General features: G+C 37.7%; 6 protein-coding genes across 6 annotated transcripts; 2 read left to right on the top strand and 4 right to left on the bottom strand.

The window, feature by feature from the left end:
* The first annotated feature begins 68,691 nt into the window (after window positions 1-68,691).
* LOC136253684 (uncharacterized) lies at window positions 68,692-70,742 on the top strand. The gene is made up of 4 exons (XM_066046344.1): window positions 68,692-68,747; window positions 68,800-69,598; window positions 69,690-70,563; window positions 70,612-70,742. Exons 1-4 carry the CDS (start codon window positions 68,692-68,694, stop codon window positions 70,740-70,742), a joined length of 1,860 nt encoding a protein of 619 aa, XP_065902416.1.
* Window positions 70,743-81,561: 10,819 nt separating this feature from the next.
* Window positions 81,562-89,221, bottom strand: LOC136254437 (uncharacterized). Its single transcript, XM_066047129.1, has 7 exons — window positions 89,205-89,221; window positions 87,635-87,806; window positions 87,525-87,581; window positions 82,546-82,647; window positions 81,918-82,489; window positions 81,758-81,809; window positions 81,562-81,712 (listed from the first exon to the last, which is right to left on the bottom strand). Exons 2-5 carry the CDS (start codon window positions 87,734-87,736, stop codon window positions 82,124-82,126), a joined length of 627 nt encoding a protein of 208 aa, XP_065903201.1. The 5' UTR covers window positions 87,737-87,806; window positions 89,205-89,221; the 3' UTR covers window positions 81,562-81,712; window positions 81,758-81,809; window positions 81,918-82,123.
* A 544-nt stretch (window positions 89,222-89,765) lies between these two features.
* On the top strand, window positions 89,766-93,163 carry LOC136254436 (transmembrane emp24 domain-containing protein 5-like). The gene is made up of 3 exons (XM_066047128.1): window positions 89,766-90,005; window positions 92,322-92,612; window positions 92,818-93,163. Exons 1-3 carry the CDS (start codon window positions 89,850-89,852, stop codon window positions 93,040-93,042), a joined length of 672 nt encoding a protein of 223 aa, XP_065903200.1. The 5' UTR covers window positions 89,766-89,849; the 3' UTR covers window positions 93,043-93,163.
* Window positions 93,164-93,166: 3 nt separating this feature from the next.
* On the bottom strand, window positions 93,167-95,661 carry LOC136254438 (uncharacterized). The gene is made up of 3 exons (XM_066047130.1): window positions 95,359-95,661; window positions 93,862-94,161; window positions 93,167-93,297 (listed from the first exon to the last, which is right to left on the bottom strand). The coding sequence occupies exons 1-3, from the start codon at window positions 95,633-95,635 to the stop codon at window positions 93,260-93,262; spliced, it is 615 nt and encodes a 204-aa protein (XP_065903202.1). The 5' UTR covers window positions 95,636-95,661; the 3' UTR covers window positions 93,167-93,259.
* A 1,239-nt stretch (window positions 95,662-96,900) lies between these two features.
* On the bottom strand, window positions 96,901-103,997 carry LOC136253234 (uncharacterized). Its single transcript, XM_066045862.1, has 5 exons — window positions 103,771-103,997; window positions 102,712-102,788; window positions 100,500-100,740; window positions 99,419-99,769; window positions 96,901-97,354 (listed from the first exon to the last, which is right to left on the bottom strand). The coding sequence occupies exons 1-5, from the start codon at window positions 103,907-103,909 to the stop codon at window positions 97,038-97,040; spliced, it is 1,125 nt and encodes a 374-aa protein (XP_065901934.1). The 5' UTR covers window positions 103,910-103,997; the 3' UTR covers window positions 96,901-97,037.
* A 23,128-nt stretch (window positions 103,998-127,125) lies between these two features.
* Window positions 127,126-143,586, bottom strand: LOC136254434 (tetraspanin-6-like). Its single transcript, XM_066047127.1, has 7 exons — window positions 143,040-143,586; window positions 138,396-138,560; window positions 137,324-137,398; window positions 134,179-134,274; window positions 132,725-132,877; window positions 131,422-131,505; window positions 127,126-128,619 (listed from the first exon to the last, which is right to left on the bottom strand). The coding sequence occupies exons 1-7, from the start codon at window positions 143,373-143,375 to the stop codon at window positions 128,551-128,553; spliced, it is 978 nt and encodes a 325-aa protein (XP_065903199.1). The 5' UTR covers window positions 143,376-143,586; the 3' UTR covers window positions 127,126-128,550.
* Window positions 143,587-144,179: the final 593 nt, after the last annotated feature.

The raw sequence follows: 144,179 nt of genomic DNA, 5'->3' as shown, positions 1-144,179 counted from the left end.
CAGTATATAGCAGTGAGGTAGAAAAGCAATTCAGGATACATCCAACTGACATGATAACTACTTACAGGACTGCCAGGGACATTATTATCAATTGTGTAATAACCAACTAGTGATTTGTCCAAAGAAATTACATTAAAAAAAAAACACTTTTATAAGCTACAATATAATTACAAAGATGCTTTTCTTGGTCCACCTGTAGTTATTACCTTTCTATATATTCCACAGCAAAAAATTGGAGGCATTCTTAATTAATAACACACACATTAGTTAATTTACAAAACATGCACAAACAAGTAAAATAGTGAACAAAATTTGTCGACTAAGTTCCTAAAATTTAATGTAGCACCATGACCCAGCTGCATTGATGCAATATTCAGATACAGAAGCAAAGGGAAGATGTGTATAGCAATGCAGCTAGATCACTCAGTATTTAAGGATGTGTGATATTGAAAAGTTTTATTATTGCAATAATGCACCTCATTATCGCAATATCATGATAATTGATTTAACACACACAAACACTAAACAAAATAATGTATATGTCTCATTACGTCACTCATTACACAGTTTTATATTATAAGTGGAAGTCAGTACCACAACAAACAAAAAAAATCCAAGTATCTTGTTTGAATTTTTCTTAGAATGTACAGTAACATTACCTCATTTCAGGTTGGCCTGTGTGGTTTACAGTATTATCCAAAAATCTACTATTACCATAATAAAGCCATAATGAAATTTTTACAATAATGATAATGATTATCACACAGCACTACTCTATGTCTGAATCTGTGTCATATTCTGCATAGTTGGGTCTAGGAAGAGCCCTTAGCCGTGCAGATCTTCTAAGTGCAACGGACCCATTTGCATTCCTGGAAAGCCAATCACACCGACTACTTTCGCTACTTTCCCTTCTATCTACAATGATTAGCCTTCTGGCTACCCGTTCGTTCTCGCCTACACGTTGAGCTTTGCGTTGCTCTTTAGCCACATCTTGGGCTCGACGGGCACTTTCTGCTGGTTGAATTGTAGAGCGAACGGGTAGCAGATCTTTTTCAGCTTTTTTTCTAATATCTTCGCCATGTTTTTCCTTTAAATGCTTTATGTAAGCTAGAAGCGTTGTTCTTTTTTTTGACCAATTGCACGAGCCTTCGGTCCACTCCGGATTTAGACTATGGGCACAGTTGTATTCATATTTAGGAGTTGCCCTACTACTCTCTGCTCCAATCACACTATTAGCGTACTCTTGCCACCTTTTGGAAGTAACTACAGTTTCGGTTGTTCCATTAAGTTTGGATTTCAATCTGTCATTCTCTTCTCGTAATGACTGGCAGTATGCATTAAGGCGCTCCATTTTTGCAAGCAGTTCTTCATATGCAGTGCTGCTTGTATGTGATGGGGTGCTGCTTGCATGTGGTGCAGCAGTGTCTGTTGATGTGGTGTGCATGGTGCGTGCATGAGAATGCATAGTGGGTGTACTTACTGAGTGGGTAACTAATAAATGGTAAGCAATCAATTCCTGTAGCCTGGTCATATCAAGCTTCACATTCTCATTGCACAACTGTGGATGTTGAACCACAGTAAAAACAGACAAAAATACTTACAAATACTTACTGTAAGTGCCACCTCTACTGCACTTGACAGCTGCTTTAACTCATATCTTGTAAATGTTTCTACATTTGTGTAGACATGCAGACCACCCCTGCTGCGTTCTTCATCATCTTCCCCAATCAGCCTATCATATCAATACATACACATTATGCAGTGCTTATAAATTATATTCAGCCTCAATGCCTTATTAGTGTGGCAGCATTGGTGGCAATTGTACACTATCTTTATGATGATTTACCAAATTTTTTAATAATAATATAATTTACACATAGTTAATGGGGGGGGGTAGAACACTGAGCCATTTCACGCAAGCTATGGGACAGCATTAAAAAGAAATATGAATTAATAAGAATAATAACGCATGTGCGGTACGTTAGCTTCACTCAGTCGGTTCAGCAGTCACACAAGAGTATAACTGCTAGCATGTTACATCAATTGATACAGTTAAAATACAATTCTATTGAGTTCATAATTTGTTAATTATTTTTAGTTCATTAATTACCACATCCTGTTATTTAGGAAGGGAAGCTCACAAAACACGTTCAATCTGCCGCACTTATTTCTAACATTGTGTGATGATTTTAAAATGACGATGACTCAACCTAAAATATTATACTCATAAATCATCATTATCTAAGTCAGTTAGAGATCATGCCCTTGGGAGTTGTGTTAGAAAAACCTCAGCTTTAAAACCTTGAAGATCTTTGTGTTAGGTCTCTAATCTATACTTAATTAAATCCAATTATAATATCTTACAATGTAATGGCTGTCTTAGTATCCTCTTCCAATATTTCAACAGCACTGTAGAATACATGTAAAGACAAACAAACAATAGTTAAATGCTCAACTTATAATACCATTATTTGCATACTGCCTATGTATATACAGGTACACAGAATTTGGAATTTTCAACTAGAGTACGGACCATAGCACATCGATAAAAAGTACTGAAACAAGCTGGAGTAGTGCATGATATTGTAAAATAATAAGAAGTGTTATATCCCTACTGTGCATTTCCATTATGGTATCTTGAGCACATAATGGGATATAACACATCTTATTGTTTTACAGTGAATTAATATTGTGCACTACTCCAGCTTCTTGTTCCAGTACTTTTTATTGATGTGCTATGGTCCCTACTCTTGTTGAAAATTCCAAATTTTTCTGTGTACTTGTTTGTTAACTTTATTTGTAAATAATTATTACGACTTGTGAACCCATGCATACCACATCTGAAATGGCACCACACACCCCAATTATCGTCTGAAAAGTGAAGTATCCATTACACTTCATTGTCAGCTATGTTCACCCCATTTTTTTATGCAGCATTTTGAATCAAGAACTGTTCAAAAAGCACCTCTGCAATCCACACATACCGAAATGATGCCACACGTCCCAGTTATATCAATTATTGTCTGAAAAGTGAAGTATCCATTATGCTTCATTGTTGGCTATGTTCAACCCATTACACAGCAGTACGAATCAAGAACTGCTCACTGTCAGCAAAGATGAATGGAACAAAATGAGAACTCTGGTACATCCATGAAGAATGCATTCTACGTACTGCGGTATGTCAAAAGGCACCAGTCATTAAATCCCTACTTTGGTATTGAACACAAAACAATTGCTATACCATGCCAACGTAGGGATTTCCCACTGGGCTATGCTATAATAGCTACCATTGTTTATCTCTTGTTTCACTACTTCTATCGCTGGATCCCACTTCATTTTTAAATTCATAATTGTTAATATACTATTGTATTGCATGATTGTTTATGTACTAAATACATAACTATTTTCCACTTTTGCAGTTCATCATTACTTATTTCACAAATACACAAGTGTAAGAAATTTTAAAAGCTAGCAAGGATGATTACAAAAAAAAAGATCTATATCACTATTAGATGGATACATCAACTGTCAGACAATTCACTTAGTGAGGTAAAGAGTTATATTTATATTTTTATACACAGTTACCATGTTTTACTGGTTAATAGCCATGGCTCACATAAACAGACAGTAGCTACAGCACAAATTTGAATTGCTGTCATAAAAGTAGCCCTCAGATAAGAGCTGCGACTAGTACCTGAATATGTTGATGCAAGTGTTGCTAACACAAGTTTGAAGTAAGCAAAGGAGTTGTTTTAAGCAAGGAAATTATATTTTCGAGAGGAGCCAAGTGGATAACAGCATTAACTATATTTTCGAGAGGAGCCAAGTGGATAACAGCATTAACCCTTTAAGGACCACCGTTGTACATGTACGTCCAAATATAGCCTCACGCGAAAGCCAAGCATCGTACACGTAAGTAGCAGATAACAAAGAGCTATATCTTCGCAGTATTAGAAGCTATGGGCTTTAAACAAAGACGATTTTGTTCGCCATTAGTAGACGATTGTTTTGATACACAATGCCAATATATTACGTGAAACTATGCCAGCCTTCTAATTTTTAGTATATTATATTTACACAACAACAAAACTAACCTTGTACAAATCAGTCCACAACTTTCGCCTGTAGCTAGTATTAAGCTACAATGAATTTCACGGCACGCTTCATTTAGAGATGCATCTAATGATATACAAGATCACGTGTTGGCACTCTTTAAAAGGAGTAAAGCAATGGTTTGTAATAGATTTCATCACGAAGAAGACAGGTTGTCACCGGTGTTAACAAATTACTTTGCTATTTGAAGATGGTAAGTTCTGCACACTTATAACTTTGATAGTTCTGCTTATTATTGATAGGTGAATCTGTACTACAGTTTGTATTAGCCCTTACTACATGTACTTCCTGCAGTTAGTTTTGATAACACTACAAACTTGCTAAGTAATAGAATATGCAAATTTCATAAAACTTGCGGGTTTTCAGGATAGGCAGTGTGTAAATTACTGTAGTCCTTAAAGGGTAAAGGAATGGTTACTTGAGGTCATTCACTCAAACATTCACATAGGCACAGTGGGGTAGTGTCCGATAAGCTCATAGTAGCCACCCTTGGATAGTATCTACCTTCACATAGTACCCACATTGCTTTCCTTCCAGAAAGTTATAGTAGCTATGACTATTAACCAGTACAACATGACATGTGCTACAGTAAGTCAAATGTTCTATTGCCATCTAAAAAAATACACAAAGTACAACAAACAAACTCAACTTACTCTCTCTGTGCATCTTCACTTGGACCTATATCCATACATATATAAAAAAGAATCCTGATAATGCTATTTATACATACAAGTAGCTATATCAAACAATATGATAGTACTGTATAGTAGGGACTACAAAGGAGTAGGCGTGGCCCACAAAATAGCATCACCCAAAATTAGCCTCAATTTTCCCAGACGATGATGAGGCAGCATTGGTTAGGTAAAACTAAGCCCAAACAAGCTTTCAGATCTACCTGAAACACTTTAGAAAGTTGCTATGGAATTTTAACAAAAAATCTTTAACAGAATTCTCTACCGACTGAGTAAGTACAGTAAGTGACTGGCTGATTTTTGGTGTACTTGTAGTGATGCATGTCTACTGTAAGCCTTTGTTGAGATCTCCATGGCAGTGTAATAGAAGACTGAAATGATGGACGAAATCTGCAGGATGTTCACGACATAACTCATCTCATAATACGCCAATAGCTACACCATGATGACATCTTGCAAGAGGTGCAAATTGTGTGCAACACAACTAGGGCTGGGACGAAGCTTTGAATGCTTCATAGGTTCGAAGGCTAAGTAAACTTCAAATTATAAAAGTATCATTCAAAGCTTTGTAATGCACTCATAGAATTACAAATTAATGTCGTTATCTTTATTGCAGCTGCTTATTCCTCTTGCGTGATCAATGTTTGTCTCTTCGTGATTGATCTTCGTGTGCCATGCCCACTTTTAAACCATCGAAGTTTTAGCCATTACTTGGTGTTTACCTATGCATGGTTGCAGTGTAGTGGGCACGCCCATTTGCAATCGATCGATCACATCAGTCAGTACTGCTGCCATGCACTTTCCAAATTCTTACAAACTTTTTAGAAACATAAAACCTAAGAAAGATGCGCATATAAAATACAAGATAACCTGTAACTTGAAAGCTGACACCGAAGCTTCGAATGTTCCAACATTTTATTAGCAAATATTCGAAGGTAAATTTCAATATTCGTCCCAGCCCTAAACACAACCATTCGACATTGTCAATCTAACTTAGACAACTGAGCAGCATGTTCTAGCTAGGACATAGCCACTGTGCTCTGATTGTTTCAGAGAATGGTTGTCAAGCTCTGATCAGCTGCACTCGATATGATTTCAAGCCATGATTACTTTGTTCTGTTTTCAGTAGCAATCATTATATGTATCTACAGCTAGCTACTCCTATTTATGTACAGTAGTTGTAAACATTTCAAATAAAAAATATTGATAAGAAAAATTAATGGCTCTTCATTTCATGAAAATATGAACATGAAAGCATAGAAGGTAGACGGTCGTCAGAGCCAGAGCCACATGTGAGACTAGTGTTATGCTGTGCTGTCTTTAGCCTTGCTGGCAGGCTTGGAGGCAGACAATATTTGGCTTTGGCAATTCTCTACTTTCTGTAAAAGTCTTCTTGTTTTTAAAACTGGAATAGAAGTTAGATGCACTCTATAATGGATGTAATATTGTTTTTAATAGCAGCATCCCATTAATATTCAGTGGTTAACTCACTATACAGTAGTATCTACTGTGTGATACCTTCATGCACAGTTCTATAAACATACAATAGTAAAGTCATTATAACACGTACATCATTGACTGCACAACAAACTTTTATAATACAAACATAATACAACGATAAATTCCATACCAGCATCGTCCACATTTGGTCTTTTTGGTGCTTTTGGTCCCACATTTGGTCTTTTTGGTGCTTTTGGTCCATTGCTATGGCCTCCCTTATCTTTGCTTCCTGAAACATACCACGTAGTTACTAATGATAACAGAGATATCATATAATATGCATAACAATCCTTACAATTATTATTACCACAATTTTAGAAACAAATAGTGGTATAATTGGGTTAATGGATTTACTATATATTTAACCAATAAATTGGGCTTTCAAACTAATTATACCTGCACACAGGTATTTGAATGATGGAAATCTCAATAATAAGAATTTACTTAGGTACCGTAGAACAGTTTATTCTCAGTTTACTACCCTGTGATAATAAAGGCGTAGCTGAACTATGTCTATTGATTAAAATTAGTGCCAAATATGTGTAGGTTAGAGATCTAGCACGAAGATCTGAGGGTGTCGTCTCTAACTTAGAAAATGTATGCACTTTATATGGGCATATAGGTGGAGTCATTGTGGGACTGGGTTATACTGTATGTCGTTCTGAAATCATCACACACTGTTAAATAATTTCAAAAGACTAAACGTACTTTGACAAAGCTCTGAAAAATTGAAGCTTGCACTGCTTTCTTTCACAAGTTCACAAACCTTAGACTTGGGATCCTACACAGCTGGGCTGAAAAGGCAGTGATCAATAAGACTTAACGTGGATTAGTACTCGGATTAGCAGTAGCCAGTGCTCACAGCAGTGTAAAGAACATGTGAGTCAAAGAAGCAGTGTGTGTGGATTTATATGATGGGAATGATTTGCCACAAGTTGTGTCTTCAGTGGCGCCACAGTAGTATGAAGAACAGAAGGCACGGTTTTGAATACGGACCCCATCTACATTACATGGTGTAAAATAACGTTTCTACAAGGAAGCCTACCCATTTAGGTCTTTAGTATTGTTCAATAGAAGACGAAAACAGCCTTAAAACACCATAGAAACAGATAGACACTAAACAGAATTTTCCATGATATTTCTGGACTTCTCCACACATCGTAACAAATATATGTACACTGTTATTCCATAATCGAATTGTTTTAGGCATGCCTACAAAATGAATAGAGTGGTTAATCACCTGTTCACCCATTGTAGGCTATCAGCCGGAATATGCTTGGAGGGAGCATTGCAAATCAATGATTGAAAGTGAGATTTGTGATGCATTGAAGTCTTTCTGCTAGCAGGTCTCTAACCATTTTAAGAACCTGCCAGCAGGTCTCTTAGTGGATTTTAAATACCTCATTATTCTCCAGGGATCAAAGCATATTATGCATACCATTTTCTAATCATATATGAAGTCACATTATATTGTTCTACACTTGTTTTGTTGCTTGTGTTCAAAAACTGAATAAGATTTTAAATCCTAAAGGTAATTATTCATTCAGTAGAGTCACATGCTCAGCAAGTATGCAACATGACTATAGTACTAACCAACATCATCATCATCATCATCATCGTCATCATCCTTACGTGGCCTCTTTTTTGCTTCTACAAAATGGAAAGAATAGTATTAAATGGATACATTCCTTAGCCACAGTGTGTGCATGTAAGGTACCAACAGTTCTAGGGGGAGTTCACTGGTTTCCAAAAGAGTGTTTTTTTTTTAATTGAGAGGATTGAAAGAACAGTCACCCAAAGCCAAAATCACAAAGAGACTTGTTGTACAGTATAATGTAAAGTGACCTATAGTACCCAACCTTCAAATCCTTCTGCAAAGGCTTGGAAAGGTTGATTTAACTGTACAACAAGTAACAATGTTGTGGGTTGACTTTTACACATTGCTGGCTAGTTTGGTTTAAGATCTACTGTTATCACATCATCCTGCCCAAATGATCTTGTATGCTGCAAGTGTGGGTAAAGCAAATGCTCTTCTATTTTGAAACTGGCAACGAGTCAGCAATTCACTAGAACTATGAGAGCTGTGCCCTACAGACCTCCAACCTAGTGCACCTTCCTTGCCAAACCCTGCATCTGTCCCGGTCCTCAATGGGATTATATGACTAGAAATTGGTACCACTAAAACTATATAGCAATACCACACAATCATAATTAACATTTGTGAACATGCATTAAATCCACAGTCAATGTTTAGGTACTTTTGTACAAAACTAAAGAAGTGTGGTGAATGTAGGTTTGTCTTTTCATGTGCACACTTGTGTGGTATTTATTACTTATACCACAGCCACTTGAGATCAACCAAATCCTTCATGGCCATGGCATCACATACAGCTACATTTACACATACGTACTTGAGGTACTTGAAGACGATGATCCAGGTGTGGTGGCCCCTACACAGAAGTACATGGATAAGTTAATTTGTAGACAGTACAAGTACATCAGTAAAATATATTACTGCTATGAAATCATAGGAATCAGGGCCGCCCAGAGAAATTAAGGGGCCCAGGGCAAAGAGTTAAAGTGGGGCCCTTGACCCAAGTTGTAATGTGAAGTGAAGACCATAAAAAAAATTAAAAAAAGGTCACAACCTGCTGGCAATGACAATAACTACCCATCACCAACCATCTATAAGCTTGCTACACTGCTCCTCTGAAGAATACTGTGACTGCTCTATTAGAGTATTTAGATCTGACTGCTCTATTAGAGTATATCGATCTTTTAAACAGGTATTCAGGGGGGCCCTTTCAGGCTGGGGCCTGGGGCAAAATGCCCCAGTTGCCCCCCCCTGTGGGCGGCCCTGATAGAAATACAATATTATTGTGTAAAGATTAGCATATATAATTAAAAATCCTCTTCCTTACCTGGTGTCTTTTTCTGTTGCCTCTTCTTTTTACCTATGGAAAGAACAGTGTACAAGTATATAAAACTATGCTACTTCATACACTGTTCAGTTGCAATAATTCTGTATAAAGTAATTACTAATTCCATTCCTTACCTGACGTTTTTGGTGATGACTTCTTTTTTCCTAGAATAAAATAGAAAGAAAACAGCACATACATTCTGTAAAAATTATGAAAAAGTTTGAATATACAGCTTAGTTGTTTCTAAAACAATTTAATGTCACCACTTAACACACGTCTTGAACTACGGTAAGTATAAGTAAAGCAAGTAGCTATTTCACTTGGTTTTTAGGTATGTTCTGCCTGCCACATTGCCATACAAATAAAGAACAATATTATGGTACAAAAATCACAGACAATTTCTTCATTGTATCAATTTTTTACAAAAATACAGCACAGGTTTCCATTTGATTATAATTACTAATTCTCCTCCTTACCTGACTTTTTCGCTGGTGACTTCTTTTTTTTTCCTAAAACAAAAATAGAAAGAGCATAAAACAAGTTAATGTAGTGGTACAGTACTTCTTATAGGTAGACTGTGAGAATGTTGTGTTCTTCTTTACTGACATCCACATTTTGGTTGCCATCATACAGTACGGTGGTATCATACAGTACAGTAGGTAGTACTGTATATCAGGGATCATTCAGAACTGGGTTTTCCAGCCAAAAATATCATTCTTAACATACTAAGTGAGTACTAGCACCCTCAGAATTCTCAGTGTGTGAAGCCTCCTATCGCCTCCCTTCCTCCCACCGTACTCCACCGTAACAACATAGTATGAGGCACCACACTGATCAAACAAACGTGATAACAAGATTCTGTTGCTTCATTGAATTGGGTGAAAGCTGGGCAGCTGAGGATGTCATTGGGCTGTAGTTACATGTAGTAGACTATGAAAGCTTACCATGCATAATTGAAATCATAAACTGTTTACATAATGTTACTGTTAAGTAAATTTCTAAGCAATGCTATGGCTTGTGAACAACAAAATGCAATCCGATGATGTTATTCAATTAGGTGACACCTTAGTTTTTGTAAGTTAAGTAATAATTCGTTGTTCCATAGAACAATGAGCTTTGCAGTTTCTGCGCCCAATTTCCAGCCCAAATTCCTCAGCCACCCAGCTGTAAGATGACAGGACTGGCAGTGATGATATAACACTACATACAGTACAATAACATATGTATTATAATCTAGTGTTTTTGCACACTTCATTATTATCTTCATTATTATTATATAATAATAATATAGATAAATAATATTTTTATTTATCTTATTTTATTTTTTATGTACTTACTTATATGTATTGTATTAGTTGTGACACAGGATACTATTACAATTAATAATAATAATTAAGGTTAACTGTGCATGAAAACAGGGTGCGATGGAGGTTAAAGTGTTATGTTTTGATGTGAGCCAGATGATTTTAAGGTAGGGTGTGTTTTGCAATGCGGACTGAAGAGGAGTGAGATGGTAAGCTCTTGCTGGTTACCTTATGAGTGGTGGATGCGGCAACTCCATGAGACTGGTATTACATGAGGCTTCAGTGAAGGAGTTGGTAGGCCATGCAGGTGTAATGTCCTGTGCATAGTTCGCTTTTGGGGCTAGCATTTGAAATTTGTCTTGTTTATAACGAGATAGACAGTCATCAATGTCATTATTATTACCTGGTATGTAAGTGATGCAGACATTGATGTTGTATTTAGCAGCACAAAAATACAGTAAATGAACCAAATCCATGGTCTCGCTTGCACCGGTGGTACCTGATTTCCATATACTGACTACAGCTTGGTTATCGCAGTGAAACAAGATCTTTTGCTTGCACCAATATGATCCCCAGGTGTGCACTGCTACAACAATTGCAAATAGTTCCTTCCACATGATGTCCATTGTCATTTGTGCTTTCAACTGACATCCACATTTTGGTTGCCATCATACAGTACCGGTAGTATCATACAGTACAGTAGGTAGTACTGTATATCAGGGATCATTCAGAACTGGGTTTTCCAGCCAAAAATATCATCCTAAAACCAGCCTCAATTTCTCTTCATGACAACTTGGCAGTATTGGTTAGGTACAGTCAAGCCCACAATATCTTCAGACAAAACCAAAACCCTTCCTAAAAGTTTCTATGAAATTTAAAAAATTTATATTTAACAGAATTTTATTCTGACTAACCAACTACTTTACTAACTAACTGATGCCTTCAGCCAACAATGGATATAGTTATAGGCTTGATTTCTTTACTATTCAATGTTGCTTCGTCCCAAGAAGCACCTATTCTTCAACCGCAGTACGTACAATACCTGCATGATGGACTTGCCTTTGTCCTCCTTTGTGTTCCAGTTCTTTTTGCTGACCACGTATGGTATTGGTGTGGTTTTCCTGTGGCTGTGTTGGTATCTTGATCGTATTTTCCATAGCAATTAGACTGTTTGCAGAGATGCTTTTCATACGCACTGTTCTTTATTTGTAACATTGTGGTTTGGACTGAAATAGGTGACGGCAAAGTGTAATGGCCACTGTTCAATCTATATTCTCCAGTTGTCAAATCACCTTGTATTTCGCTCTGTTGTTTTCTTGTATAATTATTTTTGTATGTGCCTTATCCATTGTAATTGTCAACTTGTTCTCATGTGACAAGGAAAATTAAGAATTTAAATTCAATCAGGCATCGTAGCAAAAAAGGTAGGGAAACAAGGGAGGTCGCCACACTTGCAGATACTCTAGTGGACACTAATTCAGTCTACCTTTCCCTTATATTCGTACAATTATTATGACTAGTGAACCCGCACATACTGCATCAAAAGAAAGGAAGATTTTTGACCGAATGCATGTCCCAAATATCAATTACTGACTCCAAAGTGAAGTGACTATTATGCTTCATTTTCCGCTATGTTCAGCCTGTTACACAGCACTACAAACGAAGCACAGGTAGGAGAAACGATTCAACCTGAAATCAATCCAGTCACCATGGAAATACGGATGATCATTATAAGGAAACCATCATTCTACTATCAATCAACACCTTTGGCTGTCAGAAAAAAGAAAGGAGGACAAAGGTAAGCCTAAGATGCATGCATTGTACATACGGAAATATGCAAAAGGCACATCTTGGGACTGTTATTTAGCTGTCTCAGCCGTTATCTGGTTACACCCGTCTGAAGGCATCAGGCAGGCAGGCAGTTAGTCAGTCAGAAGAAAATTCCATTCAATACAATCTATTGGAAGCATTTAGGGCTGAACTGAAGACACTTTTGGGCTTGGTTAGACCTAACCAATACTGCCAAGGCACCAGGATGGTATTGTAAAGCTGACAGCTTTGGCCAGAAAACCCAAACCTCTTATTGTACTGTATGATTAACAAGAATATCACGTATAATTTAGAAGATGTAGCGGTATACAAGTTCATATATGGAGACATGCAGACATGGTTTTTGCAAAACAATTTCAATAAACCAGGTGCATGCCCACTGCTGCCCATCAGCATGTGCCTGGTTTAACTTTTACAAATTTCAATTTGAAATAGGGATCATAGAACAATGAAGAGTAATGAAACGAAGGATGTCAAAATAAGGCTGGAATCCAGAGATTTTGAGTGGTCAAGCCATCCATGGACTGCAGTAGTACCTTTTATTGAGCTGATGTGATATTCAGATCATGTGATACTCAACTGAATGTGATAAGCACACACAGAATGCCAAGCTAAGAGGTCTGGGGACGTGCTGCCCCAGGGAAATTTTGAAAATAAGATGACCTGAAATGGCATCAGAAAGCTATTTTAAAGCCTCTTCTCTTCTCCTTTGTTAATATCAAGAATATATGCCGGTAATTTTGTATTACAGTACCAATGAATTCAATTTTTTATCTAATTTTAGTTCAAATTTCAGTGAAAGCTTAGTTGAGATACAGAAGCCATTGAGATTGTAAGATCAATTAGCCCCAATGTAGTACCATGCAGATGACTCACTGGAACTTTTGAGTGATAGATGTAATGGCTTAGACTAAGTAGAACAGTGGCTATATTCTATACCGAATGCTCTGTTAGAGTACTGTGATGACTGTTCTATTAGAGTATCTTGATCTTTTTACAAATTCAAGTAACTGAAAAATGGTTTAGCCAATGCCGGACTGGCCGCACCTTGGGCTCCGGCTCTGCATCAAAATGCATGCCCTGACCATCAGTTACTAAAAAGTGAAGTGGTTGTTATGCTTCATTCTGTGTGTTCATCACATACAGTAGTACTGCAAACTAGCATGCTTACTAACAATGCAGCACAAGATAAGCATGTACACCATGTATTACTAACCATCATCCTCTTCATCAGTGGAATCGACGATCCTTGCCCCCCTACATCTCTTTCTGCTTCCTATGAAATAGAAAGAATAGATGATACAAAATAATTACAGTATTTTTTTTAGACAAGGTGTGTGCATGTAACTTTTTATATAGACACATTTACACATACGTACTTGAGGTTGATGTTTGTGGTTGGCTGGTGGACTCTACACAAAGGTATGATACAATAATTAATAGACAGTACATAAAACATCTTATAAACAGTTTTATGACTAGTGATGTGGCAATTACATTGACATAATTAGGAATCTATTTTGTAGCAATTATAACAATAAGAATATCTACAATCTGCATATTGAGCTACTCTAACAGACCAGTAAACAATTCTAATAGAACAGTCACACCTTTAATAAAGCAGTCACATAGAACCTCTAATGGTAAACAGCAAGAATAACTACTTTTGTTTTTTGGCACTGGCATCAGTGCATTTTCATATCAATTATTTGTTATTGTAAGACATTAACACCTTCTTACATTGTATCTTGTTGCACTGAAAAATGCCTTTACATAACAATAACAAATAGCATAAAGAAATAGTACAGTCACTACTCTAATAGAGCAGTTGTTCTAGGTATACACTGCATTACAAAGAATTACATACCAGTAGTTGGGATGCTGGTGGCCACAGATGGTGACTGACCACCTAGTAAACAAACCATGATCATTTTATTAAATACATTTATAACTAAATGTACCACTGTGCATGGGCAGTGCAGTTCAAAGGCACCGCGAGTGCTATAATTCGTATATAGCACTGCTGCACTAACTGCAGCGAGTGCATTATAACTTATAATGCACTGACTGCAGTGCAATATATTTATATTGCACTGGCTGCGGTTTTGTGCTACATTGCACAAGTGCTGGCAGCCTAGGCTGCTACAACACCTCACCTAATAGGTGGCAAGATGCTACACTGTTTAATCAAATTCTTATATAACCTAACATGCGTAATTCGATTGTGAGGCCATACAGGAAACGTCACTACTACCCTATACATGCGATTTAAAAGCAGCCAATGGCAATCAAAGAGGCAAACACGGCAGGTAAAACTCTATTTACAAATATTTAAATGTAGTTACATACCTTATTAGTTTGATCGAAACTTTCACCTTGACAAATCGCTTTTTAAAATAATGTTATTCTAATTGAAACTCACCATAACAATCGAATGTGGCATTGCCATGTGATTGTATGGTCAAGGCCATGCTTGATACGTAATAATTTGTTAGTTTTAGAGTGCCACAATTGATAATGGTATTCTACCTTATAAAAGAAATGTAGCTGGAGCGTCGGATTTTTCTACCTATTAGGTGAGTGGTACATAACAGTTATACAACGTGCACTTGTGCTCTGCCTGTATAAACGCACTCGTGCCCATTGTTGATTGATCTCATCAAGTACAATAGCAAACAGAATATTTTGATGGTGCACTCTCCCATTACAGAAAGAGTGCATGCTGTAGTGTTTGGTGCCCGCTAAAAAAGTCTCAAAGATCTCAAGCTTGTATTACTATGTGACTGGATTTGGGAAATGTTCCAAATAACATATTATAAGTTTTGAGATAAACAGTTATAAAGAATTCAAAGCAGCATAATAGCAAGAACATGTACACAAGGTGCATCACTCTGTTGTCCATTAAAACGTACACACTAGTATTGTATGCACACAAATTAATGAGTAACATACCAGAGTTGCTTGGATCTTGTAGAGGATATTCTAGTTAAATAAACATGATTACACGTAAAAAATATGCACAAATTACTGAACTACTGTACAATAACAAATATTAGTGAAATTAATATTTTTGCTATTTGCTATATGTGACAGGGTTTGACAAAACCCGGCTTCCACGCACAAAGCTTTGTTAGGAGATGTGGCGATTTTAAGTAGTCATTGTGTAGTAACATCCCAGTGTCTAGAGCTGTGTGAATAACATTTGCACCAATTATTCATCTATTTAATAGTTATCACTGTGTGGGTGTATAAGTTTCTGATACCCAAAATATGCCCTGTTTTGGACGGCTTTTTTTGAGTGGGTAATAATATCACAGGTGGTAGTAATAGGGGTGGAGGGTGGGCTTAATATAGGAGTATAAAATGAAACAAGAAGACGAATGGAATCCAGAGGCTACTTTTGGACCCTCCATAGCCCTCCACGGCCCTCAAATCACTCCAAATTGATTGAGAACACCAATGGCGAGCTCTCTGTGAAGTCCCAGCTCACTACACACCATTACAACAAAGCCGTGGCCATTTAATGATGCCAGTCTTCCACTCATGGCTTTGACAGGGTCAGATGAAAGCTGCTGCAGAAACCAGACTTGGCAGTCCTGAAGGAAATGCAGAGTGGAATATGATAGTGTATTAGACCAGCAATCTATTTCTGGTAAAAATGTTAAGTTTGAATTTTTGTGTGTGTGAAATCCGGTCACATATAAAGAATGCAGTTGGCGAGATTTTAAATTGACGAAATTCTCACTGTCTTTGATATCATAAATCAGCACTCCACAGTTAGTTACACAAAAGGTTTTAGGAGTTGTAAGCTGACAGAAAGATGGAGCATGAATGCTGCACAAATCCCTCTTGTGTTAAAATATCTGTCACAATACATGCATCAGCATACTTAGTCATTTTCACAGTTGAAATTATGGGTTGGGTCATTTGGGTCTGCGGATCGTGTGTGTAACAGATCAACTAGTTTGTGTGGAAGTCCAGCTGCAGCACAATCTCTTTTGTGAGCCATGCCCACTTATCGGGATCACGTGTTTCTGTCCACTACTGTTGCTTGCAAGCTTATTTGGAGCCATGTCCACTAATGGAGAACGAGATCTAGTCTAGTTTTGCAGAAGGAAGTTTCTGCTTTGAGCCACACCCACTTACATACATGGAACCATGCTAATTGATTAGTAAGGTGCACTTAAATACACCTGTATGTAAGTGTCCATAAAGCCACACTTGGCTTGTCAAAACTGACATCAATAACTTCTTCACTACAAGGTATAAGTAATTTTAAACTTGGTGGTTTGGTGACAATTTGCCATTACACCAAATTTAGTTCTTTGCCAAAATTTATTGTTATATAGTACAAGGAAATTACTCACCAATTACTGGGGATATTTCTTCACTCAGTGCTTGGTTGTCTAATGGAAAATCAACATTAGATTATAAATAGACAAGCAATGGTAATTCTAATTAATAATTATATAACTCTTAATTACTTCTGAACGTGAAACTACATGCAATGCATATTAGAGGCAGATCACCAGCTTTCTGTTACTATGCTTGGTTACTCTTATACTTGAAATCAAACTTTATTTCATGCACTACAATCATTTTCACAACACTAGAGCACTTTTGATACAAAGTGATAAATGATAGACGTCATCTCCGCCAGAACTTGATGGTGTGTGTTAATTATGATACAGACATCCATTCAAAGATCACATTCACCCCTTTGATTTACAAAACACTAGAGCACTTTTGATACAAAGTGATAAATGGTAGGTGTCATCTCTGCCGGAACTTGATGGTGTGTGTTATTTATGATACAGACATCCATCACATTCACTCCTTTGATATTACGGTATTTGGTGGGGCTCACATGAACACACAAACTGACTATATACTATTATATCACCATGTTTATGCACTAGCCAATTTCCCTAAAATTGTGTCCAACCACACACTGTGCTGGTTGATAGGTCCTCTCATTGGTGATTGTACTTGGTTGGATGTGCTTTGTGTCTAGAAAATTTGACTAGTCAATTGGTATTTGTTTTGTACAAGATACCTTTTGATTATGGGGCATTAGTTTAAGCATAATACATATGTCAATTAATGCTCAAACATATGGAGCATGTGATGACAATTTTAAATGACATACAATGAGACCTGTGTATTAAGGGCACGTTTGAACTGACCAAAGTGTCCTGATTATCAAAGTGTCCTGATTATCAAGGTGTCCTGATTATCAAGGTGCCCTGATTTTCCAAGTTAGCTTTTGTACTAAGTGAATGTCCAGGTGTATTAATTTTTCAAATGCGCTCTTTGCTTTGCATAACATTTCAGAAACTTACCAGTAGCACTGAGTGACTGTGGTTGTTGAGTAGTTGGTGATACTAAAACAAACAATAAACATTATGTTCCAACAGTAAATTCAAGCTGTATAAAGATATACAGTACTAATGGACATTAAGCCTCTATTTTAGTCACGGTAAATAAGGAAGGCCACCTCCTACACCATAAGATATAGTAGTGGACATCTAATTCCTAATTCAGTCTGAAATAGGGATGAAGTGTCCACTAGTATATCCTCAGGTATAGGTGCATCACCTCCATTACCTTGCTGCTTATTTCCCTGATCCTAGTGTACTTGTTTATTTACTTCTGTCACATTATTATAGGTGGTTTTTGCACTTTGTTTTCAGCTATGTTCAGCCCATTACACAGTGTTACACAAACAGAACACATACAATATAGTTATCTGCAATCAATCCAGTTACAACAGAAAACTCGGACAAATTCTGTAGAGGGAAACCATCTGCAGCACTACTGCAAATCGACACCTTGTGCTATCAGCAAAGATAAATGGGACACAAAGGAGACACAGGTAAGTCCATGAAGTATGTATTGTATGTACTGAAGTATGTCAACAGGCTGAGGAAACATCAAATAGTAAAACAATCAAGTCCATAGTCTTAGCCGTTATAGAGATACATTTGTCTGAAGGCATTAGTCAGTAAATCACAAGAAATCCACTGATTAGAAGTGTCAAACAATCAAGCCTGTAGTATTAGCCTTTATGGAGTTACACTTACCTGAAGGCATCAGTCAGTAAGTCACAAGAAAATTCCACTGAGTATGCAAAGTTTTAAAAATATGCACATACCTGTGGATCATGAGTTGATTGTTGATGGTGTTGGATGTGAAAACAAACTAAATTACATACTTGTGAGAAGTTTGTATTAGTACAAGTACACAAATTTTTTTGGAATTTTCAGTTATGTCCAGCTTCCTACCTGGAATGTTCAACTAAAGTAGGGACGATAGTACATCGATAAAAAGTACTGAAACAAGCTGGAATAGTGTGTGACAATAAATCACAGTAAAACAATAAGAAGTGTTAAGCCATTACATGCTACTGCCAAATTGACACTGTCTGTTGTCAGCAAAGATGAATGGGACACAAAGGAGGACACTGGTAAGTCCATGAAGAATACATTGTACTTACTGCAGCATGCCGAAAGGCACCTGTCAAGCCGAAGTGACATCGAACAGTGAAAACATCAAGCCCATAGCTTTAGCCATTATCGAGTTACGCTTGTCTGAAGGAATCAGTCAATTGCTTAGTCAGTCAGTCACTAGAAAATTCTGTTAAATTATTTATTTTATTTTTTAATTGTAGCAATTTGTTGAAAGCATTTCAGGTCGATCTCAAGGCTTGTTAGGGCTTAGTTTTTCCCAACCAATACTGCCTCATTGTCATGTGGGGAAAATGAGGCTGGATTTTGGGTGATTTTTTTCATGGGTCACACCTACTCCTTTGTGGTCCCTAGACTCCCTACTATACAGCACTATCATACTGTATGATAAGATACTGTACAAAGGTAAAACAGACTGGATGAGCTGCTATGAGTCTGCATCAATTTTTCATTACCAAGAAATTTAGAAGTACCATTTGAATAGATGGTTACCTTGATACTCTTAATGCTACACAGCATATACAGTTCTTGCATTATACTCATGGTGTTGCATGGGCCAGCTTCTTGGGCCATATGACATACTACTGTGTGTCTTGATATATAAAGGGTATATGCCATTGTTTAAGCATATACCGCAAATTCCGGTTATTAAGCGCATACAGCTGTTAAGCGCATATTGCTTGTTAAGTGTATATGGAATATTTGTGCTAAACACTTCCTGTTAAGCGCATATAGTTGAAATTGCTTCTGCAAGCTAGTACTATATAGAAAGAACAAGCCAGAAGTGTTACAGTACACTCGATACTTTGCCAGGCAAGTGTCTAGCAGATACTACCACCTACATTAACGCTGCACCTGTATTAACGATAGCTGCACCTGACTTTTCAGGACTGTTGTTTTCTTGACTGTAGTAAGCTAATATACTGAACACTAATACCTAAATTGCTAGAAAAATGTGGTGGGCATGTGTAATACTCTCCTAACAGAAACCTGTTACAATCACTTATTAAGCGCATATGCTTAACAAGTGTAGTGTATTTCTCAAATAATTCCTCCGAAATTATAAGTGCATGCACTCAATAACCAGAGTTTACGGTGTATATATATACTCTAAGAGGACTATAAAGTACATAATCAGGAACTAAAACATACACATACCTGGTGACTGTGTCATTGATCGTGGTGATGGTGGTAATGGTGGTGATGGTGGTGGTGGTGGTGATGGTGGTAGTTGGACACCTATAGTAGTTGAAAACAAAACAATATCACGCTTGTGAATTTTGTACAGTAGGATACAGACTCTTTAAAATATACACATGCATGTACATACGTACCAGCTGTTGACGAACAAACACACCTGTATTACACATTCACAAGAATTTTGTACAAATGTGACCCACTGAGCGAAAACTGGATGTTTTTTGCAAAATTCAAATTTTCCTGTATTGAAATGCAATGGGTAAAAAATACGCGTGCTACATTAAAAATTCACACACGCCTTAATCACATTCGTATGCATTGAAATTAAGCTCCAATCAATAAAACCTATATACCACTGGATTTGCTTGCTCATGGAGAGTAAGGAAGTCTAAGTTTCGTGTTGGCACAGCAAAGGATAAGTGAGTTATGGGCATTTATTTACAATGCAGTAAAAACAGCATTCACAGTCATTATTTCTTAGTTGGAATGGCCTTCTTCATTGTCAACTTGTAGAAGTACGGGGAAAGCACTATACCATCACTGATTTACCAGTTTATGGTGAACAGAGTGAGCCAAGTCTCATCTTCATAGTTTGTTTCAATTGTAGGTTATGATGGATTATCTAAGAACCTGTTATTCATTCCAGTATTATTGCTGTACAAATCAAATCTATCACTGCTCCAACTGTCAAACGCTAAAACTCCAACACCATTCATCACAAAAGGCTGAAACTTTGGCTGTGCACTCTTTTGTTACCATAGATTACAGAGATGTAATAAAATGAAATTAGAGGAATATGCAAAAATGGCCAGTTTTTGCTCAGCTGGTCACAAATATTTTTAACCCATTAACAATTACATCACATGGCTTCAACACATGACTACAAGTTGATGGCTGCACTTTTTACTGTTGTTATATATCAGCAGCAAGATCAAAGGAGAGGTCAAGCACATTATTCACTGTGTTATGGCCAAACATATTGTATCACTTGCAAAGTAGTGCTGACACAAAGATTCAGAACTTTAAGATTTTGCAGCTTGCGAAGGTGGTTTTCCCCTAAAGCTTTGTAACCATATACTGGCGTGTCTAATCAATCAAAAACAGTTATGTGCTTCATAGAAGCATACAACTAACCTCGGTAAATTTTGATTTATTTATGATATCTGCAGTTGTACTACAGCCAGTACTACAGCCATAACAAAGTATAAGATCATATATGGGTGTATACTCATCAATCTTAAAAATGAAGAGTAGCATTGAAACATGTTAGAGTGTATTATTTGTGGTTCAAATTTCTTTAGCAGTGCTTAGCAACATATTAATGAATTACAAATATGACAAGCTTGTCACTGCATATTATTGTCTTAAGCCAGTAATCTTTGATATTATAGAGCTTCCGTGCTGACTATATACTTCACTTCAAAACAATGGTGTTTTGATAACTCGCATACTGCTTGTGACATGTAATTCACACAATTCATATATACACATATCAAACAGTACGGTAGTACTGTTTAAGTAGGGTTTGCATCAAAAGTGACTTGCGCCGCCAAAAATAACGCCCTTAAAAACCAGCTTAGAAACTTCTTACGCGACGAAAATCACCTTTACGGAATAATATTAGTCCATCTAACATGTTAAAAACAAGAAAACACTTACTGGCGGCCAGATATAGAATTTTTTTTAAATCGTCAAAACTCGAAATTTTGTCTTGCTAACCCACTCACTCACTCACTCACTGACCACAGTCGCAAGCCTAGAGCCCAAAAGAAGCAACGCACGGTCACTATTTTACGCCACAACAGCAAACTCACCGGTGGGATGTGTCTTTTGGGGTTCTGACAAGTGTGCACCATGTGCGTCTTGTCTTTTCTTTTATCTTCAATCAGGCTGCTTGTATTCTTCATCCAACGAAACCATACCGAGGCATTAATTTTCCATATCAACACTTTCTTTAAGCAGCATAATAGACGCCACAAAATTATTTAAGGCGCTTAGACTACGCTACTGTACGGCCCCTGACTGTACGAAGGTACCAGTACTCCATGATAGGTAACAAGATCACGCCCATTCTTTATTCTACGTATTATCAATCGACACCATGATGACCACGCCCCTTTTACGCTAGCTGTATTTGTGACTACACACCCTCAACTTGGTAGGCTGATTCGAGATACTCTAGTCTAATAATCAATCGAAACCACGATGACCACACCCCTTTTGGGGCAAGCATTTCTTCGCAGGCTGACTAGATATACTCTAATACAGCAGTCACCCTAATAAAACAGTCACATGTTTATAGCTAGCTGTATGCTTTAACAAAAAAACTAAATAAACTAGTTTAATATTATAAATTAAAAAATGAAGTAAGGTTTATAAAAAGTAGTGAAACAAGAGATGAACAATGGTAGCTATTACAGCATAGCTCAGTGGGAAATCCCTACTTTGGCATTGAACACAAAATAATTGTTATACCATGCCAAAGAAGGGATTTAACACCGAGCTGTGCTGTAATAGCTACCATTGGTCATCTCTTGTTTCACTACTTTTTATAGCTTGAAACCCTACTTCATTTTTAAATTTATAATTTCTTCATTTTTAAATTTATAATTTTTAATATACTAGTATAATACATGGTGGCTGCGGATTTGCCTTTTATGTACACTGAATGCCCAAGGGGGCACAACGCCTGAGGCAAGGGTATACATCCATATCAGGCAAACCCGAGCACATTTATAATATGCACATACCAGCACAGCTAGCGGCTGGTGAATATGTTGATTTACCTGGATCAAGGAGGCTTAAAACGGTGCCCTGTATGAAGAAGCCTCTTGGCAGTTCCACCAACTCTGCCAAATGCTCTTCCGCGAAGTGTGCAATCATGCCATTCTCAGTTGTGACATGGTAACCGCAGAGACAGCACAGATACAACCATTCACAAGATTCCTCATGTGATTCAACATGATTGATGAATGGTTGTATCTGCTGGCCTGGGTAATCTATCCCGCAGATTGGGCAGTGGAGTGTGGGCTCCCTGGGATATGCGATGATGATGTTGTGTTCAGAATCTGGGAATGAAAAATAACAGTATAGTAAATGCAAACAGAAAATATACAAGCTTCCTAGGCTGGTCAGTGACCATTAGTGCATGAAAAGGTACCTTCACACTAATTGTGTATACAGGAACATATTGATACACAACACAGCAACCACAAGAACTAAAAATGCACTTAGCACTACGGCTTTATACATTAAAATTTCAGCATACTGCATTTAATCAATTTTAATGCTCTAAACGTCTGGTCAGTAAATTATGCACATGCAAGAAAAAATCCCTCCAAAGGAAATATTTTGGATTAATCTTAATAGGGGTATTTTAATTTTCGCTATAAGGATAATTAAGTTAGAACAAACATTACAAGGTTCCCGTGATTAACTGTATTTGCTTCACTAACTTCAGTCACTCAAATTTAAAACTTTGAGGCTTTTACTCAAACGAAGAGTCCTGTAGCCACCACTGCAGCAATGTGGCAAGAAGCCATAAGTTATAGCCATAAAAGCATATTAGTTTGCAAGATCAGTTATTGCATAGCTTGGGATCATTCAATACCTTTGACTATCAAAGGGAACAAACACAGGAAGAAGCTAATCTATTACAAGTATAAGGAAATTAGGAATTTAAAGTTCAATTTAGGGATCATAGAAATAAAAAGCAGAGAAACAAGTACATTATGCTTTTTAAATTACATATTATTCTTTGTGGTAATTCTTTTATTATTCACCAATTATTCCCAAAACCATTCCCAAACTTTTCCTGGAGTAATTCCTGGAATTGTAAAACTCAAATGGATAATCTTCTACAGCTGAAAATATAACCACTTGCAACCGTAAAAACTATACCCAAAGATTGAGATACTCTAATAGAGCAGTCACAATTGAGTTAGTCTGAATGCATACCCCCAGGTATAAACTATGGACTTGAAAGTGAAATAACCATTATGCTTTGCTATCAGCTATGTTCACCCTGTTATACAGTGATATAAACGTATAAACAAAGAATAGTAGGAAAAGCACCTGCCCAATCAATCCAGTCATCACAAATAATATGGATGATTCAAGAGCCCCAACTACTCTATACTTTCACCTCCCATTTCAGTCCGTTCCACTGTGTATAAACAAAAGTGCTCTGGATTAAATGTCCTTCAGGTGAAGGAAACCTGCTGCCTTTTTTCACTACTTTTTACTTATTTGATCCCATAAATTAACCCTTGGAGCATGAGGGTTACTGTAGTTGCTTGTGAAGCTGTATGAATTTGTTGTTACCACTTCAACTGCTGCATATTATAAGTTAACAAAGTGCCATTAGCTCATTCCTCATAAGTCCGATCCTATTTTACACAAATAATCAGTCATAACTCCGTGATTCTTTATGGGGTTCCCTCCAAACTTGGTACTGTTTTAATGAGCCATTTAAGTGTGCTAATTTTTAGCTTGATCAGAGTATGCATTTGTATTTTATGGCAGATTTTGCAAAGTGTGCGAAAAGAAGTAGAAGAAACAAAACCTTGGCCAACGGTATCTCAGAAATGGCTGCAGCAATTTTCTTCAAATTTTATAAGTAGGCTCCCTTACTTTACAGGCGCTTCTTGTAGCAACCAATTGCATAAGAGATCACGGAGCTACACATGCCATACTTAGTGCAGTTAATATAAACATCTTAGGCCTTTATAAGGCCTTCTGGTTTACAGGCTCTGCCTTTACTAGGTACTTTATAATGCGTGAATGTCATGTTTTCTTTTTCCTATCAATATACTCATGGTGTTGCGTGCCAGCTTTTTGGGCCACATGACATATTACCATAACCAACTCATGTTTACTTCGTGTCATTAAAGCGAAACAAAGATATTCTTACTCACCATTAATAGGTGAGCCTGTTGGTCACTTGGTTATCTTGATTTGAGCCCTGTTTCACTGTTTACTGAAGCAATTAAAATGCACGTAAAATTGTTTTACTAGTACACGTTTTTTACCCAATGTATTTTAATGCGGTTTTTCTCAAAAACAGAATTACGCAAACTAGTCGGGTTTTGCTTAGCAGGTCACATAAGAAACATAATAAGAGGACTATAAAGGCCATATGATCAAGTACTAAAATATACACGTACCACTGCTGGTGACCGATGGTGTCGGTGGTGGTTGTGGTGGTGGTTGTGGTGGTAGTTGTGGTGGTACTTGGTCACCTATAGTAATTGAAAACAACACAATATCACACTTGCAAATTTTGTACAGTAAGATGCAAACAGTTTAAAAATATACATATACATGTACATACCAGCAGGATTGGATGGCTGTGGTTGAGTTGATGATTGGTCTACAGTAGTGAAAACAAATCATATTACACACTCGTGAGAATTTTGCACATGTATGTGTATGTTTTAAATGTTTGTATCGTACTGTACAAAATTAACAAGTGTGATACTGTTTTGCTTTAGACTACTATAGGTGACCAAGAACAGCCACCACCATCGGTCACTAGCATGCACCATTCCTACCAGTACATGTATGTGTAGATTTTTTGTTACGTTTCTTATTTCGTAAACATTGACACATTATAAATACAGTATTGTTCACTATCAATTACTGCCTTGAAGAGCAGCAGCCATTACGTTTCACTTTGAGCAATGTTCAGCTCGTTACACAGCATTACAAATGAAGAATTCAGTGTTAGAATTGCCTCTCCAGGACTACGGAAAATAACATACTGTAGGGAAGCCATGTATTGTTCTCCGTAAATTGTAGCGGAATGCATGGCTTGTTGAACTGGTTTCAGTTACCAGCTACATCCCCTTTGAGAAAACACCATGAAAACAAAAAGTTAAACTTTAATACAGTACTTCATTCAACAGTACTTCATTCATTGAATGAAGGTTTATTTTCTATAGCTCAAAATACACTTTTCTTCTGCCACCACTGTTTACCTTTTTACTGTAAATTTTTAGCTGTAGCAACCAATGAAATGTTGTACTTTTCCTGTTTGACAACACCGCATTATAACTATAGGTTTAATGGGTTAAGTAAATTCCTTACTGAGTTATGGCTAAACATGCTATTAAACCCATAGTTATAATGCAATGTTGTAATAGTGTGTAGTAAGTGGTGGTTATAGCCAGCAATTTGAAACAGTTCACTAGAGGCTAGTCTAAATGCTGCAACAGGTATATAATGACTGAACTGGTGTATCATCTCGTGGTAAAAGGGGGCATATCCCTTTTCTATGTGAGCAAAGATGTAGAGCAGCCATGAAGCTTTGTGTAGAGAATTTGCATATGAAAACACGATAGACAAACTATACAGTTAAGAAGACATTTCTGACACACATACCAGCTTGAGAATTGTGGCTGGTGACCGTACCGTAGGTGGTACTTGGTCACCTATAGTAGTGTAAACAAACAATATCACACATGAATTTGTATGAAATCATTTAGTAGCATGTAAACATTTTAAAATATACACATACATGAACATACCAGCAGGGGATGATACTGTTGTTGTTACGGTAGCTATATAGTAAAAAGAAACAATATTACACACTCACGAGAATTTTGTACAAATATTTAAACCCATGAACATCCACCATGCATACAATGTTTTGCCGACTGAAGGAGAGGTACACGACTTCAATACTGACTATTATTTGATGGCTACACTCTATAGCGATGTTACAGGTGTATATATCAGTAGGGAGATCACGTGCTTCCTGGAAGCATGCAACTAACCTTGGTAAATTTTGATTCATTCATGTATGCAGTTGTGCTACTACAGCCAGTAATACGGTTGCATCAAAGTAATTACTAACACATAACATAATTAATTAAAACCCCTCACCATCAAATTTGCAGAGGCTCCAATCTACTGCTTCTAAACTGCTGTAACTTACCATATCATATAATCCTATAAACCTATATATCAAATTACTTGCTATAGAACAAGGAATTCAATTATTGAGTTACTAATTACACAGGAGCAACCACAAAGCCATTATATAACTATTGAATGCAAAAATTGATCTAAGTGAAACCAAACATGACTTTTCACACCTTTACAGGCTAACGCTGTTTAAAAGGTACACTCAATAATTACACAAAGAAGTTAACATAAATAGAACAATCACTACTCTAATAGAGAGGTCTACCACTATTTGTGACCGGATTTGCGAAAAGGTACCTTTTTCACACATAAAATTTGACACATTTTTTCAATTTTCAAACTTTGTAACTTTTGTATCACTCCAAACACGTATCTGTAATTTTCCATGAGTATGCCTACATTATGTGGCTACATTTTGATACAAAAAGAAAGTCAATCAGTTCAAGGAGTCAACAGTTATGACATTTTGTTTGCTGGTATGTCACATCTGTGGAAAAGGTACCTTTTCGCAAATCCGGTCACATTTAGTATTCATTACATACCGGTAGTTGGGATGTTGGTGGCCACAAGTGGTGGCTGGCCACCTAGTAAACAAACCATGATCATTTTATTAGATATATTTTATAACTACATGTGACATACCTGCGTCAGAATTGGCTGGCGCCCCAGTTCTCTCTGGTGAGCCTAGTAAAAAGGTACACTCAATAATTACACAAAGAAGTTAACATAAATAGAACAATCACTAGAGAGGTCTACCACTATTTAGTATTCATTACATACCGGTAGTTGGGATGTTGGTGGCCACAAGTGGTGGCTGGCCACCTAGTAAACAAACCATGATCATTTTATTAGATATATTTTATAACTACATGTGACATACCTGCATCAGAATTGGCTGGCGCCCCAGTTCTATCTGGTGAGCCTAGTAAAAAGGTACACTCAATAATTACACAAAGAAGTTAACATAAATAGAACAATCACTACTCAAATAGAGAGGTCTATCACTATTTAGTATTCATTACATACCGGTAGTTGGGATGTTAGTGGCAACAAGTGGTGGCTGGCCACCTAGTACACAAACCATGATCATTTTATTAGATATATTTTATAACTACATGTGACATACCTGCATCAGAATTGGCTGGCGCCCCAGTTCTCTCTGGTGAGCCTAGTAAAAAGGTACACTCAATAATTACACAAAGAAGTTAACATAAATAGAACAATCACTAGAGAGGTCTACCACTATTTAGTATTCATTACATACCGGTAGTTGGGATGTTGGTGGCAACAAGTGGTGGCTGTCCACCTAGTAAACAAACCATGATCATTTTATTAGATATATTTTATAACTACATGTGACATACCTGCATCAGAATTGGCTGGCGCCCCAGTTCTCTCTGGTGAGCCTAGTAAAAAGGTACACTCAATAATTACACAAAGAAGTTAACATAAATAGAACAATCACTACTCAAATAGAGAGGTCTATCACTATTTAGTATTCATTACATACCGGTAGTTGGGATGTTGGTGGCAACAAGTGGTGGCTGGCCACCTAGTAAACAAACCATGATCATTTTACTAGATATATTTTATAACTACATGTGACATACCTGCATCAGAATTGGCTGGCGCCCCAGTTCTCTCTGGTGAGCCTAGTAAAAAGGTACACTCAATAATTACACAAAGAAGTTAACATAAATAGAACAATCACTAGAGAGGTCTACCACTATTTAGTATTCATTACATACCGGTAGTTGGGATGTTGGTGGCCACAAGTGGTGGCTGTCCACCTAGTAAACAAACCATGATCATTTTATTAGATATATTTTATAACTACATGTGACATACCTGCATCAGAATTGGCTGGCGCCCCAGTTCTCTCTGGTGAGCCTAGTAAAAAGGTACACTCAATAATTACACAAAGAAGTTAACATAAATAGAACAATCACTAGAGAGGTCTACCACTATTTAGTATTCATTACATACCAGTAGTTGGGATGTTGGTGGCAACAAGTGGTGGCTGTCCACCTAGTAAACAAACCATGATCATTTTATTAGATATATTTTATAACTACATGTGACATACCTGCATCAGAATTGGCTGGCGCCCCAGTTCTCTCTGGTGAGCCTAGTAAAAAGGTACACTCAATAATTACACAACGAAATTAACATAAATAGAACAATCACTACTCAAATAGAGAGGTCTACCACTATTTAGTATTCATTACATACCGGTAGTTGGGATGTTGGTGGCAACAAGTGGTGGCTGGCCACCTAGTAAACAAACCATGATCATTTTATTAGATATATTTATATAACTAAACATACCAGCAGTGGAACTAGAAGAGCCTGCAGGTGCCTCATCAGCCTCCCCTAATAAAATAATTGCACACACTTAACATTATGTATGTTCAAACTTAAAAAAGAAAATGAATAATAAAGATATTATGCTGCACTCATTACAGGAATATTTTGATGGTGCAGTGTAAGGGGTGGTACTCCAATATATCCTGTACTCCCACCTTCATCCTCGGTCAATGTGGTCAAACTTGAAAAATAAGCCTTGATCTTTGACTTACATTAAAATCCATGCTCGACTCTTGACCAAATTTTTGTACATTTTCGTAAAAAAAAAAAAATAGTTATGTTAAGTATTAATTGTGGCATTCACTTTACAATCAAACTTGTCTTTTGACCTACACTGTATTGCAAATTTCTTGCTTGACTTTTGACTTTCGTTTTGACCGAGGACAAAGATCAGAGTACAGGATATATTGGAGTGCCACCACCTTGTAATGCTTGGTGTCTGCTAAAAAGTCTGCAGGCAATCATAACATTTTGAAGTAAATTTTGTACCCTATTCTATTGCAGTTGTAAATCACAACCTTCCAAAATTCTTCTTCCTAAAACATGTGTCCACGTGTGTACTTTATGTATGCTTGTCAGCATACATCGGTATGAGCAGAAACATTAAACAAACAGTATATGAGAAATATGTGACCCACTGAGCAAAAACCTGCGTTTTTATCAAACTTCTTTTTATAACTTCTTTGTTATCCAGAGGGAAAAACCAATGGGCTGTCAAAGACTGGTGAATAGTTGTGGAGTTCTAGCGATAGACAACAGGAAGTGCAAAACAATTGATTTGTACAGTGACTATACGGGGAAACATTACAGGCGCTCATTTAATCTATCATAACTCATGAAGAAAACAAGCTATGGAGATGGGACTTGGCTCATTGTCTATTCAGCAAGGTGCGTTTTTTCCCTACATACACTCATGCATTTAAGCTAAAAGGCTGTTTAAACTTTAAAATGGCAATGTTTACATAATATTTTACTGCAACGTGAACAAATGCCCATAACTCATGTTTGCTTCATGGCACTGACATGAAAGATATTCTTACTCGCCATTAACAGACGAATCCGTTGGTCACTTAGTTGTCTCGATTCAAGCCTTGTTTCACTGTTTGCTGAAGTGATTAGAATGCACACTAAATTATTTTTGTAGTACACGTTTTTTACCCAATGTATTTCAATGAGGTATTTCTCAAAAACAGAATTAGCTATGCAAACTAGTTGGGATTTTGTTCAGCGGGTCACATATATAGAAATTGTGCTAAGCCTGTAGTAAACTTTCACAAAGGTACAGTAGGGGCCATTAAAAAGTTTACACTTTGATAAAGTTTAAGTATTAAACACAGTTAATGTTGTGAAGCGTAGGCTGTGCAAATACCCAAAATATTAGCATGCAACAGTGGGCTCTAATAAGAACAACGCATGCACAACAAAGTGAGCAGAACACGTTGGCAGTAATTCATACCTGTTGTAACAAAACTTGCCAGTTACAGTGGCTTTAAATCTTCAAGATGAATACTCGTAGTGCTCGCCGGCTGAGGAAAGGGAGGGTCGTCGTCCTTGGGAAGGTCGACTGCTGGATTGAGCAAGCGAAGAGCTTTGTCACGCCGGAGGAAGGGCCGCCTAAAGGAACAAGTATTCCGGACAGGATGACGATGCGACAAGATGCGATACTACAATGCTAGTAGCCGCCTTCAGGGTCGTTTCTACAAGTTGCTTACCTTGGCCCAAGCACGGTGTCACTGTCGCCTGGAACAGCTCCGACACCGCTGGACTCAATAACAACAGTAACTACAGCTCCACCTCATACCAAAGCCAGTTCGTCGGACGCCACCTAATCAACAAAAATGTAGGGAAATCACGTGGTGAACATCAATCAGAATCTTCGAGAACAAACACCATGACTTTCGCGAAACGGCCTCAGTCAAGATGCTGCATCGGCTGTAGTTCTGACTGGATTTCTTCACTGTGCCAGCCTGGATCCCTTCACCGTGCCAGCTGCTACCACAAGTAGAGATTTCTATTGAGGGATGCTCGCAGTTCAAATCTTTGTCAGGAGAGATGCTCTTTTATCCTGCCTGCAGTCACAGACAAGCCCCTCCAGTTCAGAGTGCCATCAGGAAATTGGGTTGCTAACAGCTGCTTGCCTCTCCCATCCAGATCAGTATGAGGAGACGCTCTCCCAACCAGATTACTAGCTGAAGATGCTCTCCCATCCAGATCATTATTAGGAGACGCTCTCCCATTCAAACTGCCGATGCTCTCCCAACCAGATTGCTAGCCGGAGACGCTCTCCCATCCAGATCACTACCAGGAGACGCTCTCCCAACCAGATCACTAGCTGAAGATGCTCTCCCAAACACCACGACTATCACGAAACGGCCTCAAACAAGATGCTGCATCGGGTAAGCAACAGTATAATACCAATTGGTGTACTAGTATAATCTTGCACACCGTCCCCACACACACACTGTATATATTTGCATGCAATCAGTGGGGATGTACCGGTACATCGTATCAGTGGCCAATATGGCGATTTTGTTTTTTTTTGCCAATATCGGTTGGTCTCAATATAGCAGCCAAAATCAATATAATATACCGAAATAGTCTTTGCCATGGTAAAGCCGCATTATACCCTCTGTTATCTAGCAAACATAGCTGGGGAAACAGTAGTTTTATTCTTGAAAAGAAGTGCTACGCTACGAGAAGCCATAGAAATACGCGCATAGCAAACATTCTTTGTTATAACCATACAAAAATGATCATAGTGGAGAGCTATAAAAAATAATAATAATAATAATTTTAAAAAAAAGCAACCATGGGATGAATAAACTAGAAACACAGCTTGAAACAACCAGCCATCTCTACAAGCCATTAAAAATACGGAGTGATTTGGACTTATCTTGGTGGGAGCACGTACTAAATAATAATAAAAAAATTAACTTGTGGGTGCCTCACGGTCTGGGCTGTTAATTGAGGCCACACCACCACAGGCAATCAACCATTGGCAGTGATTGTTAGGACTTGGAACTACTTACTAAGTGTATCTTATGGCAAGTTAAAGTTTCTCAGTTTCCTCTAATCTAAATCTTTATTATATTGGGTCGGTATCGGTGTTCTGACTCAGTATATCGCTTTATATTGAAATTTCTCTATTGGTACACCTCCAGTAAAAAGATGAAATAATAAGAGTTGCTTTGTATAAACAACAACACAAACACATGGTTATCATAAATTGTATGTTGAAAAGCAGCCAAGTACATGTTAGAACTTTGCATAGTAGTTTCACAGTGTTGTGCCAGCTTCTTGCACACCATACCCCTTGAGTCTTATAATAGTCCCAAAGAAAAGTCCATTTTATTGTCATTAAAGGAAACTTCAACCTATACATCTTCAACAGGAATTGTTTCAAAACACAGTGCTTGCTCTAATGTGTACACGATACAGTGTCTTCGTCATATATCTGTAGCTCTATGGTTAGGATCTGTTCCACAACTTTGCCAGGCAATTGGTACGGGGCACACCATTGGATTGTTAGTTGCATGTTAGTTTGTGTGTACGTTATGTCTTCCTAATGTTTATGTTGTCACACTTGCTTGATATGTATGTCGTCACCATTGCTTGTCCGTATACCAACGTATGTCACTGCCACTGCTTGTTTTGTATGTCACCATTGCTCAGCTTGCACATCATCATCATCATCTTCTGTATGCTGCAAGCATAGCTTATCTTGCATATTACTAGATGTTGCCACCATCATCATTTCTGCACAATGCATGGTCTAAATAAATAACCTTGATGCTTGGGGGGGTAGATCACGATATACATAATACATATCATGACCTACCTATGGCCTCTATTGTAAAGAGTTTAGGACAGAGACGCTTCTCTGCTCTAAACTCTTTCATTACCCAAGCATCAATAAACCAAAAGTACTTCCTACTTTGGCCCCGCTGGAATTACATAACCTTGCCTAGGCCATATACCATGGCAGATGAGGCCCCCTGGCACTTACCACACCCCCTCCTCAATCAATGGATTGCTGGAGGTGAAGAATGAAGATCCGAGGAACAGAGCACGTAAATAGGTGAGTGGTAGCGTAACTAAACATTAAATAAAGTTTAAGTATTAAACACAGTTAATGTTGTGAAGCGTAGGCTGTGCAAATACCCAAAATATTAGCATGCAACAGTGGGCTCTAATAAGAACAACGCATGCGCAACAAAGTGAGCAGAACACGTTGGCAGTAATTCATACCTGTTGTAACAAAACTTCCCACCCTGTCCCTACCCACTGAACAGTTCACAAACTTCACTACACACAGGTACTCTATGTTAATTGGCATGGTATGCTGGCAGTTAAAAATTCTAGTCAGTATCCCATTGTCAATAGTGGTACTTACATACATATGTAGTGTAAGCAGTGGAGCAAGCTAAGTAGACACATAATGTTGTTGTTGTTGTACTCTAAACATTTACATGAAAGACTGTACTATCATACGCATTTTGTTGTGAGTTCTTCAGCTGTAGGTCTGACTGGATTCCTTCACTGTGCCAGCCTGGATTCCTTCACCGTGCCAGCTGCTACCACAAGTAGAAATTGCTATTGAGGGATGCTCGCAGTTCAAATCTTTGTCAGGAGAGATGCTCTTTTATCCTGCCTGCAGTCACAGACAAGCCCCTCCAGTTCAGAGTGCCATCAGGAAATTGGGTTGCTAACAGCTGCTTGCCTCTCCCATCCAGATCAGTATGAGGAGACGCTCTCCCAACCAGATTACTAGCTGAAGATGCTCTCCCATCCAGATCATTATTAGGAGACGCTCTCCCATTCAAACTGCCAACTAGAGATGCTCTCTCAACCAGATTGCTAGCCGGAGATGCTCTCCAATCCAGATCACTACCAGGAGATGCTCTCCCAACAAGATCACTAGCTGAAGATGCTCTCCCATCCAGATCATTATTAGGAGACACTCTCCCATTCAAATCGCCAACTAGAGACTCTCTCCCAACCAGATCACTAGCTGAAGATGCTCTCCCATCCAGATCAGTATTAGGAGAAGCTCTCTCATTCAAATTGCTAACTAGAGATGCACTCCCAACCAGATTGCTAGCTGGAGACGCTTTCCCATCCAGATCAGTATTAGGAGACACTCTCCCATCCACAAGAAGACACTCTCTGTCACGAGCGCTATCAAACATTTCCCAGCTATAGAGTACCAACCAGCTAACCACCATAGAGAGACCTCAGTGCTACCATCACGTGTCAATGCTATTTCACACAGTGCCACTCTCAACAGTGGATATTGACAACTCTGGAAAAAACTGTCACGTCCTGACCATTGTACCACCTGCGCACAGGTGTTGATGCTGTCATCACAATCTGGCACCTACACATAGGTGTTGATGCTGTCATCACAATCTGGCACCTGCGCACAGGTGTTTGATGCTGTCATCACAATCTGGCACCTGCGCACAGGTGTTGATGCTGTCACAATCTGGCTAAAGCCACGTGACACAAATTAGTGGTGACCCGCAGGTCAATACATCACCTACTGCTGCTATAAGCAGTTCGTCCATTCTCCGTAGAGGAGTCTGAGACAGCCAGGGGGCCTCACTTAGGATATCTGCCTTATCCACTAGGTTCTCCCGTTTGCCTCTATTGTAAAGAGTTTAGGACAGAGACGCTTCTCTGCTCTAAACTCTTTCATTACCCAAGCATCAATAAACCAAAAGTACTTCCTACTTTGGCCCCGCTGGAATTACATAACCTTGCCTAGGCCATATACCATGGCAGATGAGGCCCCCTGGCACTTACCACACCCCCTCCTCAATCAATGGATTGCTGGAGGTGAAGAATGAAGATCCGAGGAACAGAGCACGTAAATAGGTGAGTGGTAACGTAACTAAACATTAATTTGGTTTTAACAGTAGTTAAACCATTTGAATGGTTATAAAAGAACAGTTAGTTTAATGGAACTATCTTTTTAACAAAGCCACAGATATGCAGTAAATAACACATCACGAATTGTTAAAATTATTGTTTTAACAATATTTGTTAAAATGATTGGTTTAACTATACAGATTGTTAAAAATATTGTTTTAACTAATTGTTTTAACAATAGGATTTGTTAAAATTATTGTTTTAACAGTTGTAAGAGTTAAATAGTTCAAATCATTATTAGCAAATACAGACTGTTATGGTAAATTACATAAGTGTTTTGTTAAAATCGACAATGTTTCACTATTGTTTTAACTATTGTTAAAATCAAACAGAGCGTAAACTTTTTAATGGCCCCTACTGTAAGCTTTGCACTGAGGCTGCTTGAAATACAGGAGTCATGACTCTCTACAGCATTCATGTATTGCTTCCAAATAAATACACTTCAGACTGTAATACAACATAGCTTAAGGAGAGAAAACTGTCACTCTATGGTCGTCAAAATGCATGAGTACGATATAATTACCTTAACAGAAGAGTGAGTAACTGTAACAAAGTTATTTGATACAAGTACACAAAAAATTTAATTTTATTCAACTAGAGTAGGGACCATAACACATCGATAAAAGTACTGATCAGTAGTAATGACCTGTGGCTAGCTATTCAGCTAGGGCTGGTGTCAAAGGCTCTGGCATGTAGGTAATTTGTTTATGGCTTGTGGTGACCACGAGTAAATCCTAGACAAACAGTGATGGTTGAAGCACAAGCCTACCTGTCTGATTGGTAGCTTTGACTTGTGACATGTGTACTGTGTAGCTTTTCAAGCACAAATTTTGTTGAATTATGCACATTCAAGTGTATAAATTGTAGAGCCCTAGAGTAATAAATTATGGCAGTTGTCCGACTATCAAGCACTGAGTAGCTATGTAGACCCGGTACTATTAGAAAATGGTACGCATTTGATTTTTGGAGCATGATGCTTTAAAATCCACTAGGAGATCTGCTAGCAGGTTCCCTGCAGTGGGTGGCCAGTCATCCAGGCTAAAATGTGGTTAACCACTTCATTCATTTTGTAAGCATATGCCTAAAAGAATTCAAATACGAGAAGTATAATCTAACGCTGTACGTACATTTGTTACGATGAAAAGAGAAGTCCAGAAATATCATAAAAATTCTGTGTAGTGCTCATCTGTTTTTAGAGTGTTTTAAGGCTGTTTTGGTCTCCTATTGAACTATGAATGAACCTTACTAAGACCTAAATGGGTAAGCTTCCTTGTAGAAACTTTATTTTACACTACGTGTAATGTAGGTGCAATCCACACTCAAAACCTTCGTACTATTCAGTCTACTATGGCACCACTGAAGGCACACCTTGTGACAATAAACTTGTTCCAATTGTATAAATCCACACAAGTTACTTCTTCAACACACGCTTTCTTTAGACTGCTGTGACATCATAGGCACTGGCAGCTCGACATTATCGATCACTGCCATTTCCCAACTGTGCCAGATTCAAGTCTACCTTGTGAAAGGAAGCAGTGCGAGATTCGATTATTTTAACATTTCAACAACAGCACATTCAGTCTTCCGTGATTATTTTAAATTTCAGTACAACATATACCCAATCCCACAACAACTCCATTTTACATGCCCATATAAAATGCATACATTTTCTAAGTCTGTGAGAGGTACCACACCCTCAGATCTTTGTGCATTTTAAAAACCTTGCTTTGCCCGGTTTTTAAAATCCATGAAGATGTACAGTAGCTAGGTCTCTAACCTACACTTCATTTTGAAGGCCTGCAATATCTATTATTGCAACTCAGTAGGTTGTTATATACATATGCACAGCATTAGTACCAGTCCTATTTTAAAAAAAACAATAGGAATTTAAAATGTGCAAAACATTCAATGAATGAATATTAGCCAATCAGAAACTCACCAATATGTTGGGGAGATGATGGTGGCTGTGATGCTTGTACCCCTATTTAGAACAAACAAATTTTTGATAATCTTTAATCAATTTATACACACAGTGAAGCTAGTTCACCATCAATACACTACAGTAGTAACACGTTTATGCCCCAAAGCCATGTCACTGATTTGCAGTGGACTTCTAGAGACATGTGCCAGCCACTGGGAATACTCTAGTACATTAAAATGTCACTGGCCAGAACCTAGACACATGCATAGGAGGAGGATGTTACAGTTTGGGGGTGCCCAAAATTTATATATGGTGGTAGTAGTAGGTGTGCTTTGCACACCAAGCATGCTAATTCTAGGGGGGGGGGGGGGGGGGCATAGCCCCCAAGGAAAATTTTGAAAATTAGATGTCAGGAGATTGAATATTTGGAGGCATTTTTGGTGGTTTTAGCTGTTAATCAAACACTAGTACCAAGAGGGAGAGTGTCTAATTAGACACTTTCAGCCAAAATCACTGTGTAGTATAGAGCATCCACACATTGGTAGAACAAAAGCTTTACCTTATTCAACACCTATCAACAGAACTCAACACCTATCAACAGATCTCTATCGTCAGTAAAGGTGTTCATTTGTTCAAAGATCATTGTCTATTCAATAATGCACAGTGATTTTGTACAGGCTGCATTGGTAGTTAGAGACTCTCCCTCCCTATTTTTAATATGCACTCTTGCTAGTATTATTACTTTCATTTTTAATACATGTTTGACTGTTGTATTAGGGTGACTGCTCTATTAGAGTATTTCGATTGTGATTGACAAGTTTCTGGAAGTTCAAGTGACAACTGTTGCACAATACAGCTTTGAGTTGGGGGTGTTCAGCACCCCAGTAATATAGTTGGGGGGTAGGGGGGTGCTGGAGCACCCCCAGTAATATAGTGGGGGGAGGGGGTGTTGGAGCACCCTCAGTACCCCCTCTTCCTCCACCTATGACATGGACAGTACCCGAATGTCTTTTTTTGCATAAATTTATTTCATTGTCAGTAGCACAAGTGATCTTGAGAGCCAATGCTGGAGACACCATATGACCTACTCAGCCATTTACCATTCATTACCAATTTCCTGGCCACCACCAATGGTGATGTGCTTGTGTTGCAGATACCATCATAAAAAGATACTCAAAGTCATGGCTATATCAATAGCTAGTCTGCTTTGACTAAAGTGAGATAAACACCTTATGCAAATATAATTGGGACACAAAGGAGGACACAGGCAAGTCCATGAAACTTGCATTGTATGTATTGTAGTATGTCAACAGGCTGAAGCAACATTAAGCAGTGAAACAACCAAGCCTGTAATTTTAGCCATGCAATATCACGTTATACTTATCTGAAGGCATCAGTCAGTCAGAAGAAAATTCCACTGAATAATATTGTTGTGTTATACCTATCCAATACTGCAAAAGTCTCATGCAGGTGGTTTTAGGGTGATATTTTTAGCCAGAACGATTCATGATTCTATCGATCTGTATAATCGCACATTTGTAAATTGTGTACAAAATCTTTCAATAGGATGTAAAATTATTAAACTATATGCACATACCTGTGGAGTTGGCTGTTGATGGTGGTTGATCTACAGTGGTGAAAACAAACACTTGTAAGAACTTTGTATTAGTAATATAAGATACAAAAGTAGCTTTAAAACAGACGGGCTGGGCTACCAAGTAAATTGTGCTCTAACTTCCATTAAATGTTTACTATTACTAAGGAAGTTGAGTCTCAGTGGCGTAGCTAGCCCAGAAGGATTGGTTGGGCACCATTGTATATGTACAACCTGCAGCAACCAGCATGCCAATGCAGCTAGGGAGGTCTGGGGGCATGCTCCCCCCAGGGAAAACTTTTGAAAATTACATGCTGAGATTCAATTTGGTGGCATTTTACAGTTAAAATTTGTCATCTCTAGTAGGACACTAGCTGTACGTACGTTTTGTTTACATAATAATTATGTAGCTTCATGCATATTGTACCTCAGTCATATCGCACAATTTAGCTATAGCTAACTAGCTACGTAAGTTGAGTACCTGAGTTGGTATGGTACTGGAACTGATTGGTTGGGCCAGTGCCCTGCCAGTACCCACCTTAGCTATGCCACTGTTGAGCCTGCATTAATCTTGTCAATATATTCACAGTGTTGTGTGCCAGCTTCTTGGGCCACATGATATAATACCATGTGTCTTATACGGGGTAATATATGTGACTCAGTCTGCCTTATCGCCCACAATAACGGGTTAGATTTTTTTGTCACAAACACAAAGCTACCATGAACACATTATCAGATTTCACTATCACAACCAGCTTGGGTGGTATAAACTGGTCTGCTTATGTGGCTGCTTTTTCCAAGCCCAGTGGTGAGCTGTACGAGCAGTCTTGGGCCTAAATGGAGCTCTGGCTAACAAGTAGATGGCTGTGTGTGGCCGTACAACTCTGTGGTGTTGAATGAAGACTAGTACTGTTCATTTACTTTCATTTTAGTAAGGTTTGAGCCCTGAATGGCCTATAACTTGGTCTTATTCATCCCTTCGCCTTCCTCTTCCATTTTCTTTCATTAAACCCTTATCCACCCACCGCCCCTGCCACCGCCCATTGCAATGCTTGCCTGATACAGCTGAGCCATGGTCAACCTCTTATCTATCTAAAATGGTGGAAAACTTGCCTGTTGGCCGGCTACTTGTTCACTGGATGGTACTAAAGGTAAGCAATGGGTGAAAAAATTTGTACACATAATTAAAGCCATTGGCGAGCTACAACACTTTGAAAACTTAAAACCAGCATACTGCAATACTTATAAATAGGCGATAAGCCCAGTTTTGTCAGACCAGGTCACATATGTCATTGTTTAAGCATATATTATAAGAAATACTCTAAGAGGACTATAAAGGACATAATCAGGTACTAAACACATACCAGTGCTGGTGACCGATGGTGTTGTTGGTGGTACTTGGTCACCTATAGTAGTTGAAAACAAAACAGTATTACACTTGTGAGTTTTGTACAGTAGGATACAAACACTTTAAATGAAGTATATATACACATACATGTACACACGTACCAGCTGCTGATGGTGGTAGTGTTGGTGATTGATCTATACAAACCATATTACACACTCATGAGAATATTGTACAAATATTTTAACAATTAACAACCACTGAATAATACTTGATAGTAGGGCTGGGATGAAGCTTCGAATGTTTCATGGATTTGAAGGTTAAGTAAACTTCAAACTATAGAAGTATCCTTCATAGCTTCGTAATGCACTCATAGTCTACGAAAGAATTACAAATAAACATCGTTATCTTTATTGCAGCTGCTTATTCCTCTTGTGTGATCAACGTTCATCTCTTCGCGATCAATCTTCGTGTGCCACGCCCACTTTTAAACCATCACAGTTCAGCTTGCTACCATAGTTGCAGCCTTAACACCTTGTAATGTGATAGTTAATGCATGGAAAACGTCCTTTTAGCTATTTCTTGGTGTTTATATACGCATGATTGCAGTATAGCGGACATGCCCATTTGCAATTGATTGATTGCATCATTCAGTACTGCTACTATGCACTTTCCAAATGCTTACAAACTTATTAGACAGGTTTAGAAAAATAAAATTTAAGAAGGATGTGTATAAATACAAGAAAACCTGTAACTTGAAAGCCAATACCAAAGCTTCGAATGTTCAAACATTTTATTAGCGAATGTTTGAAGGTAAATTTCAATATTCATCCCAGCTCTATTATAGAGTGTATTCCTTGGGCGTAATGTATTTCACAGACTGGACTCATGAACTGGACTCATGGACTGAGCTGGGAACAGCTTTTAAACAATAATCCAGGCATTATCCATCTCTTGCAGCACTGAAGACACTACTATCGAGCTACAACTGCTGGTACTGCTCTTCCTTACAAGTCATGGCACTAGTACATGTATCAATTAATTAGAATACGCTTACCATACAAGGTCTCACACAGTGGGCATGAGTCTCACTCATCTGCATGCAATCTCATGCTCACATGCACAAAACTGCTAATCTCAGGCATTGCAGAGTGGCTATACTCTTCTCAACATTTGCAATCAATCACAAGTTCCAAGTTCAACTAATTGTGCTTATAACTGAATACAGTAATTACGCTTACTTCTATTTTAAAACAATAAATAGCACTAAAAAGTAGCTACGTAGGCATTATACAGGCTAGCTTACAAGGATGGAGTGTGTGGCAGTACTACCATTCATTGTGTGATGGGTTCTATCTGAAGTTGACAGCTACTAATGAGACTGACATGAAGTGACCGCAGCTGAATTTGAGGGAAAGTAAATGAAGCTAGTTTAGCTATCCAACTGCACTAATATAATAGATACATTAAGTTTATGCACTATGAGAAACTACCAGTTAATACGCATTACACCATTATATCCTGTAAATGACAATTATACTCTATTAACTTGTATGTTGCTTTGTGCATAGTAAGTTTTGTACAGAGCCTTCCTAAGATAACAATGTTCTGTGGTACATTAATTGTAAATTTACATCTGGTCATGCAGGGCAATCTCACTGCCAAGTGATTGTGAACCTAGGCATCTCTGCATAGTGTACCAGCAATGATAAAGTGTGATAGAGGCTATTGTTGTAGCGTAGATGTTTTCTTTTGTTGCTTTAGCACTAATGTTAGGGCTGTAGGTCAAGATGAAGCAATAATTATTCTTAGCAGGTAGCTATAGGTGGCACCACTGTGTAGGCGAGGTGATGGGGCTATACAAATAAACTGGCTCATCACTACAGCCCTGACACTAGTGCTAGCAAGAAAGGAAAACATGTACGCTGCTACAACAATAACCTCTATCACACTTTATCACTGCTAGTACATGTGTATCGTAAGTATGTTTTAATTAATTAGTGCACACGCTAGTGCCAAGGAAGAGCAGTACCAGCAGTTGTAACTTGATAGCGGTGTCCCCAGTGTTGCAAGAGATGGATAATACCTAGATTATTGGTTAAAAGCTATCAGTCCATAAGTCCAGTCCGTGAGTCCAGTCTATGAGTCCACTTCGCGAAATACATTTCACCCCTGCTATTTGTGATTTAAGTGTCTTTAACACACCTAGTAAAACAATTGTACACATTTAATATTCAAATTTCAATAGACAGCTGCACAAAAGAAAAAATATATTAAGCTGCACACATTACAAAGAATTTAATTGATTTCATCCAAGCAAATTACATGTTGTTGTGATGACGTAGTTGGTGGTACTAAAACAAACGCAAAATCAAGTTGTATGAAGATATACTAATGGACATTTAATCCTATTTCAGTCAGGGAGGTTGCATACACCTGAAGATATATACTAGTGGACATTTAATCTCTAATTCGGTTTGAAATGATTAAATGTCCATTAGTATATCTTCAGGTACATGTAGGTGACTTCCCTTGTTTTCCTTGATCTTAATTTTTACTTGTACTTGTTGTTTACTTTTTGTCACATTATTATAACTGGTAAACATGCATGTGTTGCATTAGGAGAATGGCGCACATTGTCTGAGTTCGTTTTTTTTGTTTTTAGCTATGTTCAGCCCATTACACAGTGTTACAAACAAATTAAGAACACTACGAGAAAGACATCTGTAATCAATCCAGTCACAACAGAAAACTCGGACAAATTCTGTTACAAGTGTGTGGGGAAACAATCCTGCAGTACTACTGCAAATTGACAACTTGTGCTATCAGCAAAGATAATTGGGACATAAAGGCCGGAGGACACAGGTAAGTCCATGAAGCATTGCATTGTACAGGTGTATGTTCTGCGGTATATCAACAGACTGAAGCAACGTCATATAGTGAAAAAAATCAAGCCCATAGTCTTAACCGATATCAACTTACACTTGTCTGAAGGCATCAATCAGTCAGGCAGTTGGTCAGTAGAAAATTTCACTGAATATTTTTTCTTGTTTTAATACTGCTAAGGTTCCATGCAGGTATTGTGAGGCTGGTTTTAGGGTGATATTTTTAGCCAGAAAAGTTCATGATCCTTTTGGTTTGTATGCATACTTGTAAATTGTGGGCAAAATCTCTCAATCAGTAGGATGTAAAATTATTAAACTACAGTATGCACATACCTGTGGAGTTGGCTGGTGATGGTGGTTGATCTACAGTGGTGAAAACAAACTATATTACACACTTGTGAGAATTTTGCATTAGTATAAGATACAAAAGTAACTTTAAAACAGACTGGCTAGGCTACATAGTAAATTGTGCTCTAACTTTCATTAAAATTTACTCTAAAATTTAACTCCTATGATGTCTACTCCATCTACAGTTATATTTACTACAACAAGTGCCTGTGCAGTAGGGGAGTATACATAAGAAAATTTCCCCAGCCATTTCCGTGATACGAGTGGCCAAAATTTTTTTTTTTTTTCAGTTTTTCCTTCTACTTCTTTTCACACACTTTGTAAAATCTGCAATAAGATACAAATGCATACCCTGATCAAGCTAAAACTTGGCACACTTTAAGGTCTCATTACAATGGTACCATGTTTGGTGGGAACCCAATAAAGAATCACAGAGTTATGACTGGTTATTTGTGTAAAATAAAGGTAAACCCCTTGAAGGAATGAGCTGAACATTGCTATGTCACGTACCATTGCTGGTGACCGATAGTGGTGGTGGTACTTGGTCATGGTCACCTATAGTAGTTGAAAACAAAAGAATATTACACTTGTGAGTTTTGTACAGTAGGATACAAACACTTTCAAGTATACACATACATGTACATACGTACCAGCTGCTGGTGGTGTTGAGGATTGATCTACAATAGTGAAAACAAACCATATTACACACTTATGAGAATTTTTCTGCAATACTACTGATCATCCTATTATTCCGGAATTATTCCTGATTCTTTTTATCACCGATTATTCCAAAAATTATTCCGGCATAATGTACGCAAGCCTAATAGAAACAAGGGAGGTTGCCTACACCTGAAGATATACAGTACTAGTGGACATTTAATTCCTAATTTAGTCATGGGTATAGGCTAAAGTAGGGGTTAACAACATCCACTAGTATAATTTGACCAAACTGTGGAATAAATGTCCACTAGTATATCTGCAGGTGTAGCTGATCTTCATTGCTTCACTACATTTTATTCCTATAATCCCTAATCAAACTTAAAATTTCTAATTTTCCATATACTGTACTTGTTTGTTTGCTTTTTTGTAACATTGTTATATAACATTATTATGACTGGGGAACACACACATACAGCATCAAAGAATCACAGTTAATTTCATCTGAATGTGTACCCCAGGTATCAACTATTGACCTGAAAAGTGAAATAACCATTATGCTTTGCTATCAGCTATGTTCACCCTGTTATACGTATAAACAAAGAACAGTAGGAAAAGCACCTGCACAATCAATCCAGTCATCACAAAAAATATGGATGATTCAAGAGCCCCAACTACTCTATACTTGCACCTCCCATTTCAGTCCATTACACAGTGTATAAACAAAAGTGCTCTGGATTAAATGTCCTTCAGGTGAAGGAAACCTGCTGCCTTTTTTCACAACTTTTTACTTATTTGATCCCTAAATTCCTAATAAATTAACCCTTGGAGCACTGAGGGTTACTGTAGTTGCTTGTGAAGCTGTATGAATTTGTTGTTACCACTTCAACTGCTGCATATTATAAGTTAACAAAGTGCCATTAGCTCATTCCTCATAAGTCCGATCCTATTTTACACAAATAATCAGTCATAACTCCGTGATTCTTTATGGGGTTCCCTCCAAACTTGGTACTGTTTTAATGAGCCATTTAAGTGTGCTAATTTTTAGCTTGATCAGAGTATGCATTTGTATTTTATGGCAGATTTTGCGAAGTGTGCAAAAAGAAGTAGAAGAAACAAAACCTTGGCCAATGGTATCTCAGAAATGGCTGCAGCAATATTCTTCAAATTTCATAAGTAGGCTCCCTTACTTTACAGGCACTTCTTGTAGCAACCAATTGCATAAGAGATCACGGAGCTACACATGCCATACTTAGTACAGTTAATATAAACATCTTAGGCCTTTATAAGGCCTTCTGGTTTACAGGCTCTGCCTTTACTAGGTACTTTATAATGCGTGAATGTCATGTTTTCTTTTTCCTATCAATATACTCATGGTGTTGCGTGCCAGCTTTTTGGGCCACATGACATTACCATGTGTCTTGATATAATATTAAAAGGTAATATCAAGAGTTGGTAATATACTGTCATTGTTTAAGTACATATATGTGACCCACTGAGAGAAATCTGACTAGTTTGCATTAACCTGACTAGTTTGCATTTTTATCAAACTTCTTTTTATAACTTCTTTGTTATCCAGAGCAATAAAAACCAATGGGCTGTGAAAGTTTTAGCCTTATCTGGTAAATAGTTGTGGAGTTTTAGTGATAGATATCAGAAAGTACAAAACAATCAATTTGTACAGTGACTATATGAGGGAAAAATTACAGGTGCTTGTTTAATCAATCATAACTCATAGTTATGGAGATGGGACTTGGCTCATTGTCTTTACAATGAATTGGGACATTCAGCAAGGTACAGTTTTGCCTTATATACACCCATGCATTTAATCAAAAAGGCTGTTTAAATTTAGAAATGGCAATGTTTACACAATATTTTACTGCAACGTAAACCAACTCATGTTTACTTTGTGTCACTAAAACGAAACAAAGATATTCTTACTCACTATTAATAGGTGAACCCGTTGGTCACTTGGTTATCTTGATTTGAGCCCTGTTTTACTGTTTACTGAAGCAATTAAAATGCACGTAAAATTGTTTTATTAGTACACGTTTTTTACCCATGTATTTCAACGCGGTTTTTCTCAAAAACAGAATTACGCAAACTAGTCGGGGTTTTGCTTAGCAGGTCACATAAGAAACATAATAAGAGGACTATAAAGGCCATATGATCAAGTACTAAAATATACACGTACCACTGCTGGTGACCAATGATGTTGGTGGTGGTTGTGGTGGTGGTTGTGGTGGTAGTTGTGGTGGTACTTGGTCACCTATAGTAGTGTAAACAAACAATATCACACATGAATTTGTATGAAATCATTTAGTAGCATGTAAACATTTTAAAATATACACATACATGAACATACCAGCAGGGGATGATACTGTTGTTGTTACGGTAGCTATATAGTAAAAAGAAACAATATTACACACTCACGAGAATTTTGTACAAATATTTAAACCCATGAACATCCACCATGCATACAATGTTTTGCCGACTGAAGGAGAGGTACACGACTTTTCAACACTGACTATTATTTGATGGCTACACTCTATAGCGTTGTTACAGGTTTATATATCAGTAGGGAGATCACGTGCTTCCTGGAAGCATGCAACTAACCTTGGTAAATTTTGATTCATTCATGTATGCAGTTGTGCTACTACAGCCAGTACTATGGTTGCATCAAAGTAATTACTAACACATAACATAATTAATTAAAACCCCTCACCATCAAATTTGTAGAGGCTCCAATCTACTGCTTCTAAACTGCTGTAACTTACCATATCATATAATCCTATAAACCTATATATCAAATTACTTGCTATAGAACAAGGAATTCATTTATTGAGTTGCTAATTACACAGGAGCAACCACAAAGCCATTATATAACTATTGAATGCAAAAATTGATCTAAGTGAAACCAAACATGAATTTTCACACCTTTACAGGCTAACGCTGTTTAACACGCCACTCCAACCTATATAATCCCTCTCCTTACTGTTTCTCTTTATTAGTAGTCTTTGGAGAATTCTCTACAATGCTTGTTATTGACATTCCGAAAGTATGCGATTGCATCATCTAACCGCGTGACAGTGCACAAGAGACTGGTTATCCCTGTTCCCGTTCACTTAAGGGCGTGCCCACTACAGGATAAGGACAGTGGCTACTAAAATGCTCAACTAAAGTTACAGAGAGTTTAGAATGTAATACTACAGGCGTTCACAATCTAAGTGGCAGTGAGAAGGTTAAGCATGAAGCTTCAGTAGTTTTCTTAACAACTTAGAAGGTTAAAAATTTGCATAGACAAAAATTGGTAACATGGACATTGTAGGAAACTGAATTAAACTACTTGTATAATGCATACACAATCAATTGTGGTAATCTAACTGCATTATGTAGCTGTAATGGTAGCACAAATCTATTAGAATACACATATCAAAAAAAGTTTTTAAAAGTGGTGAAATTAAGCTATTATTACTACTTGACTTCAAAGAGGCACATACCCTTCATAAAAGGGCAGACCAACCTGTTGTTAAAACATGTACAGGTACTTGTGAAATCACTAAACTGAACATTTATTAGGAATATTTAAGACATGTGCTTATGCAATGGTTACAGTTGCATTAGGTGATTGGTCACTCAACACTGGCTATTAGCCAGCAATAGAACGCTGCATATTACATATACATACAGGGTGCATAGTACATACAGTGTGCACCCTGGCCCATATTACAATTACAGTGGAACCCCTCTAAGATGGACATTATTAGGGAATTAACATCTGACCTCTATAAGGAATAATTTCTGATCTTTATAAAGAAGTGTCCATGTACAAATTACTAGTACTGTTTATTTGATACCTGGACAAAAAAATGTCAATTATAAAAAGGTTGTCTACAATCCAGGGGATATCCTCTTAAAGGGGGTTCCATTGTACTACACAGTTACTTACCACTAGGAAGCCTCCTTGAGGACCTAGGCGTTGCTGCAGATGGCACACCACCTAATGCAAAAAATATATAACAGTTAAAAGATCAGAAGCTTATGTCCTATTGGCAACTATACAAGTAGAGAAGTATGAGACAAAGGGTATGGGAATCAGTTTAATCCAAACTCTGTAAGCAGCCAAATCAGAGTCAGCACAATTACACCATCAGAAGACTAAATTATTATAGGCTATTTAATTAGAATTATACTGTATGAAGAAGGTGAAGTTATGTGCATTAATAACATATGCTCAAGCTACTCAAAGGTCAAATTGGGTATTTTATTTTGCAGTTGGGTACTTGAGCTTGCAACCATGATTCGTTGTACTTACCAGGGGAACTCCTTGGAACACCATCAGATGTCCTAAGTGGACTACCGCCTAGAGATAAATACAATAGTAAACACTGTACAATATAGAAAGCCAATCTACAGTGTACTGTATACTAGGGATCATGAAGGTTTGGGCTTTTCTGACCAAAAGTATCACCCTAAAACCAGCTTCATGGTGCCTTGGTAGGCATAACCAAGCCAAGAAGTGCCTTCAGTATGACCTGAAATGCTTCCAAAAACTTGTTACGGAATTTAAAAAAAAAAACAGCAACCACAATTAATCGGTGTAATATTCTACTGCCTGACTGATGGATTGTCTGACTGATGCCTGCAGACAAGCATAACTCAATAAACTCTACGGCTATGGGTTTGATTTTTCACTATTTGGCATTGCTTCATCCTGAGATATGCCGCAATATGTACAATGCATGTATTCTCTTTTGTGTCCCACTCCTTTTTGCTGACAGCCCAAAGTGCTGATTCATGGAAGTGGAATGGCTTAGGTATTGACTAGCAGATGTTTAGTATTTCAAAGTGTAAATTACAGTATAAGAGTATTATGTGGATAACTTTGTTAATTCCAAGGTACGTATCTTAGTTGCCCACCACTACACTGGCATTCATATAAATCACCTTGCATCATATAAATCACCCTGGTTCATGTTACAGTTACTACAGATTAGCTTACCACTATAAGGAGAACCCCTGGTGGATCTCGGCAACGTCCTAGGTGACACCCTGGATGATGTCCTTGTTGTTGTTGTTGTCGTTGTTAATGCTGCTGGTGGCATAGCAGCTACAGATGGTATCGAAAACATAACAGTTATTGTAAATGTCCACAAGCTTTTAAACATGTGATTACATATAGCCCTATTGAGATTTTAAAAAGTAATTATGGTACCTCCATGGCCTCAGCAGTACCTGGCTGTAGCTACAGTTACAAATTTTACTATTGGTGAGGCTGATCTTTAACTTATAAATGGCTCTGGCTACAAGTGGTTGTAACACGAGTGGACAAGTCTTAACTCCATAGACTGTTGCATTAGTGTCATACAGTATGTATGATTAATTTTCATATAGGCACTGTACAAGTCAATTATTTTGCTTTTTTGTCTATTGTTACAACTCCAAAACAGTACTCACCAGGCTTTACCAGCCCAATGGAATGAAGTTCAAGTAAGTGCAATCTAGTTGGGTTGCTCAGTGGGTCACAAATACAATAGTATACAAGCTGGTTAGTGAATTATAAGTAATCTACAGTGAAAATATCTACACTAATTGGAAGTTTTCAACTCCATCCCATGATAGGGGTCGGTTTCTTGTTTGGTTAACCTTTGTGATTCCAATACACAGTTTTTAAACTTACCAGGAGAGCTGTGTACAGTCAATGATGGTAACAATGGCAGACCTGTAATATAAATGTAAGTAAATAAACCTGAAAGTTGGTAGTGAATGTATGCCTATTCTATGAAATTACTGAAAGGGAAAGATTTCGTGAAACATCAAAATTATGTAAATCAAACAGAAACATGGCACAAACTACAGTGTACAAAATAATGAGGTCCAAGAACATATTTAATAATTTACAGGTTACCAAATCAGTAAGGTAGTTGGCTGAAGAGAACAATCTTTGACTAGGAGATGTCAAACTGCTTCCCAAACTTGATGCTAACACTTGGGATTCTGGCCAGCAAAATATTAAACTTGTTCTTAGTATACAGGTATACGTATATATAATGGGACTAAATTAATAAAAATATCAATTTTACAAATATATCTACTGTACATTTCATAAAACCAACATATCAGGCAATGTTGATGGAGCAATTGCACTTGCGGTCAGCAGAACTACTGAATGAAAAGCACAAAGCATGCATAAAAGCTTAATTGGTACTTGTTTTAAAATGGAAGTTTTAATTACCCACAGAGTTAAACTACTGTACAAGTAGGGCTGCAACAAGTACTGTATTATTCGATTTATCCAATTTTACGTTTATTTGTTAATCATAAGTGTTTACAGTTGAAATGGTGTTGGTGACCATGCAGCTATTCTTCTACGAGATGGACTGCTTTGCCATTTAAAATTGATTATCAGGACAACCACTTTGCATATATTTCAGAGAGAAAGTGGCCATGTACGTATGTGGCTGAATTCTAGCACTTTGGCATAGTTTGGTTAAGACGTCCAAATATCTGGATGCTAAACTTGACATTCGTTGTGGTCCTACAGTATTTACAAGCTTAAGTGATGGTTAGTTGTTCTGCTTCAAAAATGACAGTGAGTAATAGCAAGAGTATATAATGGTAACCAAGAGTATCGAATGGATGTAATACCCTGTGATTAATGACTGCATATAGTAACACAATTTCTATTGCCACTATGGGTAGCTGTATTAAACATGACAGCATAAAAGGGAATTGGCTAATGTCAAAGTTCTGGCACTGCCAAGCTGATCCCTGAAGGCCTGGCAACATGCTCGTTTGTGCAATCGTTGTTTTAGTGAGCTGGGGTTATCTTGGGTCCTTCTACACTTTCCTTGTATAATAACTCTTGGTTGAATAACATGGAAAACTAGCATACAAAGACCCGTTGAGTTCAAATTACCATTTCGCGTAAACAAACAATTACTGAAATATCCGTGTCACTTTACGCAATCATTAATACACCGTTCGACACTCTTGGCTCTATTATATACTCTTGGTAATAGTCACCTCATGTATTACGTTATCCTTCTTCAATTTCTCCTGATGAAATTGATCAATTTTGTGATACATGCTCAAGCTAAGAAAAGGGCTGAGTTATGGGTATGACGGTGGAATTTTGTTATGCAATAGAGGTGCATGAAAGCTACAGTTTACCTGTTTGAGAAGGCATACCCCATTGACACACAGTGTGCGAGACCAAGCCATCTGAAACATACATACATAATTCGGTAATGCTAGAGGTTCGAAATGCCCCCATTCCAACAGCAGGGGAACCACTAGAACCAAGGCTTCTGGTTAGGTAGAAAATGCATATAACTGTGTGTATACAGCTATATTGCATGGCACCAACATACTGGGCACAGTCGGTTCATCGGTTGGGATAAATAAAAAACATACATAAATCACGCATAAAATTTATAAGATGTTTTACTTTACAATCACAAAATATTATATTGCATGTACCCGTCAAGTGATACATACACTTACCACTAGAGGCACCGGTCATTAACGATGGGATTGGTGGTGGACTACGACCTATGTACAGTAAGATATATATACTGTAAATACAATTCAAATATAAGATCCTCTGTGTGTCATACAGTACTTCATTAGTCACACACTAGTTATCCACAGGTAAATGTAGATATCTCAGATCAAAAGAATTCCAGAGGATACCGGAGACATCTAAATGTAGCTAAACCAGTGTACATCAACATGTATCCCAGAAAGTGGTTGCAGTTCTAAAGAGCAAGCCACTTCATCAAAACAAGTATGGTCCTGATGTGGATGAGGTAATGGTACTGCCCTCTGTTCACTTTGTACAAGCTCAGACTGAAATCAATTGTGGGAATAAATTAATGCTCTCATGACTTTTACCACAAATTGAAGTGTTGCCACAGGAAGCACTCAAATGAAGGTCTTTCAGTATCCTTGTCATATTACAAGTTGGGAAACATTACTTAAAAGTGATTTCAGTGCATTCACAAGCATTTCCACATGTTTTTGAATACAGACACACCCACAATACGGATGACACGAGTTAACCACTTTAACAAAGCTTACCCCTTTAGATCTTTAGTATATACGCATTGTGATTGGCCTTTAAACAACATGAAAGCATTAAAACACTTGTAAATTCCCTGAAATTTGCCCTACTTGACTTTTCCATGATATCTATAGGACTCATGTGTTTGTTATAACAATCCTAGCTACAATGTTACTTGCCACCTAACCATAATGGAATCTTTCAGACATGCAGATAAAACAATCCAGTGGTTACACTCATATTGGCATAAAGGCTATCAGTCTGAATTTAAGTGTTATATAACTAGACATATTAAAAATTTAAAATAAGAAATAGGGATCACTGAAAAAAGCCACGAAACAAGAAGGGATTGCTGGGGTGGTAATGTAAACCACAAATCCCTATTTTGACTCTGCTCTTTTACAGGTTTTTGCAGTTGAATTCGTTGCCTTTGCAATTGAATTCGTCCCGTTTGCAATTGAATTCGTCCCGTTTGCAATTGAATTTGTCGGTTTTGCAGTTGAATTAGTCAGTTTTGCAATAGAATTCGTCGCGTTTGCATTACATTTCGTCATAAACAAAACGGCTCCAAGAAACCAATTCGTTCATTAAGAGATGAACTATTTATGCCTTGGAGAGTTACACTTGAGACACTAGAAGGTAATTGAAGCTGGTAGTGCGCGAAGCTGATGGCTGTCTGACAAGTTAATTAGCTTGCTCGCGAGTGACGTAGTAGAGTTTGGAATGTTGCTGGAGAGGCTGTAGAGGAAGAATTATTGCCTTATAAAGAGTTGTTTACTACTGTTGTACTTGAACAAGTTCTTGTAGCAGCTGTGACATCATGTTTTCATGTTTGTTCCAGCTGCCATTCTTGTTACGGACGAATTTAACTGCAAAACCGACGAATTCAATTGCAAAACCGACGAATTCAATTGCAAACGGGACGAATTCAATTGCAAAACCGACGAATTCAATTGCAAACGGGACGAATTCAATTGCAAACAGGACGAATTCAATTGCAAAAGCCAGTTAAAAAGGTTAACTCAATAACTAGTAGTGTTACACCGATATGCATTTTTTCGCATTTACTGATACCGATTATTTGCCTATTCCTGTAACCAATATGCCGATATTTACCGATATTCTTCAATTCTTCAGAACAGTGGAGGAGGAGCAGAAAATCACCTAAAGTTTATGTGTATAAACTGCATTTGTAATGATAATGTAATTAATTGCGTGGGAAGCCAACTTTTACAATGTTTTCTACAGTTTTGCTGCTATCTCCTTTCATGGAAAAGGAAGCCAAGTAGTTATAAAACAGTTAAGCCAGCTTATCAAACAGTGTTTTTAGTGGGACTGCAGACCCTTTGTGAAGAGTGATCAACTAATTGCATGGGCGGCCGATAAATATACACAGCCTACTATAGCCTTGCAACCATACCTGTGCAAACAAACAAGCCAAAACAGTTACAAACCAGTTACAGCAAACCACTTACTGCTACATTCACCACCTTCTTTACTTTCACCTATTCATTGCCGTAAATTTAACGATTGATTGTGGGTTAATTGGCAAATTATTTCTGCTTCGTAGCCGATACCAATACTTTTTTTGTAAAATTAGCTAATATCGGCTGTTACCGATAATTCAACTGATTATCGGTGCAACACTAATAACTAGATATCTTAATGCATTATTAATTTTGTATTTATAGGGAGTCAAAATAGGGATTTGTGGTTTACATTACCATCCCAGCAAAATTTTTAATATGTCTAGTTTGTGTACTTTATTCCAAATCCATTTACGGATTATAAGTTAACTGACACATTATATTGTAGTAAGCTAACAGAGATTCCTTAGTTTAAAAGGCTGACTCATTAGATATCTCAATACAATATTAATTTTGTAATCTATGATAAAGACTATATTTTCATCCTGATTTTTACATACACAAAATATAAGGCATGATACATTAATTTCTAGTCTACACTCAGTGTTTGAGCCATCATCGTCACACTTGGTGCCATTGCTGAAAACACACTGCTATATGAGCTATCTACCTGTCAGAAGAATTACTGATTGTGCACCTATCATACAGGAGACAGTGTTGATGACAGCACAGGAGACTTGAAGAAGAACAAGATGTCTTAGGTGTTTATTCTAACAAAAGGACAAGAATGAAACTCTGTGATACAAGTTTTAAGAATGGTAACTGTTAGCGTTATAATTCCTGTAGAATTCAATTTTTTTTTCAAAAGAAGATAAATTTTCACGTCATATAACAATACATACATCAAGCACCTGCATTATAGGTGTAGAGTTGTCTAGCAGAATAGGTAGTGAAGAGATAGCTATACATTGTAGCTGTAGTGCTATTATTGTAGCGATGACGCTTTACAACACTTTTGTATAAATGCATGTGTGAACAACGCTGAATGCAGCAGCAACCATGTGAGTTGGTATTAATCAAGCTAAATAGGAGATGGCTAGGCTTGGCCGAAAAGTCTTCCTATGCCGGTGTCTGCATGTACAAATCACGTCACTACTAGTGGCCAGTGGCATAGCCAGTCTTACATGCATGATTACCAGGGATTTGGCAGTCATTACCCATGCATGCAGGAGTACTTTAAACTGGCATATTGAGTTCCAATTGCAGGGACGTAGACTGGGCTCTAGCCCTGGAAAGCCTAGGTGTAGCCTGCTAACAACAGTGTGTCAAAAAGTGGAACACCATAGGTATAGTAAGCAAAGTCTGGTTAGCATGTGGTCATAGCTAAATGTTTGCAACTGTCAATGTCACTAGCTGATCGGAGAATGTGCTAGAATAAGTACACGGTAGCTAGTTACAGTGACATAAGCACACTGTAAGTTGTTTGACATGGATACTGTATATATAGCCTAAATATTTCAAGGGGCAAATATTTCGAGGTTGAGCAGTGTTGCTAAGAATAAAATTTTCATGGATTTGCAAATGCTCCCAAAATGTATTAGACTATATGGAGGTCTAAATATTTCAAGGCTAAAATTTTTGCTGATAACCCCCAAAACCGCGAAATCATCGAAAATTTTCCCCCTCAAAATATTTAGGCTATACGGTACCATATGGGAGGGTTGTTGATGATATGTGGTTAGACCACAAAATATTTTTAAGTGGTAGGGTTGTAATAAATACCCCACCCAACCTTTTTTGCGTGTGAAAAGTAGCCATGATATCAGCACTACCATTTATCTTCCACCTATAAAGGACAAACAAAGCACTCACTGTGATGGCCAGGAAGAAGAATAAACTGGATGCCTTGCATGCATACTTGAACGGCTTCTCATAGCGAAGACGGGAAGCTCACTAGAGACCCTATTATGGCAACCTTGTAAGGTAAAAGAGTGCTGCACAACTTCGATCTGACATCAATTAACATTATAAAGACTATACCGTATGGAGGGAAACTTTGGCGCCGTTAAAATTTGGCGAATTTGGCGTATGACCATGAATTCGCCAAATTTTTTCCATCCAAATATTTTTGTGGCGAAGAAAATAGCAAACCAAGCCTCAAACTAATCAATTTTCTACTCGACCAAGGGATAGTGGACCAGGCATGAAGCCAAGCCTACCTCAACTACCTCACTAGGTAGCTAGCTACTGTACACGTGGTATCCTCAAACTTCACCTCGAAATGACACAAAGATATTTTCAATAATTAAAAGCATATGTGATGTAACAAAACTCCAAATGGGCGTGACAAGCGAGTCCTATACCATATTAAGTACGATATTCACTATTCCAGAGGGTGTAGATCTACTGTCTATATAGTATTACCTCGAGTATTACCTTTTAGTTGGTAGCTGACTCCAGGCGCCGCTGAGAGGTGTGGCACTCTGCCAGTTCTCGCTTCAGGGCCAGGCACAGCAATTAGTAATCTAATTAATTAAATAGGGCGTGCGCTTTGCTAACAATTCGCCAAATTAAATTTTATTTCGCCAACAGTGATATTTTGCTTGATTCGCCAAATTTTTCCCCCTCCAAAATTTCCCTCCGTACGGTAGTTGAACAATATGCATCCCAGAGCACACAAGATCCTGTAATTTTGTTCTTCTACGGCTTCTTCCGTATATGGAACAGCAGGCAATGGCAAAGAACTTAGAAATTTATCGAGATGGAGGCCGGTTAGCGATCTGTGGAGTACAGGGGTTAATTAATGGGTCATGGACACACGGAAGGACTCAGTGAGTAAGGCTGTGTAGTTTTTATCGCGAAAAATGAAAGCCTTGGGCTGTACACGAGTGAAACAAAATAATTATACAACCAAGTACTAAGAATAATATGAAACGCGGTTAAAATTACGTCCTAAATAAATAAATAATTAATGTTTGAGAAAACTACGAGGCCTAGAGACATGAACTATCTGGGGATTGATTCGCCTGTGAATGAAGGCACAAACATATAATTATTGCACCTGTTCGTGCTGATGACTTGACTATACGTGTAATTCTATATAACGCCCAGTACTACACCCTTGCTTAATTGTGACTGGATCTACGAAAACCGTTCTTATCGCCCAAGACAGGAAGTTTGATTTTTTCACACAAACACAAAGCTTAATGAATGCACTATCTAGTTTCACTGCCACAGTCGACCAGAGTAAAGTGGTCTGCTTTTGCTGGCTGCTTTTCTAGAGCACAGTGGCGAGCCGTACGAGTGGTCTGGGGTCTTGATGGAGCCCTGGCCAACCAAGAGATGGCTGTGTGTGGCTGTACAGCTCTGTGGTGTTGGACAATGACCTGTGCTGTAAATTTCCTTTCATTTTAGCCAGTTATGAGCCCTGAATGGCCTATAACTTGGCCTAATTCATCCCAGCACGTCTCTTTTCAATTTTTGAACACCATCTTGCCCGCCTTCCAGGGCCCCCCGCCTCCCACCCTTCTGGAGCTCGCCTGATACAGACAACCTCGGTTTAAAAACTATCTAAAATGGCGGGAAACTTAGCTGTTGACTACTTCTTCAGTGGATGATCAGGAAGGTAAGAAGTTGTTGTGAAACGTGTGAAAATTTGGTATGCGTAGCTACCACCATTGGCCAGCTACAACACACAGAATATTTAAAACCGACGTTTCTGGATACTTTTAAATGGGCGATAAGACCGGTTTTCCCAGAGACAGTCACAATTACAGAATGCCGAAGGAGAAGATTAGCGAATGTCTATGAAACGATTTCAGGAGAGGGTGAGGCCACTTTACACATAAACAAGAAGATTACAAGTAAGTTTTTCTGTTTGTAACATCTCAAGTCTTTATGCCAGCTGCCAGTCACATAAAATATTTAGCTAATTAATTAACAATACAAGAAAACATTAAAACTCATGCCATGTTCTTTACAGTATGAAATACAAGTAAACAATCTTGTCTTGTGCAGCTGGCATGGCAAACTTCCTTTGTGTTGGTGTCAGGCAATTAACTACATGCTTAAAGGGGCAATGAGCTGTTTACATGCCTATTATGTTTTGATGTGTGGAAGCTAAGCCACTCAACCCTTGTCCAAGACCAGCTGGTTGCATTGTTATCTTGTCAAGTTCATGTTGCAGGTGGTAAAGTACAAGCATCACATGATTTTATTGGGCCCCAAAATAATCAGATGTTGTAAACAGCACATTGTCCCTTTAATCCTTTTTGCCTTCACCTGGCTTAGCTACTAGGTTATGGCTGTCTTGGCTGTCTTCCTTTATCTGGTTCATCTGGCTTGCATACTCCTACAGTATTGTGTAGCTATCTCCTGCAAGTTGTGTATGCATAATTATAGTGTGTCACCCATCACTGTGCCATTGCTATACCACTGATGAACCCTATGTAGCTCTAGTTGATTTTGATATACTGTGCTGTATATTGGCTAATAATTTTTACTGATCTGGTGATGTTGCCTATAATGCATTGCTGCATACAATACTGCAATAATGTATAGTACTCTCCTGTATGTTATGTATACATATACTGTGTACACATCACTGTGCCATTACCACACCAATGATGTACTGGCACTTAGCTACTGGTGGCCTTTAGTTACGATGCCACTATTGTGTTATATCTGTCACTACTGTGACATACGTATTGAAATGATTTGGGGATCGTGCCTTCACCACCTAATAGCCTCACCGGGGGGCTGTCGTGTTGGGGTATGTACTTGGTTGTATGTGACACGGTCCTAGGAATAATAATAATAATATTATGAATAATAATATGAACAATTCACGTAAAATTCGCAATTTTTGAATGTCTCCAAATTTCGTCTAGGCCATTTTTACTGCTATATCACCATTTGTCTGAGTTCAGTGTTTGATAATAAGCCATCTGAGTGTTGTTTTATGCCCGAGTCTGCTTTCTAAGGCTGGTTTTAGGTGACTGCTCTATTAGGATTTCCAAAATTCTTCTGCGATTCCTATTATGAACCCACTATCGTGGTTCATGATAGCTGAATCATGGACACTCCTGATTTGCCTGATATGTATACCCACAGCCCTTGGGATTTGGGCACACGTATCAAGCAAATCAGTCGTTCCCATGTTACAACTACATCTATAAAATATCTCATTGAGATGTGTTTGGATTTATTGTATTCAATTCATGATACTGTGCCAGTTCCAGAACCCTCTCAAATTTTACTATCTTAACTGCTGTGGATGCCCCGGCTACACACTAGGGATGCCATGACATAGAAATGTTTATGTCACATGTCGTATGTCACGACATAAGCATTTCTTAAGTTTCAAAACTGAAGCTGTTACTTATATAATTTATTTTTATTAAACATGCAAAAATATGAATTTAAACATCAGTAATATTAAGTATGATATGACATCAACAACCAACAATTGCTCATATTTATGTCAAATTTCCTCATATTTATTGCATCAAATTTGATCAAAATGAATGGAAAAGTGTGTATTATTAGGAGACAATTGTGCCACAAAATAAAGAAGCCAATGTCCTATCACACCATGGAACTTTATGTCATGACATGCTGTATGTCACGACTATCGTGGCATCCCTATACAAACCTGCACTCACTACACAGTCTGGAAACCACCTTAGCTGGATATGCTCTACATGCCATGAAGTTGGCTCCTTTTCTTTTTTTTGTGGGGAGAGAAACATAAATCTTTGCAATTCCTACTATTTTAGTACTACAGGTATACAGTATACCTTGTAAATATTATATGATTATACTCCTGTACAATGTATGCATGCATGATTAGTCTTATACACTCCCTGTGCAGGGGTGTATGTACTCATATATTTCACATGTAATCAATAAATTTATAACAATACATGTATACTTACCGGATATGCCTCTCACTGCATCAGCATAGGTTGTTGGAACGGTTGTTGCAACACCTAGACATATGTAAAAACAATGATATATTGAAGCACAAAAGGCTATTGTTAAACTAGTGTGTACAACTCTTATCATTGCTATGTACCATGAAGCCACCTACCTTCAAAGGCAAATTTCAGGATACATCTCTTGTAAACCATGGCTGGCGATGGTATATTTTACATGTACCATGGCCTTGAGCAGTACCACCAAATTCTTTGTGAACTCAAGCCGAAATTAATTGTAGGAATTTATTATTGGTCATGTGATGAAAACTATGCTTTGATTTTGCATCCTACAGCACTCAAATGGAAGCGATTTGTTACACTTGCCATCCTATGAGTTGAAAAACGTTGGTTTAAGGTGAGAACTAGTACTTTAGCATATTCATAAGTGATTTGCCACATTTTGAATACAGAGAGGCCCACTTTTCAAGTAACACGAGATAAACACTCTACAGCAAAGCTTACCCCTAGTAAATGTAGTAATCTGTAAAATCATGCAGTGAGTTTAAAATACTTGTAAAATCGCTTAATTGAAAATTTTGGTGATACTGTTATATATGACTTTTCCCCTCATGTTAACAAATGTAGTCACAACGTTAGCTTCTGCTGTCCCATAATACAATTTCACAAGTTGGTCTAATGGTTTCATATTGGTTTGGGTCGCCTGCAGGCGCCTGCATTGGCATGGTACATATCAGTTGTATCACGTCCCCTCGTGATTTGCCTAATATGTACACCCAAGCTCAAGGGCCATCAGGCAGATCACTCGGGTACATGATACAACTGTTACATACATACTAGTACTAACGGATATTGCATAATTGTATATACATACTAACATACCTGTAACAGGTGTCCTTTGCAGCTCGTGTTGTGAGATAAAGCAATCTGTCATGAAAAATACAAATACAAAGATTGATACTTATAGTCAAAGAACCGCCACATAAGTGTATGGAAATTACAGCACGAGAGGGCTAGTTGAGAGACTAATACAGCACTCGGCTTCGCCTCGTGCTGTATTTGCACCCCCAAGTGCTGTATTTGCACCCCCAAGTGTTGTATTTTTCTTGCACACAAGTTTAGGCGGTGCTTTAACTGCTATGTTGTACTTCCTAGTCATCTGGCTTGGAGTGACTTTCTCTAGTACTCAAACAGCTGAAATTTTAGCTGTAGAACAAACTAATAGGATTAATTTGGCTAGTTTTAGTAATTTACAACATCATGCACGTGATCTTAGTGTTTAAAAAGCTTCATGATCAGACGATCAGTAAGTGTTTATACAATCTATTCCTAGCCATAGAACGAACTCATAGGATTAGTTTGCCTGGTTTTTGCGATTTACAGTGTGTTGTTTACATAAAATTCCTTAAATAAATTCTCTGCATAGCTGTACTGTATTTGCCAAAGTGTGCTGTATTTGCCCAATTAGTTGCATAACTGTACTGTATGACTCATACAGTACAGTTATGCAGTTGATTAGTACCATATGGACAATACGATATGCGGCATTGCTTTGATCCTCCCACGCAAAGTACAATATAATATGTAATTGTACTTGCAAAGGCCAATATAAAATTACTGCTCCACATAAACAAGTATCTTTTGCATGGCTTATAGCTACCATTAAGGCCACCTTTGTAGTACATGTAATTATAACGACACCTAATTCAGGCCTGAAGATTCACAAGAGATTGTAATAGGGAAATCACCCTTTGACCAAGTCATTAATAGTCTTTTCTACCCATATGAACAGCTTTTTACCCAATGCAGTACTCATTGTGCAACTACTATATAAAAAAGTAATACTAAACGTACCTGCCAAACGGCTCCCACCAGTATAAATGAACCTGGCTGCTTGAATCATTGGTATACCTATAGGAAACACATCATGATCATTAATCTAAATGATTAATAGTTGATGTAAATAATGTATTAATGCAAGGCGGATCAAACAGGACTGGTGAGTTAAAACATTAATTTTTCTATGAATCAATGATGTAAACATATGGGAGATTTTTCAAAATTCATGAAGTCGCAAATAAATCATAAGTCACACTTGTCAGATCAAACTTTTGACATGTCTATAACCTAAAGTGTTATAATAGCACACTTTGGGACTTTTCCCATTTAAAGTACAACATAGTACAACACATTATATATAAACATCCACATATAAGGAAGGACACACACGTGCATACACAAACACATGTACATGTACACACAACAAATACAGGACAGAGAAAACATTTAAACATACCACGGATCCCACTGCCTGATGACGACGTCATCGATCCTATGATGGTGAAAATATATTTACAGTAAATTACAGGCAAAGTTTATCAACTTACCACCTGTCACGGTGGGGGCTACATAGTAAAACAGTACATAAATAATAATTAACATTATAAGTACAATAGTAAGGCTATAACAAAAGAAATCTGAACACAACTTAGCTTTGGGCACAAGTTTAAAAGTATGTTGCTACTGATTGTATAAATGTGGTTCAAAAAATTATAATACAATTAACTACTACACACATTATATTTAACTCACCAGTGGGATCAGGTGCATGGCTCCTGCCGTCTGCACCAGTGGTGGCTCCTATAAACAATATATCACATTATAATATGTAGTAGCTACTGTAGTAACCTCTAGATAGCCATGTTGGTTCACAACAAACTGAGTTGATTGATGCAAGGTAAAATTTTTCCCTAAAGTATTTGTGACTGGATTTTGGAAAAACGATCCAAATCGCACATTAGAAGTTTCGAGATAAACAGTTTTAAAGAATTGAAGCCAGCATAACTCTCCAAGGATAGCAAGCACGCGTATGAAATTTACACAAAAGATGCATCAATCTGTTACCTTTCAAGCTACTTCCAGTACTTGTAGCTGCTTGTACAGTTTCCCACCAAATAAGATAGAAAATTTGAGCAGTTGGACGAGCGAAGTAGTATCACGAGTGCTCACAAAGGGGTGGAGGCTGGGAGGTGGCGGGGAGGGCAAAAGATAGGCCTCAAAATGGAGGCAGACCACGACTGGAGTCCAGACACGAGATTACAGGGCTGTGCTGGCTCCTTAGTGGCTGATATGTAGCAAAATCTACAGAGAACACGTCTGGCCAACATTATTAGGCTGTCCACCAGTACACCACTGATTCTTGCCAAGCCAGGTCCTTCACAAGGCCTGAAACCGCCATTTGGGCACTCCACACTACCCAGAAAAGACGTCTACTAAAACCAGCCTCGTGTAGTTTGAGTAGTGCTGAGGGTCAAAACTTGTAGTACGATAGTGTAGCTATCCACTGGTGGTGTTAGTTTGATTTTGCCTGATGTGCGTTCTGTAAAATCTGGTCACATTTGTAATGTCAAAGGATTACTCAGTTGTTGTTGTTGTTGTTAACCAACATGATCAAATTGTCACAAGTCACATCATGATCACATCACGATGTGTTTCCTATACATGATCATTAATCTAAATGATTAATAGTTGATGTAAATAATGTATTAATGCAAGGCGGATCAAACAGGACTGGTGAGTTAAAACATTAATTTTTTCTATGAATCAATGATGTAAACATATGGGAGATTTTTCAAAATTCATGAAGTCGCAAATAAATCATAAGTCACACTTGTCAGATCAAACTTTTGACATGTCTATAACCTAAAGTGTTATAATAGCACACTTTGGGACTTTTCCCATTTAAAGTACAACATAGTACAACACATTATATATAAACATCCACATATAAGGAAGGACACACACACATGCATACACAAACACATGTACATGTACACACAACAAATACAGGACAGAGAAAACATTTAAACATACCACGGATCCCACTGCCTGATGACGACGTCATCGATCCTATGATGGTGAAAATATATTAACAGTACATTATAGGCAAAGGCACTACATGTCACAGTGGGGGCTACATAGTAAAACAGTACATAAATAATAATTAACATTATAAGTACAATAGTAAGGCTATAACAAAAGAAATCTGAACACAACTTAGCTTTGGGCACAAGTTTAAAAGTATGTTGCTACTGATTGTATAAATGTGGTTCAAAAAATTATAATACAATTTACTACACACATTAGATTTAACTCACCAGTGGGATCAGGTGCATGGCTCCTGCCGTCTGCACTAGTGGTGGCTCCTATAAATAATATATCACATTATAATATGTGGTAGCTACTGTAGTAACCTCTAGATGGCCATGTTGGTTCACAACAAACTGAGGAGTTGATTGATGCAAGGTAAAATTTTCCCCTAAAGTTCGTAATGTCAAAGGATTGCTCAGTTGTTGTTGTTGTTGTTGTTGTTGTTGTTAACCAATATGTTCAAATTGTCACAAACAATGAGGTGACCTTTCATGTTTTCATAAACAATATGCAAGCATCAGCTAATTATTCACTGATACAGTAGTCTAAGTGAGCTTTGTAGCAGGATGACATTGGCTGAGCTGCTATAAATCCTTGAATCATCAAGCAGATGGCATTGACTATCTTATCTAGCTGTTAACATGCATGCACCTTGCAAAAAGAAATTTTAGGACAATTAAAGCAAGCCCCTAGTATCATCCATAAAAAAGTTACACTAGTCAGAAAACATCACTTAGTTGGTTTGAAGAGCTAGTATATGGTGGTAAACAGCTGACTGCATGCCTGCTTGAACACCATTATGTAATTGCATGGCTTGTATCTATAACATCTTGTAGATGACTTCAATAGAAATTAAAGTCTATAGACAACTACTAAGCTAAGTGAGCAAGTTTATCCTTAATGGGCTCTAAAATGTAAGTAAAATAAAATAAAATAAAATTAAGGGATCACTGGAGTAAACCAAGAAGGATTGTGGCTACATTGAGTAAACCCATAAATGTGGCCCAGCCTGGGAAACCGATCTTATCACCCATGTCAGCAGATTCGATTTTTCACTCAGAACACAGAGCTACATGAACAAACTATCTAATTTCAATCAAAATCAGCTAGATGTAAGTGGTCTGGTTTTGCTGGCTGCTTTTCCCAAGTCCAGTGGTGATCAGTACATGTGGTATAGGACCTTAGTGGAGCTCTGGTCAGCCTGGGGATGGCTGTATAGATCTGTGGTGTTGAATAAATACCTCGCTGTGAATTTCCTTTTATTTTAGCCAGTTTTGAGACCTGAATGGCCCATAACTTGACCTAGTTCATCCCTATGCCTTCCTTTTCTCAATTCATTGAACAGCCTCTTGCCTTCCGGCCGGGCCCCCACCTCTCTCCCTTTTTGCTCTTCTGCTACAGTCAACCTCAGTTCAAAAACTATCTAAAATGGCTGGAAATTTAGTTGTTGGCTACTTGCACAGTGGATGCTCTGGAAAGTAAGGAATTGGTGTAAAACGTGTGAAACTTTGGTATACATAGCTTCAACCATTGGCGAGCTACAGCACACTAGATACCTAAAACTGGCATTTCTCAATACATTTAAATAGGCAATAAAACCAGTTTTCTCAGACTCAGTCACAAATCAGGGTGAAGTGACACCGAAGAGTGGAAAAATCAAGCCCATAGCCTTAGCTGTTATCAAATTATGGTTTTGTTTATCTAAAGGTTCTATGCACTGAGTCATTCTTTTAAAAATTGATTGGAAACATTTCAGGTCATACTGAAAGTACTTTTGTGCTTGGTTATGTCATAGATATACGACTCCTAGTAGGGATTGGAAATGGCGTCGTGCATCAGAAATAGGCTTGTTTCGAATGTTACAGGCGGTTTCCATAATTTGTATCATATACTAATTTAATTAGCCCCTAATAAAGTTTTAAAGGTTTTGCGAGAGTGATTTAGAATCTAAGAGCGAAGTGTGCTACCATCCTGCTAGCTTTGTTCCACAGATTTGGCATTAGATTAAAGCTTGAAAGACAAACGGTTACGCTAGACAGCAGCTGTGCAGAGTTAGGAGAACAGAAACACAAAAGACCTAGTTAAGTTGTAACCAAGGAAATATGCAGCATTTAAAATAAAGGCGTGGCTTACAAACCATACTGTTCAACTCTAATGACAATAAAGAGGTACTAAAAAGCCACGTATCATTGATACCAGAAGGTGTACACAGCTGCTATAGGAACAGAAACATATCTTGGTGTACAAAGCAATACCAAATGGCACGATATGATGAGTTCTTTTGTGGGAAAGGCGATTCAATGACTTCCACCAAAGCAACCTGTATCGCTCAACCTTAGAGAACTTTCATATTCTGCTAAACCTACACTGATAGTCTACAGTAAAGAGTGACATCAATTGTACAGGTGATATACTGGGTGTGTGACACCGGAGTCGTATATCTATGGTTATACCGAACCAATACTGCTAAGGCACCATGAAGGTGCATGAGACCGGTTGTAGGGTGATTTTAGTGGCCAGAAAAATCCAAACCTTCCACATATAGACATTACATTGTGCAATGGCAAATTGACATAGAATATTAAAAGGAATGTTTTGTAATGCTGTCTACACTACAATGGTACATATCCCAAATTGTCAAAAAGCCTTAAAAATTTGGTGATAATGCTTGTGCAATAAAAATGGATATCATACAGTATGATAGTACTGTATAGTATATCGTACTGTATGGTAGGGGCCACAAAGAAGTAGGCATGACCCATGAAAAACATCATCCAAAAGCCAGCCTCAACTTTCCCTGACGACAGTGAGGCAGTATTGGTTAGGTAAAACTAAGCCCAAACAAGCTTTCAGATTAACCCAAAATACTTTCAACTAGTTGCTACAGAATTTAAGAATAGATATTAAATGGATTTTCTACTGACCGAGTGACTGACTGACTGAGTAACTGACCAATGCCTTCAGACAAATGTAACTTTCATTGTTCGACATTGCTTCGGCTCGAGAGGTGCATTTTGGCATACCACAGTACATGTAATGTCATCTTCATATATCTCATGTCGGATGATTTCTATTACAAAGGAAAGCCATCAAGTGCTACTGCCAAATCTATACTTTTCGCTGCCAGCAAAGATGAATGAGGCGCACAAAGGATGATTAGTATTTTTTTCCATTGATTTGCAGAGGTGCTTTTCTAACAGTTCTTGATTTTTAATGCTGTGTAACAGGTTGAACATGGCTGACAGCGAAGCGTAATAGATGCTTCACTTTTCTGACAATAATTGGTAGCAAGGACACGCAACACTTTTCTTTTGATGAGTAAGCATGGGTTCACCAGTCACAATAATTCTATTTTACAAAAAAAGTTAATAAACAAGTACACAAAAATAGGAATTTTCAACTAAAGTAGAAACAAGAGTTAATAATAAGAGAGGAGAGTGTCTAATGCTGTATGGTCTTGTAATAGATGATTGCGCAGAAGTTAAACGGCTTCTTTTCCACGTAACGTACAGACTGGCTAGTATACTATCGCATTTAACCACAAAGGCTATCCCAGACACAAGGGCGTGTGTTCAACTCGGATGTTCCAGTTCACCACGAAGAGCATTGCTCTGTTGCGTAAAGAAGTGTGGTTGTTAACCTCGAAGATAACTCTGGGGGAGAGCGTCTGAGAACCAATAAACACTGAACCAAAAGTGGAGTATCACTTTGGATTTTCACTGCGTCGCCATGTTACCCTACCTTTGAGCATTCTTCAATAGAAGGAGCACTGTTCCCTGTACATACAGCTCAGTCTTTAGTTCAGTCTTCAAATATTCTCAAGGATTCATCACGGTGTGGCTAAACTAATTGCGGTAAGGAAACGAACAAATACTAGAAGCCTATACGATACACGGAAATGAAGCCATTTGACTTCTGTACAATCATCTATTACAGCACTATACAGCATTAGACACTCTCCTCTCTTATTATTAACTCTTGGTAGAAACCATAGTACATTGATAAAAAGTACTGAAAAAAGCAGTAAAACAATAAGAAGTGTTATATCTCCACTGTGCATTTATTGAGCACAGTAGGGAAATAACACTTCTTACTGTGATTCAATATCGTGCACCACTCCAGCTTGGGTACTTTTTTAAAAATCAAAGTTCCAGGTCCCTACTTTAGTTGAAAATTCCTACTTTTGTGTACATACTAACAAGAGTAAATAAACGTACCAGGTGGTGTTCTATGCAGCTGTCTAGTCGACATGAAGCAGTCTGTTATGATAAATACAAATATAATAATCCATGCATATGTAATTGTACTTGCATAGGTCAAACAATACTTGTAAAATTACTAAAGTAATATTGAACGTACCCGCAAGACGGCGCTCACCAGCCCTACTAGATGTTACAAAGTGGACTGGTATTGCTGAGGTGGTGGCTGTACATACACAACACACATCATAATCATTAATCTAAATAATTAATAGTTGATTAAGTAAATGTGTTATCATAATTTTAATGCAACACAGTGAACATTTGAACAATTTCACTTGCTTCAGTTATCCAAACAATTCCACTTATCTGAACACTTTTGGCTAACTATAACAACAAAGCTGTTTGGATAACTGAGGACCCACTGTACTGTATGATAGAAGCACAATAATACAACAATGAGGCAGAAAATAATTAAATGCATAATTTTGACAGTACACTATAAATCATTGACACGCCACCACATTTGCACTATTATTTCACAACAGGGATGCTAATTTTGGAAAATTTTCCATGTTTGCAGTGCTGATTCATAGAAAAAGGTATTTTAATGTTTTAACTCACCAGTCCTGGTAGCTACATGTATCGATGAAGCGAGTTTATCCTTGTAGAGCGTTGCTCCTCAAGGGGGTGGACAAAAGATAGCTAGACTACATACATAATGGACAAGGATGATAATTGAAGGCACCATACCACAAAACAGCCTGTCAGAAACAGGAAATAGGCTGTTCAGCTACTTGTTCATCTTCCAGAGTGTGATGAGAATAATAATATTTAAGTGCGCGCCCCAGAGGGCGATCAGGCATTATTTAGAGTTGAATCATTGTCAGTACCGTAACAAACTTGGGGGCTTGTCCGGGAGACGATACGTCGATGTTCTACCTTTCAACCCTACCTATCGACAAAAGAATTTTATATTGGAACCTTTGCAACCTTTGCCTACGGTAAAAAGCCGATATCGTCGTTGTTCAGAGCGGATTCTTCCAAGGCGTCCGCCATTTTTTTCTTAACCCACCTCTAAAAGTCCTTGGTGCCGGGTTTACAGGCACCTGTAAAGGTATTCTTTTGTCATCCTGTTGGTTTGTTGCGGTCCAGTTTGTTTTCGTAGGGTTCTATCGTCGACTTTCGCTCCATGTCAGATTTCAATGTTGACTCGTTTCTTAGCGATCCTTCGCTTCAAGTGGTAAAGTCGCTGAAGAAGTCTCAGCTACATTAACTTAACGTTCACTTCGTCTACTAGAAAGAACGAACTCTGTCGGTTAGTCACTCAACATTTAGTAGATGAAGAGCTAGTTTCCGAAGAGGAGATCGATGAATCTCAATCCCCAGTTGTAGACCCCAGTGTCGTAGAGTTGAAGCGTCTAGAGCTTCAAGACCGTGAACGGGAACGAGAGGCTAGAGTGAAGCTTCGCGAGTTGGAAGTACGTGAGAAGGAAATGTCACTGCAACTGAAGTTGAGAGAATTAGAGGCAGCAACAGTAGCTCCTTCAACACCTTCCCCTGGACCTCCATTACCCTTTGATGTGAGCAAGCACATCCGCTTTGTCCCACCATTTCAAGAGAAGGAGGTAGACAAGTACTTTCTGCACTTTGAGAAAGTGGCCACTAGTCTGGTGTGGCCGAAGAATGTGTGGATGGTTTTGCTCCAGAGTGTGCTTATTGGAAAGGGCAGGGAGGTGTATTCAGCTATGAGTGTGGAACAGAGTGGGCAGTATGACAATGTCAAGCAGGCTATTTTGAAGGCGTATGAGCTCGTTCCCGAAGCCTACCGTCAGAATTTTCGGAATTGTCGGAAGCAGGACAAACAAACATACAGGGAGTTTGCCAGGGACAAGGAAGCCTTGTTTGATCGTTGGTGTGCTTCTAAAGAAGTAGTAAAAGATTTTGAGAAGCTTCACCAGCTCATACTTGTAGAAGAGTTTAAGAGTTGTTTGCCCAATAGTATCAAAACCTACATCGATGAGCAAAAGGCAGACAGTCTCCAGCAGGCATCAGACCGGCCAGATCGTTGCCCAGGATTAGAGACACACCTTTCACTGGTAAGCTAGGTCTGACTCCTACTACTACGGGGCCAGATACCAAATCCGACTGAAGGTGTATCTGATGAAGTGGTACTCTCATTACATCCAGGCCTACTCCTTGGATGAGCACACTTGCACCAGCAGAAGTCTGATCCGACAACGGCAAAACATGGGAAGCGGCAAGGTTCAACCTGACTTGCAAGTTATTAGCAACATTGAGCAAATACTGTGTTCAAGACCTACTACTGATGGGGTTTCGGACACTTTCCCAGCTTGTGTGGTGACAAGAACAGCAGCGCGACGTGCTCAGGCACAACAGAATTGTGCACCTACCAACCAGCCGGATACTGGAAGTGACGAGGGAGATGACCAGGCTGAAGACAACCTGTCAATAGCGCAAGATGTACTTGACCAGGCTGTAGAGAGTCAGTCAGTACTGCAGGATCGAGGTGACCAGACTGATGATGATCGCGGAACAGTACAAGATGCAGGTAACCTTCCTGTATCTAGTAGGCAACTCATTGCTGATCAGGAGAGTGATCAAGAGGTTAACCAGTTGGCGCAGTTTGCTGTTAGTGAGGAAGAGGCTGGTCGTCAAGCACAATGTTTCTACCTTAAATCTGGCGTACTGATGAGGAAGTGGCGACCAAGAGATGCCCCTGCTGATGAGGAATGGCAGGTTGTCCACCAGATAATTGTACCCAGAAAGTACCGAGGAGAAGTGCTAAGTTTAGCTCACGAGTCACCCATGGCAGGCCATCTGGGCGTCAACAAGACGTACTCCAGAATTCTCACCCATTTCTATTGGCCACATCTAAGGAAGGACGTCTCCGAATTTTGTAAGTGTTGTCATGTATGTCAGAAGGTTGGTAAACCTAATCAAACGATTCCAGTGGCACCTCTTAAACCCATCCCAGTGTGTAGTGAGCCTTTCAGTCAGGTCATTGTTGATTGTGTTGGTCCTTTACCAAAGACTAAGTCAGGTAACCAGTATTTGCTCACAATTATGTGCAGATTTACACGCTTTCCAGAGGCTATCCCTCTTTGTAACATTAAGGCACCCCGAATAGCTGAGTCTCTTGTCAAGTTTTTCACCCTTGTTGGCCTACCTTCCCTGATACAGTCTGATCAAGGCTCCAATTTTATGTCTAGTCTCATGTAACAGGTTACACACCAATTATGGATTAAGCAATGCAAATCCTCTGCTTATCACCCTGAGACCCAAGGAGCACTTGAACGCTTTCATCAGACTCTGAAAACTATGATTCGCGCGTACTGTTCTCAATTTGAGAAGCAATGGGACCAGGGGATTCACTTGTTACTTTTTGCCGTGCGAGAAGCTGTCCAGGAATCATTGGGCTTCAGTCCTTTTGAATTAGTTTTTGGCCGGACAGTCCGTGGCCCTTTAAAGCTATTGAAGGAAGGCTGGCTTACAGAAGAACCTCCCACAAACCTGCTGGATCAGGTTTCGGCCCTCCGTACCAGGCTTGCAGCTGCTGGCGAACTCACTCAGAAGAACTTGAAATCTGCCCAAACCAAGATGAAGTGCTGGTATGACAAGAAAGCAAAATTACGCACTTTCAATGTAGGCGACAAAGTTCTGGTATTGTTGCCACTTAAGAATCACACACTTCAGGCCAGGTATTCTGGTCCTTATTTGATATTGAAGAAAGTGAATGATGTTGATTATGTCATCAGTACCCCTGACAGACGTAAGACTCGTCGCCTTTGTCATGTCAATATGTTGAAACCGTACTGGGAGAAGGCTCCAACACAGAGCCAAGACGTTCACCCAACTTTGATGGTAGCTGTTGAGAAGCCAACAGAAAGGGAAGATTTCCCTCTGGGTAACGACATGACAGGAGATAGCGTCAAGCTGAAGAACTCTGGTGTTTTAGCCAAATTAGAAGTGAAGATGCAGCACCTTACAGCTTCCAAGCAGACTCAACTTTCTTCCCTGCTCTTGGAGTTTGCGGACTTATTTCCAGATGTGCCGAAGCAGACTACCTTAGCAGTTCATGATGTAGATGTTGGAGATGCTAGTCCCATTAAGCAGCACCCGTATCTGGTCAACCCATTGAAGCTAGAAGTGGTGAGACAGGAGATTGAGTACATGTTGGCTAACCATATTATAGAACCAAGCCAGAGTCAATGGAGTTCTCCCTGCGTGCTCGTTCCGAAGGGGGACGGAAGTTACAGATTTTGCACTGATTTCCGCAAGGTGAATCTGATCACTAAAGCGGATTCATACCCCATTCCCCGCGTGGAGGACTGCATAGACAAGATTGGTGGTGCCGAGTATGTTAGCAAGTTTGATCTTCTGAAGGGATATTGGCAGGTTCCCTTAACACCTCGCGCAAAGGAAGTAACAGCATTCGTGACTCCTACTGGTTTCTTTCAGTATAAAGTGATGCCTTTCGGGTTAAAGAATGCGCCAGCAACATTTCAGAGAATGATCCACCAAGTTCTTGCTGGCCTAGAAGGATGTGAAGGGTACATTGACGACATCGTTATTTTTAGTGATACCTGGGAGCAGCACCTGCAGTGGATTCAGCAGTTTTTGATGCGGCTCAGGCAAGCTCAGCTCACTGTCAATTTAGCCAAGAGTGAGTTTGGTCAGGCATGTGTAACTTACTTAGGCCATGTTGTTGGTAGAGGGGGAATTAAACCCATTCATGCCAAGGTAGAGGCAATAATGAACTTTCCTAGACCCAGTAGCAAGAATCAACTAATGAGTTTCTTGGGCATGGTAGGCTTCTATCGGAAGTTTTGCAAGAACTTTGCAGTTGTGGCTGAACCTCTTACCCGACTCCTTCAGAAGAAACACAGCTTTGCGTGGAAAGATGACCAGCAGCAAGCTTTCTCTAAAATAAAGAGGCTTCTCACCTCAGCCCCAGTACTAGCGATGCCAGACTTCGAGAAGCCATTCATGATACATGTGGATGCAAGTGATTTGGGAATGGGGGCTGTTCTGATGCAAGAGGATGTACACAAGTTAGAACATCCAATCTGTTATTTCTCGAAGAAATTTAATGCCGCTCAGAGAAACTACTCCACTAGTGAAAAAGAGGCATTGGGATTGATATCAGCTCTACAGCAATTTGAGTTCTACATAACACCAGCCCAGTTCCCTATAGACATTTTCACGGATCACAATCCTTTGGTTTTCCTTAATCGCGTAAAGAATCGTAACCAGCGTCTATTGAGGTGGAGTTTAATGCTACAGGAGTACACCCTCAACATACACCACATCCCAGGAAAGCACAACGTTGTTGCAGATGCATTATCGCGAGGACTTTGACACTGGTATAATATTGTTGTAATGTGTGAATTTATTGTTTTACTGGCATTTTTAGGCAGTTCATGTAATTTTATTGTATTTAGGCCATTTGTTTTGTTGTACCAACCCTCTTTTCATGGGGGGGGTGTGTGATGAGAATAATAATATTTAAGTGCGCACGCCCCAGAGGGCGATCAGGCATTATTTAGAGTTGAATCGTTATCAGTACCGTAACAAGAGTGTTGGAATCCTCTACACCATATTCCTGGTGTTCATAGTCTTGCACAAACATTTGGAGTGGTTACACAGAAAAGCAGACCAGAAGGCAAGTTTGATGTGAATTATTAGCCTGATAATGCAACAACCTCATGCTGGTGTCATCTCAGTTTGGGATATGGTTACATGATTTTGCTAACATACAATAGACAAGATAGGTCTTGTGTGAGATCACATGATCCAGACATAATGTTGATAGTGTGCAATTGTTGCTCTGAGTTTACTGAGGACCAGCAAATGATGTGTACATACTGGAGCTTATGAGCCAGCTTTTCACCAGTGCTGCTGTATCACGAGTGCTCAATAAGGGGCAAGATGGGCAACAGATTGACTACAACATGATAATTGAAGGCACCACCTGACCACAAAACACCCAGTCAAGAGGCAGATACCATAAGCTGAAATCTCTCACAAAGCACACTCAAGCTACCTGCTCATTTTTCAGTGTGTTTGAGCCCTTGACACCACATCCCAGACCTACACAGAAGTCTTACGTGGTTATACAGGCCATCTGAAAAAACCATCTACCAAAAGCAAACCAGACAAGTTTGGTATGTAAATTGTTAACCCACAGCTACAGCCTTGCTTCTTTGGCGGAAACACCTCAAATTTTGTGGAGAAAAACCTTTCACAATATTAAATACCTACGATGTGTGCGCTACTGTCTTACTGTTTTATCTTTGATCCTTCTTTATCGTGGCCATCTCTCATGGGTACGGCTTCCATCAAAACACGCACACCACAGCGCCCCAACATATTGGAATAAACGTGTAGTATAATGTAGCAAGCACGTGATTTAATGTTGGGATACACCTCGGGATATGCTGCTGCCTGTTCAACATTGCCACTACACACGTAAGGATTAGAGTGTTTGCTTTGGCTTGAAGGTGGTTTCTTTTCTGAGTTTAAAAACAGGTTGTATATGGTGCCTCTCTACAGACTCTATGGGTAGCTTTCCCAGAGCACTTTTCAGGCGTACTACAACTGAAAAACACCGTAGTATAGTGTATCTCGTCATCTAGAAAGTGGGCGTGACCTGTACTTACGCGAACTAAAAGTAAGAACAGCCCTGAGGCACTTTGCTGAGAGAATTAGTGGAAAATAATACTGTAGACACACTATAAAACAGTTGAAAAGATACTTCTGTGGGTAATGTGTTGTTTAAAGCGGTTTGTTAAAAATCCGCATCCTTAGGAATGTTTAGCTGTGTATTTCGAGAATTGCAGGGGGGGGGGGGGAATTACTAAATACGGTCATTCAATAAAAATTTACAAAAAAGTACACAAACAAGTACAAGAAAAAAATAGGAATTTTCCATATGAGTAGGGACTGCAGCAATAAAAAGCACTGAAACAAGCCGCTGAGACAAAACACAACTGAATGATTGAATTTTAATCCCTACTTTAATCCCAAATTTTTTCTTGCACTTGTATAATTGCACATCTTCAACCTAATGTTTTCATTAGAAATTGAAGTCTATACTAAGCTAAGTGTCTAACAAGTTTATCCATTAATGCAAACAAAATAGACATATGTGACTGGATTTGTGAAAAGGGGTATTCCACACACATCCAATATGCCAACTTTGACAACTTAAACCTTCAGACTGAAAGCTGCTATTAACTTAAAATTTGATCAGTGGTAAGCTCCAACACTGCTTTGTGAATGGGATAAATTTCAGGTTTATATGTTTATTAAACACTAAGTTATGATTTTTGAAGCTCATAGAAATGTATGTGCGTGGAAGACCCCTTTTCACAAATCTGGTCATATATATTAGAAAATATGAACCACTGAGCAAAAACTGCCGTTATTGCAAAATCCTATTTTGCTATTAAAAAGCATTGAAATAAACTGGGTAAAAATACGTATGCTACATAAATTTTACTCACGTTTCAATAGCTTCGTTATATGCACTGAAACAAAGCTCAAATGAATAAAACCTACATGCCACCAGAATCCCGTTTGTTGAGAGTAAGAAAATCTTTATTTTTAATTCTTGCTCATACACAGTGCACAGTGTGTGAGTTATGGGTGCTTGTTTATGATGTGGTAGTAAAACGTTTACCATCATTATTTACTTGTTGAAACAGCCTTCTTCTTTGTCTCCACGTAAATGTACAGGAAAAACACTATACCTTGATCGATGTGCCAGTTCATGGGGAACATACCAAGCCAAACCCATTTTTGTAGCTTGTTTCAAGTCTTGAGTTAATTATGATCAATTAAATAAGTTCCTGCAATTTATTTGCCATACTGTGTTGTACAAATCGAGCCTATTCCTATTCCAACTGTCTAGCAATATAACTCGCAAAACTATTCATCACTAAAAGCTGAAACTTTGGTTGTCCACTCTTTTGTTACTATAGCTAACAGAGAAGCAATAAAAGAAAACAGCTGGTTTTGCTCAGCAGGTAACAATTATGAAACTGAAAAATTCATAAACCAACAAGGATCATGTGTCATCAAAAGTACCAAAGTACATACGCTGGCAAAGTTAAATATTGGGTTTATTTGATATAACCACAATACTTGTTGATCTTTCCAGTTTGATTTGTGGATTTATTCAGCAATCCCTATTCCTAAACTTTGGACATGTCTATAACCCAAAGTGTAATAATAGCACACTTTGACACTTTCCCATTCAAAGTACAACATAGTAAAGCAACACATTATAAATAAACATCCACATATAAGGAAGGACGCATACACATGCATACACAAACACATGTACATGTACACACAACAAATACAGGACAGAGAAAACATTTAAACATACCATGGATCCCACTGCCTGATGACGACGTCATCGATCCTATGATGGTGAAATTATATCCTTACAGTACATTATAGGTAAAGCTTATCAACTTACCACTGGTGGCACTACATGTCACGGTGGGGGCTACATAGTAAAACAGTACATACGTATATTAACAAAGATGACGATTAATATTATAAGAAATTTGAACACAACTTAACTTTGAGCACAACTTTAAAAGCCATATTCTGTCTGTATTAACATGTAGAGATTAATCCCACTTAGTTGCCTCTGATTTAAATGTGGTTCAAAAAATTACATATAAAGAAGTTTGCTACATGGCACGGACACTATTTTGCTTAATCACAAAACACTGTAATTTTCCCAAACCAACCTGCAGAACTAATTCACAGTGCTTTTGTTTCATTGTAATACTATGTAGTGAAGGCTGCAAGCTATTTCAATGGCTTTCAAGACATTGAAATAGCTCAGAACATTCCCTTCCAAATATCTGCCATACAATTTGCCATAGAAAGTGAGTTCTTTTCAATTAACCTTAACATGACACGCTTAAATTTCCTCTGAATTTCTTTTGCTATAGCTCATCTTAATCACTGTTCACTGCTCTTTCTAAATCTGGTTTAGAATCTGAGGTATCTATCATGTGTCGCAGGTTATTAAGCCCTTTATTGCATGCTCCCGAAACGCCCAACACAAAATTTATGGGGAAATTTGCTACACTGGGTCAGTTTAGGTTATTTTTACGTGCCAAATTTCTGTGAAACGGATTTCTTTGGCATTATTGTACTTGCAGTGAGTTGCTCTACACGTATTAAGCTAGGAAAGTTACTAACAGACTTGAGGTAGGTGGTACACGATAATAAATTTAATTCTTAACGGTTCTTCAATCGAAATGCATTGGACATGCCTGTTCCAGCTGGCATTTTTACCATCAACAAAAGTGTAGCAAATGTCCGCAAACTTCTTGATATGCTTGTCCCACAATACAATTAACTATCACACACACACACACACACACACACACATTAGATTTAACTCACCAGTGGGATCAGGTGCACGGCTACTGCCGTCTGCACCAGTTCCTGTGGGCGATGGGGATCTGGACATTCCTATAAACAATATAATCACATTATAATATGTACGTAGTACTGTAGTAACCTCTAGATAGTCATGATGGTTCACAAATGACTGACGAGTTGATGTGGGGTACCCTAATGCCATTCCAAATAAATTCTCTGTTTCCCGTCCTGGAGTCAAGCATATTTGCATGTGGGCGGGCGGTCCATTTCCATTATTTCATTATAAGTTTTGCAGCTTTTAAAGCCATTATTTACCTGGCACAACCATGAAAGCTACATAAGAGCATGCTTAAGCTTGTTCCTTCCTTTTCAAGTTGCAAAAATAGTACAAACGTGAAGTTTGCGTCAACTCGATAGCACTGCTGACACTGTTTCAAGATGGCTTTTCTGAGCCTGTCAGTATGCAAGAATAACCGGAAAATAATGGAAGAATACGGAATAATGGGCTGACAGTAACCAGATGCGGGCAGTGGACGGGAAACAGAGAATTTATTTGGAGTCGTCTAAAGTATTCTTAATGTCTAAGGATTGTTGTTGATAACCAACATGTTCCAATTGTCACAACAAACAACAGTGACCTTTCACGTTTTCATAAACAACATGCATACATCAGCTAATTTTTCAATGATAGCTACACAGAGCGCAGTCCGCTTAAGCTAATACAACATTCTACTGAGCTTATAGTAGCCGAATGACACTGGCTGTGAGCTGCTATAAATGGCACTGAAGACACCTTGAATCATGAGGCAGACGGCATTGACTACTATTTTATCTAGCCGTGAACTGAACATGCATGCACCTTCTAGCATGGTTCTACGCCGACCTTAACGATTCTGACATGAAGTGCGGCTAGTCCCGGCAGCGTTTGAGCCATGTCATATCGACAGTAGACTGACTACAAGACATAGAAGCCGGGTTTTGTTAAGCCATTCTGGCCTTAAGGACTGCACATGCCGCGTACATACAACAGTAAAGATAGATACTCACCCACTGGCCACAGACTAGTCTAATACTTGGAAACGTCGCACTCAGTCGGATGAATTCACTCAACGTCAAACCTGGCGCGATCCTTTCCAATACGCGTACGGTTGCTACCAATTACACTCAAAGTGGAATCAGCGACCTTACCGTGTTCTGGTGGCGGGTCGAGTCAAGGTGGCCAATTTATAGGGCTCAGATCAGCACGTGAGGTGCAAGATTACGCAATAAGGTTGCGCATGCGCAATTATATACGAAGATCACGAAAACAGGATTTAATGTAGCACCATGTAGTTGATTGTTATACTCATGGGATGATAGGCCGGTGGGTATACATCATGAAGACCATCCCCAATGTCGGGCCCCTGTTTCAGCCTCTAGAGGATGCCATCCGTTTGAAGCTGATCCCTGCCCTCACTGGTCATGGTGCTTGTTCTGCCTTAGAGCGTGATGTGCTCTCTCTACCCTGCCGCCTAGGTGGCTTGGGTATTGTCAATCCTGTAGACATTGCTGATTCTCAGTTTACTGCATCTATCAAAATCACACACTCTCTGAGATCTTTGATTGTTGCTCAGAATCTACTAGCCCCTCTACCCGACGTTAGTTCTATCAAGGCTCAGATTCATCAGGATCGTCGCTCTACTTTGAGGGGGGGGGGGGGGGGGGGGGGCTCCTACGATCAAATCTAATCTTTCGTCACAATCCCAAAGAGTTTTAGACCTGAACAGTGAACCGGGTGCTTCTGCCTGGCTGACAGCATTGCCTTTAGCAGAGCAGGGATTCCATCTGATGAAGCAAGAATTTTGGGATGCCTTGCATCTCAGATACGGCTGGAAGCTCCTGAACATACCCAGTCACTGTGTTTGTGGGGTCCCATTTTCTGCTGATCATGCTATGATTTGCAGACATGGAGGCCTCACATTTGTTCGCCACAATGCTTTGCAAAACATCACTGCAGAGTGGCTTTCCAAGACATGTCATGGTGTGGCCCTTGAGCCACCTTTACAGCCACTTACTGGGGAGATCATTGCACCTAAGACTGCCAACCGTCAGGATGAGGCTAGGGCAGACATTCATGCTAGGGGATTCTGGGGGCAGCGGCAAAGTGCCTTTTTTGTGTTTCATCCTAATGCACCGAGCTACCGCAACACCAGTGTCCCCTCTTTGTATCGACGTCACGAGGCACAGAAGAAACATGAGTATGGTGACCGTGTCAGAGAGGTTGAGCAGGCCTCCTTCACTCCCCTTGTGTTTGCGACCACTGGAGGTATGGGAAGGGAGGCAATAGTTTTCTACCGTCGTTTGGCTGACCATCTATCTCGCCGCGGCTCTACTAGTTACAGTCAGACTCTGGCTTTTATCCGATGCACATTGTCTTTTTCTTTACTTCGGTCAGCTACAATGTGCATACGTGGAAGTAGGTCCATCTCGCATCGCTCCTCTGATGCCTCTCCTGAGATGGGCCGCATTGATGAGTACAGGGACTTTTAAACTTTTAGCAATCTGGTCCTTTTTATTCAGTTGTCCAGCACGTGCTTTCTTTGTGCTGGGGGTGGTAGGCAAGGGCAGTCCATCCAGCCCGGGGAAAAAAATTGTTATGTCGTAGTGAGCATGCATGCTTTAATATGTGAATTAATGGTCAGGGTTCAATGCCTGATTCACTCATGACTTTTATTCTCATGCACGTTCGCTTTTGGTACTATAGCTAGAGTGGTGAGGGCAGTAACTTCCATACAGTGACACTTACACACGAGTGAGACCGGCATGCATACTAGAATGTGCTTTAAAATATAATTATATTGTTGACAGTATTCATTTACCCTTTCACCATAATTATAATAGCTAGCTATCTACATGCTTTCAACACTTAGCTAGGTACTCGTGGACACAGAGTTATGCTAGATTTACTCTATGCCATTAAATAAATTGTGTAGCTATGTAGATTCATTAGTTGCCAATTTATCTCATCTCTTCTTTACAGACTAAATTAATTAACTGTGTTTGTACTGTTTCTATGAGTTCTAGCTACACAAATAAAAAATCATGCAGACTATAGCTAGCAGTGCTATTTAGGATTGGCAAAACAAAAATCTTGCCAATTAATTTTATATATATATTCGCTCAAAAATGGACACTATTGTACTTATTCACAGAAACAAGCCATACCATAATGATCTTCTCACTCCAGAAAACTAGGAAAATACAAATAAAGTTCAATTCATCTAAATGAATCCATCTAGCTAGGTAATTACCTCAGTTTATCAAACATCAAGTGGAAGAGATTAACCAGTCAATTCCAAACATCACCTGGCAGCATGGTTCATCCGATGACAATCCAGCGGACCTCCTCACTAAAGGACTCACTTTTGAGCAGTTTCATACCTCTTCATTGTGGTGGCATGGACAAAACTGGTTACTTGATGAAAGGAAGTGGCAAGAAAAAAGACCTATACATAAAGCATTGTTATCAAGTCTATAGTCAGTAAATAGTTACAACATACAAATTGGCTAAATACCTGTGGGTAGTGATAGATGAACATTTAACTTGGAAGAAACATGCTAACAATAATAGCAAAACTGTCAAAGGTGAAGCAAAAGCCTTTCTACAATGAAATTTTATCCACGTAGTGTTACATTAGTGCCACCTCTTATAACTTGCACATTTGCTGCAAAATGCTTGAACTAAATAATATATAGTTGCAATGCTGGTACTCTTAGCAGTTGAGACCAATCTTAGCAGTTGCAATGCTAACACTTGCAACTGTGAGAGCCTTTCTTATAAACTGACACCACAAAATCATTTTCCAGTCTGTTGAAAGCTTCCCCTGACAGAGATGCACTAAATATTGAAGTTAATTTATGGTTGTGCCAGGTAAATAGTAGTTTGAAAGCTACCAATAATGGAAATGCTGGAACAACTGCATGCATATCTGAGTCCACCTAACTACACCAACTGTTACGTATATACTGAACTAGCCTATGTAATTACAAGAACCATCCTACAGATGGAGATGTTCCTCATGCAGGTATAGCTGCGAACAACCTCAGTACACAGGTTTCACTGTATAACAGAAACAGCCTGAACACAAAACTATCGCAGAAATGTCAAATTAATCTACACTAGAGATGCAGCGATATAACCCATATCATATCATTTTAAAACAATATCACTGTATCAATAAAAAGTCAAACTGTATTGATATAATCTATCACATATTGTGGCTTAACATGTTTGACAATCAAATTATTGTACATTGTGGTTAAACTGCGTAATATGTAGTGCTTCTAAAAGAAAAATTACCTCACTTGTTTCTCTTTAAAAAAAACAAAAAAAAACAATAACATAGACCATTAGACTCCGCTTTGTATCGCGCAATATACTGCTGTATCGTGATACACCAGAGGCAATACATCGATACATCTACACACTGTATTGTTGCATCTCTAATCTACACACAGATCTACAGCATTCAATTATAATATTTCACCTGTCTAGGCTAAAAGTAATAAAAAAAAATTGTTTAAAAGCTTTTTCTCATTCCATATCTCCAATTTTGACTATCACCCTAACTTTATACCAGAAAATGTGTATAGCTATAGACAGAAATGAAATAACAGATGTTGTTGTTTTCACAATATGTAAGTAAAATATTCACAAGCAATAACACAATGAAAGTCATCCGTACGGAGGCTTGTTCTTGAAAATCTTTTTCACAAGTTTGGAGAGAAGATGAACGCATCTACAGTACACATACTCTTGACAAAACTAAAAAACACTTACATACCTCTATTAGAACAGTTGTCAGCTGGTACCTGATCACTTTCGCGTACAGTCTTCTAAAAGGTAAACAAACATGCTAACACCAGCATTACAGAATTCACATAAACAATGGCTTGAATGAACATGCTAACTCTGTAAACTGTCTATGCACAGTACAAGCATACCTGTCGTGTACCATAACACCCAAAAAGGGATACAACATTGGAATTTCCTGCTGTCTGTCTCATAATCCCTGGCAGACTACTACTAGCATATTCCTTGTATTGATCATGGCTCTCATAATCACTGACAGTTTTAGGGTTTCTAACCATAGTCCTGTCATTAGTCTGCAAGGAATAACTTGTATTGTTTATGTCAACATCTACAGCTTTCAATGGAGTCTTGGCTCTTGATGCACTTCTAGATACGTTTCCTCTAATAACATTTTGATGATGATCAAATGACCAGCATCATTATGCCATCTGTTTTGGCTGCCTGTTGGTTTAGTATGGCCCGTTCTGTTGTCTGCATCACCAAGTACTGGGGACATTCCCGTTGTACTTGTAAATGTATACTGAAGAAGTGGTGATTGTTGATGGTGATTAGGTGAAGAGTACACTTCAGCTTTGCTAAGAGAATCACGGACTAAATCATCAACATCTATACCAGTAGTAACAGCTGCTCCTGGTTCTACATTACTACATTCTGTGAAACAGTTATCAGCAGTTTTATAGAAATGAGCAATACTGTGGAAGTTCTAATGGAAAAGGCAAATACAATAAAAATGCATTCTAACAAAATGAACTCACTGACTTTCAAAACTTTGGCTGGTACCCATGGGATGGTAGCAGTTAATTGAGAGAGTGACATCATCAGTATTGTTGTAAGGAACACACAGCTAGCATTACTTGAGCACTGTTACAAAAAGACATGCATAGCATGAACACAATTACTGGAGAGATTACACAGACCATTGTGGTACCTGAAGGAGTTGACACTAGAGAAGCTTAGTAGAAATGCTTCATGCTAGAGTAAGACAAATTCTATGTTATTGTTCTCAAAAGAATAATCTGAATGAAGTTATCTAAAAATATACCACTTTAGCGTGGGCGTTCAAAGGCGCCACTCGGTGTTTAACTCGCATATTGCCAGGGAAATATCATAGGAAAGTGGTTTGCCAATGACTTTGATGCCCAGCCAGTTCAAAGAAACGATACGCTTTGACTCGTTATATTGAGCGACATAGAGCTTTGCATTGTGGGATTTGTTTTTGTGGTAGTTGCTAAGCTTAGTACTAGTGTTGTTCTGGTATACTTTTACTAATACTTACTTAGGGAAAAGTATAGCCTTTTTTCTGTTAGTATTGCTTACTAATACTATACCACATGTTGGATGATTTACTAAAGAGATACTCAATACTTTAGTAAAGGGATGGTTAGATACTAAATACTTACTCTTTACTTATAATTGCTTCATCAAGACTTAGTAAGTATTAAGTGATTTGCTGACTCAATGACAAGTTTTCATTTATCAGTAATCAGCATGTTTTTAAACTTATGAAAAAGTCTTTTCAAAGCCATTAGGCCCTTTATATCCTCTGGTATTACTTAACCCAACAGTCACTTTGCCCATGTTATTTGATCTATCAGAATTTAAGGAATAAGGAGAGCACAAAAATTGCTTAGTTCACTTTGCTAACTGAAACTGTTGGAGTTGGAGTTTATTGTAGGTGGAAGCTGTTAGTGAAATGGCAAAGCAGAGGTTACCTAGTAGCCTAGTTGTGACAAAGCTCTGGATATAAGTTTGTGTCAAGTTTTGGTGGATAAGGAGGAAGGGAAAGAACCTTGCAATCACAGGATTAAAGGAAAGTACCCTACAAATCTTAAGTCACATCTAAAATCCCATCATAAAAATGAGTTCTCAAAACTTGCTGAGCAAGAGGACAAAGAAAAGAAGAAAATGGAATAAAAGAAACTGGATTCTATTGCTTCTTCTTCTTTTAGTAAATCAAAGCAGCTGAAATTATCAGAATTTAAGAGTGATATGGTGTATGACAAATCACCAAGAAAGTATAAAGCTATTACAAAAAATTAGCTGTTTTCATTGGCACATCAAATGTTGCAACATCTTTAGTTGATAATTTGGAAATTAGAGAACTGCTTTTAGAAATGGACAAACAGTATTAGCCACCTGGAAGAAAAGGGTTAAGTAAAGAAATAGAAGGAATTGCTCAAGAGTTAAAAGCAAAGATCAATATTATTTAGTTTTACAAAGTGCCAGTAGGATAAATCTTTGTGCTGATAATTGGACCAAAAAAGGCATGACTGCATCATTTCTAGGTATCACAGCACATTGTTTCTCACAAGCTGACCACAAAAGGCATGGTGTTACTCTAGGTGTGGAACCTTTCCCATCTCCCCATACAGCTATTAGAATAGCCCAGACTTTCAATAATGTGTTACAACAATGGAATATTCCCAAGACTAAGGTGTTTAAAATACTAACTGATAATGGAAGCAATATGGTTGCTTTTGTTAAGCCACATTGCACAGATCAAGTTGATAATGATCATTCTGATGATGGTGAAGGTGACATCTTGAACACATTGCCCAGCCAAGAAAGCATGGAAAGTCACCATTCTTCTGACTCAGATGACGACTTGGAATCAAGAACCATTACTGCTATAGAAGAGAGTGTGACAGACTTTGAAGTGGGTGAAGAAATTCACCAGACAACCCTAACGGCTGAGAATTTCAAAAGACTAGGATGCTTCATGCATACTTTACAACTAGTGGTCAATTCCTGTGTAATATCATCCAATACAACTATAAAGAAAGCTAGACAGTTAGTGAGTCGGTGCAACAAATCCTATAAAATGACAGAAAAGCTTGTCAACAAGGCTGGGAAAATTAATAAATGATGTACCGACTAGATGGAATTCGACATTTCTAATGATAAGTTGAATGATAGATGCTAAACCACACTTATTAGAAGTTTTAGAAGAACTGGAGTGGGAAGGTTTAAGTTTTAAGTTCAAGTGAACGGAAAAGGCTACAGGTAATTGAAAAGATTTTGGAGCCATTTCATCATCATACAAACATTACTAGTGCAGAGGACACAACTACAATAGCAATGGTGATACCATGCAGTTCTTAAAGAATTGAAATTGCATCTAAGAGAGATGAAGAAATCAGGGTCAACAGTAACAGTAATGGCAGACAAAATGCTAACTGATATGAAGAAAAGGTTTAAGTTTGTAATGGATGCAGAATCTGACATGTTTGACTCTGTATACATTATATCTACATACTTTAACCCAGCTTATAAGAATGTTCTTTCAAAACAACAGGAAGAGCTAGCTCAAGTATTTATAAAGCAACTAATTTCCCACCAAGACCAGTGTGAAGTACCCGCAGAGACAAAGATTGAAGGAAATCCCACAACTAACCCAATCCCTAGCCGTTCTGACTCAGGGGAGCCTCAAGCAAAACGGTTCAAGCATCTTAGTAGACTACATGTAAGTAAGCTACTCGAAGAAGAAGAATCCAGAGAAAATAGCGCTACACCGGACAAACATGACTTGGAGTTAAATTATTATTCACTTGCTAGTACAACCATTGAAGAGCATAAAATGGATTCATTAGATTATTGGGTACGGAAACTGAAGCACTATCCAGTACTAGCTCCAATAGCCTGTGATATTTTAGCAGTACCAGCCTCAACTGCTCCTGTAGAGCGGATTTTTTCAACTGGTGGGGATGCTACCGGGGGAAAGAGAAACAGATTAACACAGAAAAATTTAGAAAGAGAAATATTTATTTGAAGAAACAAGAAATATCTGTAGATTTACTAGATCAGACCAGAACAATAATTATAGTTACTAACTGGGTACTATGTACTAACTACTTACCATAAATTTTGGCAACATACACTTTGCCAGAGCAAATTGTGGTAGTAAATACTTTAAAATACTTACTCATAAAAATTTACATACCAAAAGTAATACTAGTACTTTACTATCTTTAAAAGTCAAGGTGAAATACCAATACCAATACTATACCAGTGGCGGATCCAGGATGGGGCATTTGGGGCAAATGCACCCCCCCCCCCCCCCCCCCTTCAAGAAATTGCATACAAGATCGAGATACTCTAATAGAGCAGTCAATTACTCTAATAAAGCAGTCACAATGTTCATGAGGCAGTGTAGCCTACCTATGAAGCTATAAATAGGATTTTATTTTACATAACAGACGTGATATAGTTGGTAAGGATAACTAGCTATTATTGTCGTGACCTTTTTTTTTTTTTGGTCTTCAACTGTTTTTCAGAAAAGTGCCCCCCCTCTTTCCAAACTCTGGATCCGCCCCTGTATACTAACAACTTTCTTAATACTGGAACAACACTACTTAGTACATAGGCTAAGATAGACTAGTTGGTTGTTACTAAAGGAGAATGAAGGCATAAAATAATTGTTTGGACGATTGTGGATGCGTATTTCTACCCACCGCGTATCAGCCTTTGAACAGACCATGGAACAGCAAAGCTACTACTGCTACATTGAAATAGGTTAGTAACTTACAGTCCTAAGACCTTAACTTAATATAATAACTTACTTACTGTCCCAATAGCGAAGTTAGTTGGCTCAACTTTGTACAAAAATGATAACAATATAAACTCAATCCCACAATCGCAAGTTTTCTAACATAGCGTGTTGAACCATAGTAACGTATTAATGACGTTTTAACGTATGGACACTGTTTTGATGGCTATTAGCCCATGCTTTTAAAACCACGATCAATTTTCAGATGCTACTGTATAAAACAAAAAGGATGAGTTCTCGTTAGTTCTTTCACCTATTAGGTGAGTGTGTCCCAAGTGGTATATATCACTTATACCACGGCTGCTTGGGATTTTGCTGATATATACAACCAAAGCCCGAGGGCTGCGGGTGTATATGTCAGCAAAATCCCAAGCAGCCATGGTATAACTATTAAATAGACTCAAATCTCTTGCAGACATACACACATGTCAAACCAAGAAATCAAGGGTACAGGCATGTACCAAATCAGAAATTCCAAGGTAAGAATTAAGGTTGCGCTGAAGTAATTATGTGAAGCCTTACAAGGCTAATGAGTCAGCTGTTTGTGGTCCTGTGCAAAAAACAAACAAACAAAACAAAAACAAAAAAACACAGAAACTATAGAACAAAGTGAAGCAATACGAAGATTTGAAAGAATCAGCTCTATTAACCTGTCAGTCTACGCTAGGTTGTGTCTTAGGAGAGCTACTTTTTAAATTAGCTTGTAATTTCAGAGTTTCAGAGATACAATATTAAACGAGTGTTTCCACGAAAATTGGTATGGTTCACTGCAACACTACAGACTATCTTACAAACCCTTTAGAAGTAGACTGCATGATTCTCAAGTGAAGTTCTCCATCACCCTGAAATAGCTCATTAACTGCGTGGATTAATTTTAATTGTGATGAATGGGCACTGTACGGCTTCACATTATTACTTTAGTGCCACCTTAAATACCTTAAATAAAAACCTTACTGGATTGTCTCATGTTAAAAGCTTTTGGACAAGTCCAAGTGATGTTGAATGCCATTACTGTAACAGTAAGCATAGAGAACTTAGTTAACCATACATACATTTGAGACATTTATGCAGGAAAAGTCCCCTGGCCTATAATTGAGACAGGCATATATTCAAGTGTGGCTTTCATACGAGGAAAAAAATAAATGCTAATACAGTTTCTATACATTTGGGATCCACCTAGGCATACTCTCACCTTACTAATATCAGTACACAACCAAGAACGATTACCCCAACCGGTAGAACCCCAAACCTGCAAGTATTAAAAAAACATAATATATGTTCTTGACAAGTTATAATATTAACCATATCAGTCTGGTGAGCCTGTTCTCCAATACTTCTGATTATGTCTGCAACATCAACCATAGAGCCCACACGTACAACTTTGGCTTGAAACTCATCAGTCATTATGTCAAAGTGAGCAAGGGATGCATGTAGGTGTGATATGTTGATAGTAACATCACCAGCATATGGATAACTGAAGTGATATAAAACAATATTAATAAGCATGCAGGAAACATAGCAAATTTTCTACAACAGTAAAAAATGGTGCAATCTTTAAATATATAAAAAGGCTATTTATTGCCAACACCTTTCAAAACCTTGAGCAAGAAACAGTGTGCTACAACATAGGCAGAATGTCAGACTTCTGATACTGTACAATGGGCTATCGAAACAAAATCCAATGCACTACAATAATATGTAAACAGTTGTACACAACATTAAAAAGTACTTTTGATATAAAGCAATGAACAACAGATGTCTATTTCACTGTCATTTTATACATATAGGCATCAAGACACATGGTAGTGTGTCGTGTGACCAAGAAAGCCAGTGCACCATACCGTGAGTATATTGACAGGAAGAAAGAAAACAGCCTTTTCACGCGTGCATAGCTCCATGGCCCCTTCTCCAAAGCACATCATCTGGTCCAGCTATTAGGTAGTTATGTTCATGGCTGATAGTTGCTCCTGTAAAATATTCACCCCCACCTCCAGTAGCCACTTGCCTGAGAACTGCACCCAAGTTGGTCTCGTAGTGACCCTTCTGGCCAAGTGTCACAGGTGATTTAGAGGTGCCTCTCATTGCACCACCTCACTAGAAGTGTGATGAACATCACCACCTCCTAGAGTGCTAACCATGACACATGAATTCACTTGAATACCACAGGCTCAAACATCCATTATAGTGTTCATGTAGGACATACATACATATTCTATACATGGTGACAATCACCAACAACTGAATAGCTACTGTGCATATACAGTGGAACCTGTCTTAGCGGTCACCTGTATTGAAAGGCCATGCCACCTCTAGTTTAATATGATAAAGATAGCGTCATAAAATACTGGATTAATTGCTGGTACAAAAATTGTAGCATTCAGCATTTGCATTGCTACATAAAATAGCAAGGTAATGCTCTTAAACCATATCAGAAACCAAAGCTTTAAAATTGATGGTTTGTGTGTAGCATTTACGTCATTACATTTACTGTGTACGTGTTATCTTTTGACATGGCACTTGTCCATGCTTCCATTTTCCCTGAAATATGACAACAGCTTGATAATCAGAACACTTGTCCACAGTTAGTGTACACTGTTTTACACCCTTGGACACCTCACTAATAGAACACCTTGATAATCATTGGACATGTCCCACTGCCATTAGTGCATGTACACACATTTATATCACTGAAAAATCAGGACAGCTCATATACGATTATTCAGTCACATCTTAAGCCATAAGCTGGAAACAATATAGCAACAAAAAGGACCCTACGTAGATACTCCTATCCAAGTCTCTATGCAACCTGTTTCTGTAAATCCTTCACAGGAATAGTTACATAAATATAGCTATAGTGATTGTATGTACTCACTGGAGTGGGTATATAGAACAAATTTCACGCTGGAGTCAACATAATTCTATCTGTGACTTCACAGGCTGTGTAATGCACCTATCAATGTATTGCCCCACTGCCCCCCCCCCCCCCCCCCCCCCTCGGGCATATATGGGGCTATAGTGGGGATTTGACACAGCCGAATGTCAAATGCCCCATAGTAGGGCAAACCTATCGTGTCAAATCCCCACCGTTGGCCCCAGTTGCAACGCGGAATTTACTCGGGATTTGACATAGCGAAGGAAGTTACAACAAAAAAATATTTGGGTGCTTACTGAACGATCGTCAAATGCCCCATAGTGGGGCAGCAGTTTCGTGTTAATTCCCCCTGTAAAGCCCCACTTACGCCCGAGGGGGGGTGGTGGGGCAATACATTGATAGGTGCATAACGAAGAACGCATGCGCGAATTTATAAGAGCACATTTTATGTTTTCCTTTACCTTTTCTTTCCGTATAGGGTGCATCGATTCTCAGCACAAACTCTGCTACAAAGTGTTTAGGATCGGTTATTAAATATAAAATAACCAAAGTTTTTTAAACGTGCGCACGTGATTCCATTGTCTCTTGTATACCATAATAGGTTCTGCTGATGACATCTTCTAAATGTATCGTTGAATCTTATGTATGATGGCCATGAGAAGGATAATAGTTCTGTTGCTGAGTATACTGGCCTTGTCGCAGGCAGTGGACGTGACCATGACGTACAGGGTGCCAGCTGGTTCGAAGGATTGTTTCTATCAGGAAATTTCTGCTGAAGGAGAAATAGACTTGGAATATCAGGTGCTTAATTTATAATTGCAATGCAATTCTGTGATACTTTGTGAGCCGTTGTTTTGTGCTAGTCACATGTTGTTCTTGAATGCGCTTTAAATGGGTGATTGCATGTTCACTTAGGTAGGGTCCGCAATCCGAATAATCAACTTTTACAGATCGACCCCCTACCATTGCGGAATGTTCATTGTAGTATGTCGTTGCTAGATCCACCATGAAACTGGAGGCACGATTGCTGTCTTCGCAGAAATGCCATTGTTAGTATCTCAAGAGATGCAAAATTTATTTTAAAATTTCGTGCTCCACACAAAGGACTGAATGAAACTTGCAGATCTTCTCCAGAGTTGTTGTTAAAAAGTATGGTAATAAGCAAACGATTCACTGGGTGCCCGGCACAGGGTTGCTTTCTTTGAAAAAACTAACAAAGAAATAAGAATTTTCAATTTCAAACTATCCTATCACCCAGGGAAAGAGAAGCCAGCTCTTCCTCATATGGTTGGATACATGGTCTATCTATGCTATTAATCTGGAAAATAGGCTTCTCACCACCTGGGTGATGAGCGTCGAAATTTTCTGCTGCATTAAAGAATTATATCACGCTTTCTAGCCGTTTCCAGTGCTTCTGCAGCCGCAACAGTGGTCAATTATTGACTAGAACTATGGCAAAAGATGTCCCTGAAGGTTTGGTAGCAGCGGTTATCAATTATTTCATCCACAGCTTCCATGCATTGTTACTAGCTCTGCATCACAGGAGGTAGCTAAATTTGATTTCACCTCTCGTGCTCCACAGCAGCTTCCAATCTTTACTAAATCATCCTATCATGTTGCAAAATATTCCAAAACAAACCAAATAAAGCACCAAATCTTTGATTTTCGATTCAAACTAGGTGGAGCTCTTGGTGAGCTGCTGGTATACTGCATCATATGAAATCACAGTAATACCAACTGCTACTACTACTACCAGGTGACTAGAATGTGGCATCAGAAGTACTTGGCACCATTGAGAAAATCCCATGCAATGACACACAATATTTGATGCTCTTCACCCAGATGGTAAGAAGTCTCAGATCCTTTCCAGACTAACAGCATAGATAGACTATGCATCCAACCTTATCACATCACTGTGAAGAAGAGTTGGCTTATCTTGTCTTGGCTGGTAGGGCAGTTTGAAATCGAAATTTGTGTGTGTGTGTGTGTGTGTGTGTGTGTGTGTGTGTGTGTGTGTGTGTGTGTGTGTGTGTGTGTGTGTGTTTTCTAAGAAAGCAACCCTGTGCCTGGAACCCAGCAGATCATTTGCTTATTACTGTGCATACTTTTACTACAATAACTAGATAATATCTAGCTAGGTAGGAAGTTTTATCCAGTCCTTTGTGTGGAGCCCAAAATTTTAAAAATAAATTCTGCATTCACAAGATACTAAAATCGTTATACTACAATCATGCCTCCGGTTTCATGGTAGATCTAGCAATGGAATACTACAATGAACATCCCACAATGGTAGGGGGATAAATTTGTAAAAGTCGATTTTTCGGATTGCAGACCCTACCTTAGCTTGATATATATCGACTACTATTTCAACGCTATTACTGGGATGCATGCAGAAGGCAAAGTCTGTGAAATGATGTATGCTGTATTACTGTGCCTGCATCTTGGAACAGGATCAACCTATGGGTATACCATTGTAGACAAACACTATGAACACAGTTTCCACTCCATTCTGGGCACTTGTAATGAAGTGTATCTTGCAGTCTTGTATATGCTGGTGGTGCATGAGACACGTGTCGGCTTCATGAAGCACCAACATTCTAAACAGATAATGGCATTTTGACTTCAGATGCAATATCCAGTGATAAATACTTACTGTATTGTACAGGTTGTGTGCAAAAGTACAATCGTATTTACAGCAAAATTATTTTGACAGAAAATCTCCCGATTTCCAGTTTAAGCCCTCCAGTAGAAGTTTGGATAATGGGATATATTGTAGTGTTACTTCGGCTTGAAAGCTTAATAAAAGTTTAGCATATCCTCCTTTACTAGGCAAAAATAAGAAATGTAGGGTCTAGCATCACGTGCCAGATGTCCAAAATTTACATTTGTGAATGGATCATGTTTGTGGGGTTTTAAAGAAGCATGAACTGCAATAAATGACAATAGTGCAATCCAATGGTGTGTGGTGAAGGGAGGCCTTTTACATAAAAATGAGGCTGCTACATACGTACTTTAAAAAGGTAGAATTTTAGTAGTAATAAAATGTGTTAACAGTTTAAATTGTTTAGTGGAGATTTCCTAGCCACTAACATGTTCAATTCCAATATTTTTATGTAGGTTCTACAAGGTGGTGAACTAGACATTGATTTTGAAATAATGGATCCTTATGGAAGAATACTTGTAGATGATAGACGCAAAATGGACAATCTTCACACTATAGACAAAGTCGGTGTAGATGGAACATACCAGTTTTGTATGGACAACACACACAGCCTGTTTTCAGATAGAGTGGTTTACTTTGATCTACTGGTCTATGATCCTCAAGCAGCTGCAGAGATTGTTGAGCCTGTTGCTACTGACAAAGATGCTATGGTGGTTGAACTTGACATCAAACTAAGTGACATGCTGGTAAGCAAGTTTACTATTCAGTTGCACTACAAATAGCTAGGTGTGTGGCTGTAGAGTTTAAGGTTACTATGTGCTAGCTAACCTTAAACTCTACAGCTACACACCTAGTTATTTGTAGGGCCACTTGGGTATTTTCTTTGAGGCCCTATTCTTGTTTGTCATCTTATTACAATATGGATGCCATTACCACTGTCTTTACATATAGGACTCATTGTCGTCTATCAGGACTAACCTAAACAAAGCTATCAACAGTCAGCAACACTTCAAGGCACGCGAGTCACGTCACAGGCACACAGCGGAGAGTAACAATTACAGGGTGCAGTGGTGGTCTGTTGTTAACTGCATCATATTAGTGACTGTCGGCGTCATTCAAGTAGGTGTACTTAGACGATTGTTCAGGGAAAAGAGAAAGGATAAAATTCGGACATAATGCGTATGCTGTAATAGAAGTATATTTTCATATTAATTCATTCCACAAGATACACTTGTATGAAAGTGTTATGTAGTGTTTTTTTCTTTCTAATAAATGAATTAAAATCTTTTTTCGACAATGGTACTTAAATAAAATAAGGTAAATGTAACCATAGATAATATATGATGTAACACTTAAAAGATGTAAAAATACACATAATAAATAATGCTGTATGTTACTCATTTCTGTAGTTCTGTTTCTTTATCTTTTCAGCTATGAAAAACAAAATAGAACAACTATGTATATGGTTGCAGTACACAAGCATACACACACAACACACACTTCAAGGATTTCTTTGTCACAGCTAGAACAACATCAGATTCCTTTTAAAGGTACCTCCTTGCACAAAATATTAAAACATATTTTAAAATCATAAACTGTTAGGTAGTCTATTGCACTACTGATTCTACTGGTATCACTGGCATACAGTTGGGCCCTCTTTCGGTGCTTGTGTTTCTAATCTAGTAATCATATTGGAACAGTTAGTATTGAGTGCAGCATTTGAGGAGACTTTCAGGATGGCAAAATGAAAAGTGTCTGCTGTACATGTATTACGCAGTTCAAGGGCTGACTAGTTCTGTCATTTGGTTGCTACAATAGGAGATTGGCTCATCTACCATGCCACCACATTATTCTACCACCTGACTACAAGAGCCAAAACACACTTTAAGTAATCCAAAATACTTTCAATTCAAAAGCTATACCTTTCCACAAATTGGGTAAAACACCTTATCATGCTCATTACTGAATCCTAGTAACAGTACAATATTTTATTACCATCAGCTGCTAGTGTTTTCCCAAGATCTTCAACACCTGGTGTTTTGAGTAGAACATCACAGAGAGTGTCAAAGTTTGATTGTTGTCGCCGTACAGCTGTCAACAAACACTTTGCAAGCTCACGTCTTTGCTTAATCTCACTGGGTTGATCTTGTAATGTGAAGAACTCACTCTCTGTAACAACAGTTCTGGCAAATAGTTCTGGGAGGATATCATTGACAGGTAGACCTTCCTGTAGTCGAACATAGTTTGCACGCAGTATAGAGAAGGCTTGTTCTCCAGTGAGAGGAGATGGTTGACCTACATGTAATAGATGGAAGTAGCCTGTAGCACATATACAGTAGTACACAAAAATGTGACTTTCACTACTTCACAAGACTTGAGAAATAAGCCGTGTACTTTATTGGCAGTTCTAATGTGTGGTACAGTGAAACCTGTGTATTAAGGACATCTTAGTGTCTTGAATATGTTGAGGTGTCCTGTTCATTTACATGTTATTATCGTTATTTTGGGACCATGATCAAAAGTGTCCAGATTAAGCAGGTGTTCCTCATTTTCTATAAGTGTCATGATCAACAGGTTCCACTGTATATGCTTCAGTAGCCTTCAAATTCAAATTGCATACAGACTAACACAAGTAGTTGATTTTAAGAGTATGTAGTGATATACTGCAACATACAACCCTGCAAATTAGGGATTACAACACTATCAATGAAAATTTTCACATATGACGCTTTGGCAAGCTACCAACTGATCATGAAGCCTTCAAAAACTAATATTCATGACTTCAGAATAAATCCTATGAGGATTTTGGTAATTTTTGTATATTTTTCAAACCAGGTGTACTGCAGCCAGCTGCAGATACCTGCCTGGTCCCTGACATCATCTCTATGCACCCATGTGATCAAAATATCATTAATGCTACTGTATCTAATAAGTGAAGGCTGCATTAATCTTCTACATTAGTCAGTTTGAAAAACGGATCTGTTTGATTCCATATGGTTCCCACACACTTTCCCAAAACTACTAAGTCAGCAAGAAATTTGTCAAAAGTTTTTATTTATGCATGAACAATAATTTACACGTTCTTTAATAAAACAACTGTTTACACATACAATTATAGCAAACGATGTAAGGAGGAAGAACAAGGTTTACTGGGTGGTTTCTACTCGATGGTTTCTATATTATTGATGCAAAAAATACACCTAAAAATAATTAATGCGATGTGTCCTTGAACTCGCATGACCACATATGGTAAATGCCAAAAATGGCCATGGCAAGGAAAATGGAGTGATTCTGGACAGTCCCTATAGCCACAAATACCTTCCAACAATATTATTGTATGTCATGTAAGTTAGGTGCGTATGTCATAGAGAGTTTAACCAGATGTGATAAACTTAGTGGGTGTTGTCAAGTCTAAACATGTACAGTTTATAAGTGGAAGCATAGATATACTGGAAGGGAAGTTCTATGACGTCATATAGTAGTATACTGTACCTCTCAGTTTTATAACCAGTTCCTTGTGGTTTGTCTTTTCTAGTGCATCACAAAACTTATTAAACGTCTCCAAGTCTCTACTCCTCACTGAGATGACCACTTTCTCGACCTTCTTCATTTTGTTTGGAACACTATCGATCTCAGCGTATTCACACGCGGCCAAGTTTTCTTTTAGCTGCATGGAAATGTCATCGATAGAGTTTTGTAGAGCGACTGATAACTCGTACAAATAACGATCCAGTAGGTTTCGCCAATCTTGTGTCCCCGGTTGCGCCATTATTTGTATCAGTTAAGCGCCATTTAAATAAATTTCTTATTAATTTTGTTAGCACCATAAGTAGGGGTGTCTATGTTAGCACCGTGCATTTATGCCACCAGACCACTAGCCAGGCATTTACTACACAATAAAAGGGATTTTAGTAGATCTACTGAGTCGTTGTCATAGCTACAGGCTAGGGAATCTGTAGCAAGGCCGATCTGGAGGATTTCAAAATTCAATTCAAGCATCAGTTGCTTACAATATCAAACCTTTTTTGTAGCCTGCTAGCTATTACATTTTTACTTTTTTGTTTGTTTTACTTGAACACACACCTTGTCATGCCCACGTAGATCATCTTTGTACGATGACAGTGGTCATACAAGACTAAGCAGGACTATATGATGGACGTAAGCTCTCAATGTGGCTTAGCACTCAAATTATGCACTGCAACATTAGGCTAGCTACACAGTACCAGCTTTATCTACATGGAACTGATTGTGTAGTACAAGGCATTAGAGCATAGCATAATGGTTAACCTTGTGGTGCATGGTATTGACTTATCTGGAGGTGACCAGGTGCCGCATATATTATGTTAGCGATGGATCTCTCCCTCCACCTATCATATAATTGTAATTACATGGGGTTGCGCAGCTGCAGTCTTGCACTCTGAGTCGTACCAGTTAGTCTTTTTCAGTAATACTATGAGAATACGTGCATCTGCAATTCTATAAATTAAGTCATCATCCCCTAGTCATTGGTACTAACCACTTTTCGTGCATACATGCACCTTATATCAACACACCTAATGACAGACTTCTTCCTGCTCCACCATAATATGACTAACCATATGAACACTTACCACTGAAAAGTTGCAGTCTGTGCATTAAAGATTCACTCAAGGAAGGATCAAGTTTAATGCCACATGCATGCTTTATTGCATACAGTAAAATACAAAGCTAAATTGATCGTCAGGTTGGATCTGATTAGCAAAGATAGCATGCATCACTATTTTATCATCTCTAACACATGGCACAAATTGTAGTAGTAGCAAAAAACCTTTTATGTATGGGTTTCTGGTTTACATAGTACAGAGCTAGGGCCAGCTATAACACTTTAATGCTAACTAATTGTTGAAATCACACACTGCCACATCAAAGCCTATACTATATTAGTAACAGGCAGACTATCAGATTCTATAGAATATGTAACTTATAGCTACCAGCTTCTAGAATTATGCCTACAGTATAGTTATTATACACTAAGTAGCTAATCCCACAACACAGTCACATATAATTAACAGTATTGCTGACCACAATATACACATTAACACACACCAACTATATAACACATCAGTTAATGTACATATGGATCAGTTAAGACATTATATCATTTATCATGTAACCAATGGGAGAGAGGACATTCAAACAGAATCGGTGTATTCAGCTGAAGGCAGAGAAATATCATCGCTGGGAGCCACATGTGAAAAATCATCTATCTCGTGTTTCTGTTCCGTATCTGATCCATTACGTATTTCTGGCTCATCTGCCTGACCACTTGCCAACTGTACAAAGAAGCCACTACGACCTGCTACTGCTCTTGCCAATTGAGCTGCTGTCGTTTGTCCATCTAATGCTCTATTCTTCTTATAGCAGTAGTAGTACATGATGGCAACAATAATCATTAGAACAGCCAATACTGGGACTGTAGTAATAACAGCAATAAGAGCTCCACTGATACCTATAATGAAACAGATTAATACAATATAAAACTAGTATCTATAATGTAGCACAAAGGCAGATCCAGAGTTTGGCAAGGGGGGGAGGGGCTGGGGTACAGCAGGGTAGTAGGTATATGGAGCAGGGGGCCCCAGAAGCTAAAGGTATTTTCAGGACTGAAATTTTTGATGTAGGGTGTACAAATATCTAAATGTTATGTTTATTTTCTAAGTGACCTGCATTGTTCAACAGCTGTACGGATCAGTGACAGTAATTTACAAGAATATTGTCTTACAAAAGACCATGTTCATTCAAAAAAAGCCATACAAGATCAAGATACTTTAATAGAGCAGTCAGTCAGATACTCTAATAGAATGGTCACGATGGTTTTTGAGGACTTGTATGGTTAATTTACTGATAAAGCCAGCATGCAGGAAAACCTTTCTTACAGAAAATCCTATCTTATTTCATTATAGCTAATAAAATGGTACTTTTACTCTATTCAAAAAATTTCTTTTGAAATACATGAAACTAAACCTTACTACTTATATAAGAAATGGATAATAAGAAATCACAAATGCACGTACCCTGCTAACTGCACGTCTAAAAGCACAAGGAAAACTTTGGAATTTCAAGTTCGATTAGGGATCATGGAAATAAAAGTAATTAAACAGGAAGTCACTTACACTTGCAGATGTACTAGTGGACATAGAGAATTCCTACTTCAGTCGATGTTGCATGTTGCATGACTGAATTATGTGTAGACGATCCCCCTTGTTTCACTATTTTTTTTGTTTCTTATGACTGGAAAACCTATGCATACTGTTTCAAAAGAGTGCTGGATATAATCATGATTAGTTTTGTGTCTGAACGCACCCCAACCATTAATCACTGAACAATTAAGTAGTGTGGCCATTAACACTTTATTTTCAGCCTGTTACACAACATTATGAGTAAACAAATGAGAAGCACCTCTGCAATCAATCCAGTCACTTCAGAAAATATTGAAAACTCCATCATAAATGTGAAGCCATTTCATGCTACAGCAAATGAACACTTTGCACTGCCAGTAGAAAGAAATAGGACACAAAAGAGGACAAAACATGATGTGTCCATTGTACATACAAAGCCACCTGTCTAGCTGAATTAAGAATTAAGCAACGTCTAACAGTGAATAATCAGGCCTGTATAGCCTTACCTTGTATTGAGTTATGCTGGTCTGAGTCAATCAATCAGTCAGCAGGAAATTTCTTTGCATAATTTTTTTTAACTGTAACAAACTATTAGAAGCATTTGTGGGTTGCACTGAAGGCAGTCAGGGGACTCTTGGGTACAAGTCAAGCTTTTGCAGTAAAGTTCAAATTCCCATGATCTCTAATATACAGTGCGCAGAAAATTTGACCGGCAATTAAATTTGGCAGTTGGCAAATTTCCACTGAAATGGTCAAATTTAAGACCACTAAATATCTGGCTAGCTAAAGGAATCAAAAACACGGAGAAATTCAAGGGAAGACCTGCGAACCTATGCAGCAAAAATCTTGCCAACATCAAAAGCTATACTGGCTACTAAACATGGTCCCACAGTGCAGTCCAACATTTCTTTGTACCTTTCAGATTTTTTTCATATGCTGGCCAGAGGCACCAGCAAGGCATTCTACCAAGAGACTCTCCTACTGATGCATCTCAGATAAGTAGCTACTGTAGCTACATTTGTACTTGTGGTTTTGGATGCAGCTATATAAATACTCAAAGCAATCACTCAAGGCCATCTGGATTTGCTTGGGCTTTCATGATGCCATCTGAAAATCTTGAAGAGCTCCTGCAAGCAAGAGGAGCCATCAAATTTAAATTTAAATTCATCAAATAGACAAGTTTTTTAATTTGCTAAATATTTAATTTTTACTGTCAAATTTTCTACTTCTGCCGTATCATACTGTGTGGTAACGAAATCACACTATTAGAATGGCAATTAATAACACAATACTGCTGCATTGATAAGAGTTTATAAAAAGTGTGTATTTTGGTTTTGCACATACTAAATAATTGTGTCATCTATTATGGGATATGACATTACTATATACACTACCTTCAGATTCATTGTGGTGAAGTTTTGTAACAGTTGTAAAATTCCCACACAATGGAAAACCACTAATATTCATAGTAGTCAAATTAATGGCATGTACACAGTAGTGATACATGTTGTCGCTAGCCAGATCAGTAACAGTTATATTTTGACTAGGATAGCTGTAGCTGTATGGATCCCCTGTGATGTTGGAGATATGAAATGTAGGATCCTGAATCGTGACTGACTTGTTCAGCCATGTTATATATGTCAGCAAACACCCAAAGTCTTTTGAGAAACAAAGTAGTTCACAAACTATAGTAGCTCCAGTTTCCGTTATCTTGCCAACTTTAACATCAACCACTGCATTAGTCCCTAAAGTAAATGTAATAGATCATTAACATAAATAACATTTTAGACATTCACAAACAATATGACACCTAGACACAAATGTGTGTAAATACTGTAGCTTAAAATCTTATCACATTTCTTTGACGTTATAAAACAGTCTTGTGTACTACGCAAGAGTTTTTTATAGTATCAAAGAAATGTGGTTAGAAATAAACAGGCAGAAGATTTTCAGTTGTATAACAATTCTGGGAGAATTTTAAAATTAATGGAAATAATTTTTCCCTCAAGGATCATTCTAAAAATCCATCATAGGATGGTGGAGTTATATGATCAATGTCATCCTGTAAAAAAATAAATTTTTTCTCAATATTTTTCTGTTTATAAAGTGGTACAATTGAAGAAATGTTTAAAAACATTTTGAACTTCTGGCTTCTGTTATAAATACCTTAGTACATGGACCACAGTGAAACCTCACTTCAGTTCCAGAATTGCTAATATATAACAGGGAAAGATGGCTGGATTTTCGCTTAAGAAATTTGTAATTTTTCTGAATGATAATTTCAGTAGACAGAAGAAATGCTTCTATCCTGATAATAACCATACAATATGGGACAGCTTTGATGTTAATTTACACGTAGCAGTAATGACAATTTTATTTTATCTTTGTACAGCACCAGCTTGAGAAGAAAATTCTGCATCACATTGCATTATTAAGATTTTCATTATAAATATGAATGCAGTAATGTTCACTTACAGATAGGTCCACTAGTTATCTTCACCGTTGAATTACTACAATTATCAGTACTGACTGTGACATTGACGGTGAGGTTATCATATAATTCATAGACAGGCTCAATGATAAATAATGCAGTACAATTTTGATCTGAACAAGTGGCATTCATTATAACAGGAGGAACTTCCTTCATCACAAAAGAAGGGATTTCATCTTCATAACTTAATGAAAATATCAGTGGAGTAGACAAGTTTGATGTAACCTAAAGTAATGGATTAACAAACAAGTCATACTATTACATACATAGAGCTATAAAAGAAACTAGCAATCATCAAATTCCAACTTCTTATCTCTACACCACTAGTTTCTACTGTGCTAAACACTCCTGGCCCCCTGGCCTGACTAGTTTATATGTAGGTTGGATAGTACAGAAATTTTAGTGTCACAGTAAATGGTGGCAGCTGCTTGATAGTTTATGTTAACAACAGGTTTGTGGCTTAATTTGAATAAACCAGTGGAAAAAAGGTAGCATAACTAGCTTTCTGAAAGGATCGATGCAGTGATTTTGTGATATAAAGTGTTTATGACAAAGTACCTGTACATGTGTTAAGTCACAAATCGAGACATGTCCTCTGCACTTTTGATGATTCACTGTAGCATTTGTACACCTTTGTCAGTGCTTATTGCTATTAGACCACGGCCTATTATAATCAAATTTTTACCTATTACATTCTCAAAAGTCCTTCCTATTGTGCCCAACACTACACTTTCGGAATAAAAATGAAGTTCCAAAGCTGAACATTCTGTTAGAGTCTATTTTTCTAGTTGACTAAGTGACTTATTAGAGTATCTTGATTTTATTATTGCAAAATTTAATATGAAATATATTGTATCGTGTTTATTGTTTGCTTTATCATTGGTGTGTGCATTGTGAATTTTAATAAAATATTTGAAAATCATCCATATTACGTTGGCATAATTAATGTTTGATGCTTTCAATTACCCATTATGCTTTAAGTTATGTTGGCATGACCCCCACTGCTATCAACCTTTGATAGTCCCTATCAGAATAAGTCACTTCCCAAAACAACACACTAGGTGGTCAAAATTTTTGTCAGATGACAGACAAATTAAAAAAAAACAAAGCTATCATACAAGACAAACAGTTATACTGTGTGAAAAACACAAACCAATTATAGTGGTCCCCATTACCCAACCATCACAAAAGTTCTGTTTATTCGAACTGTGGAAGTGACTGTTCTATTAGAGTGTTTTGCCTGCAGTGTGTGTTCTATTAGAGTATTTTTGCTCTGTATATAAATGTACGGACTTCACTTATCCGAACTTTTCCATTATCTAAGGTCCAATGAGTCATGGCCACAGTATGTGTGCGGGTTTCATAAAAATAAACTAGGGGATGAAAAACTGTTAGGATTAACTACTAGTATCAAATGTGGTATTTGGTAAATAACATTAATATTTTTGCTGATATATGATGATACAAGTACCATTACATTGTGGTTTTACGGTAACATGCTGTATATGCCCACTTTCCAAAATCATGAATGATCAATTCAGGATATAAAATACATCTACAATATAACTAATTTGCAACTTTAATGTGGCTGCATCACCCATGGAGGGATGAAACCAAGTCAACATCACCAGATACAACTGGCACTAAAGTACAGACACAAGCTAGGGCACAATTAATTGCATCTGCATTATTGTTTACAAGGTAAATGTGTGCGTGTGTGTTTGTGCATGTGTGGATTGTTATGTTAACAAAGTAAGCTTTAGGCATCCTTGTGCACAAAAATTGGAGTGGCTCCTAGGATAACTTGTGGCATTTTTCAAACAGTCACAGCTCTAATAGAGTGGTCATATAACAATTTTAGACTGCTACTTCTTTTATGTTCATTAGAACAAACTTAATAGTGATGCCTTGTTTACGTTTTCATCATCATAATAGTGAAGCACGTCACCTTCCTTCACACCAATATACAATTTCCAATACACATAGTTCTATTCAGAATTCAGGTTAGGTCCTTTAAGATGAGACGATCATGACCCATAAAGATATGACCTGAATGACCCTTGACCCTGTTCTGCATGTTTCTGTGCCGCCTGACCCTCTCACTTTCATGCTGTTAGTAATAACATGCATTATCTACACAAACAGTTATGAATAATATGTCACATGGTAATATATTATACAAACTTAACTAAATACCTGACTTAAAGCCCGGAGTACTGGTTTTCCATCATAGATGGAGATGCAATAGTCAACAGTGGGTTGATTAATGGTACCTGCAGATAATATGTACATGCAAGCTTGTACTTATTATAATAAAACACACAACGTGTCAACTTCTGTATATACATACACTCCTACATAATATTCATCTCAAACAAGTACTACACCTGCAATTTATTTTTAATTAACACTGTTATATTATGTTATAAGCAAGACTGATAAAATTGAGGCAACATGACGTCTGTCGTTTGTCTCTTTCCATTTATTGTTAATAGCTTAGCTGCTGGGGATTTTTTTGACAATCTTGAGGTAGCATGTTCCACAATTAAAATACAAAACTTGCAGGGCAAGCCAATCAAATAGGTCAAACTAGAAAGGTCTCAACATGCTGACATACATGCACACACTATTAACGTGACAATTCCTAATAAGGTATGGGTTAATTGTTATGTGTTCGTTACATTGTGTAAGACACTGGAAAAAACCTGTTTATTTTGTAATGATAAACATTCACAACCATGTACATTCAGCCAAACTACACAGAGGTCACTGCATCCACTGGTATGCAAAATTGATACTATATGTAAACATGTAAGCATACCAAAGTGAATCTAGCAAGCCACTGTAGGCTGGCATAACACTTTTTCCACTCAGGTATAGGAGAGAGGTTACATTAGTACTAAAAGTGACATGTACAACTTGGCCATTTAACACAGCAAAATCCCAATAGCTCAAGCTGTGTATTAATAGGCCCGTTAGAGTTTCTATTTGGTTTGGCCTGCTTTTCTGTCACTCAACCCAACAAACACTTCTTTAAACTAAAGTGTCTAGACTTTTGAGGTGCAAAGTAGTTAGGTTGCTTATACGTGGTAGCAACTTGCTTTTCAGCACTATGACAGCTATGTGTCACTTTTAATAGTATTGCAGCCAGGTGACCTCTCTTCCTGGCAGGCAAACCTTGAGTGGAAAGAGCAACACGGGGGGTATCTACCTAACCACATTTGTGCCTAAAAGTCTGGTACATCACTAACTTACAACTTAGAAATGGTTCCGCTGAGCCAAAGTCTTCAGAGTAGCCTTCCCCTGAAACGAGCCCTGTAAAATCATCAGCCGCACTGGAGGTTGTATCTATGGCCAGTAGTACAATGTACAGGAAGAGCTTTACAGACTTCATCTCGTAACCAGCGATGAGAACGTTAACTGAACCAACTGAATCAGCTGTGTGAGAAGCACTGGTGTCGCTCACGTGATTTATCAATTAGCTGCGGATCACCCGACTGAGAGCCAACTATTTCCGGTAAGGTGAAGGCTTCAACTGAATGACAGTCAGGTGCAGGGGAGCTGGCAACGGGAGAAAGCACTCCAGGTATAGTATAGATGATATATACCTTACGTATGAGTATATTGAGTAACTATAGGGGTGCTAGCTATATAAAAAAAGAATCTATGGGTGGCAAATTGCATGAATTCAATTTTCAATTCCATTCCACTAATATAATCCACCACATATTTCAAACTAGAGTATTTGAGTGAGCTAACGGGAATACCGTATTCTAAAAGCTTTCTGTTTTCTCAACTGAATGGAAGGGTTGCTAGGCTATGTCTGCAGGGAAGAAACTCCTTTAAATCAACTAATTAATTTAACTGACCCCAAACACTAGTGTGGTTACTTTCCTGCTACTGTATACCAGGGTCGGCTAGATCAGTACACTGGAACCTCAGTTATCTGAACCCCTTGGGACCAGGGGTGGTTCATAAGTCTGAAAAGTCCAACCGTGCATAAATTATATAGCACAAAGAAATTTTTTTTTTTTAAATATCAGTGTTTCAACTACCCTAATAGAACAGTCACTATTCTAATAGAGCAGTCATTTCTGTAGTTCGGTTAACCGAGAATCCGGATAAGTGGGGTCATAACTGAGGTTCCATTGTAAATCATTTCAGACCACATAGACTTAATTTATTATATTAGTTTCTCATCCCTGCTCGCATCACCGTTTTTCTTACCTCAATCATCAAGGATTTTTTGCACCACTGGTGGCTTAGTGCAGCCATCTAGCACCTTTTAAAGTTGATACCTTGCTAGAGCAGTCTAAGAGAACTGCATTCTGAGTCATTTTAGCTAACTAATTCAGCTATCTAATAAGTAAAAAATAAATAAAAATCGGTCCTCCCACACTGGTATTTTGAGTGCAAGAGCTCGAGGATGAGAAGCTAATAAGTAAGCTTATGTGGCCTTATATAAGCATGAATCATCCAGACCTAGACAGGCTAGTACAAACTCAGTAACAAAAATGCAGATAACATAAGGGGATTCAAGTAGCTGGCTCTGGAGTTAAGTTTCTCTAGTGGAAAATATATTCTTCAGAGCATGTAGCTGGACTCAGATTTATCGTTGAATTGTGATACTTACTTAGTACATATAGACCTCTGGGGCAATGTAGATATTCTTTGATAGAGTTTGTTGATGTTTAATAGATGTAAAGTAAATGGAATGATAAATAATTATCATCTCTGAATATATATAAGATAGCTTTTATTTATTTATATGGCTATCCCAGCTAATGGTACTTAGTGGTCCCAAAGCTTGTTTGAAGATATTATAAGTATAGCTTCTGTATGTTTGAAAAGTTGATGTCTGTGTCAATTACAAAACAGTTGACATGCACACATTTAAATGGATTTTGGTAGCCCCTGTCATGTAATAATAGCATGTTTACGAGAGATACAACTGAAATATACGCATGATCCTGAGAGAGCACAATGCTCGAGGGAGAGTGTATATATGTTTCCTAACAATTGTGTTATAACTGGTATATTCTATATCTCCTCAATAGATGAAATGATTAGAGATACGTAGCAATTTATAGTGAAACAGTACACCTGTTTGTGATCAAAATCAGTAGAATCATTGATGGAGTAGGTGTTTAAGAGTCTTTAGCGATACCACACCAGTACTCTACTTGTGATTACTCAGTTATTCACAAAGGAGACAAGGGTTCATCGGCAATCCATTCTGTAACTCAAGTAAATAGTTGGTTGATTTAAGCACTTGGACTTGTTTATTGTTTAGATAAAGATTTCACGTAATGTGTGAAGTTACACCATATATGGTAAGTGTAGCCACAAACCATGTTATATCAGTTATATACCACAGTATGGTGCTTTTGATCTTTACCACAGGGTGTGGTACATATGTTATATTGCTACATGTTAAGTCTTGATTTTAATGTATGCTATAGAGTGCTGAATATTGTAGTCATTACATGAATTCACATATGCAGTTCAAGTTTATTCTGCATATTCTTGTACGGTGTATATACATGGTACAGTTACAATGTCTCAATTGTGCATAGTAACTGGAGCAACTTTGTTGTGTCTCAAAGGAAACAAACTGCAAAGCCTTTGGTAAAATTTATATTTGCACACATGCCTTCTAACTTCTTTCATGTAGACACCATAGACAAAGGAATGAGACATTACTTGACACCATTCCATTAGATAGCCTATCTGGAAGATGTACTCAATTGTAATACCAGATGATAGGGGAACAGATGTGTTGACTACAGCAAATGAAATGGCCTGTATGATGTTGATACCACAATCAATGCCACCCAAAATCAGTGCAGATGCAGTAGGTTTGGTTTACATTTGAAGGATATTCACTAGTCTTTGCAGCCTGTTAATCTTATACTGATCACCTCCAGCTAACCTTCTGTTTTGCCTTAGCTTTATGTTGGACTGAACGGTACTGTAGTACAAGAAGGCATTACTGACTACTATCATTATGACTGACATCAACATAGGACCTACAAGCAGAGCAGCGCCTATAGGACCAGGTGTTATTATGTAATTCCCAAAAGGCCATGCAAGCAAGAGAGATGATGTGAATCTTATGCTGAAAGTAATGACAGCTGCTAGGAACCATGCTACAGTTATTAAGATTTTGACTACTCTATCTGTCATTATCTTCCTATTACGATACGGGAACCCAACACCGATGACACGATCAATAGCAAGAAAGACAAAAGCATAGCATGTGGCAACTCTTGGAATTGTGAGAATGACAAAAAAGATATCATTGTGTGCTACAGTCATGCCAAACAAGTATAAGATCATTGAAAATATTTCATATGCATATCTTCTTGTAGTGGCTATATCAGTGACCAGTAGGCTGGCCACAAAGAAATAATATTTAGTGTGCAATTTCTTGTTCTTCCATATGACATGTATGATCACTGAAGCTGGTATCACAGGTAAGTAGCAAACAATGGCACATCAAAGAAGATGTCATCAGATGATCTATTGAATGACTCCATTTTAGTCTGATCTGGTGGTGTTTGTATAGAGAACAGAACCAGTAGTCTACAAATAAAACAACTTGTTTACTAGAAACAACAACTAGTAGTCCACAACTGGAGTAACCTATGTATTGGAAACAACAATTAGTATAGTCTACAACTGTTTATTGGAAGCCACAACTAACTAGAGTAACTTGTTTACAGGAAACAACAACTAGTAGTCTACAAATGGAGTCACTAGTTTACTGGGAACAACAACTAGTAGCTTATATACATGACTGAGGGAACAATGACTAGTAGTTAGCTTACCACTGGAGCAGCTTGTTCACAGGAAACAACAACTAATAGTTTACTGCAGTGACCACTGGAGCAATTTGTTTACCAGGAACAACTAGTAGTCTACAAATGGAGTCACTAGTTTACTGGGAACAACAACTAGTAGCTTATATACATGACTGAGGGAACAATGACTAGTAGTTAGCTTACCACTGGAGCAGCTTGTTCACAGGAAACAACAACTAATAGTTTACTGCAGTGACCACTGGAGCAATTTGTTTACCAGGAACAACTAGTAGTCTACAAATGGAGTCACTAGTTTACTGGGAACAACAACTAGTAGCTTATATACATGACTGAGGGAACAATGACTAGTAGCTAGCTTACCACTGGAGCAGCTTGTTCACAGGAAACAACAACTAATAGTTTACTGCAGTGACCACTGGAGCAATTTGTTTACCAGGAACAACAACTAGTGGACTACAACTAGACTAAATGAAGCTTTATGTGTTGAAGCTTTAAGTGATCAATACCTGTCAATGAAGCTTTATATGTTAGCTTGTATCAATTGTCAGAATGTGTTTGACAAATACTATACAAAGAAAAATATTAAACCTTCACAATGTATTGGTGAACTATAGTACATTCATCGTGTATGGGTACTTAGTATAAATTCAGTTATATAATATTATACCTAACAACAAAGTACTATTACTACTAATGTACTCATGGTGATATACAAGTATGTAGTACCTTACCAACTATTGAACTATACTGTCCTAGTTTTTCTTTAAAATGATGAGCTACTTACAATCATCTTTTTGTTTTTTACAAGCTTATATTAACTAACTTCTATTCATGATCAGCTTCTGAAGATTTTTTGCCTGCATTTCTCCTCCTTTTGAAGTTCAGTGTCTTCCATAACTCTAGCTTTACAATGGTTCATGTACATAACATTCATAGGAGTTCATTGCTAGTATATATACTATGCAGAAAATTGTATTTTAATTTTCACATAATATTGCAAGCTTTCTTTTAAGTACAATTACCTACTAATGAAAACGATGGCCAAGTAACTAGCCAAAAATATGCAGAACAACCAAGCAAGGCTTATATGGCCAAAGAGCCAAATATTATTCTTCACTGGTTAATGTTGTTTTTGAAGCATTTTAGCTAAGCTACATGTGTTTCTGGCCTGTCAACTCTTAAAAACTTGACCAGCTGACCAGGCTTTGTTTTAATCTTAATTACATAGCGTAATGCACTACATTAATTTTGATAATGTAGGACATGGAGTGATAGTTACACAAAACTAATTGTTGTGTAAATAGAAATTGGTGCTTACAAGATCAATAAATTAATATTTTGACTACTACTGAATAATGACCGCGCAATTCGTTCCCTCCAAGGAACCAAAAACACATAATCAAATTTTGTGGCCTAAACTTGGTCGTGTCTTTACGTATGGGTGCATCCTTTTCTTTCACGGCTGAACTGGTTTTTGTATGTATCAGGAATCCATTATGTAACATTTGGCTAACTTGAAATGTGTTATATTACACATGTGTCTGAAATGACTTTCCTTAACCACTCAATACACTACTCATGTCTAGATACTTTGTGATAATAGTACCATATATACAACATAACTGTATTAATCAATACAATAAGTATATTAGGGTATATGCATTAAGTTGTCTGTCAATAATGTTCACTCGTTCAATTAGTGGGAATCGCTGGAGCAACCTTGTTGGTCTGGTGCAGACAAAGCATTCTTTGGAGTCTTTGATAGGATTCATATTTCTGCAATTGCCTTCGAATCTCTTTCATGTAGACACCATAAACAAAGATGTGAGATACTACTTGACATAATTCCACTAGGTAGTTTAACTGATAGGTGTACCCATATATAACATCAGTTGATAGAGGAACAGCTGACCTCAGAATAACCAACACGATGACCCGTGTCAAGTTTATACCACAATCAATACCACCCAAGACAAAAGCAGATGCAGTAGGCTTAGCTTGCATCCGAAGACTATTTAATAATCTTTGTGCTCTGCTAGTTTCATGTCCATCAACCCTGCCATTCAGCCTTCTGTTTTGTTGTAGCTTCTTATTGGATTGCACAGTTACATAGTATAGATATGCATTACTGAACACTATCATTAGTACAGACATTAACATTGAACCTGCACTTATAATAGATGGTATAGGACCAGGTGTGATTACATAATTCCCAAAAGGACGCACAAATACTGTAGTTGACGTAAACCTAGCTGTGAGCCCAAAGAATGCAGCTAACACCCATAGAGCAGTTATTAGAATTTTTACCACTCTATTTGTCATGATCTTCCTGTGACGATATGGGAATCCAACACCGATGATACGATCAATAGCCAAAAGCACAATAGCAAAACGTAAAGCAACCTGCGGGATTGTCACAATGAAAAAGAAGGTGACATTATGTGGTATGTTCAAGTCAAGCAAATATAAGATCATCAAAAATATTTCATACATGTATCTCAGGGTGGTGGCTATATCAGTGGCTAGTAGGTTGACCACAAAGAAATAATATTTTGTGTGTAATCTCTCATTCTTCCATATGACATGTATGATCACTGAAGCTGGTATTACAATAGTGGGGATCGCTAGTAGTAACAGGAACATCTTCAGGTAGGTAGCAAACAATGGCACATCAGAGAAGATGTCATCAGATGATCCATTGGATGACTGATCACTCATCTGCACTGTGTAGTTGATTGGAGCCTCCATTAGTCTGATCTGGTGGTGTTTACAACTAGAAGACTACAAATTATTTACCAACAATTGGTATCACCTTCAACAACCTGTATACAGGGAACTGCTATAGCCTAAAACAGGAATGACTTGTTTGCAGAGACCAACAACTATTAATAGCCTACAATTGGAGTAACCTGTTTAAAAGAAACAACAACTAGTAGCCTACAACTGGAGCAAATGTGATTATTTCCTGCCAATGAAGCTGTATCTGGTAACTCGTATCAATTGTCACAATGTGTCCAACAAAAGCATCACAACAATACAGCAAATCTTCACAATGCTAGCATTAGTGAAATCATTAGTGAAATGGTATGGTATCCAAAATCTAGATAGAGAGTTACTTGACAATGCCAAATACTGATGTATATATGTCTGCTTTGATGCTATACAGTATGTGTTCATGCAGTGCTAATATTGAGGGTATGGAAACAATATGCAGTGCATACTTTTAGTGATATGTATCTCATTCTAGTGAACAAGGTGTTGTCAAAAACAAATTCTGTTACTGTATCGCTATCAGCTGTAAGTCTGTATCTGAAGCAGATTGCAGTAGTTATACATAATCATATATGTAGCTGTCTAGCTGAGCATCTTATTAATTAACAATAATCAAATGGTACTGTAGTACCTTTAAGTAGGGATTGCGGTGAAAATTTCGAGCGCCACCCAAAATTCTCCCTTCAAAAGTCATCCTAGAGACATTTTACACGACGAAAATCACCTTTACAAAATAGTACTAGTCCATATAATACATAATACAGCATTAAATATAACAAAATGCTTACAGGTGGCCGGATATAGAATTTTTTTAAATTACCAAAACTCGAATGTTAGTCTCACTGCCTCACTTACCACAGTTGCAAGGCTAGAGGCCAAATGAAGCAGCACACAGTCACCGTTTTACGCCACAATAACAAACTCACCAGTGGGATGTGCCTTTTGGGGTTCCGACAAGTGTAGGCCCTCTGCACCTTGTCTTTTCTTTTGTCTTCAATCAGGCTGCTTGTCTTCTTCTTCATCCAATGAAACCATACCGAGGCATTAATTTTCCATATCAACACTTTCTTTCAGCAGCATATTTAGATGCCACGGAATTATTTCAGAGCTGGGTTTCAGAAGTGCTTCAGTCCCAGCGCTACTATAAGAGGTACACTTGCTAGATATCTGCTACTTCACAATTGGGATCTCGTTCGTGATTGCCATAGGGTTTCCAACTGAAACTAGGAAGGTGCTTCCTTTTGTTGTTTTGAAGATTTTCACACAGACTGACTGACCTTTAAGTAGGCATTCCAGCCCAATTTTTAAATTTTGGAAAAATGGACTTTTATATGCTCAATATTATAGAGTATTGATTGCCAATCTCAGAAATATATGGTTTGTTGGGTTAGAATTAGCTACTTCGGCATGAAAAAAGTACATTTTTTCTCCAGGGCTCCTTATACCTTTTAAAGGGAAAAATGGCACAATTGAATTAGAAAGCCATCCAGTAACCTCCTGGACTGTCTTGAAACTGCAGTTGCTTCTAACTGCAAGTTTGTACATGTAATGAGAGTAACTTGAGGTCTTATTTTATTTATTTTTTTTTCGATCTCAGTGATCTTTGTATGCTTTGTGGTGAGTAAATATGTTTGACCTATTTCACACTTCTCAATACAATGGTGTATACCCATAGGCAAGTGGCATCTCAAATAAGTAAAAACATCAAGTTGAAAAGTGGAGGTGTCACAATGATGCAACAATACCTAAGTTGGAGTTGTGGTTTCAATTATGGCATTGTTATGAGGACTTTGAAGTGGTTTATACTTTTGAGCTGATGACACAGCCATCAGAAAATTTCTGTGGAGCTGGAAATCGCTAACCCGAGCAAAGTAACTATGCCCTTTAAAGTAAGCACCAGTGACTACCTTCCACTCGACAGTACACATTTTACATACATTACAAGGCTCGAAAAGGTTACAAAACAACACAAACTTACCTATATGTAATGAGCACGATAAAACTAAGATTTTCATGATGATCAGCGTGTGGACAAACTGCTTAGTGATTTTCATCCTCATTGGAGCTCAAATGACGGAGCAATCCTAAGTTAAATGCGGGTTGTTATTTTGTGCCAGGGTTCTATTGGGGAATATATGGAGAGTTTTTTAATTTAAAAATCTCGGATACTGGAATGCCTACTTTAAGATAAAGCAAACAAGTGCTACTTTGTTATTGGATTACTTGTAGCATTTGGTATCAGCATAATTTTAACACACAAAACATCCAAAATATGGTCATATGACCAAAAATACCACAATAGTTACATTGGACAGCCTATTCTAAAATCATGATATTCTAAGTCACAATTAGTGTATTTCATGCCTCAATAAAGACTTCTAGATCTTTAATACTATAGCACATCCTGTATAGCTGTATAATGGGATTGTTGGCCATGTAACCACTTTTGGATATTTAGAGTTAAAACTGCACTGATATTGAAAGTAATAGACATTTAATAACAAAATTTGTGCTAGTTTGTTTATCTTAAAGGTCAGTCTGTGTGAAACTAACCAGAAACAATGAAAAGAGCTGAGGTAAAATGCTGTTTTGCAGTGTAAATCCTATATGATGGGATTTTTGGTCACGTAACCACTTTTTGGATATTTACATGTACTAAAATTATGCTGATAACGAATGCTACAAACAATCCGATAACAAATTAGCATTTGTATGATTTATCTTAAGGGTCAGTCTGTGTGAAAATATCCAGAAACAACAAAAAGAAGCACCTTCTAATTCTGAGTGCAAACCCTATGATTGGTTTGCGACCACGCCCATCAAATAAAGATCTAGGAGTACTAATACAGAGACCCCACCTCTTAACAATCTATTTATTTATTGATTTATTCTACTGGGCAGGCAGGCTCAGGGAGTGAATAACGCCCCAAGGAAAATTACACACATACACATGATTACAGTACAGCTATACTAGTTATATGTCTAGTAATAGATTAGTAAATAAATTATGTTAATGTTTTCCGACTCATGATCAATCACTGAGGTTGGCAAGTTATTCCAGTTGGAAATTGCTCTTGAATCTAGTTATTTGCTTAACAGTAAACAAGATCACCTTACTCCTTATTGGTCTTAGCTGCACACCCTTGGCTGATTCGAGATATACTCTAATACAACAGTCACTCTCTAATACAACAGTCATGTATGATAGAACAGTTACAAGTTACATTGTTCTGGTAGACATAGCTATTTTTATAAGAAAAAGAAGCAAGCACAATATAAAATCAGTATATTACATTATTGTTCTAAAGGAGACAGGTGTCCCTCAGCAGCAGCAAGGTTGACGGCTAGAGGCACACAGGGATGCTTGGATCTAGAATGCGATCACCTGATACACATTATTGAAGAGTGCAGCAAGGAGAACCCCAAACTACAGCGAAGCCAGCCCATAACCACAGAATATGGGGAACTCCACTTCTCACTGAGCAAATGGGCAAGATGTTTATAAATGATGGTATCTGCCTTCCCCATACCTACAGATGTGGAAAATACAAGTGGACTAATACAAGTTACATTGTAACTAGCTGTGCCACAACAACAAAACTAAACAAACTAGTATTTAAAGAAAATGTTAATTTAAAAATGAAGCGATCTATGCAATAAAAAGTAATGAAACAAGAGATTAATGATGGTGTTACAGCATAGTTCAGTGGGAAAGACCCTACTTTAGCACAATAGCTATTATTATATTGTTCAATGCCAAAGTAGGGACTTTCCACTGAGCTGTGCTGTAACGCCATCATTCAACTATTGTTTCATTACTTTTTATTGCATAGATCCCTACTTCATTTTAAATTAACAATTCTTTTTAAATACTAGTTTTTTTTGTTATTGTATCTCAGCCACACCATACATGTGTAAATTTTGTTGATGAACAATAGTGATTAAATAAATGCTGTGGCTGACAGCTAAAGGCAAGGACTGCCAATAGCTTGTTAAATTTGAATTCTATAGATTCATGCAGTCTGTCTACATGTATGTGTAGACAATCATTATTAAATTAACTTTTATGAGAAGTTTCACAAGAGAAATTACCACTTTCTTTACTTGTGATATAATACACAAAGTTAGCTATGCATGTACGTACTTGTAGGCGATGGAGCCATGTACCCACCCCTTGCTTGTAACAGAGAATGCGATATCTAATATACCAATCATACAATCACTTTAATAGAACAGTCATATTAATAAAATTACAAGTAGCTACTTAGTTCGCCTGTAACAATGCAATGAGAGTCTTAATACATCTCAGAAATTCTAAAATCTGAAGCTTTTCCTAGGGGCATGACTCCAGGCCCCCCAGAGCCAGAATGGCATACATATCTGTTTTGTACTTCAAACTTCATTGTATAACTTTTATTGCCACAGTTGCTCTGTGCCAAAGTTTCCCTTGCAAAGATGGTATAGCAGGCCTTTCCTGCTCCACCAGGACCACCACCCCTGTATGTGCTATAACCACAGCTCACAATTTAATGATTATTAAAGCAATAGAAGAATGGATAGCTTTCATTCCTGGTTCTATATAAATAGTATACTTAAAGGTTGCTTGCTTGCAATCATCTCATGCTTTATTCTCAACTCCAGAAAATCTACCAGCAATTTTGCGTAGAAGGATGGAGTTGTACTAAACTCCATAAAAGCATGTTTTTACAACTATATTACACACAGACACTGATGAAAATCATTTAATGTATAGTTCCAGTGAAACTTCATTAAGTCATTATGCACTTCTTCAATAAAACTACATTGATCATCTCATTATACTGTCTCAGTTGAGGAGTTTTTCTTGACATCTGTATACCAAGGCCAATTTGGCTAACTCTTCACTTTTGTGGCCTATCAATGATGTGTCACTGTAAAATTCCTGGAACATTAGTAAACAATCAGGCACCTTTTAGTAGCAATTAGTGAGGGCATGTAGGCACTAATGAAGCACAGCTAAATCTAATTATATGCTACACTTTCTATCTGGTGTGCTATATATTGTCTACAATTGCTGGACTGTGTCAAGATTGCATTGTCAAAGTCCTCAACTATCATTATTAACTCAGTTTGCAAAAATAACCATGTCAGCCAATTGTTTGAAAGCAGGTTAGACTTTGGTTACTGTGTGTAGTGTTGTGTATAATGTAATTAAACTATTGTGGCTGCTACATAATTGCTTCCTGCCTAATCCTCCTGCATATGTTGGCAGCCATTATTACTGTGAATCAGGTGCTACTGGGCCACATGTAAATACGAGGTTTTATCCTGATGACCCTTTGTGGGATGGAAAAGGCTGCTCATCTGAGAACAGCTGCTGCTACCAAACTGGTGAACCTTGGTTCTTTCGTCAACTTCCTACAAAGCAAACTGGAGATATTGAAGTGAGGATATGCCGTGATCAGCCTCTGTCTGATGAAGGTGTTCCAGTTGAACAACTTCAACTATATGTGCAGTGAAAAGCAACTGCAATTGACTTTTTTCTGTTATAGTAGTGTAGCTAGTTAGTTACTCACATATGCTTGACACAAATATATATTATACTGTATCTTCTTTTGATTCTACAGTATGTAGTTGTACCTATGTGGTATTAGCTTGTCATGTAGTATTGATAAACTGACACACGTATTGCCTGCTCAAAACTACAATAAATATCTCTATCTGGGAAGGGCAGGGAGGTCCTGTGGGAGGCATACCTCATACACTCATATGCCTACTATTTCTTCACTATGTAAAGGTGCATCATTGTGTTCTTGCATAATGAAAACCTAGTTAATAGACAAGATACACTATAGCACATGATCAACTACAAGTTGAATATTTTACATTTCAAAACAGTGCTAGTGGCCAGTAGCAGGTGTATGCTACATAAATTACTATATTACCAAAAAAAGCATGATTATGCTTTGTTATTTTGTTTAGACCAGTTGTTGGTTATAGACATTTGTATGTATTCCAACTTGCTTGTTAATGTCACTACTATGAATGCCTGTATCTGTTAGGGATACAATTCGTAATGTAGTTATACTAAACTAAAACTCCCAAAGGGAAATATGCAGTTCACACACCTGTAATATGCAGTGGCACACTGCTGCTACCCACCCTTTTCTGTTTCAGTCATTGGCTGTTAACATAGTGCAATTTAGACATGCAACAATTGAATGCAATCAAAACTTACATCAGCTTTCACAACAAACAAGCTATCTACTTTGTTGCAGCTACACATCACATTAATATGTTTTGTGCACACACTTAAATCCAGTTATTATGCTCGTAGCTATTTCTGGGACAATATTGTGGTCGTTAGTTATAATGTTAATATGAGTGATAATATGTGTAACATGTGTGGTACCACATACCATGTTGTGATACCAGTCATTAATGAAATACTCAAGATCAGAACATGGAATCTAGAGGATCTGTATAAACTATCATTGGCTAGGTATCTTATGAGATATATTGTGCATGGTATAACTCTTTGCCACAATGGAAATGTACGTTGACTGTCAAATTATTGCATGAAGAAAAAATTATGAGAATTAGTTCAGCGACTGCGGCAAAGAATACGTATTTTAAATTTTTGTTAAACTCATCCCATGTATTGAGTAACCTGTTCCTACTTTCTACACCTCAAATTGTCTCTTCTCACATGCATTAAATCCTCCCTTGCCATCTCCTGAATCCACCCCTGATAGTAGTTAATAATGCTATCTTGTGCTGCAGTGTTGTTTAGTAAAAGATAATCAACACATATCACCTGGCACACCCAGATCAGATGCAGGTCATCATATCCTGATCAGTGATAAAAGATATGTAATTAAAACATGTGTAACTGATCTACCTAGCTATGTAACCCCAGTTGATCTAATTACAATATTGAAAGTGCCAAGTAAGTTGTTTATGGTTGGTTAATTATTGTGGCAACTGATTTGCCTAGATGGCTTGGCACTTTCAATAGTAAAAGAAATAATGAAGCCATATAATACAGCAACAGCTGTTTCTGAAGTGCTAACAATATGGCTGCTAACACACAACATGGATACCGGCCTATGTACTTACTTAGCAAACACTTTTCTCATTGTTATACTAGTAGGCACTAATTATTAATTGTAAATAGGCATCAGGTGTGTTTTAATTTATGCTTGCTGAGCATACAAGCTCATGTGACCACACACAAACAACCCGGTAGTGACACACCACAATATAAATTAGTCTATATTCCGATGCCCAATGATGCCACAGTGGAACTTCTTTTAACAAACTCCCCGAATTAAGGACACAATAGAAAAAACCTCCATAATAAGGACAAAAAGTTTGGTCCCTAACAGGTCTGGTTAATACATTCTTTACCTATGAAACAGGAAAACCTCTATATTACAGCAAAAAGTAACCAAAAATTCTGGGTCCCAAAATGTCCGTAATAGAGAGGTTCCACTGTATTCCAGAAAAAGAGTATCAATTAAGTATAAAGTGTACAAATTTAGAGACAGTACACCTCGTGTTCAGTGAAGCCATTAAAACTCACCAAGACAATTACAGTAGTTAAAAATATAACAAAGTGTAGCAACCATGCACTAGCTTTTTTAATAATACAATGCTGATACCACCTCAATGTAGTGTCCATAGCAAGTAGGTATATACCAAACAAGGCCGAGGTGTACTTTATTACCTCAATATACTCTTCTATTAAAATCTTATCCCACTCCACATATCCCATATAGGTCCCTAGTGGGACAGCACTTCTATTAGCTATACCAGCCAAGCAACAACAAACTGTTAGCAATTACAAAAAACATTATGATGTCACCCACTATATGCATAACATTGATAATTGCACAAGATTTTCCATGAAGTTGAATCAGCACTAGACAAACTGGCAGCCAACAATGTTGGTGAAGCATAAAACAACTAGTGAAATGATTAGCTCTGTGGCTGCAGTACTTGAGTAACAAGATGATGACTTCATGTGATACCATTATAACAGGTAGTGGCTATTTTGGGTCACACTGTTGCAGCTAAGGTATGGATTTGATGTCAGCTCACCTGGATCCTCTTGTCTGCAGGTTGTCATCCAACTCATTTCTCCACTCTCTCCACCAGCTACAGTAGGTATGGAGTTATCAGAAGGAAAGAATGGATGGTTTCCATCCATATACAATTGCGCTGGGAATACAAAAATTAATATATACACCTTCAATAACTACATCAAGGATATTTGATGGTGTATGTGTTGATGGAATATCCATAACATCTGGCAGCCCTCGTAAGCACATCTGGACCTATGCGGTTGGCCTTAGTGATGATTATGTCTACTATTCCTATTACAATTGTCCCTGTGCTAATATATCCTGGACATAATCTTCTGTACAAGTCAGCAGTCACTACTACTGTGAATCTGGAGATACTGGGATATATGCGCTTGATACATTTTATCCTGATGACCCTTGCAGTAATGAATGACCACACTTGACTTTACATGCCAGACCTTAGTGCATTGTGATGTAGTAGTGTAATATAGACTCACACATGCTTGACAAAACTATCTGCTATACACATTGACATTGTGATAACTGATTATACCGTCCGCATTTCTTTCTCCTCCATTTGCTGTAAATGGAGAAATTCTAAGTGAAACAAACAATGAGATTGGATGTATGCTACCAAATAGGCGCATCAGTACATTATTATATGTTTTCATCAACAAGATCAAGTACAATTTTTATAATTAGGTGTTATGCATTTCAAAAGCTAGTTAGTGTATACTACATGTGTGACTGTCTCCTGCCTAGTTTACACAATCATGCATTTTGAGAAAAATGAAAATATTGGTGAATTTACGCATGGAAAAAGAGACAGTATGCAACTTTAATGAAGCCATTACTCCAGGAAAGCCAACCTCTAAGCAATTAAACCTATACACCATTTTGTTTTCCTGCTCAAGGAGAGTTTGAAAATCTTTCTATATCCCCAATGATATGCATGTCCCATGCGTTTGTTTATAGTGCAGTAAATGTAAACAAAGTCGTTGTCATTTCTTCAATAAAACCACTTTCATACAAGTGACTACAGAGGTAAAACCATACCTTCGTTAATTTGCCAATCCATGCATGGTAAAGTTTAAGCTAAATACCAATGCTGTAGACTAAAAGGAAGTTGCGGTTGCAAATGTAACCACCTTTAGTTCATTATCAGTATAACTGCTCTTCCTACTGTCTAGCACTATAATAAGATGACATTATGTGGTATTTTCAAGTCAAGCAAATATAAGATCATCAATAATATTTTGTACACATATCTCGGGGTGGTGGCTATATCATTGACCAGTAGGTTGACCGAAAAGAAATAATATTTTTGTGTAATCTCTCATTCTTCCATATGACATGTATGATCACTGAAGCTGGTATTACAATAGTGGGGACCGCTAGTAGTAACAGGAACATTTTCAGGCAGGTAGCAAACAATGGCACATCAGAGAAGATGTCATCAGATGATCCATTAGATGACTGGTCACTTACCGCATAGTTGATTGGAGCCTCCATTAGTCTGATCTGGTGGTGTTTACAGCTTGATGACTACAGCTGGAGTAACTTGGTAACAATTGGTATCACCTTCAACAACCTGTTTACAGAGAACTGGTATAGCCTAAAACTGGAATAACTTGTTTACAGAGACCAACAACTAATAATAGCCTACAATTGGAGTAACTTGTTTAAAAGGAACAACAACTAGTAGCCTACAACCAGAGCAAATGTGATTATTTCCTGCCAATAAAGCTGTATATGGTAACTTGTATCAATTGTCAAAATGCGTCCAACAAAAGCATCACAACAATACAGCAAATCTTCACAATGCTAGCATTAGTGAAATCATTAGTGAAATGGTATGGTATCCACAAACTAGAGAGTATAACTCTTAACACCAAATACTGATGTATATGTCTGTTTTGATGCTATACAGTATGTGTTCATGCAGTGCACAATAGGGTATGTTTATACTTCAAATTCATTTTATAACTTTCATTGCCAAAGATGATTCTTGCCAAAGTTTCCCCTGCAAAGGTGGGGTGGTATAGCAGGTCTTTCCTGCTCCACCAGGACCACCACCCCTGTATGTGCACAGTTCACTGTTTAATATTATTAAAGCAATGGAAGAATGGATGACTTTCATTCCTGGTTCTATATAAATAGTATACTTAAAGCTTGCTTGCTTGCTTGCAATCATCTCATACTTTATTCTTAACTCCAGAGGATCTACCAGCAATTTTGCATAGGGATGGAGTTGTATTAAACTCTATAAAAGCATGTTTTTACAACTATATTAAGGAATCATCCATAATAATTTTCAGCTTTTTCACAAGCGTACAGAGAGTACTCTTTTTGCTTACACCCTCCCTCCTACCCAAAAGTGTACTATAAAAATGATGATGTGATAGCTATTGTATGACCAGCATTAAGTTTCTTCCTGCACCTGCTAATCGTCAGAATTAACATAGGCATTTGAAAGCATGTTGATTATTTATAGAATATAGCCTTGCTTGACTAGCTCCTGAAACAGCAGTCATTTAGTGTCCAGCTGCAACTCAGCTTTCACCACCTTATCAAACACTTTACTTTATTATTGTGATTATACTTTAGTTATGTGGTGCTACTAAAACCAACATTTTGTAAAAAAGATGAATTTTACTCCCTCCCCCCTAGCATATTCTCTGTATCCTTGCAAAAATGCTGAAAATAATGAATGATCCCTAACTATATATGTTTTTGACTTTTTTATATAATGACTTTTGATATCAACACTATCATACAGGCTTACTTATCTGTCACTGTCTTTGGTCTACAGTGTCTACCTGAAAAAATAGTACGACATAATGTATGGAGCATTTGGAGTAATGCCAACTTTACACTTAATTTCGAGTTACATGCTGGTGCTGTACAAACCATGTACAGAGAAATTGTGTTATTATTGCTAGCTCCATGCATCAAGACAGATTTAAAAGGGATACAGAAGCATTCTCCCTACAGCCAGCTACAAAGGAATTAATTTTCATAAGCCATTGAGATTTTTAAAAGAGCAGACAATCACTCTGATAATACACTCACTGCAATACCTTACGTGCTGCAAAGCTAAAGCTTAGGTTAAATTTTTTCACTTCAGAAAACATAATTGTTTATGACCAATTAATATTTACACCATACATTTTCTATGGAAAACCATAAAAGTGTCTGGTACAGTCATTTTCTATGGAAAACCATAAAAGTGTCTGGTATAGTCTGGTACAGTCATTTTCTGAACCTGTAATGGAGCCAAACCACACATGTCTGCTCTTCAAATCTTCACTGTAATCACTAATCATCTGGTTGGCTGAACCCATTATTTCTTGAGAAAACCCACTTTATACTTTTAGTTGTTTTCTCAGTAATCAGGTCAACATTTTCATACTATAGTTTAGAGCCTTAGATACATTGATTCTGTAATTGGCTGTTTTTATACATTATTTTACTATATATCCTTATATTAGATTTAATATATATATATATATATATATATATATATATATATATATATATATATATATATTGAAAGTGTTAAGCAAGATATATTGCGGCATGTATATAATTGATGGAGAACCACTATATAGCTGTATTCAGAAAGTTGCTGATCATAGTAACAGCACAGTAGTTCCCTCATGTAGTTATGATGTTAGCAGCCATATAGTGTCCAATATGTAGGCACTTCTTTTTCAATGCTTCATTGATTCTTTTTTATCAGAAGTACCTATGCAATAATGCTGGGTGCTACATGGGTTGCTAGCATCACTGTCTCTTAACTACATATACTTGCAATAGCTAGGTACTGTACATGCATCTCATTTTGCAAAATATTACAAGCACTTTTTTGTCATAGCTAGGCTAGTAGGCACTAAAAACTGTGTGTACTTGAGGCTAATAGTTACAGGAGGTAAGGCCAATATTTGATCTTCTGTTCTTCATTGGATTTCCACACTGGGCAGACAAGTCATTACCAGTACCACTGGCAGTCAAAAATCAAGATTCCCATTAAAAATATAAGAAACTTAAGCCTTCTATTAATGATCGCAAGTAGAAGGCTTAGAATTAGATGCTCTTTCATGAGCCAATTGTGATGTGATGAGGGAACATGTTTGCATGTCTACAAAAATTATATAATTGAATAGACAACGACAATGACATAATGTGGGGCAAAGTATATACACACAGACACTGATGAAAATCATTTAATGTATAGTTCCAGTGAGACTTCAGTAAGTCATTATGCACTTCTTCAATAAAACCACATTGATCATCTCATTATACTGTCTCAGTTGAGGAGTTCTTCTTGACATCTGTATACCAAGGCCAATTTGGCTGACTCTGCACTTTTGTGGCCTATCAATGATGTGTCACTGTAAAATTCCTGGAACATTAGTAAACAATCTGGCACCTTTTAGTAGCAATCAGTGATAGCATGTAGGCACTAATCAGTGAAGCACAGCTAAATCTAATTATATGCTACACTTTCTATCTAGTGTGCTATATATTGTCTACAAATGCTGGACTGTATCAAGATTGCATTGTCAAAGTCCTCAACTATCATTATTAACTCAGTTTGCAAAAATAACCATGTCAGCCAATTGTTTGAAAACAGGTTAGGCTTAGGTTACTGTGTGTAGTGTTGTGTATAATGTAATCAAACTATTGTGGCTGCTACATTACGTAGTTGCACAAGATTTTCCTGCCTGAGATGTTGAATCAGCACTAGACAGACTGGCACCAGAAATGCTGATAAAGCATGACAACTGGTGAGTATAAATACAATGTTGAGCAGCACTAGCTTTGTAGCTGCAGTACTTGAGTAACAAGATGGTCACTTTATGCTATACTGCTATAGTAGTGGCTATTTTGGGTCACACTGTTGCAGCTATTGAGTGCAGCAGATATGGATTTGATGTCAGCTCACCTGGATCCTCTTGTGCTGACATATACAAAAATAATCCTGAGAGCCATGGAAAGTCTGGTTACTATGTTATCAAGACTACTAGCCTCTTCTTTGCCTACTGTGACATGGAGATAGAGTGTGGTGGTGTGAAGGGTGGGTGGATGAGGATTGCTGATCTTGATACTAAGAGAGGAGATGTCTGTCCTAAAGGGTGGAACAACAATGTCAACTACAAGTCCTACTGTACAGGAAACCAGGCTGCAGGTTGTCATCCAGCTCATTTCTCAACTCTCTCCACTAGCTACAGTAGGATATGTGGAAAAGTGAAGGGTTATCAGAAGGGAAGCATGGATAGTTTTTATCCATATGCACTTGCACAAGGTATACAAAAACTAATATATACACCTTCAATAACTACATCAAGGACACTTGACGGTGTATATGTTGATGGAATATCTATAACATCTGGCAGCCCTCGTAAGCACATCTGGACTTATGCAGTCGGTGTAAGTGATGACTATGACTACTCAATAGGTGGTTACACTTGCCCCTGTGCTAAATATCCTGGACATAATCCTCCTGCATATGTTGGCACCCATTATTACTGTGAATCAGGTGCTACTGGGAGTCATGTAAATACGAGGTTTTATCCTGATGACCCTTTGTGGGATGGAAAAGGTTGCTCATCTGAGAACAGCTGCTGCTACCAAACTGGTGAACCTTGGTTCTTTCGTCAACTTCCTACAAAGCAAACTGGAGATATTGAAGTGAGGATATGCCGTGATCAACCTCTGTCTGATGAAGGTGTTGCAGTTGAACAACTTCAACTATATGTGCAGTAACAAGCTGACTTTTCACCCCAGACCTGTCTTGTAGTAGTGTAGATAGTTAGTTAGAATCACATATGCATGCTTGACACAAATATATCTTGTACTGTATCTGCTTTCAATTCTACAGTATGTAGTTGTACCTATATGCAGTAGCCTGCCATGTAGTATTGATAAATTGACATGCATATTGCTTGCTCAAAACTACAATAAATATCTCTATCTGGGAAGGGCAGGGAGCTCCTGTGGGAGGCATACCCCATACACTTATATCTTCACTATGAAAACGTCCATCATTGTATTCTTTCATAATAAAGCCTAGTTAATAGACAATGATACATTATGGCACATGATCAACTACAAGTTGAATATTTTGCATTTCAAAATAATGTTAGCAGCCAGTAGCAGGTGTATGCTACTTATTACACTACAAAAAATCATGGTAATATGCTTTGTTATTTTGTTAAGTCCATTTGTTGGTTATAGGCATTTGTATATCTTCTTGTTAATGCCACTACCAGGCCCACTACTACGTTTGCCATTACTACAGCAATTATCTGTTAGGGGATACAACTCATAATGGAGTTATACCTCCAAAAGGAAAATAATATGCAGTTTAAAACACTTATATTATGCAGCTGCTATACTGTTTCAGTCATTGGCTGTTAATACAATGCAATATAGACATGCAACAATTGAATGCCATCATAACTTACATCAGCTGTCACAATTGTAACAAACAAACAAACAAGTAATCTATTTTGTTGTAGCTACACATTACAACTTCAACATTATTATTAATTTGGGTTTGAGATGTTGTATGTACATGGCACTTAAATCCAGTTATTATGCACATAGCTGCTACGTTTGTTTTCTGGGACAATATTATAAACTTCACAATGGTCATTAGCTGCAAACACTTATAATGTCAATATGAATGATATTGTGTAACACTTGTGGTATAGCATACCATGTTGTGTCTGTCATTTTTTTGCTGAATTAATTGCACAATTACCGTACAATAACTTAATTATAATATTTTATACCTGTTGAAGATTTTCATGTCTTGGAAACACTTTTTTCTTATAAAGATGAACCAACGTTATACATTAACTTTGCTTTTCCCATGTACTGCTGTTATGTCAAATGTAGTCAAAATTTTTTTTTAAAAACAAGCCTGGTCACCTGGCCAATTTTGGGGAATTGGTAGGACCAGAAACATATAATTTACTTTGCATGGCCTGATCTAATTATAATATTGAAAGTGCCAAGTAAGGTACTCATTATTTTATTGATGTGTTGTGGCAACTAATTTGCCTAGATGCATGCTTGGCACTTTCAATAATAAAAGAATCAATGAAGCCATATAATACAGCAACAGCTGTTTCTGAGGTGCCAACAATATGGCTACTAACACACAACATGGATACCTATGTACTTACTTAGCAAACGTTTTTCTCATTGCTATACTAGTAGGCACTAACTAGTTATTAATTGTAAATAGGCATCAGGTGTATTTGAATTTATGCTTGCTGAGCATACAAGCTCATGTGACCACACATAAACAACCCAGCTGTGACACACCACAAAAATAAATTAGTCTATATTCTGATGCCCAATGATGCTATTCCAGAAAAAAGAGCATCAGTTAAGTGTAAACTGTATGAATTAAGAGGCAGTGCACCTCATGTGCACTAAAGCCATTAAAACTCACCAAGACAATTACAGTAGTTAGAAATATAACAAAGTGTAGCAACCATGCACTAGCTTCCAATACTGACACCACCTCAATGTAGTGTCTGTATCAAGTAGGTATATACTATGCCAAACATGGCCGAGGTCTACTTTATTACCTCAATATACTCTTCTTATCATTTTTTGGCCTCATTGATGTCTCGTTTGAGTCAGTAGCAAATGAAGCACAATAATGTAAATATAGACACTAATCAGACACGACTAATAAAATATTCAATTTTTACTGGATGTGCTATCGTTATTGGGAAGGGCTAATAAATAATTTTTTTTGTAAATGCAGTGTCAGGCAGTTGAAATTTTTGTGCTTCTAATCCATTGCTGAGCTGGCCTTAATGGTTACCAGAGTAATTCTTAGATAAAAATCTTACCCCACTCCACATATCCCATATAGGTCCCTATATAGTGGGACAGCACTTCTATTAGCTATACCAGCCAAGCAAAAAACTGTTTGTTACAATAAAAACATTATCTTCAGTCATGATGTCACTCACTATATGCATAACATTGATAATTGCAGAAGACATTCCCAGCTGAGAAGTCGAATCAGCACTAGACAAACTGGCAGCCAACAATGCTGATGAAGCATAAACAACTAGCTAGTGAAGTGATTAGAAGCATTAGCTGTGTGGCTGCAATACTTGAGTAACAAGATGATGACTTCATGTTATACCATTATAATAGGCAGTGGCTATTTCGGGTCACACTGTTGCAGCTATTGGTTGCAGCAGGTATGGATTTGATTCCAGCTCACCTGGATCCTCTTGGCTACAGGTTGTCATCCAACTCATTCCTCCACTCTCTCCACCAGCTACAGTAGATATGTGGAAAAGTGAAGGGTTATCAGAAGGGAAGCATGGATGGTTTCTATCCATATGCAATTGCACAGGGAATACAAAATTTAACATATACACCTAATAACCACATCAAGGACACTTGACGACATATACGTTGATGGAATATCTATAACATCTGGCAGTCTTTGTAAGCACATTTGCACCTATGTGGTTGGTCTTAGTGATGATTATGACCACTATTCCTATTACAATTGTTCCTGTGCCAAACAAATATCCAGGACACAATTCTCCTGCATATGTCGGTAGTCACTACTACTGTGATCTGGAGATACTGGGATATATGCACTTGATACATTTTATCCTGACGACCTTTGCAGTAACAAATAACCATGTACACTTGACTTTACATGCCAGACCCCAGTGCATTCTAGTGTAATACAGACTCACACATGCTTGACAAAACTCTATCTTATATTTGCTTAATAGTTGTGCCTCTTTGTACCTGTAATATGTAGCTATATATATATGTACACATTTACATATGTAATGCTTATTATGTTTATACTATTTCTTCCTCCTCCATTTGCTGAAAATGGAGAAATTCTAAGTGAAACAAACTATGAGATTTGGATGTATGTTACCAAATAGGGTAAAGGCACATCAGTGCATTATACATATGTTTTTATGAGCAAGATCAAGTACAATGTTTATACTCATACATGATGTTATGCATTTCAAAAGCTAGTTAGTGTATACTACATGTGTAACTGTCTCCAGCCTAGTTTACCATGCATTTTGAGAAAAACAAAATATTGGTGAAATTATGCATGTGAAAAGAGACACGTCAAAAAGTTTTGGGACATTAGCAATACATTAGCAGTGAAAGTACACACCCCTAAATTGCATAAAACGCATAAAGAGTTGCAAAATGATAGAGATTTTCCTGTACTTTCAAATAGCTAGCAACATTACATGATGGTACCCAGAAAATATGGTCTTTTAATAACTCACATACCTCTAAGGAATACTCCACCTTGTTTTCGTGGCTCTAGCTGTAGAGCATATAACCGTCATTTCACAATTTCTGAAATTGGTTATCTTTTCTCCCAATGCGTAATGTATTGTGGGATTTAGCGGTTACCCAGACTATTGGAATTCAACCTAAACTAATCAGTTTAATTAGAATATATGGCCTGGAATACCATATATATGAATTATTCTTTGATATTTTGAATGAATTTAACTAAGATTTACTGGGTTAGTATCCGTCATTTTAGTTCAAAGATGAAATATACGGAGTGTTGCTTCAAGAAAGCATCCACGTGAGTGATTTTGTTCATAGTGCACGTGGTTGTGTTCTTGATTGTATAAGCCTATATAAACAAAAACTGTATTTCCCAGTGCTCAGTTTAGTGGGATTTGAGCTTACCGTGTCAGCTGAAATGCGGAATTCCACTAAAATTTGTAAATTTATTTTATTTTATTAGATTCTGAATCCAATGGACTATTTTTGATATGATATGCAACTTTTAATGAAACCATTACTCCAGGAAGCCAGTCACTAAGCAATTAAACCTATAAATCATTTTTATTTGCCTGCTAAAGGAGAGTTTGAAATAGCCCCAATGGTATGAATGTCCCATGCGCTGGCAGAAAAAGTAAACAAGATCATTGTCATTTCTTCAATAAATTTCATACATGTATGGCGCAAGTGACTACAGGGGTAAAACCATACCTTTGTTGATTTGCCAATCCGTGCATGGTAAACTTTTTAAGCTAAATACCAATGCTGTATACTAAAAGCTGCAAATGTAAGCACCTGTAGTTTATTTTCAGTATAATTGCTCTTCCTTCTGTCTAGCACTATAATTCCAAAACTACTCACCACAATAAGCTGAAACTTTGTTGATCCATTCCTTGAACACTGTAGATAATGCTGAGGGTAAAGAAAAAAAGAAATTCAGAAGTTTTGTGAACTAGGCAGAGTTTTGCGGAGACAGTCACATTATGTAATTGATACTAAAAAGTACACAAAATTTACAATTATCATAACAAGTTCAGCTGTTACTTTTAGACCATTTCGTAAGTGTCACCATCCTTGATGCGCATTACTGTGAATGCCATCACTACAGCAATTATCTGTGAGTAATAATATTACATACTGTAGTTATACTGAAAGGAAATAAACAGTTTAAATGTACAGCAGTGTTAATGAAATTCAACATTGCACATAACAACTTCAAAATCCCAATGTTAGTTGCTTTCATGCAAACCATGCCATACTGGCTTGCTATAAATATTGTGCAGCAGATGAAAATACATGGAAACACACACAACCCTGAGGGAATTATAATGATTAGTGGTGCATACATGGGATACTATGGCATAGAAATGTTTATAAAAGCATAGGGAGCAGGTTTCCTTGGGTTCTGGAACCCCTCTCTGAAATTTGAAATTGTAGGTTAGGAGCTGGAACACTGAACTAGTGAAGTTTGGCAGCACTAAAATACACAACAAGAAAAAGAACAGTGCAGCACAGCACAACACAGCTAACATGAAACTTATAAGATAAAGTGAGCATACATGAAACTATAAGGAAGAACATCTTTAAATCATTGAGATGCTCTAATAAAACAGTCAAATATAACAGTCAAACTACTCTAATAGAACATTCATCATAAAGGTGACATCATGTGGAAGGATTTAATAACACATATGTGCTCATAACAAATTTAATGCACATAATGATAGAGCCTTCATCACCATGTAACTACTGTTAGTACAAAGTTGGTGATCATATAGCAGCAGTCCATTAGCCTTATTGCTAGCTACCATGCAACAATTATCATACACCTCAGTATAAAACAACTGTAATCAAAAATTATAACACAACACCCATGTAAACACAATGCAAAGCGAACACATGGGTGATCACTAGTCTTTTGTGTATCTCTTCAACACAATGATTACAAGCAAGGTAAGATAGTTGCTTCACTGTCTGACATGGTGACGAAGTACACATTGGTAACCATAGCCCTTCAATTATTGTATTTGCTTGAAGAGATCTAGGCAATTTGCCCATCCCATTACAACCCACCTGGGTATGATACCTAAACCAAAACTACAAGTTAGTGTGTAGAGTTATATAGATTACTACATGGCAGCTTGTCCAGTAGTGACTGTGTATAAGCTCGCTACAAAGTGCTGGGTTAATCACTTGTGCCTGCAACCCACCTGGGTATGAAGCCTGGGCAATGGGACATAAGTTGTTGTGTAGTGTTATTCAGCTACTTGTTTTTGTAGATACATATACTAGAAGTTGAAGCTTTTTTTATTAAAATAAAGATGCAGATTAATTAGTGCAGACATCATGATTTATGTATTCATGGAGGTATCCATTTCCATCCATTGCAGGCATACATTTGGTTGAATAGAACCAGAGATTCTTTGCCTTGCACTGAGGTACTTGGCAGTAGTCATTAAATGGACATGAAAGAAAAAATAAACAAGGAAGTTCAACTATAACTCAGAATCTCTTCATATTTAGTATCTGAATCTTGAGTTTTATATCTTGAATGTATTTGATTCATTTGAATCATTTTGTCTGGATCATCAGGTCTGATCCATAATAACTTTTTAGTTTGACAATGTTTAAAGTAACACATTATATTCTAATCCTGCAGCAGCCCAGTTTCTATTGTGAGCCATGCTCATTAAATTAGGGTTGCGTGTTACTGTCTAGGTCTGTAAGCATACCGGGAGCCACGTCCATTTATCAGTTGTGCTGCAGTCTATCATACAGTGCAATAGTACTGTTATTGTATTGTATAGTAGAGATGATGAAGGTTTGGGCATGGCCAATGATAAAATATCACCAAAAAACCTGCCTTGATTTCCTGTCTGATTATTTTGGCAGTATTGGTTGCAAGCCCAAAAGATTTACCTGCAACATTTTCGTCAAATTGCCACAGAATTTTTTTTATAAACATTTGACAGAATTTTCTACCACGCCTGCTTGCCTAACTAATGTGTTTTGTCAAGTGTAGCAGAAAAGTGTTCTTTCACAGAAATGCTTAGAATTCACATAATAAGAATCTTTTGGCGTATTGATAGCCATACAATACATGTGCTATTGTGTTACTTTTATCCTTCATGGCAAAGCAGCAATCAGTCAAGCACAGTATAGCTTCCATTTCTAGGAGTACATGTCACTACACAATGTTATTGCACTGGAAATGGACTACTTGTAGAATGGTATGCACAAGTTTACATGCAAGTAAACTACCATCAACTAATCCTTGTGCATGTCAAAAAAATTTGAATGGTAAAATGCTCAACTAGTGGGGTAGAATTTAGATTAAATCAGGCCAAAATCCCTTAGTAATCCCAGTAAGGGGTAGTGGTGTACAGGTAGGTGAAGTGATGCCTCTAGCAAAAATCATGTACACCCTTCAGCTAGCAATCACAAATCAACAAAAAAAAACCTAGCAATTTCCACCTACATGAACCCATGTCCACTAATTGATTGCTATAGTATATCATAGTCTAGCCTTGCAGCAAGCCAGCCTATTAAATAGTGAGCCACACCCTCTTATTAGGAATGTGTAATATAGTCTTTAGGCATATGTGGAGTCACGCCCACTTATCAGTATGGTGTGTTGAAATTTGTAGGTGTGCTAAAGCCATGCTCACTTGTATATAGGATACATGTTTTGCTGCCTGTAGACTTACATGTAGCCACACCCACTAACTGTTTGTTGATTATAAAACTTACCCTGTTTTGTTAAGATACACTGGTGGACTGCTGAAAATGTATCTCCTTGCATATACCTCAGTTTTATTTTAAAAAATGGGTCAGATTCAGTCATCCCCATTGTGTTTATTTATTTTGATTATAACCTACAGTCATAGCTACAATATGTACACAAACACATTTCTTACCATCAAGATCAAAATGGCAATAGAAAAACCAGCCACTGCTCCTATCTGGTCAGATACTTTATCAATAATGGCATCAGCACAACCCTACAACAACATTTACCACATAGTACATAGTACTTCCATAAGCAAAACATTGTTATTTTGTTAATGAATAATTGTATGTTGTTATATGTATCTGATTTTTACATGATGACTCCAGTCTGTATTTACCTATTTCTCTGAATTATGTCCAACTACAACGGTTTAAGTTATTATCCACAATCCAATTTTCAATGCTTGTATAACTTTCCACAAGAGTTTCTCTAAAACTTTCGCTACTATAACATCTACACTCAGCTGTGTAAAAAGGTGTGGCCTTCAAGGAGGCGGTTGAGAAAAGGCTCCAATGATGTTAATGCTAATCAGTTTTTAAAATGCACAATGAGTTTACATATTGAGCCTACAATGGTGCACAAAGGACAGAAAGGGAACCTCTCTTTGGGCATGTCCCTTCAGGAAATAGGCATGTCAAAATTGCATGTTTTGTTAGAGCAATTTTATCCACCACATGGCAGCTATGAGTACGTAAACTAGTCAATTGTATAAGTATGTGCCCTTAATTTTACACAGTACCAATATCCCATTACCTTGAATCTTGTCATAGGTGTATTTAGGGTTTTCCTGGGGTTCCGGAAATCCCTTCAAAATTTGAACTTGTGGGCTTGCAGCTAGAGCGCCAAACCATCATAGCTTGGCTGCACAAATATACATAAAGATGGGAATAGAGCAGAGCTACATGTAGTGCATGTAATAGGAACCTTGCACAAAAGGGTGTTAGGGAGAACAAGAGTATAAGTTTAACTATACAAGGAAAAACATTAATAAAGTTTGAGATACTCTAATAGAGCAGTCAGATGTAATAGAGTACTCTAATAGAACATTCATAACGGATTTGAAGATATAATTTTATTTAAAAATAATGTAATGACACTATTTAAAATAATGTAAATGTTTAACTAGCTTGAAGCATCAAATTGTGAGTTCTATAAACTGGAGAATTTGGATATAGTTCACTACAGTACTCCTGACCATGCAGCCATATTAACACCATAATTGATAGGACTTAAAGGGAGCTAAGCAACCAAGCATATATTTAAGATCATAGTTTGTATGGTGTTAATATATAGAGCATGAACTAGCAAATTTTGAAGTATTTGATGTTCAAAATTTAGGGTGCTGTCCCTGCATCAATAACTCGCTACCAAATCTGGAAACTCCCTTGGATAAATCCTGGATAGGCCCCTGGTACAACAATAGTACTTACCTGTCTCCACACTATCTCTTCACCTGGAACAATATATTCACCTGAGCACCCATTAATTTTAGCACAACAGGATACAGGTATTACGCCAACAGTATCATTACGCCATTGTACAGGCAGCCAATCCTCAAATGACTCAACTCCACAGCAGTGTACCTATAAAGACAATAAATTGTAAACTGACTTCCACTGTGTGCGTCATTAATTATATATAAACTCCTGCAATTAAAGCCAGCATGACTTTGCTAATAATAGTCCAATAGTATTGTTCCTAGCTTTTAATACGGTATCTTGGACTTACCAACAATTATATATACAAACTTAAAATGTATATACTAGTAGGGACTGTTACAATGAAAAGTACATAAACAAGAGGAATCATCACCTGAAGGCTGATGTGCAATGTATTTCCTATTTTATCCCATACAAATCAAGGGCAGATTAGGAGGTGCATGGGTGGCTGAAGTATCCTCCCCTGTTCAAAATTTTACTATGTGCAAATAGTAGAAGCTACAGTACAGGTGCAATTACATCTAAAGCATACATGGGCAATGGAAAAGAATGAGAAGAAAAGAGCTACTTTTTTCTAGGAATCAACAAGAGGGATATTTCAGGGGTAAAATTACTAAACATCAAAATTCTCTCTAATAAAACAGTCAACTATTCTAATAAAACATCTATCAATAAAACTATAAAGAATATAAAGACCAACTCCTAGACCCATTGAACTTTAACTTTGAACTCAAACCATATTGCAACATTTATGCTGTGTTCTTTATGAATTATGAAGGCTAGTTACCACTGCTAGAATGATTTCATTTCAATAGCTAAAGTGGCTCACATGTAATGCTTATTATAAAGTTCAGTCAAATTTTTTTGCCAAATTTGATTTCAAAAAGCAAAATTTTCCTGTGAGGACATACCCCAGACCTTACTAGATAAAGCATACTCTGCATGCATGCTGAGCGTGCTTCACACATTGTAGCTGTATCAACCAGTTGCCACTTTTCTTAGCTTCCAATATAGATGCCCCTAGCTTAGCACCCCCGTTTTGGAATCCTAGATCTGTCCCTGTAAGTAGCCATAATTCAGGTACAGATTAAATTTGCACTCCACGTGTTATTTAAGCACCTTTTATTGTAATGATTTCTTACATTTGTCTGTTAGAGGGTTTAATTCATCATTAGTGAACTTCTGTAAAACTGAAAGAATGGCTGAGCCTTGACTGCTAGAAACATGGTGCAAAAAGCGCCATGTTTCTTCCCACTAGGGACATGTAGGAAGGGTAAAGGTGGTAAAGCAGAAGTCTGGTTTTGCCACTTATTACCACCAACTAATGAATGCAAATAAGATTTATATAAGTTACATATGAACACCAGAAGTATAAATGTAGAAATAATATAGAAGCACATTATGTTTATGTAATATCAAGGTCATTGGCAGTAACCTATCCTTACAGATTTCTGGGCATCATTCCAAGCACGAAGGTAATCTTTGTTATGTTCCGTCCTATTCAAAGTTCTGTATGCATCATCATGGAGAGTGTCTTCAAGCTATACAATGATAATATGTAGTATGTAATAAAACCTGAAAAATTTATCGAATGTTTATACATATCACTTTATACATAGTACATAATTATTATGTATGTATGTTTCATATATAATATATAGATTTATGTACAGAGATGCACCAATATGATTTACCAATATACCAATAACCGATATATTAGCTACAAAATTACCGATTCTGATAATGATATCAATATTTATTAGTATTGGGTTACATCTGAACGTAAAAGGTTCTCAATATGGACACTACAATAAATGTTAAAATGTTGAGAAAAAAAAGTGGTTGCCAAAATGCAAAAAAAAAACTTGCGAAAAGGTACAACGAAAATGGTCTGAGCAAAGAAAAAACACCTTCACTTGGGAATCAAACCCTTGGCCACTGTAAAACAGGTAGTATCTGAAGCCTTGCGCTTTACCCACAGTGCTTCAAGATGGAGCATTGAAATTATAGTACTTAAGTAAAATATCTGCTAAAAAGACCAATACTGATATTGAGATATCGGTAACAATACTGATATTGAGATATCGGTAACAATACTATATTGAGATATCGGTAATACTGATATTTATATCGACTAATACTGATATTTATATTGGTGCACCTCTAGTATCTACCAATAAACCAATATGCATTTGATAGCAGCAAATGCATGGGAGAATGTTACCTCAGAGATTTCAATACAATGATTGTCTTGGCAATCATGTATCTCTTTGATTAGATCTATCCCATAACCTTATTATTTGTTTATTTATTTATTTATTAACGATCTTGTTGCATCCACAACAGAAGATACATACATACTCGTTCATATACAAATTAAAAAGATTGATTGTATATTGCAGCTGATATGCATATGCTGGTACAGTCTACTAACACCCAAATTTAATAAGGTCACCTTATTATTGAGGAGAGTGTAAAAAAAATTGTGCACAAGTATGGCCATGATTCAAATGTGTACTTTGGTAGACTTTTTTAGTTCGTTGGAACAGGCAGTGATGGAGGATATTATAGAAGGTGATTTCCAAGGTTCTTAGTTTTTAAACCAGGCGTGTGCCCACAGCCAGCCACAATTCAGCTGTAGGTGCATAATTGGTTTCCTGAAATTATTTTCAAAAACATGTGTATGTATGTATGTATATACATGTTGTTTGTCTTTCCACACCCCCACGTGATCAAAACTTTGTACACTACTCGATGTCTGTATGTGAGATACAAAGGTTGCATAATCCAGGGAAAAATATCTTGTAAGGTTTCCAAGATTCTTGCAAGAAAAGAGACATTTTCAGTGTAAGATTCTTACAAACTGTGAATCTTGCAAGAAAAGGGACATTTTCAGTGCAAGATTAGTGCATGTTTCTTGCAAGAACAGTGCAAGGATCTTGCACTGCAAATCTTGCAAGATATTTTTTCCTGGGAAAGTCTGTTCTAAGTTTCACTTTAAGGTGGTTAATTCATAAAAATATGATTAAATCTATGTGGAAAATTTCCTAATTTGGCATGTGTACAGAGAGTGGTAAAACGTACCAAGTGTGACTTAGATGGATCTGGCTGGGGAACTGAAAGAGCATGAAACATTTCAATTTCTGTCTGACAATACTAGATGCAATCTCAGAACTGCCATTTTCAAAAATTTCTCTAAGATCCCATAGAAAAGTTTGCATGGATTATCAGTGGTAACCCTGACCACAGCAGTCTGGTTCTAGGGTATTTCACCAGTTACCAGAAACTAGTCGGCTTAAAAAAACAAGAAAAAGAAGAACAAAGAGATAACTACTTTGTTAAGGTTTCAGATCTTTTTGAAAAGATCTGGAATAGTACGTTTCAACTGTGAAACAATGCAGTGGCATGATTTTTACCCACTACTAGCTATAGTTAGGCTATAGACCTAAAGATCAAAGCATTCTATGTGTACCATTTTAATTAAACAAGACTCCTAAATTAGGCTACCTCCCATTAGATCTCTCTGTTGCTTCTATCTTGGGTTGTTCACTACTTGATCTTCTATTTGCTATCTATATACCTCCATTAACTAGTTACATAGTATTATAACCTTTTACCTCAGCACCTCAAAAATATTTTCCCTTGGCAAGCATTGTACATTTACAATAGTACTGTATAGTAGGGACTACAAAGGTGTGGGCATGGCCCATAAAAAAACATCACCCAAAAACCAGCCTCACTTTTCCCTGATGACACTGAAGTATTGGTTAAGTAAAACTAAGCCCAAACAAGCTTTCAGATCAACCCAAAACACTTGCAACAAAATTTTAAAATGAAATCTTCTACTGACTGAGTAACTAACTGACTGAGTAACTAACTGACTGATGCCTTCAGACAAGTGTAACTTGATAATGGCTAAGGCTATAGGCTTGATTTTTCACTGTTTGACGTCTCTTCAGCCAGACATATGCCTTTTGGCATACTGCAGTGCATGATAGTAAAACAATAAGAAGTGTTATTTCTCTACTGTGCATTTCCATAGTAGGGATATAACACTTCTTAATGTTTTACTGTGATTTAATATCATGCACTACTCCAACTTGTTTCAGTACTTTTTATCGATGTGCTATGGTCCCTATTCTATTTGAAAATTTGAAAGTTTTCGTGCAGTTGTTGGTTAACTTTTTTTGCAAAATAAAATTATTATGACTGGTGAACCCATGTATACTGCATCGAGAGAAAAAATGGAGCAGTGCACCCCAGCTATCAATTATCTTCTGAAAACTGAGTGAAGTATCCATTACGCTTCATTGTCAGCTATGTTCAACCCGTTACACAGCATTATGAATCAAGAACCATTTGAAAAGCACCTATGCAATCAAAGTAGCCACTATGAAAACTATGGACAATTTACATTACAAAGGGAAGCCATCATGTGCTACTGCCAAATTGACACCTTTCACTGTCAGCAAACATGAATGGGACACAAAGAAGGACACTGGTAAGTCCATGAAGAAAATTCCAATTTTTTGTGTACTTTACATATAGCTATAGAAATTACACACATAACTCATAATGTGTTATACTTACTTTATCCTTATGCACATAGCCAGCAATTGCTCCACCAGATGCAATCAAAATTATAGCAGACATGCCAACACCATACTATAAAAAATCAAAGTGACAAAAGTACCATTCATATAGCTACACTCAAAATACAAAATGTTGACAAATATATCAAATTCTGATAGCTACTTAAAAGCATTATACATACATAACTACTTTGTTAACTAATTGGAACAATGTTACTGAGTTCATAGAGATGAATGACAATGAATGACAATTTTTTTTTTCGAGGCCTCCGGGCAACTTAACAATATCAATAAGAGCTTATAGTTTGTAGTTTGAAGAAAGCTTTGTTAGAAAAGAAGTTTGGCATGGATGAATAAGGATATCAAGCATCGTATTTAGTTTAGCTACCACCTTTATATTGAAGTGCAATTAGTAGACCACCATAAAATAACACAATGTTATAATAGTACCTACGTACATACTGTACAAACAGAACTGGCTAGTTAGGATTATTTTCTTTATATACAAGTCTCCCACATTTTTAAACAGGAATCATATGATTTAAGATCATGTGATACAGCTTTAGAATTTTCTTCTGACACTTGATTTCATTGCTGCTAATTTTGGTTGAATTGGACTCTCGTGAGGGCTGTGTTAACTGCAGTATATTTTCTTAGAATGATGTTCTGAAACAACCGGATAAATTTCTTTGCACTTGCCAATACCTGGTACAGCCTGTGCTTTGAGTCCTAATCCATCAATAGTTTTAAGAAGTTACAGGCTCAACATTTACCATTGATGGGAATGACAAATTTTGTCATATTGTACATAAATGTACAGTATCTAATCTAATAATAAATTCTATATTAAAGATGGCTTGTGTTTGAACTATCCTGCATAAAATTAACGTATGATGTAGCTTATGATTGGCCAGATTCCTTGGCTAAACTGGCAACAATAGAAAAACAACTACAATAGGTATGGATTATAGTATATATTACAATTAGCTAATATTCAGGATGTGGTGACAACACCTTAAAATGCAGACAAACTAAAATTAATATCAGTTATTACATAAACATTCCCTTACAAATCCCAGCAATATTCGGCCAATCAATTTTGAAGCACAGAAGACCCCAAATATTCCTGTACTTCCCACTATGAGTATGAAGGAACCAACAATGGCCAACAAGATTGCAGCATTGTTATATCTGTCATCGTTTCCAGAAATGTCCAGGTAGTCACGATCAGTACTCTAAATAAACAACACAATAATTATATACGTAGGATATATACTATAATAGTAGTAATGTAATAGCAAGAGTTCATTATATATATATATATATATATATACTGAGGAGAGTATCCTACTCCCATATACCCTGTAGAAGGGCATATTGTGAAGATATGATGTAATGACAAGTGTTGTGGTTTGTAACACATTATGAGCAGCTGTAAAAGTGCAATAATTATTGTGAAACACTTGCAATGCTCAGGATGGTCGTGTTCGCAAATGGCCTAGCAAGAAATGTATCATACAGTTCTCTAAACCCATGAAGGCACTGCACGTTTGCAGTTCAGTGAGAAATGCTGAGAATTTAAGTTAGTTCAGTTGCCAGTGATATTGTTTGGATGCATTCAATCAATGACATAATCACTTATATACAAAGGCAAACTCTGATGTATTGTATCATAACTTCATGATACACCTTGGTTATCAAACCATAAAGGAGTACTAACTGTCTTTGGAGACTTGGGTTGAGTACATTGCACATTGTTTTCCTTCATGGTAATCTAAGTGATTGGTATAAACACAGCAGTGGTTGGGCCTCACCCTTTCAGTCAGGATGTTGAGAAGTTTGTTGACACCAGCCATGCTAGGTGAAATGCTATATTATGCAAAAACACTTAATCAGCTTCAAGCATTACGAGCAGTTCCACCTGACTGACAATAACCAATAATTGAGAACAGGTCACTTTTACAGCTTCTGCAGCGGGATGAAGAAAGCTGCAGAATTTGCATGTAAGAGTCTATATAGCCTAGGGTCCGCAATGAAAAAAATTGGTAGTCATGAAATTGCCTCCCTACTATTTCAGCCTGAAGGGCGTATCAAAGTATTTTTTCTATGTACCAATAAAACTTATTTATCTTTCTCCATACGACAGGAATCGCGATTGTTTTGTGCTGGAAATTGTGAAGAATTGCATGCTCTCCAGATGAAGCATGGGTTCCTTCCCATACTTGGCATATATAGTCCAGGTATATACCTGATTATAACCCACAGCAGAAATAAATCGATTTGCTACTGTAGATTCGGTACGGAGCTACTCTTTGCCAAAAATCGGCCGAAAATCACGTATTTTTGGATTCGGAGCAACCCAGCAATCAACAAAAGGAAAGCCCACAAACCTTCACTATACAGCAATATAGTTTGGTTATCACTTCATGCACAGCGCAAGTTTCATATGGATCTGAACTTTCCTTCCATCAAACTAAGCGGCATAAAATTTCTTCTTAGAGTGTCTGAGACTAAAATGGGAGGTGCAATAACTCCAAGTTTTAGTTTCTCCAGCAAGTGATTTAGGTTTCAATATTATGTTGTGACCACCTAATGGTGTTAGTTTCCAACCAGAAATGGATCACATAATTATGGATTGATTTTTCATTTGCATTATAGCTATACATGATTAGCTATGTAGTGGTACAATCCAGGTAAAATGTCACTAGTATTTTTATCAACATTTGACTGAGACACAACTGGTGAAGCATAGAGTTAGGTATAGTAAAACTCGGGTCCTACCAAAAATGGCAGGGTTGTTTGTATGTAAGATCAAGATACTCTAATAGAGCAGTCAAGCAAACAGTCTCCAGTCTATCAACTATTCTGTTCTCTTTAGTAAGAAAGCGGAATCCATAAACAGGAAGAATTAAATATCAGGGTAAAAGTGCAATTGGAAAGAAACCTCAACAGTATCAGATTACTGGTTGGGGTACACCGTAAATGAATCCACATTATGAGTGCATGGCTATACCCAGAGGCAATATTTATAGACAAGATTAAGTAATAAGAATAATTATGCTGCTAGAGTTTCAATTCACTACAATAGCTGCAGGGGCATTTCAAAAAGAAATATTGGTATGAATTGGCCACCTTGCACTACTAAATGGCACAACACACAATTTTGATTAATTAGCTATACCTTCATAACTGTAAGTTTTGTACATTCAATAATTGTAATGATTTGTATAGGTCCATATACTGCTAAGCAAAAATTCATCACACAAACTGGCTGTCAAATTTTAATGGTAGAAATATCAATCTATTGTGCAAAATTATAATTTTCCTGTTCTTTAATTATACTCTCTGGTGGAGGCTCGGCACCAAGGGCGTACACAGGAATTTTGAAAAGGGGTTTCCTTCCACTACAGCTAAGTGACTGTTATATTAGAGTAGTTCATATTTCCTGACTGCTTTATTAGAGTATCTTGATCTTTTCACCAAACTCACAATTCAGAACAATGCTATAAGTGTTACTAACTATTATTTAACTGTTTAAAATATGTCCTGTTCCATGATAAATTCCAGATTCTGAAAACCTGAAGTTTCAATTTCTTAATGTTTCAAGTACTGTGTAAAATCCAAAGGGGTTTGAAACCCCTGGAAACCCCCCTCCGTACGCCCCTGTGCACAGTAATAAATACAATACAATACATAATTTTAATGGTACAAATGCATAACTATATAATTATATTTTAATTAATTTTGCAAGCTTTTAAATTTCTGTTTTGCTTGTAGGATGTGCATGCAATTTTATGTTGATCTATAGACTATATATTTGGTAACACATTGCATGTGTGAGATGTAGACATTTACTACAGATATCCTTTTTATAATGAGTCATTAGTTTACGAACTTATGATACTCGGTATAACATTCAGTTTCAATGGCCTATGTCTTCCCACTACGGATCTATTTCCTTAAATGTGATTTAAAATGTAATTTCTAAAGTACATGTAATTTTCTTCAATGAATACACCTCACATAAATTCAGGAATGGCTATACACATACATAGACAGCTCTACAAAGTGCATGTTATACATATATTATAGAGCACTCAGTACATTGTGGTTGTTGGTATAACAGTTATCCAACGGACCTTTGGTTCGGTTTCACACGATAAAGCCAAAAATAAGTAACATCCTTCAGCTATGGGTGAAAAACCTAAAATTTCTTGTTTGTTAAAGGCCCATATATATATAACATAGCACAGAGTGACTGCCTGCAGCCTATTGTTAAAAAAATAAGATTGAGGACATATCTCCTTTACTTTTAAGAAGAAATTAAGTACAAACTAGCTAAACTTATATACCACTGATGTAAATGATTTTTGTTGGCACTAAAAATATATAGCTAGTATATATATGCAATACTCTTTGTCAGCTGTCTGCTTCAAATCTGTTAAAATACCACAACTGTTTATATGACTGTTCTATTAGAGTATCTCGATCTTGCATGCAAACAACCCTGCCAGGACCCAAGTTTTACTGCGCCTAAATCTAGTAGCTTCATCAGTGGTGTCGCAGTCAGATGTCGATAAAATACTAGTGAAATTTTCTTGGATTATACCACTATGTAGCTAACCATATATAGCCATAATGCACACGAAAAATCAATCCATAAACATGTGATCCATTTCTAGTTGGAAACTAATACCATTAGGTGGTCACAACATAATATTGAAGCCTAAATCACTTGCTGGAGAAACTAAAACTTGGAGTTATTGCAGCCACGCCTCCCATTTAGTCTCATACGCGCTAGGAAGAAATTTCATGCCGCTTAGTTTGATGGAAGGAAAGTTCAGATCCATATGAAACTTGCGCTGTGCATGTATAGTGAAGGTTTGTGGGCTCTCCTTTTGTTGATTGCTGGGTTGCTCCGAATCCAAAAATATGTGATTTTTGGCCGATTTTCGGCAAAGAGTAGCTCCATACCGAATCCACAGTAGCAAATCGATTTATTTCTGCTGTGGGTTATAATCAGGTATAGACCTGGACTATATATGCCAAGTATGGGAAGGAACCCATGCTTCATCGGGAGAGCGCGCAATTCTTCACGATTTCCAGCACAAAACAATCGCGATTCTTGTTGTATGGAGAAAGATAAATAAGGTTTATTGGTATGTAGAAAAATACTTTGATATGCCCTACAGGTTGAAATAGTAGGGGGACAATTTTGTGATTATCATTTTTTTAATTGTGGACCCTACCTAGACCTATCAATACAAAGACACAGCAAGAACGGGAATTTTCTTTGTGGAAAAATCCAATCTGATTGTGATTGTTTGCTAAATAATTATCACATTATTGTGACAAGCCACGCCCCTAAGTTTATTCCCGCCTCCACCCCCAGCACAAAAGGCATGTGTGCTGGACACAACTTATACAAACAATAATGGGGATATTTAAAAGTCTCTGGGGCCACTAACAAGGCCCAGTTCTGGGGAAGCATCAGATGATCTGTAAGAGATGGAACAGCTTCCCCGGATGCACATAGTTGCAGATCTTAAAAGAGAAAATGATAACAAGCAACGAAGCCACGCAAGAGTGCTGCTGTAGGTCATGGTGTTGCGTTTGGATAGTAAATCAGCTAAACGGCGATAAAAAGTGACTGCTTCCTTGCCCATACCCCCAGTTGTTGAAAAAACTAAAGGAGTAAAAGATGCCAACTCCACCTCACGGACACAGTCACCATATTCCCTCTTCTTCTGTTGCTCATGACGTCTATATACAGATGGAATAGAAGCGTTGCGGCAGCTCTGTCCATTTGGATGGAACACCCTTATATCAAAAAAGGCACTTTGCCGCTGCCCCCAAAATCCACGAGCATAAATATCAGCTCTGGCATCATCTTGTTGGTTGGCAGACTGAGGAGTAATCACTTCTCCACTGAGAGATTGAAGAGGTGGCTCGATGGAAACGTCATTACAAACCTTAGACAGTAACTCAGCTCTGATGTCACGTAAATCATTATGACGTACGAATGTTAAGCCACCATGTCGACATATCATGGCATGATTAGTAGAAAAATTGGCACCACAAACACAGTGACTAGGAGTATTCAGTAAATTCCAACCATAACGCAGGTGGAGCGCATCCCAGAACTCCTGTTTAGTAAGATGGAAACCTTGATCTTGTAGTGGCAGGGCTAACAACCATGAAGAGGCTCCAGGTTCACTATTCAAATCAACAGTTCTTTGAAGTTGTGTAGAGAGACTGTTCTTAATCTCGTCTTAATCTCCAGGGCATGTTCCTTAGTCCCATACGCCTGCTCTGATGGACCTGAGCCTTGATGGATCGAGTATCAGGGTGATGAGCACAAACAGACTGTTTAATGATTAGTTCTTTCAATGGAGCAGTAATCTGTTGAGAAGCAGCAAACTGTGAATCACAAATGGTAGTGGGATTAACCACACCCAAGCCACCAAAACGACAGGGAAGAGAAACCAAGGTACGTTCAGTAGTGGAACCTGCAGTACGTCCACTGAGTGAGGGAAGAAGCTGCAAGCGGATAGCATCTTCCAATGGCTGAAAAAAGGAGCTAATACCAGGAATAGTTCTCGTCAGGTAGACCCAGCGACCAATCAATTATACATGATCCTCGTGTGACCGCACACAAATAACCACCACAAATACAAATGACTTACTGCAGCCCATATTCCAATGCCCAAGGATGCTACTCCAAAGCACTAAAGAATCAATTAAGTATATGAGACAGTGCACCTCGCGTGCACTGAAGCCTTACCAAGACAAGTATGTTAATGATAATCAGTCCGTTCTTACTGATTTTAACACACAGACGTTTCGTTTCCATT

Source organism: Dysidea avara, chromosome 4, assembly GCF_963678975.1.
Source record: "Dysidea avara chromosome 4, odDysAvar1.4, whole genome shotgun sequence".
Lineage (NCBI taxonomy): Eukaryota > Metazoa > Porifera > Demospongiae > Dictyoceratida > Dysideidae > Dysidea > Dysidea avara.
Note: the sequence above shows the minus strand (reverse complement) of the source record. Positions and strands in the feature narration are given on the sequence as shown.

Coding starts and splice junctions, on each gene's coding strand:
- LOC136253684 (XM_066046344.1), top strand. CDS start 68,692: ATGTCAGATTTCAATGTTGACTCGTTTCTTAGCGATCCTTCGCTTCAA. Junction 68,748..68,799: donor CCTTCGCTTCAAGTGGTAAA/GTCGCTGAAGAA, acceptor TTCGTCTACTAG/AAAGAACGAACTCTGTCGGT. Junction 70,564..70,611: donor TTTACCAAAGACTAAGTCAG/GTAACCAGTATT, acceptor CACGCTTTCCAG/AGGCTATCCCTCTTTGTAAC.
- LOC136254436 (XM_066047128.1), top strand. CDS start 89,850: ATGATGGCCATGAGAAGGATAATAGTTCTGTTGCTGAGTATACTGGCC. Junction 90,006..92,321: donor AAATAGACTTGGAATATCAG/GTGCTTAATTTA, acceptor ATTTTTATGTAG/GTTCTACAAGGTGGTGAACT. Junction 92,613..92,817: donor TCAAACTAAGTGACATGCTG/GTAAGCAAGTTT, acceptor CTTTACATATAG/GACTCATTGTCGTCTATCAG.
- LOC136254434 (XM_066047127.1), bottom strand. CDS start 143,375: ATGATATGTCGACATGGTGGCTTAACATTCGTACGTCATAATGATTTA. Junction 134,275..137,323: donor GCTATGTGCATAAGGATAAA/GTAAGTATAACA, acceptor ATCATTGTATAG/CTTGAAGACACTCTCCATGA. Junction 131,506..132,724: donor AAGAGATAGTGTGGAGACAG/GTAAGTACTATT, acceptor ATGTTGTTGTAG/GGTTGTGCTGATGCCATTAT.
- LOC136254437 (XM_066047129.1), bottom strand. CDS start 87,736: ATGACTGATGAGTTTCAAGCCAAAGTTGTACGTGTGGGCTCTATGGTT. Junction 82,648..87,524: donor TGTGTACTGATATTAGTAAG/GTGAGAGTATGC, acceptor TTTTTGTAACAG/TGCTCAAGTAATGCTAGCTG. Junction 82,490..82,545: donor TACCAGCCAAAGTTTTGAAA/GTCAGTGAGTTC, acceptor CTTTTCCATTAG/AACTTCCACAGTATTGCTCA.
- LOC136253234 (XM_066045862.1), bottom strand. CDS start 103,909: ATGAAGTCTGTAAAGCTCTTCCTGTACATTGTACTACTGGCCATAGAT. Junction 99,770..100,499: donor GATAACTAGTGGACCTATCT/GTAAGTGAACAT, acceptor CATTTACTTTAG/GGACTAATGCAGTGGTTGAT. Junction 97,355..99,418: donor TCACCACAATGAATCTGAAG/GTAGTGTATATA, acceptor GTTTCATTATAG/GTATCAGTGGAGCTCTTATT.
- LOC136254438 (XM_066047130.1), bottom strand. CDS start 95,635: ATGGCGCAACCGGGGACACAAGATTGGCGAAACCTACTGGATCGTTAT. Junction 94,162..95,358: donor ACTGGTTATAAAACTGAGAG/GTACAGTATACT, acceptor TATTACATGTAG/GTCAACCATCTCCTCTCACT. Junction 93,298..93,861: donor GAAAACACTAGCAGCTGATG/GTAATAAAATAT, acceptor TGTTTTTCATAG/CTGAAAAGATAAAGAAACAG.